Source organism: Hypomesus nipponensis, chromosome 28 (assembly GCF_054491055.1).
Source record: "Hypomesus nipponensis isolate SF chromosome 28, ASM5449105v1, whole genome shotgun sequence".
NCBI lineage: Eukaryota > Metazoa > Chordata > Actinopteri > Osmeriformes > Osmeridae > Hypomesus > Hypomesus nipponensis.
This window is the reverse complement of record NC_140388.1, coordinates 3,414,230-3,558,408: the sequence shown is the minus strand read 5'-3', so window position 1 is coordinate 3,558,408 and position 144,179 is coordinate 3,414,230. Positions and strand designations below refer to the sequence as shown.

Sequence of the window (144,179 nt, the reverse complement as noted above, 5' to 3'; positions counted from 1 at the left end):
ATGTACTCATTTTAGGGGATTTGATTTGCACTTCAGGGCCACCGTACACATGTCATGCACTAATCTACATGAGAATATGTTACGTGTTTGCAGTGGACGGATATTTTGTTAGGATTGCCGCATGTAGTCTACGCGAAAGAAAAATGATGTTGCTTACTGACACAGTCTTCTGTAATGTAAATAGACTGTTCTTATTAAAGAGTATATTAGGCCCTCTGTGACATGCTTGCGTGTAAAAGGGGCTATACAAATACATTTGATTTGATCGGTTTAATTAATGCCTGCTTAGGACGAAAACTTTACTGTAAATGCATGGGCAGGAGTCAATCTCATGAGCGAATGGACGTTTTAGCCATTTACAATAAATCGTGTCCTTACTTAGTTGCGTGTTGGTGATTTCACATACCCTTGCATCATACTTCTGTGCTTCATTTTACTTCATTTTATGTGTTTTTCATGGCAAAAATATTAATAAAATGATCAAATGCTGATATTTGATATACTGTGAGACCTGACACATATAGTGTATAATAGAATGCAGTTTCTGTAATTTCATCTGATGTTAGTGTTTGTTATGACGTGCTATGATTGATTAAATTTTCCTGTTGAAAGCAAACGTGTGTTAGTGTTTTGGTAGATATGGTGTATTCTTTGTGTATTTTTGTGTTATGAAAATTAATGTTTGAGTTCAGTTTACAATGTGTGATTTTGAGCATGGAATTAACAGTTTTGCCAATTGTGTGTAGTAGGTGTGTTGGTGCATTAAGAGTAAGGAAACTTGTTAGACGTATTGAAAAGATTGTCATAGCGATTGTAAAAAACGTTACCATCAAATACTAAGTGACTTATCACTGTATTTATCGGCCCAAAGTAGGCTTATTCCGCACACTAGGACTACACCACACAATGGCATATTTATTGTACAACAAGTAACAAGGAAACTTGTTAGATGTATTGAAAAGATTGTAAACAACTGTAAACTAGCCTTGCTTTGCCTTCAATTCAAATCAATTATGTTGACAGGAAACTTTAGCCATCAAATAATAAGTGACTTATCACTGTATTTATAGGCCCAAAGTAGGCTTATTCTGCACACTAGGACTACACCACACAATGGCGTATTTATTGCTACCGATTTATTTGCAGAGAGCGACGAGTAAGCTACCTGTTGGAACGCTTTAGGCTACCAAGAGCAGTCCTCATGGATATTTGTAACAGTCAACTGATGTTTTTTTGCTTAAGAATTCAGATTAAAGTTAAACCATTTATTTTTTCACTTCATCAGTTCTGCGCAGTTCTCCAGATACAGTGTTCACTGCATGAGTAATTGCATTCCATGCATCGGTTTTATTTACTGCTTTGTATCCACAGCTGACGCTATTAAATATGATGTGTCGTTTGTCGCTAACTTCTTGCAGCTGTACCTCCACCTCAGAATTATTATTACGTTTTTCTGTCTTTTGTCGAGGCCTCCACCGTCTTTACTACGTCGTTTTGACATTTGACATGGCCCTGCCGTATCATGCCCTTTTATGGGAATTAAAGGGGCGTTTACTTATGCTAAATAGGTGCAACGGGGCACAAGCGTTCAACTTATGAAATATTGGGATTCATCATTCTAACAACACATCACCTGCAAACAATTCTGTTGTTTAAGAACACTTCATGAATCACATAGATTTATCTTAGGAACTTTCTTAAGAACACATTTAAGAAATAACTTAAGATAACAAAGATATTGGTGAATGAGGCCCAATCATTTTAATCGGTTTGACTACTGTGTATAGAGTTCCTGGTTCCTCTGATATCTTTCCTCTCTGTTTCAGGTGCTTGAGGAGACAGTCATCAGGTTTGTGAAGGAAGAGCTGAAGAGGATTCTGAGGATTCTGAGTTCAGATTTTCCAGAAGGCTTAGAGAGTCAGAAGGAAGACCAGGAAGTGGTGGACCCTGAATATCCAAAGCAGGAGAGCAGTGCCAGAAAGGGAGCTCTGAAGATCACACTGCACGTCCTGAGGAACATGAACCAGAAGGAGCTGGCTGACACTCTGGAGGAAAGTAAGAGACTCCATATTTAGTCTCAGTTGACCGACTGATGGTTTATGATGAAGATACATGTTAAGAGTGTTAGAGTAACTTTCAACTGGCAAAGTGCAATGATGGAAAACACATGTTTATGTATAAACCATCAATGTCTGCCATATTTAGAATGAGAAAAACTATTCTGAACTATTAAGTAACTTTCTCTTGCAAACTAAAGCCCTGTTAAGAATAACATCTGTGTTTGGTCATTCAGGAGAGTTTTCTCATCATAGACTCTCACGTAAACTCAAATCTAAACAGAAGAAGAAGTTTCAGACTGTCTTTGAGGGCATAGCTCAACAAGGAAACCCAACCCTTCTCAATAAAATCTACACAGATGTCTACATCACAGAGGGTGAGATGGCAGAGGTCAATAAAGAACATGAGGTGAGACAGATTGAGACAGCATCCAGGAAATCAGCAAGACCAGAGACAGCCATCACATGCAACAACATCTTTAAACCCTCAGCTGGACGAGACACACCTATCAGAATTGTTCTGACAAAAGGAGTTGCTGGGATCGGAAAAACTGTCTCTGTGCAGAAGTTCATCACAGACTGGGCTGAGGGACTAGCCAATCAGGAAATCCAGTTCATCTTTCCTCTGCCGTTTCGAGAGCTGAATTTATTGGATGGCGAAGAATTCAGTCTGATGGCACTTGTTCATCACTTCTTCTCAGAAACCAGACAATCAGGAATCTCCAACTATGACAAGTACAATGTTCTGTTTGTCTTTGACGGTCTGGATGAGTGTCGACTGCCCTTAGCCTTCAAAAAGAACAAGAGCTGGTGTGATGTCACAGAGTCCACCTCATTGGATGTGCTGCTGACCAACCTGATCAAAGGAAACCTGCTTCCCTCTGCTCTCATCTGGATCACCACTCGACCTGCAGCAGCCAATCAGATCCCTTCAGAGTGTGTTGACCTGGTGACAGAAGTACGAGGGTTCAATGACCCACAGAAGGATGAGTACATCATGAAGAGATGCAGTAATAAGAAGCTGGCCATGAGAATCATCTCACACGTCAAGGCATCAAGGACTCTCTACATCATGTGCCACATTCCAGTCTTCTCCCTAATGTGTGTGACAGTCCTGGAGCACATGCTGAGAACAGAGAAGAAAGAGAAGATGCCCAAGACCCTGACTGAGATGTACACAGCCTTCCTGGTATTACAGACCAAACAGAAGAAGGTGAAGTATCATGAGAAAAGTGAGACAGATCCACACTGGGATGAAGAGAGCATTAAAAGCATTCTGTCACTGGGAAAACTGGCCTTCCACCAGCTGGACAAAGGCAACCTGATTTTCTATGAGAAAGACCTGACAGAGTGTGGCATTGATGTCCATGATGCCTCAGTGTACTCAGGAGTGTTCACACAGATCTTCAGACAAGATGGTAAAGTCTTCCAGGAGAAGGTGTTCTGCTTTGTCCATCTGAGCTTTCAGGAGTTTCTGGCTGCTGTGTTTGTGTTTCTCTCATTCATCAAAAACAATGAGAATCTGATGTGTCATTCCACCTCAGACACATCTGACATCAGCCTCAATGAAAGTGATGAGTCCATCTCAGACAGTGATGAGTCCACCTCAGACGCCCACCTCTACAAGAGTGCTGTGGACAAGGCCTTGCAGAGTGAGAATGGACACCTGGACCTTTTCCTCCGCTTCTTCCTGGGCCTCTCAATGGAGTCCAATCAGTCTGACTTACGAGGCCTACTGACTCATACAGGAAGCAACACACAGAGCCATAAGGAAACAGTCAAGTACATCAAGGAGAAGATCAGAGAGAATCCTTCTCCCGAGAGATGCATGAATCTGTTCCACTGTCTGAATGAACTGAATGACCATTCTCTGGTGGAGGAGATCCAAAAGTACCTGAGCTCAGGAAGTCTCTCAAATGAGAAAAAGCTCTCATCTACACAGTGGTCAGCTCTTTTCTTTGTGTTGCTGACTTCAGAAGAGAAGATGGACGTGTTTGACCTGAAGATATACTCCAGATCAGAAGAAGGTCTTCTGAGGCTGCTGCCAGTGGTCAAAGATTCCAAAACTGCTCTGTATGTACAAAGCAATTTGAATAATTATATGATTAAGCACATATTGTGATGTGATATTTGATTATCGTATGATCCTATTGTACAAACTATGACTCTGATGATGTGTCATGTTCTCCTTATGTCATGTAGGCTGAATGACTGTAACCTCTCAGAACGGTGCTGTGAAGCGCTGGCCTCAGCTCTCCCCTCCTCAGAGCTTACAGAGCTGGACTTGAGTTACAATGATCTGAAGGATGCTGGCATGAAGCTGCTCTCTTCTGGACTGGGGAATCCATTCTGCAAACTGGAGACACTGAGGTCTGTATTTATTTTTAACATGAGACAATAGCAAAGTTATAATAGCACAATGTCTTCATATGGTTGATTTTAGACAATATAATTTAACTCAAGTTGGATTTAAATATCATGCCAAGAATAAGATATGCTTTCTGTCATCAGTGAAGAGTAGTTTGATAAGTATTGGATGGTATTCTGCATACCTTGGTTGTAACAAGTGGTTTATTTGAGTTATTGTTGCCTTTCTATCATCTTGAACCAGTCTGCCCATTCTCCTCTGACCTCTGACACCAACAAGGCATTTTGGTGCACACAACTGCCGCTCACTGGATATTTCCTCTTTTTTGGACCATTCTCTGTTAACCCTAGAGCTAGTTTTGCATGAAAATCCTAGTAGATCAGTAATGTCTGAATAAAATTTAAAAAATGATGGTCTGAAATACTCAGACCAGCCCGTCTGGCACCAACAATCATCCTACGTTCAAAGTCACTTAAATCCCCTATCTTCCATATTCTGATGCTCAGTTTGAACTTCAGCAAGATGTCTTGACCACGTCTACATGCCTAAATGCAGTGTGCGAAATACGGGGGAGTCCGGGGGGCTCGACCCCCCCGATTACCCCATGAGCCCCCCTGAAAGCCTCAAAAGCAAAATTTTAAGGCGGTCTACATTTTTTTCAAAATAAATTAATATTGTCACTAATGGTCACTAAAATGTTTTTAATCTCACCATGTCCAGTATTCACAATTCAAAACCATTTTTGGGGCCAAGCGGAGCCAGCCAGTCCTGTGTACGTATAGTTAGCCATGTGCGCCAAACCGAAACGTTGAGAAGTCAAGGGCTAGCAAGCGAAAGCAGAGTGTATCATTCACACACTTTGGGTTCACATCCAAAAAGTTGGCACTCAGATATGAAGAAGAGGCACCGAATGACAATGCTGTTGCAGCTAGCACAGTGGGCCCACTCACTACCAGAACAGAGGATCCTCTCCCACACAGTGTTTCCCCAGAAGAACAACGTTTAGTTGAGGCCGAGTGTTCCGAAGACGCAGCAGGTGCTGAGGTAACGTTAGCTGCTACTGCTGCTAGCACAAGTGACTTGCCCGGCTGGTTGGTCAACAAAGCAGGTGGGCGCATGGAAAGACCGCAACTGTCTCCGATAGGCTATACCTGGTATTTATTCAGTTAATTGCTCTTGTAAATGCGCCAGGTTGGTGCCAATTATTTGTCATGTCTGCATTGTAATGCACAACTTTGCCTCCTTGTTATAAAACAACGTGCATCCAAACAACTTTAGCCAATGCAACCTGTTATGTCAGTGTTGCTTTACGAATACTAGCCGACCATATAGAATAATACTAGAACACTAGAATAATAGCATGTCGGATTATCTAAAATGGTTAAGTGTGTTCGTGTGTGTGTTGTCATGTAAGTAATAGACTGATTGTCTTGGCATGCATCCATGAAATTTGTACTATTTTATACCTACGGCCAGTAAGGGACTGGCCATCGGTAGCACCATGTTTATTTTACATAAAGCTCAAAAAGATTTCACTGAAATCAGCCAAAGAATTTCGCTTGCGCGCATAGCACGCTTGCCAGGGGCGTAACCAGGATATTGTTTCTGGGGGGGCCAGCTCTGGCCAGTCTTTTATTTGGGGTGGCAAATGATTGTCAAAAACTACTATTTTAAAACTCACACACTGCATCACTCAGAGCAGCAGTTTTCTAATGGCTCATCTAGTTTTATGGACACTAATGATGTCTTATTGATAATCCCATGTTATTGGAATGGGTGCTTAGATAATGTGCAAGTGCGATGTGTCATGATTATGTGAGGGGGTTCGGGACCTTAACATGAGACGGGGATGTTTTTAGTGCAAGTGACAGAAAGACACAATATGAATTGTCATTTTAGGCGATAATTTATTTAGGTAAACTGTAGCATTTTAAATCCATAGACATAATAAAGAATGTCTATGATTAAATCATTAAGTGACCTAAAAACAGGTGTGAAGCCTGGTCATTTCCGGTTATTTTCTGCCACGAGGTACGAAGGCAAACAAGCATCTAAGAGAAGCAACAACTAAATCAAAGTAAGTCATCACAAATTATGCATACAACTTAAATATATTATATATATAGTCAACAGTGAATGAGTTTGTTAGGCTACTAGCGTAAAGTTAAGTTTGGTAATAATTTCAGTAGACCCTAACCGTTGTTTGGCCAAACGAGAACTGAACGTTATGAGCTAGCCAAGCTGTTGTTAGGTTCAGTTTTTCATGTTTTTCCGCAAGATGATACAATCTCAACGTTTCATATGTTAAAGATATAACTGAAAGAGGCACACAGTAGTACTATACAAATTTATTAGAAGGGTAGTGAGTTAGGTAGTCTGCGTTAGTCATTAAACTGAGTAGGATACCTGTTTAGTAGGCTTTGCAAACACATGTGCCATCGAAACCCAGAAACCACAGAGCCCCCCGATATATCAAACCCCAATTTACCCCCTGATTGTAACTTATGTCATAGAGTTATATCCGTGATTCAGACTGTAGGCTGTTGCAACATTTCTTAAACGGTCTTAACAGCAGAGGTATTGTAGTCGAAAGGGAATGGGTCTCAATTGTTTCGTTACCTGGGCTTGCATGATTAAGTTAATGACTCGTGTATAGCGTTAGCTAGCTTGTAGCCGTGGAGTGCATTTCATTAACACAGTGAATGAACTAGTTAGTACTGTTTAACCAACACGGTTGAATATAGTAGGTTTAGTTTGATTTGTTGCCAACGTGGGACAACTGCACAAGACTTCTCAGACATCACTCATGGTTCCCAAAAGTTGGTGTGTAGCAGAGAGGATAGAGAGACTGACTTATAACCTTACGCTCATGAGTTCAAATCCCCATTCAGCCTATTGTTGTTGGCCAAACATGAAATTGTTTTGCTTCTACATTGTACATTTTTATAATATTTTGCCATTTTGAGGAGGAACCTGCATCGCTGCTTGCAGCTATATTTACAGTTGTTTTTTTTCATTTTCCTAAACTCTCTGGACTGGTTTTTAACCAAACACGGGTTGTTATCTCATTGCGCAACAGGTGTTCATACAGCTGTATGAGTTCTGGTCATACGTGCCAGTTCAGCTTCACAAGTTTAGTGCTGAAGTAAGATTTGCCTGCTGCTTGGTCCTTTACCCAATCCCACTACTGACACTCAGCATTGATCATCTCTTGCTCTGCTGCTATAGGTGTGCTTTTGTGAAGACAGCGTGTACAAACGTGCAGGAGACATGCTTCACTTGGAGGAGATCAACAAACAAGCTCAAAACTATCGTTGAGCTTGCTACCCCGAACAACCCCATGCTCTCTCAAAACTTTCAGCATCATCTTTGCGTTTTCGTGGTATTGGCACTGGTATTTGGACTGTTTGTTTGATTGTTTTAATGTAAGTGGGCCTTCTGACTTTGGATTCCTTAACGTTCCTTAACGTTTTGTATGTCAGACCAAATTGTCTCATTTTGTATAGCAGCCGGTATTTTTTAAGAATCCTCCCTGACAAGAGAACGTTTTTATATTTTGCATGGCATCTCTGAAGTGGTTCTCCACCCTGTTTCCCTTCAATGAATAGTGCTTTCTTTACCAAAGGGAAGCTGGTATTACTGCTACCCATCATTCTCTTTGTGGTGGTTCTCAGTGATTCACCCAGTGTGGTTTTCTGTTTCATGCGCCATATCTTCTTTCTCAATTCGTTGTTCTCTTTTTGGGCCTGGCTGAGATTGGTTTTGAGTGTTTTCATTTCTATAGAGCATCTCTGCTTTCTTTTGTCCCTTTCTCATTTCCCTTTTAAGCAGCCTGCCTACCTGTCTGTGGTGTCTCATTCAAAACATTAACTGGACTATCTGGAGGTGTCTCCAATGGTTGAGTGTATATCTGCCTTTTCTTTCTGGATTCTCTCTGGCTATGCCTCCATTTCTTTCTAATAATCCTCTGTTCCCTTTCACTTAAATCTTTGATTTGCTTTATTTTTCAGTCTTCAACTCTCTGTTTCCATGTTTTTCTCTAATTTCTTAGATAATCCTCTTTTAATTAATTCTGTCTGTGTAAAGATTTTCTCTCTTAGCTTGTTACGCTGCTCCAATGGGAGTTTCATAGCCATCCTGGCCTAAAACACATGAGCACAATAATATTTTAAATCATGTCTAATATGTCTATCATGGAACATGTCTAAGTTTCTAGTTCTTACATTGAGCTGCAATTCTTGTATGAAATTTGCTATATAAATATAGTCTTATTATTAAAGTATTATTACATTGCTATGTTCCCTTAATATTATGTTCCCTCACGCTGAACCCTACTAGAGTTGATATCAACCCATAAAAGCAACAGATGCTGTCATGTCACATATTTGATATTCATACATTATTATACAATACAATCAAATGTTTTATTTTATATAATTAAAAATAACTTGAAAAACACAAAGTCATTCAATGTTAAGCCATCATGATTCATCAGACATTGAATATCAACTCCGTCACTGGTCCGTCACCACCGTCAGACAGACATTCTGATGGTGGTGACATCTGACGGTATTGACACATTATAGTCCTTTCTTTCAAAAATCTATCATGGAGTTTATGTAGTAGCCATTTTATATGTCTGTTGATGCTAGGTGCTAATAGAACCTACTAAAAATTAAAGAGGGTGTTGACATATCATGGTTGTGACAAAGGAAGGATTAACATTAAGGTTTAAAATACTGTAAAATTATCAAACTTACCAGAGCCTATCTGACACTGATGGATTCATGATTTTTCACCAGATTTAAACTTAATACATTATTTAAATATACATTTTGCTTAAAGGTGACATGACATGAAAACTTCATTTTATGAGGTTATTTAACATTAATATGATTTCCCCTAGCCTGCCTTTGGTCCCTCAGTGGCTAGAATTTTCGATAGGTCTAAACAAAGCCCTGGTTGTTCTTCCCCGCCTTTGACAAAATGAATGCTCAAACACTCTGTTTGAAAATCTCCAAGTGACGTAGATACGAGAAAGGTTACCTCCCCTCTCTCTGCTTTGCCCGCCCAGATCATCTGGCCCGCCCATGAGAAACTGAGCAACCACCGTGCAAGGGCAAGTGCGATATCGGTTTTTCCTGGAGAGACATCATGGCGAGAAAACAAACGAAGCACAACAGTTGCTCAGTGCTTGGATGTACAAATGCAAGCACAAATCGTTATTTAATTCCTTCATCCGAGCCTCTGCACAACCAAAATCTAAATTTTATTTTCGCTGGAAATGCGCCGACACAACTTCCCAAAGTTTTGCATGTCTGCGCAAAAAATTTCAGCCACTACTGTTTCCTCAACTTGAGCCAACACAAAGCTGGCCTTGCTGAAATTAAATTCTGGATCATTACTAAATCTCCTTGGTCAAGCTACAAACCTTGGACAAGTAAGTTAACTAAAGCTATATCATTTTGTTGCTTTACTGTATATGGTTACCTAGCTTGCTACCCTTAGAATGTGGCTGTAACATTAGCTCTGCAGCTAACAGCTGAGTTACTGTTGCTAACGTAAAGATAAATGGCATCAAGTGTGTGTGTGAATACAAACGCTGTAACGCAGTGTTGTACACTTCTTTGTTATTTGGATAACCGTTATGCTGTTGGTGTTATGGCGTGCGCGATATCCGCCTTTCCCCTCATTGAAATTATTATGAGTGTGCACCTCTGCAAACCAGGGTGATCAGATGAGAATGGGCAAATTCGAAGCATTTTACAGCAACGGGGCTACGAGCCAGCTGAGTTACTGTCGCTAATGTAAAGGTAGATGGCATCAAGTGTGTGTGTGTGAATACAAACGCTGTAACGCCAGTGTTGTACACTTCTTTGTTATTTGGATAACCGTTCTGCTGTTGGTGTTATGGCTCGCGATATCCGCCTTTCTCCACATTGAAATGACTGAGTGTGCACCTCTGCAAACCAGGGTGATCAGATGAGAATGGCTAAATTCGAGGCATCTTACAGCAACGGGGGCTACGAGCCATTGCGATACATCCGTTGTAAACATTAGCGCATGTTGCCGCCCCTCTCTTCCTCATTAGTATTTAAAGCTACAGACACAGAAACAGCGCGTTCTGAGGAAAGCTGATTGTGGGACTACTTGTAGTGGCTATAATTCTGCACCATGGCTGAATTTCGGGAAAGAGACTTCAGATACAGTATTAGGGGACCACTAAGGCCTATATAAAAGCATCCAAAAACAGCATGTCATGTCACCTTTAAAATAAATTGTGAAAGAAAATACAATTTAAGAAATGAATTAATAAAAAACTCTATTACAAATGTTAGTAAATAGGCCTGATGAAGCAAATATTAAGGCCCCGTCACACCATAACGTTCTGGTCAACGTTTTCTGAACGTTCTAATCGTTCAATTTTGAGCGTTCTAGGGCAAGGTGGACACATCTGGTGTGTGACTAACGCATGACTAGCGTTGGACTGACGCATAACTAGTGAGGGACTGACGCATGAGGAGCGTGTAACAGCGACCAAGTAAGACACCTCTGAAAACTATTAGCGTGTGATGACATGTCACTGGCGCGCAACAACGTGTGCCTGGCGCGCGACAAATGATTAGTCAACATTAGACGAGCGTATTGAGCGTGTGACTAACGTGTGAATAACGACAAAGTAGCGTTTTGCCGGCTTGTGGGTTTTATGGTCAAACGGGTATAAAACACTGGAAAATCAGTGGAATCAGTTGTTCTGAACAGTAAACATCATGCCACCTAGACAACATAAGGGTGCGAGGGGGTCTTCTGCTACTAGCGAGTGAGTTGTTCACTACAAAGCAAATGATGAATAACAACCAAGTAACGCTAGGGTAACGACTGACTAACGATAGCCAAACGCGTGCAACGCTAGTCAAACGTTCCACAAACGTTCTTCAGCGTTACCCAGTGTTTAAAATTAAACGTTGAAGAACGCTGGTCTCCATGAAAACTTTTGTGCATGTTAAAAACTTTTTTTTTGGACCACCGTTTTATGCCGATCACCGCTGATTACCGACGATTACCAGCATCACCAGCGTCCACACAACGCTCTTCTGGCGCTATACCAGCGACCATGGACGATTACTATCTAACGTCATAGAACGTTGACCATAACGTTATGGTGTGACGGGGCCTTTAAACTGTTTGCTTAGATCTACTGCCCCTGCATTTCAATTGCAAAGACTTTCAATTCAAGTAGCTATAGACCTTTTTCACAATAACCGGAAATGCGTAATCGATGTGTAAATTGACTTCCTGTCAAGCGTCAACACATCAGAAGAAAATGGATCCGAGACTCTCTGAGAGTCTTCACAACTTCGCTCACAGATTAACCAACGATTACATTTGCTGACGTTGCAAGACTGGTGGAGTAAAACTAGAGGTTTGACCACTGTGTGCACGTTCCCTGTTCTTATATTGGCAACCTGAGCTTCTTACTGCTGTTGCAGTATCGTTCACTAGCTGCAGTTGTAGCTCCTATGGTTTCAAGAGGAGAACAGTGATCCCTAAAACGTAGTAGTCTAGGTAAAGTGTCTGCAGACATAGTGTAAGGAGCCCCATTATTGTCCACAACCGTTTCTTCCGTTAATTTCTTAAATAAAATATGCAGCAGCAACGAAAGAAAGTAACCTAACTCATCGATATGTACACATCTTATATTGCTGCACTCCAAATTACAGCTTCTTAATTTGAGATTTGAGTATGTAAATACGCTCTCAAACCGTATGTGTAGCATATGCCTTCCGCAGCGTCAAACTGACATTTCTCCATTGAAAGTGATTGGGTGGACGATAATGGGACCCCTGGCTAACTCCTAAAATCAGGAAAGTAACATTTCTAGGCATATCTTTATTGGATTTCAAAACTGGACTGTTATAATATAGGTATCTACATATTAAAGTACAATGCTGTGACATAACGTTTTTAATTTGTATTAAAACGACATCTTGGAAACATTTCTAACGAGCGTCGAGAGCTAGGTGGACGATACTGGGACCCCTTACGCTAAGTGCTCCCCTTTTTAATCGTAAAGTTTGGTCTTTCATCCCGCCGGATAGCCTGAATACATTTTCGTTGAACTTCACCATCAACAGGGAAGGAATGAAACGACAGATATGGCTTTTTTTGGGAATAACAAGAACAGCCCGGTACGCTACAATAACTCTTGCTCGTTGCTTGCGCCATTTGTTTACCGCTGTGCCCTGGACAGGAAGAAGATTTACACTACGATTGTGTATTTCCGGTAACAAATACGGAAGTTGTGAAAAAGGTCTATTCTGGTCAAAAACAGGTGATGGGTGAAACGTGTGCAACGTTAGTCAAACGTTCCACAACAGTTCTTCAGCATGTCCAGCGTTTAAAATTAAACGTTGAAAAACGCTGGTCTCCATGAGAACTTTTGTGCATGTTCAAAACTTTTTTGGGGGACCAGCATTCTCTGCTGATCACCGACGATTACCAGCGTCGCCAGCGTCCACACAACGCTCTTCTGCCGCTATACCAGCACTATACCAGCGACCATGGACAATTAGCAACGTTTCCTCTAACGTCATAGAACGTCGACGAGAACGTTATGGTGTGACGGGGCCTTGTAAAGGCAGTGTAAAGTTCTTGAATAAAACTCGAGTTAAATAGCTTTTAGATTCTTTAGTTAACTCATATATCTCTGATATAATCATTTGCGTCATTTGGGTGGGTAGGAGGAGTGGAAACGCGAAACGCGAGACGCACTGGGGAGGGGGGGGTCAGGGGTCGGTGGATGAGGGTTGCTGGGGGGAGGGGAGGAGGAGTAGAGTACAGTAGCCCTGTCACCTCACCAACGACGTGCAAAAGGTTTTGTTAATTGCCGTCCGCGGCTAGTACCAGAGTTGCCTTGGGGGCTGGGGGGGGGGGGAGTCTGGAGAAGGTGGAGGGAGTTGTTGAGTGAAAGCTGACTGGCTCGCTTCAGCTCTCTACAGGGTGGTTGGTGGGGGGCGGGGCTGCCATGATTATGATTGAGTTGTTAAATTACATTACAGGGAGGGACGGAGGGAGGGAAGGTTTAGGTGAAGAATTGCTTTGAGGCCCAAAACCGATGCAGAGAAGATAGCTTCTGTACGTGGGAGGACAAAGTGGGAAATGAGATGGAGAGTGGATGGAGCAGTCAGTGGGGATTAGCGCTGGGGTGTGATAGCATATCCCAGGAAGTGAACGTTGCCCAGGGGACCAAGTCGGAACACATAGCTTCACGGGGGTCTGTCAAGCACCACAGATGCAGTGCACTGACCCACACTCCCGCCTCACACACACACACGCACCCACACCCACACACACTATCAACAGTAGCTCACAGTGTCTGCTGTACCAGCACAGCCACCACACTCTCCAGACCCTGTCAGGATGGGGCCAGTCCCACCACTGAACACGGACTGTGCCCACACACACACACACACACACACATGAACGCATCACAGCAGTACAGGCCTGAACACCGCTATCAGGGACGTGCACAGGAATTTTGAAGGGCAGTTGCTCTGGCCTAAAAAAAGGGCACCCCCCCCCAAAAGAAAACAAAGAAAAAAGAATAGCCTGCCTACTAATGATAATAATTCATGTAATGCATTACTTCTATCATTTATCCTTCTTGTTAAAACAAAATGTTATAAACTAACCTTCAGCAGACATGTAGCTTAGTTTTCTTACCAAAACATTAGCATGTGATAACGGGCTGGTTGTCTGGTAGGCAAGCTAGCCGTCTGATTATTTAGGCTAAACGTGGCAAACTGAGCCTGGATTTATGAAGATTTTAAATTGATTTCATAAAACTTGATGATGACTGTTCGTTTGATATACATTTCTACAACTTAAAACGTACCTTTTCTGACAACGTCAAAGCAACGTCTTTATCGACACAGAATAAAATAACCGTGAATGTCTCTTAAGTGCTAGAAAATGCAGGCTCAGGTGGCGGTCGCGTGCAGTATCGCAGAGTAAACAGAGTAGGGGGCATACCCCCCTCCCCCTTGTAACTTCCACTCTCGTTGCCCATAGGATTATTGATTGGAAGTGAATAAGGCTACTTTATGAAATATTTTGGGTGGCAATTTTTAAAATCTAGGTCTACATGAAATTCTGCAGTTGTTAAAATCACTAATATTTAATTATTTTCCTCGGAGGGGAAACCTTGCCCGGGCAACCTTAGCCATAGCCTGTGCACGTCCCTGACCGCCATATTGATTTTCTCCCATCCCGCTGCTTCTGCAGTGTCAACACAACAATCAAACTAAAGCGCCCCCTTGTGGACGAAATATAACAATGGCTGCTTACAAACTGAGACACGTCACATGTGGAAATATGTTCAAACTTGAGAGGATACAATTTCTAGGGAAATTGTAGGGTGTGCTTGCGTGGGTCGGTTGCAGGTGGGTCAGTTTTCCCTTCTAGTGATATTTTCGAGCATTCAGCCTACTCATATTGCATAATTCCCCCCCACAGTACCGTCTGCTAACTGAAAATATGCCCCCCAAAACGTAAATAAGTTTGACATTAATTTAGGGGGACATGGCTGATTCAAAAGAAGTTTGCTAGAGGCAAGCTACAGGGGCGTTGTTAGACCCTTTTTACTGGGGCACAGACCATAAGCAAAGCATAATCATGCATCAAAAGTAGAGATGACAATGAAAGTGTTTGTGATCCCTCCCTATGATAACCTTCTACAGGCTGTCAGGCTGTCACATCACAGAGGAAGGCTGTGCTTCTCTGGGCTCAGTGCTGAAGTCCTTCCTGAGACAACTAGATCTAAGTAACAATGATCTGAAGGATGCCGGCATGAAGCTGCTCTCTGCTGGACTGGGGAACCCACTCTGCAAACTGGAGACACTGAGGTATGTATTTATGTTCTACATGAGCCATTAGTCCGAAAAAGAGCTTTTCGGACCAATCAAATTGTCAGGGCGGGCTTTATAGATGATGCACAGATGATCAACAGTAACGTAATCAACCACGTCACCAAAGCGTACTTGGGTTGAATTTGTTTTCAACAAACAACATATTACTCTGATTGGTTGTAGGTCTATCCAATTTATAGAATTGGGCGTGTTTTAAATTGTTATTGGCGGGAAACTGTCAATTTAATCTGGCAACAGCCTTTTTAGCCTTGTTGCTAAAAAGAACAATGTTGATTGAAGGCGTTGGAACCAGTGTTGAATATCTGCTCAGAAAATTCAAAGTTAGACAAAAATGTACCATCTGAAAGTTAAAGTCATCATAATATTACTAGCCAGTCCTGGGGGGTGTTCCATCAACGTCGCTAACGCAAGTCGCGCTAACACGAATAAGTCTCACTTGGGTAAACGTCAACTTAGACTTAAGCCTGAAGCCGTTCCACTAACGTTCCGTTCCACTAACAGGCAACGCTAATTCAAGCTAGACCTCAATAAGCTTAGACTCTGCAGCCCAGATCAGGCGATCGTCGAAAAGAGGAGTTATGTCGCAAAAAGCAAAGCGTAAAGCAGCAGAAATGTGTTGTTTCAGCAGCGTAAATTGATTTTTTGAGTTTATTAGTTGTCCCCAAAAAGGGCAATGTTGCCGCAATTAACATGGCAAGGGAGACAACTTGTCAAACCATTACGACCGTTAAAATGCATTTATTGTAGACCTACCAAATCTACTTAACATATATAGCCTATATATATGCATTTAGGCCTACTGATAATTAGCGTAATTTGATGAGCTGTCTGAAAGTTCTGACAGGCTAGCCTATGGCCGATATTCTCAACAGGAGATTGAGAATAATAGCCCAAAAAAGAACGTGGGAGCAATTGAAAATTGTAGGATAAAATTCAAAACACTGAAGAAAGCCATGGTTAATTGCACTTGATGTGAGCTAATAATGTTTTTGTCTTCACATCTTGAATAAATTACTTCAAAATAACTTTGCCACACGCATGTATTAACTGATAAATGCTGAGCTTTAAGATAAAAGGGAAAGATAACCATGACTAAAATAGGGATTCACTGACTTTTTAGATCAGAAGGTGACCCAAACTGCACACTTTGTTTGGCAGAACAGTTATTTTAAATTGCTCAGCATGACTAGCATTATTATATCACGAGTATTTCCAATTAACATAGTCTGCCTCCACAGATCCAGAGGGGGCTTGGACAGTGACAGACTAACTTTGGGAAAGCATGCCCTACTGGGAACATTAGGGGAGACTGTTGGGCACAGCATCTAATTGTCTTCTTTGGAAAGGGCAACATGTGGGACACTGTCATGTAGGGGCAGCATAACGGGCACTTCATAACAGCACCCTTTTCCATTGGAAGTAAGGGCATGGGAACAGTCCAATTTAGGCCATTATAAGGGCACCATATAGGGTACTGCATCACATTTTCTATACTATAAAGGAACTCATTAAGACATGTTTTTACATTTATAGAGGGCACACTGTAATTTATTGCGTGGGGCATCCTGGGCACTCAAGCATATTTCACAATGTGAATGGCAGACAGTAGGGCACTTGGTCTAATTTTTGCCACTCTGGGCATTTTAGAAACACTTTCAACCATGGGGGCACCAGGCAGTCACCCCCTGAGTCTTCCAATGGGCCTGGAAACACCCATGGGGACAGTATATTACACCTATAATATTCGGGAAGCCAGAGGAGAGGTAATATAGAGGCTTGTCAACATATAGGCTACTTTAAACAATGAAAATACTTTATACAATTGAATAAAAAGTCTCCTTGATTCTTTGTGTTTCACGATTACCTGAAAAACTGATGATAATATTCAGGTACTGCTTGGAGCAAAGTATACCCTTTACATTTCCTGGCACAGTTCAAGAACGTCCCACATGCAAAGACATAGACAGATGCAGACAGACTGAACAGTGTCAAGGCTTGACTGCAGTGGGTTTGCTTCCTTGTGTGTGATTCCAGCAGACTACATAGTCTAGGCCTACCTACATAGACTGCAGTCTACTACTCTCCTTTCTATTACTTTCTACAAAGGATGGTAAGCTGCTCTTATGTGTTCATTGCCATCCTTAAGAGTTGCTAAAGTGTTATTTTATATATATATATATATATATATATATATATATATATATATATATATATATATATATATATATATATATATATATAATTAATGTTTTATTTGATTTAAGACAATTAAATCTATCTAGATAAACTATGCTGGGCATGCTGAACCTATACTTCTTCCACAGATACTGGTCAGGGAAGCATTACTTCTGTCTCTGAAGACCCTTGGGGCTGGTGGGATAAACGCTCTTTGTCTAATCTGAGCACCTTCATCCACCACAGGCTTGTCAAAGAACGGATACGCCATAATTGATTGTAACTTGTCTTGAGGCTCTGCTTAGTTTCTAAGGCCTTATTTTATGTCAATTAACCAATGGCTTTTGAAAACAGATAAAGTGACATTATTTCTTAACTTGTTATTTTAACTTAATATATTTTTTGGAGATGAAGTAGGCCTAAACACGAGAATCATTCATGTCTGCACTTCAAGTCTGAATTTACGTTCCCGAACACGGACTAAAGTGCTTTGCGCGCAGGAATTTACTCGACGGAACTGTCTTTTGAGATTCTGTTTCCGCCTGTTTAAAATTATTTGCAACACATTTTAGTTTAGCTTGACTTTTAGCCTGACACGGATCAGGCTAGTCCCGATCCTTGGTTACGTAGCTCGAACTAGAATAATCCACTTTAATGGAACGGAACTCTCGCTAGAGTAAGTGAGACTTGGAGAGATAAGTCTCGCTTTCCCTTAATCGACGTTGATGGAACACCCCCCAGAACAAAAGAAGTTCACTGACAGTGCGTTCACACTGCAGCGACGCGATGCGAGTGACAACATGTTTTCCTTTCATTTTCTATGGAGCCAGGCGAATCGCTTGAGTGGTGCATTGTGGGTAGCGACGCGACGAGTTGAGATTTTCTCAGCTTTATGCAAATGAGGAGCGATTTTTGCTAGCGATGGCCAATCGCAGTGTTTTCTTGCTTCTCGTAACGTAGCAACCATGGTAAACATTTCAAGTTTTCAGTTTTTAAGATGGAGAAGCTTATCGCCTGTGTGGCTGCATATCCAGTCCTGTACGATACGTCCCTGTATTTGTACAAAGACATTCATAAAAAGAATGAGGCCTGGCGCAGATTTTCCGACGTTTTCAGTGCTTCTGCTGGGTTTTTAGTACTTTCAAATTCAGTCTCTCGTCACATTACGTAACTTTGTTCTAGTTACAGTAGTAGCCCGGCTTGAACTCCCTGGTCGTATCGGCAGATTAGCAGACTTCGAGTAATATAATAAAACGTTTTTACACATGTCAACGTGTATGTTTATTAAACAGTTGTGTATTTTGTATATAAGTTGTATTTTGATCGATGTTGCGAGTACGTAAAACCAAGTCTGCACACTTGGCCATGACAACTACAACAGTGACTTTAGAGAACTACATTCTACATTAATCTGTTTGAAACGTGTGTGTTTTAACCTAAGTAGTGTTAAAAACAAAAATTGTTAGGCTACAAAACGCAATATGTGGCGGCCGGTGTTGATTCTGTGGTGCACCGTCACAAATTAGTCTATGTGTGGGAAACACTAAATTTAGAAGCAAATTACCTCAGGATTACCACAGGAAATGTTCAATGTATAAACCAGGACCTTTTGTAGCTAAGAGGCTACAGAGCGACTGAAGTGGGATATTCTTCAGTTGGAATCCAACTCAGTGGAACAAGTTCAGCAGGTAGGCTGATATTTTACCATTTTATAAATTACGTTTTAGTTGACTGCGGCAGGGTAGGGAATGGGAGGTAGCCTATAGTTACAAAAAGCTAGAAAGAGGCAGCAGGTAAAGGTTCTGTGTCCTAGTCAGGGTTTTCTCTGGGATTTTTCTCAGCAGCGGCAGGAAAAAGATTTCCATCAAGATGTCTGGCTATAAATAGGCTCTGAGCCCGTCTATCTGAATCGTACCTACAACAGTACTAGTAATATCTTCCAATCAGGCGTCTTTTTATTCTGGAAGATTTTTTTTTAAACTTGTCTGAAAATACAATCAAGAATATTTTAACACATATATAGCTTAAGTAAATGTTGGTAGAATTGAATTTCTGGTAACACTTTAGATGAGCTCACCAAATTCATAATTTATTAACCAATTTGTTACCTATTAGTTAACGATTTGTTCACCATTAGTTATTTATTGTTTATACAAAATGTATCATTAGTAAAGCATTTGTTCACACAGTTAGGGTTCGGGTTTAGGGCTAGGGTTTAGGTTTAGGGTTTAAGTTTTGGTTAGGGTTTAGCTTTACTAATGCTTTACTAATGACACATTTTGTATGAACAACAAATAACTAATGGTGAACAAACCTCTAACTAATAAGTAACAAATTGGTTAATAAATAATGAATTTGGTGAGCTCATCTAAAGTGTTACCGAATTTCTTACTGAAGTTATGTTAACAGTCTAGTTAGCTTGAGTAGCCTACAGTTTAGTGCTAGCTCTGCCTGTCTGCCAGGCTGAGCAGAGAGGAGAAAGTGCTCCGCTGTTGTTTTAGGTTGTCATGACTTTGTGAGTGATTCACTGTTCAGTTGCTCATCCTCCTAATTGCGATATAGTGATATTTCATAAATTCTGAAGCAGTGGGGGCAATGATGTCTCGGACTGCTTAAGAATAGGGGCTATAGCTACAACTAATTTGTTGGGTTCATTCAAGTCAGGTTTTGGACTTAAATCCTAGTTTTTGTTGAGCGGGCCCAACCCTCTAGCCTGGTGCTAGCCAGACTCTCGTACATTTTTCATTTGTCACCTTAGCCAACCAGGGTTAAGGCGGCCGCCTTAACAACACACGCCTGCCGCCTTGACTACGTTGTTTTTTTTTATTAGCGATGTTTGCTGTGTTTCCGCCAGTTTTCTCCGCCAGTTTTCTCCCTTTCATTCAAATGGCAGTCTCCCTTTTCTAGAAAACTTTGGTGCTGCTCAACAATGAAAACGGATTGCCAAAGTAATGGAAAGTCGCCAGATTTGATGCTCGTCGTTAGATTTTTTGTCGCTAGGGAAGGTAAAACGCTACACTGCCTCTGTCAACAGAGAATGTCTAATATAGGGAGAACCATAGATATATATTTAAACACTAGATGTCTTGTCCGCGTTGCCGGACAACGGAGTCGAACATCCGCACATGGCGGCCATCTTGCTACAGTCACTTCTATTCTATAAAAAAAAGAAAAGATTAATTCATAAGTATGCAGTGGCATAACAACATCTCTGACGTTGATAACAAACCAAACCATTTAAAAATTGGTTGAAAATTGAGCAAGTTATGGTCGTTGAAAAAGTACATGTAGCATCAACACAATGTTATGGGTGAGCGAGTTACATTTACATTTAGTCATTTAGCAGACGCTCTTATCCAGAGCGACTTACAGTAAGTACAGGGACATTCCCCTGAGGGAAGTAGGGTGAAGTGCCTTGCCCAAGGACACTACGTCATTTTGGCTCGGCCGGGAATTGAACTGGCAACCTTCAGATTACTAGCTCGATTCCTTAACCGCTCAGCCACCTGACTGTAGCAAGATGGCCGCCATGTGCAGACATTCTAGACTCCGCCGTAAGACATCTAGGCTGAGGCTGTGTCTACTACCGCGCACTTTACGAAGTGCACTGCAATACAGTGCACTTACATATTCAGTGCACTCCGTCGCTGGTAAGTGCTGTCTGAAATGGAACACTTACGTTAAACACTTGACGGACGCAAATCTGCTCGCGACACCCGCCAAACCTGCCAAAATGAACACGCTTTTTCACCCCAAGTGGAAAAAACTGCCAAAAGGGCTCATCCTCTTCCGCTACGTAGCCAAGATGGCGCCCGTTTAGGGCGAATAGTGTCCATCGTTGTACACTGTTTTTTTGGACCGTTTGCAGTGCGCCATCCGGGTACTTTCAGTGCACTGAATTCTGCTGGTTTTGTGAGTGAAGCGCCCTAAGCACTGAAAGTCAGTGAGTCAAGTAGCAAGAGAAAGCCATTTGCTAACAAATGGTAGATTAAATCCATATGCAACATTAAGAATAATTCAGACAGATAATGTATTTGCATTGTTCATGCATTTCATGTAAAAACTCTGGCAAGTAAAATAAAAAAAGGTTGGGGCCATAGCCGCGGGAACATATTTTATCAGGGGGTGCTGGCGGGGGCTTAATGTTTTGCGGGCGGCAGGGAGGAACTGGGAGTAAAAATTGGCCCTGGACTTTGATCCAGAACGGCCCACCAGAACTGGCCCCCATATACGCCACCACAGCTGCCCTGCTAATGCAAGTGTAGCCCCTTGCGAGGATTTTATTTCATATTGCATTTGTTTATTGTTTTTGTTCATATGTTGGAAACTAATGCTGTTAAGTTTCATATGTTTAAACAGATTGTTCATATTTACATTTTAAGTCTGAGCTTATTGGTTCATAAGTTTATTTGACCTGTGACCTGTCGTCGTCGAGGTATATGTAGGGGAAGGAACGGAAGTAGTAGGGAGAAGATGGTGGAGGGCGGGTCCAGAGCAAGCCCCCACCCCTCGACCCTCGGCTTGAAGCAACGGCCCCGGTGGATGTAGATGGTATTGCATTACGGTTAGGTTTCCGACTCTTCCGGTCATTTTTTTTCTATTAACTCCAGTCAACATTTACAAAACTATCTCCCCCAATCATTTTTGTTGGATTCTCGAACCTGGCTCATACTACTAGCTTTTTCATAGAATAATGTTTCCAGATTTTTGCTAAGTTTGAGACCAATCCGAAATGGGTAAACTAGCACCCCATTTATTTGCTTACGTCAATAAAAGTTGCCTGCAAATGTGCTCGCGGATACTAACAGGGCACGAGCACAAAAGTTCACATTGGCCGATAGCCGATTTACATTGAGCTGAATGAGCCATAGACTTTTGAATGAGCACAGGGAGAAATGGCTTGAGTTGCCTGCCTTGTTGTAGCAAGTTTAGCAAATCGTTGTCACACATACATGAAATGTTGTTAATATAGTTTATTCCCGTTATTTTAAAACGGATTTGATTTTTCGTAAAAACGTTCATGACATGATGGCAAATATATGATGTTAAGCGCGAGCATAGATTGTTGACATGTCTATCTGGAGCAAAGACGAAGATTAATACTTTAACTGTTAACCACAATAGGAAATGATATATATTTAAATAATATTAGTCTTGCCTTCAGAAGCTTTTGTTAAACACACCCATTATTCTTTTTTTGATCGAGCCAGACTGCTTTTGTGGGACAATGAAGGTCCTCAGTGACAATGTTTCACCCCCACTTACATCTGATGGTAACGTCTTGTAGCCTATATGGTTCTATGAATATGCCCCTTTCAAAGGCAAATGTTCAAACAAGTATAGACACACTTCTCAAGCTTTTATTTATTACATTGTTAACACGTCTTGTTAGATCATGTTATATTCATTAATAGACGTTTGGTTTTCTAGGTTGAACATATAAAACACAGGTTGCATTTCGACGCTGATGTGAAATTGAAGGCAGTGTGAATTTCGTGGCATTTCGTTTGAATATAAAGTTCACAGTAAGCTATGGTAAGTCTGCATTATGGAAGATTTTGGTTACCAAAATAACTAAGCTTTCTTTGCCTGGCGAGAACAACGACGGAGCTGTTCATGTTAACAGTTTATTTCATCCGATACAATGCGTTGGAAATCATACTCATATCACGAAGAAAAAAAGCAACCTATGTGATGAGTTCCATCTAGAATAGCCCTATAGCCTATTTCTAAAAAACAAGTAGAAGGAATACTATACAGTGACAGAATACATTTCCGTTAAGTTTGCATCATGTCTCTGATTCTTATCAGACTTTCTGCCCATACTAGATTCTGCCTTAGCTCACACGCTCGTAACCATATAAATCTATGCTCGCAACTGGTTGTCGCAAAGTATGACGTGTACAGCTAGTTGCAAGCGTGCACGAGGTCTCGGAGCTAGGGAAAAAAAGAGCCACTGTTTAAAGCTAGACCGGAAGACACGGAAGTGGAAATATGGCCGCGCCCCGTCTCGCGCTCTCGCTTGCCTCACTGCGCCATCTTGGAAGACAATAGTAGCTTACTCTAGTTATATTAACTCTATGGTCCAGAGTTGTTTAATGAGTTGCCAATTAGGGGACCATCGAGTCAACGAGTGACTGTAACCTGTAATGTGCGGGCTGTCGGACAGAGAACTCAGCGACAGGTTGCACGTGCACACTGGACTTGGGACTGGAAAGGAACCGAATTTGGACGGACAGTCCAATACAAGGATCCTTTCCTCTTTCCTTCTGGACACTTGAGCTACTCCACTAACTTTCTCTTCATGCCACGAGGTGGCTGGCGCGCCACGAGTTACCCATCGACGGAGGAAGATTGCACGGCGTGGCCCAACGCACACTAGCAACATTCTGAAGCACGCGACTGACTTTATCTCTTTTGTTTTCAAGTGACGGTGGTAGGAAAATAATAACTTGTATGTAATGAGGTTTACCACCGAGTGACATGCTTATATTAAACTACATGTATTTTTGTTGAATTAACAGACCTATTTTATTCTAAATAATAAGTATATTTAAAAGGGCTCAGGGCGCCCCAACCAGTGGTTTAGTTAATTAACATTGTGCTCAGAAACGAGGCACGAGGGGCGCTAAACAAGCATATTCTGTGTTTGATGTGATGCGAGTTTGGGAGTTCAATCCTTAATGCAAGCACGCGCAGCGCGTGAGCAGAAAATTTTTGGGCCTTTTATATGAGCGCAAAATAGTTGAGCTTCATGTAAAATAAACATAGCCGTTTTTTAATTAGTAAAACCTTGTCTAGAAGGTGATTTCTTTGTCTCTTAATTTTTCAGCCCCACCCTACGTTTCTTAGCCTGGTTTTCCATTCTTCTCCCTGTGCTCCCGATTGCCAGTCCGCTACTGCGGAGCTGTGCCACGGCGGTGTATTTTTAAGTCATATCATTTTAAATTCTCGTGCTGTCAGGGGGTGCTGCAGCACCCTTAGAACCCCTAGTTTCTGCGGCCATGGTGGGGGCCTTATGTAGGTGTCCTAATGTTTCATAGAACTACTACCACCCAACTGAACACAAACCAAACCTTCCTGAACTGGGGGGAAAGGTCACTCTGTCTAATGAAGGGGAGGAGCAGCTATGACAGCACCTGCCAAATGAACCCCTCTATGCTGACTCTGGAGGCCCAGATGGATTCTGTCCCAACACTGATCCTCTTTCTACAGGCTGTCAGGCTGTCTGGTCACAGAGGAAGGCTGTGCTTCTCTAGCCTCAGCTCTGATGTCCAACCCCTTCCACCTGAGGGAACTGGACCTGAGCTACAATCATCCAGGAGAAAAAGGATTGAAGCTGCTCTCTGCTGGACTGGAGGATCCACACTGCAGACTGGAGAAACTCAAGTAAGGATGTCTGTGTTTTATACCTGTCAGTGTTTCTCACTGCAATTTGTGGTGGTGGTGGTGCCCCGTGTCTGACTCGGGGGAGGGGGGGGCGGTGTTCCATGTCTGACCGGTGGGGGTGCTGTAGAATGCTCCATTCACTTGAATGGGGCTTCCCAACGTTCTGTGGTCAACTATTTTTCCATATTTGACCGTTGCTATGCATAATTGACCGCTGTCAACAGAAGTGGCCTTTTTGCCTCGGATTCACGTCTTTTGTAACACTCCACAAGTATTCCGGTAACTTATCAACCGCAGCATATTCCGTTGCTTAGGTATGTCAGCTGATCTGAAAAAATGTTGCTTAAGCTACATACCAGGCAACTATGGATGAGTTTCCGATTAACTTTAATATTTTGGGAAATACGGCGATTTTGATACTTGGTTAAAGGCTCAGTTGTTGCCATCGCCAGTGAAGAAAAGACAAAGAGAGGACAGCAGCATAGAACAGGGCAGTGAAGCAAAGCGGCACACAGTTTTGGATGACGGAGACATTGACAAAATAGAACAGGATCAACACAAAATGAACACTAAAAAGAGCACGGTATGGGCCATATCAGTTTTCCAAGACTCGATAGGGTTGATAGAGAAAAAAATGCCATTAGACATGTTAAACTATAGTGCCGAAAATCTAAATAAAATATTTTTATCCGTCAGTGCAGAATGACAAAGGCAAAGCATACTCAATTGCAAGCTACGGCACACTTAATGTAGGGATAGCACGTCATTTGTCTACATTTACAGTTTTTTACAATCGCTATGACAGTTTTTTCAATACCTTAAACACGTTTTCTAAACTCTTAACGCACCAACACACCTACCACACACAATTGGCAAAACAGTTAATTTTCATGTTTCTCTAATCTAATTGTCATAACACAAAAATACACTAAACATGACACCATGTCTAACACATGTTCTCTTTTCACAGGAACATTTAGTCAATCATAGCACAATGTCATAAAAAACACTAACATCAGATGGAATTACAGAAACTGCATTCTTTTATGTGTCAGGTCTCATATTATATAGATTATAGATTGTGTTTTGCAATGCAGTTTCTTTTGAAGCCTCTACATTTTTGTTTTGTTGGGTTTAGAAAATGCATGCATTTTGTTTCTTTTGCTGCACAAATTCAGAACAAAAAATGAATGACCGATGTCAGAATAGCTTTATAGAATGTATGGTTACTGTATTTGAAAAAAAAGAAGACAGAAACATAATTGCTGCAGTAAAGGCTTCATTTGCAACAGGACATTACTGCAAGAAATATGCAATTTAGCTGCCAATTACAGTATTACCCTAGCTCTGGCCCTTCTCTGAGCGCCACCACACATTCTAACTCCTCTCCCTTGCCCTTGTCCCACTCCTCTCCCTTGTCCTGGTACTTGTCTTCCTCTCCTTCGTGCAGGTATTACTGTACTGTATTCTTACTTTCTTCGTGTTTCTCTATATTGTTTTTTTTCCACACAAGATCAGCACAAAGAGCTCCACTTTGCAGTATATGTACCATATAGTCATGCGATTGAAAGAACCTCAACACCATAGTGTTTCCTAGTTGGGAATCAACTGTAATTGATAGTATTTGCATAACTTCAACCAGCTTTTTCTCAGTAGCAATAGAATAAAATACAGGGGATATATTTGTGTTTCAATTCACAATATGAACAGCTGTTCACTTTGACTTTAGCCAATAAATTAGGTTTTGAACATAGTGTTATCTGTTCTGACATACAGTGTTAAAGCATTGGTAAATTGGTCCGTAAAAATCGGAGCTTGGTGGAGCTTGTGTGTAAAAGAAGTTCAAGCATTTAAAATGTGTGTTTACTCTATGCATTTTGTGTCAAAGCAACAAGAAATGTGTTAATTGTATAGCCAACACAGGCGGATGTTCTGCTAACTGTGTCAAGAGTTTAGAAAACTTGTTAAAGGTATTGAAAAAACTGTCATAGCGATTGAAAAAAACTGTAAATACTCTAAATTACAGTTGATTCCCAACTGGGAAACACTACGGTGTTGAGGTGTTGTTTTGTGTTGTGTGTTAGACATGGTGTCATGTTTAGTGTATTTTTGTGTTATGAAAATTAATGTTTGAGTTTAGTTTACAATGTGTGATTTTGAGCATGAAATTAACTGTTTTGCCAATTGTGTGTGGTAGGTGTGTTAGTGCGTTAAGAGTTTAGAACAGTTGTTTAAGGTATTGAAAAAACTGTCATAGCGATTGTAAAAAACTGTAACAAGACCCATTTCCTTCAACAGTCGAAAGTTAAATGTTCAGTAGAACAATAGTCCTCATTAGGCTACAGTACGCAGCTAGCATAGCCATTTCTAGCTCTGCTTCACAATATGGCTGCCTATTGTTATAGGTTAATCATGTAATACATAAATGTTAATAAAGTATGAGACATATACATGATGCAACACACCAGTAACCAATTGATATTGGCCGCGTTTCCCATATTGGGAAACACGGCCATTATGTGTTAGTATACCGAAAATGTCAGTAAATCGAGATGGTGCTGCTGTCTGTCCCGTCAAAAACCATTCAAACAGGTTGACAGCAGGTGCTCCTTCCTTTTTTAATGCTATAGAGGGTTTTCACCGACGTGTCATCAGACCGGAAGTCGCCATCTTGGAGGCACTCCGCATCACAACAAAGCACTGGCATTGAAGTATATCCCGAACGTCGTCAAGGAAAATTGTGAATTATTGCCGTGTTTTAGGTTGTAACAATAGGACAGATAGAGAAAAACATTTGGTATATTATCGACTTCCAAAAGTTAAAAACCAGGGAGAGGAATGCCAGAGATTGTCAGAGGAAAGGAAGTGCTTGTGGTTGGCAAAGCTCAACGTGGGAAAAAACACGATTGAGAGTCACTTGGCTACACCTTGAGTATCGCAATGATATCATACAGTTAAGGTTAGGTTGATTAAAGACGTTATTGCATTACTTACTTTGGCTTTCACAACACAACGGTCGTTGATGACTTGGTACTGCGTCTCCCTCACCCATCCACACACCATTTGGTTGTAGGCCTCCAAACCTTTGTAGGCTTTAAGGTCTTCCGCTGTCTATGGGCTCGGCGAAAAAAACAGGTAGTTAACAATATCGGGATATACAACTGAAGGCAGAATCGCCGGGTCGTCACGGATCCAAGAAGAGGGAGATAACTGGTAGGGATCTGCACCACCAATAAATCCAAATTTCTCAAAATATCGACCCTTTTCTTGTGGTCCAAGTCCTTCCTATATGCCGTTGGATCTTGGACGCGTTTTGATGAATTTTTCGGTCGTTTAGACATGGCTACAGTTGTACCAAATAGTATAGAATATACGTTCTTTGGTTGTACTCCGTTCAGTTGTTTACACCGAGTGCCTCCAAGATGGCGACTTTCGGTCTGATGACGCGTCGGTGAAAACCCTCTTCGTTTCCCTGCTCTCCGTCAGTCTCACGGTCACTCACACGTCTCTGTCACACAGTACACACACAGCCCCTCCCCTCCATGCACACCGCATTTGTCCCCATCAAAACAAGATCATCCCTGGAAGCGCGGAAGGGATATGTACTTTTGAAAACTGACAACTGGACAATTGGGGTTTTCAGGCTCTGCGAAAATGTAGCCACGGTAGTTTTCTTTGCATGGATCTTTGGCATCTTTGTGATTTTTTGCTCTCTGCATTGTATGTTAGAGAAATATACTGGATTCTATTATCGTCTTTTTTTATTTTATGAAAGAATCCCTTCTTAAATCCCGATTGCCCTCTCTGCCACGTCTTGCTAGATGCAGCTCTCCCTTGTCCTGGTACTTCCTCTCCTTTGTGCAGGTATTACAGTACTGTATTCTTACTTTCTTCGTGTTTCTCTATATTGTTTTTTTTTCCACACAAGATCAGCACAAAGAGCTCCACTTTGCAGTATATATACCATATAGTCATGCGATTGAAAGAACCTCAACACCATAGTGTTTCCTAGTTGGGAATCAACTGTAATTTATAGCATTTGCATAACTTCAACCAGCTTTTTCTCAGTAGCAATGGAATAAAATACAGGGGATATATTTGTGTTTCAATTCACAATATGAACAGCTGTTCACTTTGACTTTAGCCAATAAATTAGGTTTTGAACATAGTGTTATCTGTTCTGACATACAGTGTTAAAGCATTGGTAAATTGGTCCGTAAAAATCGATTGTTTTGGTCTTGGTGGAGCTTGTGTGTAAGAGAAGTTCAAGCATTTAAAATTTGTGTTTACTCTATGCATTTTGTGTCAAAGCAACAAGAAATGTGTTCATTGTATAGCCAACACAGGCGGATGTTCTGCTAACTGTGTCAAGAGTTTAGAAAACTTGTTAAAGGTATTGAAAAATCTGTCCTAGCGATTGAAAAAAACTGTAATTGTATAGCCGACACAGACGGATGTTGTGCTAACTGTGTTAAAAGTTTCGGAAACTTGTTAAAGGTATTGAAAAAACTGTCATAGCGATTGTAAAAAACTGTAACATCACGAACTCTGGCAGTTTCAAATCAACTGCTCAATTAAAGACAAGAAAGGAGTTTGGTAAATAGAACAGAATATACAAGACAACCAATTGCATTCATTAAACCATTTTATTTAAGCAATAAGGTACGAGAGGCAGTACTTTATCGCCAATAAAGTACGCGTTGCGCGGAGGGCCGGCAAACCCTGGAACACGTACTTTATTGGCGATAAAGTACTGCCTCGAAATAGTAAATAAATAGTAAGCTGCCTTTCAGCACAAAATAGTTATAGACAACAAACATTGTGTATCGCATTTCAGTAGCCGAGAGAAAATAGTCCCTGTAAACAGTGGCTGTTGCTATGCAACGGACAAACAGCACTGTGAACTTCACATTTGTTAGCCTAGCTAGATCTCGCACCATCTCATTCATTCAATGCTCATTTTATAAAAGCTGCCTTTAAAATAACAATGACAATGGGACACTTTCAATAAAATAATATTTCATTTAAACAGTAGGCCTAAACATTCTAAATCAATCATTAATGTTTCGTAGGCACTGGGTATGGTAGCTAGCTAGCCTACATATGCTGTAAACAAGTTACTATTGACTTGGGACTCGATAGACGAACATTAGGCTGTTGTTAAGGTTAGCTTATGTTGATTTGGATATCTCCATTAATTGTGCATCCGTGGAAAACGTTGTTTTAAGAAGCCAAGACCAGGCCATGTACAGTAATTGCGTGGCTACGAAGCTCAAATTAAAAGTGGATGTCTAGTTAGCAACTGGCTAGACCTGAGCTTCCGTCCAACGTTTCAGTAGTTAGACCAGATAGTTAGCACTGATAGCACGGGACAGTGCAATATTATTGCTAAAAAATTAACCGAATGTTGATAGTCTAGCTTGCTAACCAATAAATTGCTGCACACCAGTACTTGTAGACAGTCTTTTTCTTCGGCAACCTTTTAGTTATTTTGAGTGCGCACTAATATGGAACGCTCCCGTTTTAAGGTAAATGTAATAAGGCGGCGTACAGTACTTTATGCTCAATAAAGCACACCCCGTGACTCACTCTCAACCAATCAGAATGCTTGATTTCAACCACCCGTATTATAATATACAATACAGCAGGGGTTTTCAAAGTGTGGGGCGCGCCTCCCCTGGGGGGCGCCAAATAGTTTTAGGGGAGGCGCGCCAAAGAGTTTCAGGGGAGGCGGCAAGTATATATATTTTTTATTATTGAAAAAAATATGCTTTCTGGAAAATTATAATTTGGTAGATATATGGAATATACATATTTTAATGTCATTTAATCATTCTCTCAGTCTGGACAGCATGTGACGTATACTTGACACAAAACATCTTTAGCTAGCGGTGACAGCAACTTTGCCGATAGAAAATGTTTGAACCCAGCAGAAAGCGGAAAAAATATGACTAGGTATATATAAAGTTGGGATTTTCTTGGATAGGGCCATACGATGTTCAAAAGCCACAATGTGTGGTCTGCAAAGAGGCTAACCCTAACTGAGGCATCATATCTTGTTGCATTACGTAGGCCTATTGCAAAGGCGGGTAAGCCCCACAGCATCGGCGAAACGGGCAGCGCTAGGGAGGGGCTAGCAGGTGCTTCAGCACCCCCAAGAAAGACCAAAGCACCCCGATAGCACCCCCCAAAATATTGCTTGTTTATTAATAGTTTTCAGGCCATCGGGAGAATTCACAGTGGGCCGCTCTGCCCGCTTATAAAATCGGCTGCTTTCTCTTTGTTTTTTTCACACACCGAATGAAAGGATATGTGTTAAATTTGTTAAGTTACTGTGTGACTGATAAGTAAGCTAATGGGCTACACTAGGTTTTAATCTAAATAAGCACATTATCACACCGTGCATTAAAAAGTGCAGTTTTCAGTTGTCGCGCATGCTCTCTTTCTCAAACACAAGTGCCTGTACCAAGTGTTTGCCATGGAGACAATAAATATGGAGTTAGATTAGTTTCATAATTCAAACAAACAAATGTAACACGATTCAAACAAACGTAACACGATTCAAACAAACCTAACACGATTCAAACAAACGTAACACGATTCACAAATGTATTTTGTGATTCACAAATGTAACACGATTCACAAATAAATGACCCCCATTACATTTGTTTGCAACCTGACAAACACAAGTTACAAATCGGAGAACACGAGTTACAAATTGGAAAACACGAGTTACAAATCCCTGCATTCGTTGGTGTGGATTTTTGGAACTTTCCTGACGCGCTTAGATTCACAAATGCATTTTTTCTAAAGTATATTCTCTGCAGTCTATCAGATCCTCTCTTTCAATTTTAGCCAATCACATTAACGTGTCTGTGGACTTCAACAACCTGCCATAATAACGCACATCGTCTCCTTCAGATCACGAGCAATGTCGTCTGGTAGCATGTAGGTGAAATATTGCTTGTTAATCAGGGACAAGCTGAAACTAATCTAACTCCATAAATAAACCATCATTTATTGTTGTGGAGGGAGTTAGCTAGATTAAGCTGATAAGAGAAGAATAAAATAGAAGGGAAAAAGATGCCAGGAGGAACTGAAAAATCCAGGTAACAAAAGAAAGATCTGTCACTTCATAAATCTAGGTTCCTGCAAGGGTGGGAAAAATATGTTTTTTCAAAAGCCCTGAATCTTTCAGGTAAACATTTGGGTTGTAATTTCCGGAAAATATAAGAATATGAGTCCAACTTAATGTTCATATTAAGCTAGGCTACATAAAGCAAAAAAAAAATTTGCACTGAAATTAATGCAAAAAATGTTGCTCGCGCACCATGCACGCTCGCATTAATGTGAAGTTACGATTTCACCTCACATCAAAACCTTGACTAGGTCTTAGGTTCGGGTGCGCATTTCTCATCGCCTCTTGTCCCGGGGCAAGGTCCTCACCCGCCTGTGTGACTTGCGTGAGGAAGTCCTCCTATTTCTCGCCTAAAACAACTCTCCGTTGGTGAAACACATGGAGGACATGAACTGGGTGACAAGGTTAGCCTATTTGTCTGATATCTTTGAAAAGATAAATGTGCTCAACACTTCTCTGCAGGGAAAGGAGTGCCATGTATTTTTGGTACATGATAAAGTCGAGTGTTTTTTTTTTTGGGGGGGGGGGGGGGGGGCACCATCGTTACTTTCTTGAGCAATTAAATATATCTCTTGTTCTGGCTGTTTTGTGATATGCATGCCTAAAAAGAGCATACTATTTCTATACTAAAATAATATCTGCATTATAATTATTATGACTATGATGATTTTTCATTAGGCTATTTTTGGTGCCCCCTCAGCACTTGGTGCCCTACGCGCAATGCGAGTGGCGGGAGCGGCGGCACTGCCTATGTTGATCCCATTTGCTCGACAACAGAAGTGGAAACAACTAACGTTGTCATTTCAAATGATGTCTAGTCAATCTGTTGAAAACTGTGTTGTGCAGACACAATAGATTTATTTGTACGTTTTTATTTCAAGTCGCCACCTTCGATGTTTCAGTGAGTTATGTTGGGTTATGCTCTGCAGCTTCACTGGTTGTAAACCAACCAATCAGCACGCAGCTCATCTATATATTCATGAGCATACCATAGAAAGAAGAAACCCTCTTGTTTTATTCCAGAGCTATTTCACAGGGTGCATTAGGGCGCATAGAACAGCACCCGGGACATTTTCAGCCCAACCAATGTTACATACCCTATTCGGAGACCTTAAGGAACAGTGTGAAATACCCCCCAAAAAATCATTCTATGACCCCGTTAAAATGGGGGAGGCCCCGGTGACTTGATGTTCTCTCAAGGGAGGCTCACTGTCTTACACTTTGAAAACCCCTGCAATACAGTATGTCCAGTTAGAGGGTCATTGTTTTTAGTGAGTGGACCTGAAATTTCTGCAGAGCGTCGAGAGCTAGCTGGACGATAGGAACCCTTCATCTGCAATTCATTGTTGCTAGCTCTAATCACTAACTAGGCTAATAAGAGAAGACTATTGTATGCCAACGAACACCAACTGTAGAACTACCGAATGTGAATAATCAGCGGGAGTTATTTCTAAAGACTCGTTTATTCAAGTAACTCATCAATACACACAAGAGCATCAACCGGCTGCTTGTTCATAACTCATCAACTCGTCAACTGACATAGATCACATATACACACAATATCAGTATCAATGTGTATCAATGCGCGCCGCACATAAACTAGTGCCATTAAAACGCATCTCCCTTTCTTTGAGTCTGTTAAGACATGCAGAACATTAATGATTCTAAGAACAGTTTAAATTCAACCTGGTCCGTATTCTTACTCTTCTGTAACATATTGCTGTAAACATGTAAGTCATAACACATTTCTATTCCAATATCACATACTGCATATTCAATAGAACATATGGCATTTTACTCCATAAAACAAATTTTTTCTTTTTTTTTTCATACCACTTGCAACAAAACACTTCTAATGCTGATATTGTGGAATACTACACATATTCCCCATTTCTGTCTGGCGGTTTCGCCGCTCTGCCACTGCTTCTCTGAGTCTGTGGAAACAAGGGTGCAATGAGACTGGGAGTGACTGGACCTTGATCTCTCTGGGTAGGTGTGTCAGTCTGTGTGTCATTCTCCTTGTTTGGGTGTGTGTTGTGTGTGTGTGTTGTTCTTGTTGAGGAGTCTGTGGAGCTCCCAGGATAGGTCTGAAGTGGTGCCTGTTTCTCCGCAACTGTCCATGCTCGCTCTGTATGATGTATGACCGTGGAGTGTTGAACTTCTGCACCACTGTAGCAGATTTTGTCCATCCCCTCTCGCTGTCCAGCTTTACTGAAACAAGGGTTCCAGGCTGAAGTTCCGGTAACGGTCTGGCCTTGTACCTGGAGTTGTAGGTGCGACTGTAGCGCAGTTTAGCACGACCGTCGGTCTGCTGCACTTTCTGAAGATCTGGCCATGCAGGGTGCAAGTTTGCCTCCAAGGTAGGGAGTGTGCTGCGAATCTGTCTTCCCAGCATCAGCTGTGCGGGGCTTCCTCCTGTTGCATTGGCATGGCTCTGTAGGATAACAAAGCTAAGGCCGGGTCAGCTTGTCCAAGGATCTGCTTGGCTGTCTGCACAGCCCTTTCTGCTTCCCCATTGGCCTGTGCATAGTGAGGGCTTGAGGTTGTGTGCCTGAAATCAAACATTTGGGCAAACTCTGCAAAAACAGTCCCTGTGAATTGGGGACCATTGTCAGTAATCAGTTTATTTGGGCAGCCCCAACTGGCAAACATGTTCTTAAGACGGGCAATGGTTGTAACGGCAGACATGTTAGTAAGGGGAGCAATTTCAATGTACCTTGAAAAGTAATCCACCTCTACAAGAAGGTTTTCCTTTTCCCACTGGCAAATGTCTGCTGCCACCTTCTCCCATGGGCGGCTCGGGAGTGGCGTGCAGATGAGAGGCTCTCTCCTCTGAGTAAGTTTGATCTCCTGACATACACGGCAGGTGCTAACTGCCTCTTGGATGTGGTTGCTTATGCCAGGCCACCACACATTACATTTAGCTCGCTCACGGCACTTCACAATGCCTTGGTGGCCATCGTGTATGCGTTGCAGTATCTCGGTTCTCATGTCCTGGGGTATCACTATTCTGTTGTTGTACAACAATAGCCCTTGTGTGAGAGTCAGATGGTCACGGTGGGCATAGAAGGATTTTACCTTTAGCGGCACGTCTGCTGAATACTGCGGCCACCCACCAAGCACGTAACGTTTCACTAGCTGGAGCTCTTCATCCTGGAGGGTGTGCTGTTTGACCATGTCAAGCTTGCTGGGAGAGATAGGCCATGACTCTCGAACAGCCTCTTCATCTCCAGCTCACTGGTCAGCTCAGCGATGTCCTGCGTCATCTCAAGTTGAGGATGTCTGGAAAGGGTGTCTGCTACAAGCAACTGCTTCCCTGGAACATACTCAGCTGTTGGGTTGTACCGCATCATGCGCATCAACAGTGTCTGACATCTCATAGGCACTGTGTCTAGGTCTTTACAATTAATGAGTGGAACTAGTGGTTTGTGGTCACTTTGCAAAGTGAATGTGTTCAGGCCGTACAAGTACCTTGTACATTTATCACATGCCCAAACTGCAGCAAGACATTCTTTTTCAATTTGCGCGTAGCGCTTTTTGGCATCAGTCATTGTCCTTGAGCAGTAAGCTACTGGCTTTAATTGTCCATCATGTGACTGCAATATGACCCCACCCAGCCCATAACTGCTTGCATCTGCACTGACTACAGTGTCTTTTCTAACATCAAAGAATGCTAGAACAGTGCCCTCTGTAACTAGCTGTTTCACTCTCTTAAAAGCCTCCTCTTGTGCAGCACCCCACCCCCACATTACTTCAGTCTTGAGCAGGTCTGTTAGTGGCTTGGTGACTTCTGACAGGTGTGGGAGATACCTGCCAAGATAATGAACCATGCTCAGGATTCTCCTGAGCTCGTGGACGTTGTTGGGTGGTTGCAGTTGGGTGATGGCTTGGACTTTGGTCTTGTCCGGCCGAAATCCGTCCTCGTCAATGCAATGGCCCAAGTATTCCAGCCGTCGCTGGCGTAGCATGTACTTGTTGTGGTTCAGCTGTAATCCTGCTTTCTTTAATGTGTCAAGGGTGTTTTGGGGCAGCAAATATTTCTCTCTCTTCACTGCTCTGTTTAAGTTCTTTAAATCCACGCAAATCCGAATCTGTTCATGGTTTTTCTTTGGCACCGCTACCATTGATGCGCACCACTCGGTTGGCTCTTTAATTTCAGTGATGGCTACCATTCGATCTAGCTCTGCCTTAAAGGTGCGATTGATTGCAAAACCGATTTTACCTTGTCATAGATGGGTATAATGAACATACAGTAAACCTCAGAGTCCATTGACACCTCTTTCCTATGCAAATCTCAAAATAAAAAAAATTGTCTGTAAACCGCTAGCTTTTCAACAAAGCCACCTGACTGACGTCAGTCCGGGGACCGCCTTTTTTGGCTCTGGTCTGTATCTTTGTCACGCCCCAAAATTTACATCCAGACTAGCCCAAGGTAGCATCTGTCTCCGATACTAGCTTAGCTGCGCGCTGCTCTGTGTAGGCTACTTCTAAGGAATTACAAAGAAGAACGTTTTCAATTATAACAAGGATATTGAAAATGGACCACGTTTGTAAATTCTGTGTTCCAGGCTGCACAGGGAAGGATAACACTCAGTCTTCCCAAGGAGCCAAACATTCGACAGGCATGGCTGCTGTTTGTCTATGAGAAGATCCCGGCGAAGTTCGACACTCAATTATTCATTTGCTCTGAACATTTCACACCCAAGACAGTTTTGACAACCTTGGACAATTTCAAGCAGGATTTGGTAAGAAGCTGAACCTGAAAAGAGGTGCTGTTCCGTCCGTATGCTCATTGCAACCGCAAGCTGTAAATACAGTATGTTTTTGTCGCTAACAGTTATTAGCAATGCTAACGTCTCCTGTATCTAGCATAGGTAGAATGCTAAATATGTTTCTAAACACATCAAATGACTCTAGCTAGACTAGCTGTAGTAGCAAAAAGGTTACATAACCAACCAATTAAACTTAATCTTTAGACTTTTTACTAAAATGCCTAGTTTAGATTTGTTAATATTAGCCGTTAATCACTCCCTTTGCGAAACACAAGAGAGACACACGAGTGTAGCTGACGTTACACACGCAGTTGAATAATCACTCACGGAGCCTCCCCACTCCTAGTTTACATTTTACATTTACATTTATTCATTTAGCAGACGCTTTTATCCAAAGCGACTTCCAAGAGAGAGCTTTACAAAGTGCATAGGTCACTGATAATAACAACAAGATAGCCCCATAGCATTGCGGGTAGCCAAAAACAAGAAGTACATATTGTGAACAACCAAAAAATAAGTGCTAAAGGGAAGAAACCATAAGAGCATGTAGTTAAGCAAGTTACAATTAAACAACATGAATCTCTAAGTGCAAGTGTACCTGTAGGAAAGCAATAAAAATAGGATTAACTAAAATAGAATACAACAGTTTAAATCAGCTACCACTAACCAACAAGAGCAACAGTCTAAGCAAGTCATTCTGATCGTGAGCAAACCATTCCTAAGTACCGTTGTACTCCCGGAACAAGTGCGTCTTGAGCCTTCTCTTGAAGGTGGAGAGACAGTCTGTGTCTCTGATGGAGGTGGGGAGTTGATTCCACCACTGGGGGGCCAGGCAGGAGAAGAGCTTGTGTTGGGACCGGGCGGTCTTGAGCGGTGGGACCACCAGGCGGTTGTCTGAAGAAGACCGTAGGTGGCGGGTGGGGTGTAAGGCTGCAGGAGAGACTTGATGTAGTCGGGCGCAGTCCCATTCACTGCTCCCAGTTGGCCACTCACACAAGTTGGCCAACTGGCAGATTCACTCTAAGTTTTCAGACGGCACTGTATTTCTAGATTGACAACGTCTGTCACACAGACACAATACAGTGACAGCTGAAACAACAGAGCGTCAGGACCTGGTGTCGCAAGCTCCTTTCATGTTGCATTTCTCTCCAGGTCAGGAGGTAATAAAGCTACCGGAGTTGACCATACAAATGGTTAACTGTGTTTTGTGGGGTCATTTTCAAACAAGAGTTAATTAATACAAACACTGAAACAGGAAAAGGTCTTGATAGCAAAAGATCAAACTGCTGCTCCAATAGCAACTTACTCTATGACTTAAATTGACCCTTTCAAGAACTTCCCCTCAGGTCATAAATACCTTAAGACAACCAGACTACATTCACTACCAAGATAGAAGGCCGTATAAGATGCTAAACCCCATCCTCCATGGTAAACCGTCCCACAGAGTGGTCAGCACCTCACACTCCTTTGAACTCAACTTAACTATCTCCACTTCCTGTAGCAAACGACTCTTACCAATGAACATCAGCTTATATCTCAAACCCTAGTCAAGACACATTAATTTTACATACAAGCCCAAAATCTCCTTAACAGCTCCCTCCTCGTTTTTATGTTCAAATCTTAGAAATGTCAAGTTTACAGGTCGCACTTGTGCAATAGTTGTAAAAGATATTCACACCATCTAAAAATTCCATCTTTCAGTCTAGAGCCCTGTCATCAACCCAATTGTTATCAACCCGTATAACACACAAGGATGACAGGAAATTATACAGTTTACCATGCAGAGCTAACCTGGAATTTACTGAACATCTCAATGTTAATCTGTGCTGTGGAGGTTGATGCACCCACCTCCTTGTAGTGCCCAGTCATGTTCTGTTAAGAAGAAGAATGTGCCAGTTGTTTTACCATTCATTCTTTTTTCTCATCACGTCGATGAACATGTCAAACCCATAATTCCACACAAGAACCTCATAACAATGTACATGGGGAGAGAACAGTGTAACTCAGTAGCTACCATACAGTAAGATGTATACCTCTGTAGGTCTTTCTGAATCCCTCTCTGTGGCAGCAGACAACATCTTTCTTTTTTTCAGAGCATTCTGTTCTACTGTACTGTAGTTTTTATATTGAGAACTTAAACTGCAAGGGGTTCTGTTGTGGCAGAAGGCTCAACAAGGCAGGTAACACCATCAATGACCTTTGGGAGAAATGAAATCTCCACAAACACACTAACATGTAATGTGGGTACTTGTGTCCTTGTGGGTGATAGGCTTGGATGAGCTTCCTCCAGGGATTGGGAGGCTAAATGTGCAGGATGTGTGAAGGAATGGCATTAAGTATTCATTTGGATTATTATTCTGGGTTTTCAACATGAAGTGATCCTTGTACTGTACTGTATTTTGTTGTTGTCTCTGTGTGGTGTCAGGTATGCTGTTTATGTAGTATTTATGATGGATTGAATGTGCTTTAATACCTGTCTACAAACAAATTTCTCCTAGTGGGATTAATTAAATTGACTTGACTTGGGATGTCTTCAGACACTGGTCGTCCAGTGTTCTGGCTTAGAGCCAGGTCTTCTGCCTCTGTCAGAGGTGATCATGTGTCTGATAAGCCTAAGGTAGGCCTAAGCAAAATATGGTCCACCTGTTTGTTTTTTGTTGTGCGATATATTGCACGCAAATTAATTGCGATAAACGATATAATTGTAATTTTCAGACCATTTTATGCCACTGATTACATAATGACTCCCCCCTCCCCAGGGCGAGTTTTCACGCCTTTTTGCGAGTCTATGTCGCTTCACTCCGTGAACCTGCGCATCGTCCGTTATTGTTTACAATGTTAACAGGGCTACTCGGTTGGTGTTGCCTTTTCAACGTGAGATATATAATTTGGAATTATATATATAATTCAACATGCAAATTAAAAGTGCAATACCTTTGAATGAATGTACCTTTTGACAATATGCTTTTAGTATGACCCCACACACACACGCGTGCAGGCCTAACAATATAGCAAACAGTGAACCCCCATTGCCAGCCTGTTTCGATGCTTGTGTGTTGTAATGCCCAAAACGACTGGTCACTTCACTCTGTGAGGAAAATAAAAGGTACCTTATAACCAGTGATGCCGGTAACGTGTTCCTTAGTACTCTTATCTGACCACTTTTTTCAGGGTACGAGTAATCTAACGCGTTACTATTTCCAAACCAGTAATCTGATTCAAGTTACTTGTCCAAGTCACTGTGCGTTACTATTTTGTCATTAATAGTAAAACATATATTAGATTTATTCTTGCTTCTTTGGGAGTTGAGCTTATGTGACAATTAAGTCACGTTTTCAGCACGAGGGTCACGTCACATGTATATACATAGACCTACCATGCAGTGACACAAACAACAATGGAGGAGGAGAGAGAGTTTTCGAGTTGGAAATACAATCACTATTTTGAGTATTTGTCAGCTGAAGATAGAAATATCAAGGTTCGTTGGACACTCTGTGCTGGTGGCGACAAAGTGCTATTAAGCTACAAAAACACAACGTCAAATTTGAAGAAACATTTGTAGTCGCAGCACTGCACAGTCAAACTTACAGAGGCGGTTGTCATTTTTATGTTGAGGTGGCGGGGGTGTCGTCGGCCGCTGCTGAATGTCACTAATAAAGTAACTTGTAATCTAACTTGGTTACTTTTAAAATCAAGTAACTTGTGAAGTAACTAAGTTACTTTTTCAAAGTAACTGTGGCAACACTGCTTATAACCTTGGCAGGGCTCTCAAGTTTTGAAGACAGGCAAGAGTGACTCTCTCTCCCCCCCCCCTCAAAATGTATTAATTAATTGCTTTTTACCTGACATCTTTGAAAGGCAGTAATGATTAATGCATCCATGGCCAGGATATAATGATAAAATATGACATTATTTTAAAAGTATATATACTTTAGAGTATATATAAAGTATAATATCAACTATGCAAAACACTTAAATGTATTTAGTGCCAATAACATTAGTATGCCTATTTGGAAAGAGATGTTTATAATGTGACAATATGTCAGTCATCGTGTGATAACGAAAATATGACTAGGCCTATTATATGTAACAGATAAAGTATTGCAAACTCCGTCAAATATATCGGGCCTCCGTTCGAACCGCACTGGGTTCGAACCTGCCACCTCTGACATCCTAAGCGCCACCACTACCAACTACGCCAACAAAAAGCTAGCAATCTGCTAATGCGGGTGGCCTGCTACATACCTGAGGAGTGAGTTTCACTGATACACACCGGCTACATCTATGAACTACTTGTTTTGAGCAGGTGTTGTCAGTGAACAGGCTGTAAAACTGTTGGTTAAGACACTCATGAAAAACTGATGCTAATTATCTGGGAAACATTTTCTAACAGCAGTCAAGTTGTAATTGTTTGTGTCAAACAAGTTGTGAATTTGTTGTAACATTAAAACAGGAGATCATGACTGTGCTCAAAGTGATGCTCGAGCTCCAGTGGTTTGCTTTGTAGGTGAACAAAACTTTCGGAAGACGTTGTAGCAGAATCACGAAAGATTACAGGATATGCTTTTTTTCCATTGGTTGTTGCATTAAATCTTACCCACAATGGTGCTATTTCCGATTGGCTATTGTATAGACCCTTTCTTTTTTTTGATTGGCTGATAAGTGGCAGGCTTGACTAAGAACCAGGGGAGACGCGCTTGATTCCTGCCAGTTCCATAGTGAGAGCTAGCCTGGTCCTAACCAGACTCTCGTACATTTCATTTGTACAGAGAGTCTGGCCTCCATTGACAAGCGTTGACTTCCTTGTAGGCGGGTACTCTGTTGAAGTTTAAAACTATTGGATCTGCCCAGAGCCACTGCCCAGAGCCATCGCTAGCGTTTGCCTTAGCCAATTCCTTCACCACAACTGTAACAGAGCTAGCTGCCGTAGCTGGAAAATCAAACTTTCCCCGAACCCCGTGGGGAGGAGGGCCACAACATCATGGCCACCAACAAAACTCAGCAAAACTTGTTCTTGCTCCGGCTTTAGCTGTTGGATATTCGGCAGCGATGCCACAACGGACTGAATGGCTTGGCTCGCATCTTTCTCTGCCGCCATTAAGGAACTACAACACAAACTAGCGCACAACATCAACGTCATCGTTCTCAGACACTCCCTCTGTTCGCTGATTGGCCGGTTAAAAAGTAACCTGCAAATTCTGACTTACCTACTGAACGGCCAGACCGAGTACAGAAGCAAAATCCAAATTGAGCGGAAGTACGTAGGTCGGCAGAGCCAGGCTAAGTGAGAGTGGCGCGGCCAGAGGACTTTTGGTTGGGTGCTGCGGCATATTAAATATATTATAAATATTTTTTTTATGCATGAGAAATACAATGTGTGGCAGGAGGGCATGACAAAAGACCGAAATGAGTGACTGTCATGCTCAATGCGTGACACTTGAGAGCCCTGCCTTGGTGATCTGTGTCTGTTATGTTCTAGTTCTGGCAGAAGAGCAGAACAGAGCAGAATGGTGTTATCCACGTGCGTAGGCGTCAATGCTTTATAGTTTTTTTTACCCAAAGGAGTCTGCACGATGTCCGGGCAACTCCTATTATTTGGCATACACTATTTTATACTCTCCAACTTGTTGCGTCCAAGGTTATTTTAGTTTTGCATTTTTCATTTTATTTTTATTTCCTTTTGACTTTTAGTTTTTTTTGTTTGCCCTTCACCTTTTTATGGTAAGCTAGGTTAGCCACCTTGTGCGCGCTTCTGAAATGTACTTTCAAATTGGTGGGATTTTTCCCTTTAATAAATTGTCCCCATATTTCACCACCTTACACTGCAAGGTACTTGCTTTTATCTGACACCCTGTCATATTCAAAGTAATCCCGAATAGGACTCTACAACTTTCTTCCGACTTTTGTAATTTCTGGGTTCCCAGTCGGTAATGTAAACGTAGGCCTATTTGCTCTATGAAAGACATTGACAAAGACGAAAACTAAGGACATTTACTTGTATTCTATTTTTATTAGTTTTGCGACCAGACAATACAGTTTTTGTTAGTTATCGTTATTTTGTAATGCCTCATTTTTATTTTAGTTAACGACAATGCTTTTTACCACCTAAAAATCATAAGGAGGCAGGGCCGGGATGGGTAATTTGTAGAGTTCCTGGTGGGCCGCTTCACTTTTGGGCCGGTGGGCCGCTTCACTTTTGGGCCGGTCGAGGATTTTAGTTGTTGTTGACATTTGTCACTATCTTCTCTTATAGTAGGCTACACACGTTCGGCATTCTGACACCTCAGCCTCTGCATGGGTGGACCATGAGAGGGAGCTCTCCCCTCCCAAATAAAGTTGGTTGGGTCCATAGCCCGTCTATTCCAAAAGGTTTTCTCAGATAGGCTACCGATAGCTGTACCGTAACAATATGCGTCAGGGAGGATGAATGAGAGCAGGGCCGGAGTGATGGTATCAATAGATAAGGTTTCACCAATTGAAAAAAGTCTGTTCATTTTACATAAAGCTCAATCTTAGCTCCTTCTGGAGGCACTATGTAGGTAAAAATGGCCTTCAAGAGGTAGCTTTTTTTCTTTCTTTCTTTAGGCCAAGTTTAGTTTAGGTGACAGGTATGTTAGGTAAATTATTTTAGCTGTTATGTATTCTCCTTTTGTGTATGTGTCTGTATCTGTTCATATGGGCCAGGTGCCTGATTTAAATTACATTTTAAAAAACTATTTTGCGCTCAAATAATGGCCAAAATGTTTAGCTATGCGCGCTCGCATTAAGTGTGGAAGTCCCTATCTTGCATCACATCAAACCCATACGTTCTGGGTTGGGGCTAAGCCCCGTATGTTTACAATGCCTGATTAACACTCGGATCGTTAAGCAGTCTAAAAAATGGTATCAATGGTATCACGTAAATATGTTATGCCAGTAATCATCTACGTTACGTATCAAACATGGACCAATTAAAATCGAGATATTACTGGACATTTGCGCAGCTAACGTCATTACACTGGCTACGTTGTAATCGTAATCCCCGCAAAATGCAAGTCAAAAGGACAGCAGCGGTGTCTGCCGATATCACAGAGTTGAGGAATTTCTCCAAGCTCTGTTTTGTAGGGGGAGCACACCCTACAATTTCCCTAGAAATTGTACCCTCTCTAGTTTGCTACTGCAGTTATTCATCTTTCAGAAAATGTTTTCATACTTGCCTGCATGCATGAGAATGTCTAATTCCAGTGAATTAGAATTGAACTAACTCTGATCAGCTTTTCTGGAACTGATAACTCTGTGCTTCCCATCTCAGGGTTCATCAAGTCAGAGTTCAGGGTTTGACTCAGAGTTCTAAAATCTGCTTTCCAGAATACATCTCTGATGATTTTTTTGATAGAAACAACAATTATTTAGAAAGTCAGTTGCTAAGTTACTAAGCAACAGGTGAAGTGTAATTTCCTCATCATTCCTCTGCTTATCCCTACAGTGTGGATCATGGTGGAGAGTGCTGGATCAAACCTGGTCTTAGGAAATGTGAGTATTGAATGCTAGTACACAGGTCATACAAGGGACAATACCAATAGTGACTTTGGGCCCTATTTTAACGATCTGAAACGGAAGTATCAAAACGCAAAGTGCAAGTAACTTTGTGGGCGGGACTGTTGCTATTGCCGGCGGGATAAATGACTGCGTCTGGAGCAAATCTAAAATCGGTTGGTCTGAAGTAGCTACATTGCTAGTGGGTGTGTTTTGGTCGTAACGTGCAATAAACCAGAATCAGAGCGTCATCTCACATTCCCTTTAAGAGGAGGTGCGCTTGTTCCATGGCAGATTGCTATGGCGGATTTGCCAGGCGCACGCCAGGAGCGGTTCACAGCCGAGGAGACCGACGTTCTCGTCAGAGCCGTAAAAGATAGAGAAGTGACATTGTATGGGAAAGGTAGAGCAGTTTTCTCATTGCACTAAGTTGCCCACTCATGCTATATTTTTAAATGGTTTAGTTCTTAGAATTTGTTTAACCATTGTACTTTTTTAACTTAATTTAAGACCAGTATATGTTTATTGTTTGCACCAACTGCATTGCATGCAGTAAATTCCATGTTTGTGTAACATACATGGCAAATAAACCGAATTCAGATTCTGATTGGGATGGGAGAAGAAACCCACCCAAATTAGCTTTGGTTAAACAGGCGTGGGAGAAAATTGCCACAATTGTTACAAATCAAGTTAACATACATATAGATTTCTCATGAAAATATTTTTAATCATTGACATGAAAGAAATGTAACACAGCCATACAATAAATCAAAACAATGTAATGTACCTTCGCAGAAGACCCTGGCCTTGCCAGCAGTGCGCACTGGCCAAGCTTGCACCCTTAAAATAGCATCTGAATAATGCGCCATTGACTTTAGACTACATTTTTCCTGGTCTGTGTCTGAATTGTTTTTCGGAAACTGCAAAATAGCACCAGGGAATGTTTGCGGCAGAACATGCCTTTCTTCGCTGAACCGCCCCCGGGAGCGCAAGGTCATTCCTTAATTTACCGACGTGCGTCTGTGGAGGGAAAAGTCTGCTTTGCGTTGAGTGCAAACTAGGAATGATACTTGCGTCGTTGACAAAGTCAAGTATGCGCTGGGCGCAAGATAGGGCCCTTTGACACTGTCAGAAATGGACACATGTATGTGCCTTCCCTTCACCCTCCTCTCTCCTCCTCCACCCTCCCTTCTCTTTCCCCTGTTCCCTCTCTCCTCCTCCACCCTCCCTTCTCTTTCCCCTGTTCCCTCTCTCCTCCTCCACCCTCCCTTCTCTTTCCCCTGTTCCCTCTCTCCTCCTCCACCCTCCCTTCTCTTTCCCCTGTTCCCTCTCTCCTCCTCCACCCTCCCTTCTCTTTCCCCTGTTCCCTCCCCTCTCCTCTTCCCTCCTCCTGTCCTCCCTTCTCTTCTCCCTGCACCTCTCCTCCTTCCCTTCCCCTCCTCTGCCCTCTCCTCTCTCCCCACTGCTCCCTTCTCCACTCAGTGGGGGGCAGAGTAGATAAGGGTGGCTGGTAGGAGAGGAGGTGAGAGGGAGAGAGTAGATAGGGGTGGTGGGGAGAGAGTAGATAATAGGGTTGTGGCGAGAGCAGGTCAAGATGGTGGGGGTAGAGAGTAGATAAGGGGGATGGGGGGGACAGGAGGTCAGGGGGTTGGGGGGAGGGGAGGTGGGGGGGAGAAAGTAGATAAGGGGGAGGGCAGGAAGAGGGAGACATTCTAATGTGAATGATGATGATCATTACTATATTGTGTCTTTGTCTCCCCCATCAGATGCCTGTGAGCTCACACTGGATCCAAAAACAGCATACAGAAAACTCTCTCTGTCTGAGGAGAACAGAAAGGTGACATGTAGGAGAGAGTAGCAGCCGTATCCTGATGATCACCCAGAGAGATTTGAGGACTGTCCACAGGTGCTGTGTAGAGAGGGTCTGTCTGGGCGCTGTTACTGGGAGGCAGAGAGTGGAGGATGGGTTTACATAGCAGTGACATATAAAGGAATCAGCAGCAGAGGAGAGGGTGATGACTATATGCTTGGATACAATAACAAGTCCTGGAGTCTGGAGTGTTATGATAACGGTTACTATGCCAGGCACAATAATAAGATCACTGCCATACCTGTCCTCCCCTCCAGCTCCCACAGAGTAGGAGTGTATCTGGACTGGCCGGCCGGCACTCTGTCCTTCTACACAGTCTCCTCTGACACACTGACCCACCTGCACACATTCCACAGCACATTCACTGAGCCCCTCTATCCTGGGTTCTGTGCTTATAACTATGACTCCTCAGTGTCCCTGTGTGAGGTAGAATAGACCACACACACTATCACACACTGTGCTCACATAGATGTCATTGAAGATTGAACTGTATACAGTTGTAATTGATATCCCAGAGTGTTGTGTGTTGCATGTTTTGTTTTCATTGTTGACAAACAACAATCCTGTCTTTGATCTCAGTTCCACTGAATGTGATGAACTAAATAGTGTCTGACTGCCTAAATAAGGAGAAATAAAGATGTTTTAGACAGCATGATAGAAGACATGCTGTGTGTTCGTTGGTGACCCAGTGGTCCTACACACACACACACACACGCACACACAATGCAAACACTACATTTAGGGCCAGTAATAGGACATTGTTACCCATTTGAATATATACCCTCCTTATCTACTCTCTCCCCCCACCTCCACTTTCCCCACCCTCCTTATCTACTCTCCCTCTCCTCTCCTTGTTGTGTCTCCTCCCTCCTCTCCCTCACTCTCCTCTCCTTGTTGTGTCTCCTCCCTCCTCTCCCTCCCTCTCCTCTCCTTGTTGTGTCTCCTCCCTCTCCCTCTCCTCTCCTTGTTGTGTCTCTGTCCTCCTTCCCTTCACTGCGCTCTCACAGTGCGTCTGGATTTCCACTTTACAATCCTCATCACTCTCCTCCATGTGTCTTCTCCCCGTGAAGTGAGTACACTCCCCCTCTCCCTCCCCCACGTCTTTCCTTGCAGCAGTTTCACTCTCTCTCCCCATTTCAGTACCTCTCTCTCCTTTTATAGTATCCTCTGTAATCAAATTATGTGATGTTTATCATTTAGTCTTAGATCGAGTCATGTTTAACCATGTAATATCTTATTGTATTTAGTTATAAAGATCCATTTATGCTAGTCACAGGAAATTGTGCTTTTAGTTGTGGAATGTAGCTCCTAAGTTAAGACCACAAACCAGTTGATGGATGAAGGGAAGAGATGGTTAACCGGTGAGACCTCTGACCTTGGTGTAAACTGTGGAGACATGTTCAGTCTTGGAAGAAAACACGTGAAGTTGATCGTCTGAGGAAGTTATCAGTTCTGTGTGGGGGTTTTGTTTTAAAATGTGTGTCTGATCGATGAGGAGTTTGTCAGACTGGGAATATACTGTTGGTTAGCACGCTCTGTTAGAGTTTTGTCCAATTCATCAATTGTAATATTACGTAATAAAGGCATTTTATACTTTAAATGAGTGATTCTGCATTTTTCTACAACATGGTTACATCAAGTTTTGATGTTGGTTATGTCCAAGTGAGAAAATAATTCATGTGATTTGAAAGATGTCAGTGAATGAAATGTGTGCCTAAGCAATGAAAAAGTATCCACAGTTTAGCTCCATGTATGAAGAGTTTTGGAAATGTGACCTAAGTATTGTAAAAGAGGTCCTAGCGATTGTAGAACAAAAGAACTGTAAATAATCTGTCCATCTGTTGATTGGCTGATGAGAGAGAGAGAGTGGAGAAGAGGAGAAGGAGGGAGGGGGTAGGGGTGCCATGTCCCAGTCAGAGTGGGACAGGGCAAGAGAGTTTCTAGTCTACACCACGTCAGGACCATTTCTAATCACTGTGTTCATCTTCATCTACCTGGTACGCCCCCCTCTCCTCCTGCCACCTTCTCCCTCTCTCTGTACCATCATGTCTGTTCTTGTCTCATCCACTGTGTCTTTTACAGGGTGTGTTTGCCAGCTTGATGGAGCAAACAGGAAGCGCTTCACTGGGGAAACTCCAGCGTCTTAAGGAAGTGGTGTGTCATCTGTCAATACAAGGCAGACCTATCCAGCCTCCCTCTGGAAGAAGCTTCCAGACTCTCATGTGCTTCAGAGAACATCCCTTTAGTAGTGTGTCTCTTATGTGTTCATGTGGGTGTGTGTCTCCACGCCCAGCTCTGGGAGTGCTTTACTTCAGGTAAGTACACGCACACACACACGCGCACACACACACACAGAGGTCCACCATGAGATGAGTTACTGAGAAGATTCTATGTGAGCTAAATCAATCCAAGTGATCTAATCCTCCTCTGTGTCTGTATTCTTACCTGGGCCCCAGATGGAATGTCTACTGCCAGTGAGCCAAGAACACATGTTGATGAGTGTGAGGATGAGGTCCACATGAGTGTGATGACGAGGTCCACATGAGGGTGATGATGAGGTCCACATGAGGGTGATGATGAGGTCCACATGAGTGTGATGATGAGGTCCAGATGAGGTCCACATGAGTGTGATGATGAGGTCCAGATGAGGTCCACATGAGTGTGATGTTGAGCTCCAGATGAGGGTGATGATGAGGTCCACATGAGGGTGATGATGAGGTCCAGATGAGGTCCACATGAGTGTGATGATGAGGTCCACATGAGGGTGAGGATGAGCTCCAGATGAGGGTGATGATGAGGTCCACATGAGGGTGATGATGAGGTCCAGATGAGGTCCACATGAGTGTGATGATGAGGTCCACATGAGGGTGATGATGAGCTCCAGATGAGGGTGATGATGAGGTCCACATGAGGGTGATGATGAGGTCCACATGAGTGTGATGATGAGGTCCAGATGAGGTTGATGATGAGCTCCAGATGAGTGTGATGATGAGGTCCACATGAGGGTGATGATGAGGTCCACATGAGGGTGATGATGAGGTCCACATGAGGGTATTGATGAGCTCCAGATGAGTGTGTGTGTGCTGCCGTTCCTCTGTCTAACAGTCTTGGTCTGGAGGAGGAAGCTGACTGGACCAAGGAGCTGGACATGGAGGATCATGCCCCCTCCAGACCAGACAGAGGGTCAGTGGTCTGGCTGTCCATAAACACCTTGTACAATCAACTCAAATTTTAAATCTAAATTCAGCGCTGTCTCACCATCATAATGTCCAGTACCGGAGTGCCAGAGGGGGACATGCCCGATAAGATAACATCACATATCCTACCTTTAAATAACTGCAAAATACAGTGTAAAACTAAATATATTTCTTTAATACTGTGCAAATATCCTCATATGTCAAAAACTGGAAATACAGTCTTTAAGCTCCCGTGCAATCGCTACACTCTACGTCCTCTTATCAGTCCAGACTTTAATAGATTACTGTTCATAACAAAACGCTTTTGTTTTCAAATTGTATCTCGACTCGCAGTATCACTGGCACAGTTGACGCCACTCGCACAGTTTTTTTAAATTGGTGATCTACCGGCCACCAAATTTTCGGAGTTTTCGGGCTCCACCAATAGGCTAACAGTGTCTGAGAAGTTGTCATGTGCTATGTTTTACCGTAAAGAACAATCGTATGCCAGGATCATGATGAGATATTAGCATTCATGAGGTGCTTTGCATTGACTATTTATGGTAAAAAATGGGCGTGTTCAGAGCGGGGTACAATGCTGATTCACGTACGCACACTTGTGAGTAATCTGTGATTTATAAAGGGAACATTGCGTACAGGTGTGCGTACGCACGGTTTTATAAATCTGAATTTTTGTGTTCGTAGGCCATTTTAGGCTTTTGGGCGTACGTACACTTTTAGTAAGAATCCTATGCACAGTTTTATAAATGAGACCCCTGGTGTCCTGTGTGTTTGGGGCCCGTGGCTCCAGGCTGCTGCTGGGCCTGCGGGCTTCATGATGCCTCTGAGAGCCAGCAGCCTGACCAGCCCTCAACTGCCCACCGTCATCTTCCTGGGGGACAGACACTTCCTGAGTGAGTGGCCCCACATCCACTACTTCAGTAGTGCATGTGGTTACGGCACAACCGGACAGTCTGTCCCTCTGTTGGTGGAACTTGGTACTGCACCTCTCTCCCCACACCTCACTACCCCCTCTCTCCCTCCGTACTCTCCCTCCTACCCTGTCTCACCCCTTAGGTAACACCTCACTAACTCCTCTTTCCCTCCCTATTCCCTATTATAATGGGGGAGACTGTTGATTGGACCTGGGAAGAGACCGGACTGGACCAATCAGATGGCAAATTTTAGTGAGTTATACAGACCAAAACCAGAGACATTATGTCTAGTGACATAACGGTGCACTGTAGGTGTGTGTGTGTGTGTGTATATGTGTGTGTGCTCAGATTGCTCATCGGGCTCTGGTCCAGGATCTGCTGTGTCCAGAGGGGGGCCATGGCCAGGCTGCAGCTGCTGATGGCAGAGTACAGCAGTGCCCAGCTCAGCCTGCAGGAGGCACTCAACCACAGCTTCCAGGAGCCTCAAACAACCTACAGACCAGGAGCAGCTACTGACACATCCTTATGGGCTCTTTGAATATGATCTTTGTATACATGAATAATCATAATTTAAAAGTAAACCTAGACTCACTGGAGGTTGTGGGAGATGTTCATTCAGTGCTGGCAGCACACCACATGTGTTAACCAAATCAATCAAACGTTCATGTGTAACTGTCACACACTGAGTGTGCAGTTCTTTGGATACCAGCAATTTAAAATGGATTCCACTGTCAAAAGAATGGTAAAACAACACAGGGTGCACTACAACAATTTATTAATAATAGATCAAATGAAGTAAGAACGAGGCGTAAAAAGGTACCGTGGTGAACATAGAAGTCCAGGGTCTCTAAAATACATCAAACACAAATCCAGAGGACAGACTTCTATGATGTGAGTAGCAGAGTTCTATGGATGTGAGTAGCAGAGTTCTATGGATCAAATAAAATCAAATTTATTTGTATAGCCCTTTTTACACGCAAGCATGTCACAGAGGGCTTCACATACGCCCATAGAACTGCCCCTCAACCAACCTAAACCCTCAAGGAAGACAAGGAAAAACTCCCAGAAAAACTCCCAACGGGAGAAAAAATGGGAGAAACCTTGGGAGGAGCAATTCAGAGAGGGATCCCCCCCTCCAGAGACGGTTGGTAAGAGAGAGGAGCAGAACACAAGCTAAACATAGTCATACAAAGTCAATGGGTTTTGAAACACCAAAAATCCATTGTTTGGCTTTATAGACGTTGGATGGGACCTGGAAACTCGCTGTTGGCCGTCATGGAGGCTGGTTTCCAGTTGACGACCTGGTCCAGCGTTGGTAGACCGACGACCAGGCAGGTCCTGACAGCTCAGACCCCCCACACCACAGGGGATGTGAGTGTGTGTGGATGTGAGTAGCAGAGTTCTATGGATGTGAGTAGCAGAGTTCTATGGATGTGAGTAGCAGAGTTCTATGGATGTGAGTAGCAGAGTTCTATGGATGTGAGTAGCAGAGTTCTATGGATGTGAGTAGTAGAGTTCTATGGATGTGAGTAGCAGAGTTCTATGGATGTGAGTAGCAGAGTTCTATGGATGTGAGTAGCAGAGTTGTATGGATGTGAGTAGCAGAGTTCTATGGATGTGAGTAGCAGAGTTCTATGGATGTGAGTAGTAGAGTTCTATGGATGTGAGTAGCAGAGTTATATGGATGTGACTAGCAGAGTTCTATGGATGTGAGTAGCAGAGTTCTATGGATCAAATAAAATCAAATTTATTTGTATAGCCCTTTTTACACGCAAGCATGTCACAGAGGGCTTCACATACGCCCATAGAACTGCCCCTCAACCAACCTAAACCCTCAAGGAAGACAAGGAAAAACTCCCAGAAAAACTCCCAACGGGAGAAAAAATGGGAGAAACCTTGGGAGGAGCAATTCAGAGAGGGATCCCCCCCTCCAGAGACGGTTGGTAAGAGAGAGGAGCAGAACACAAGCTAAACATAGTCATACAAAGTCAATGGGTTTTGAAACACCAAAAATCCATTGTTTGGCTTTATAGACGTTGGATGGGACCTGGAAACTCGCTGTTGGCCGTCATGGAGGCTGGTTTCCAGTTGACGACCTGGTCCAGCGTTGGTAGACCGACGACCAGGCAGGTCCTGACAGCTCAGACCCCCCACACCACAGGGGATGTGAGTGTGTGTGGATGTGAGTAGCAGAGTTCTATGGATGTGAGTAGCAGAGTTCTATGGATGTGAGTAGCAGAGTTCTATGGATGTGAGTAGCAGAGTTCTATGGATGTGAGTAGTAGAGTTCTATGGATGTGAGTAGCAGAGTTCTATGGATGTGAGTAGCAGAGTTCTATGGATGTGAGTAGCAGAGTTGTATGGATGTGAGTAGCAGAGTTCTATGGATGTGAGTAGCAGAGTTCTATGGATGTGAGTAGTAGAGTTCTATGGATGTGAGTAGCAGAGTTATATGGATGTGACTAGCAGAGTTCTATGGATGTGAGTAGCAGAGTTCTATGGATGTGAGTAGCAGAGTTCTATGGATGTGAGTAGCAGAGCTCTATGGATGTGAGTAGCAGAGCTCTATGGATGTGAGTAGCCGAGTTCTATGGATGTGAGTAGCAGAGTTCTATGGATGTGAGTAGCAGAGTTCTATGGATGTGAGTAGCAGCCACGGCGGTTCCAGGGTCCGTCCTGCTGCTCTACTGCAGCCTCTGCTGCTCCTCCCTGGACCCGCTGAGGGCACTGAGAGAGAAGGGAGCGTCTTTAGTCACGGTCCACCTGCACACAGGGCTCCTTCACACCACTTCCACTCTTGCTCTTTCAGTCTCTTTCCTCTTCTTATCTGTGTTGGTCGGTGTTGATCAGATCTTTGCTCGACCTCCCGTCCTCTTCTCGTCTCTCTCCTTTTAACACCATCTGGTGGCAGCTGTGGGGTGGGCTCCAATTTACTCTGGCTGTTGACAAATCGCCCTGATCCATTTTAAAACACTACTTATGACTACAAACACAACAACTCAATAGTAAACACACAGTAAAATCAAAACCAAGAAAACTAACTGTAGAATATCTAGAACTAAACAAAACCCAAAGAAAAGAATAAACATGCACATATAAAGATCAATCAGCAGACATCCTATTCAAAGCAATGTCCCACTTGGACATCATCTCTCTCCTGATGGTTCCCCTCTCTGCAGGACCCAGATGTGTGGCTCTGGACGGCACCTGCACTACCAGACTGGGGAGCACAGGAAGGCTCAGGAGGGCTATGAGAGGACCCTGGACTTAGTGGTGGACGCCTCGGACACACATCCCATCTACCTGCACCTGGGCTTCATCTACCTGGAGGAGGCCAGGGGGAGATGGCATTTGAAACAAGATTTAAAAGCAATTGATAACATTCAATAAAACATTAAAAACAGTCAAAAAGCAAGAAATAAAATAAAAAGTGGCATTGCAGTTGGCCCTCAATGCAGGAGTGAGATGCAGAAATGGATTGATATCCTTGAATCTGGTTCATTTAAAGGCAACAGCAAACAGTACAGTCTTCAATCTGGATTTCAAGGAGCTGAGGGTCTCAGCAGACCTGCAGCTTTCAGGGACCTTGTCCCAGATATGTGGAGCAGACAAACTGAACGCTGCTTCTCCATGTTTAGTTCTGACTCTTGGAACACAGAGTAGACCAGTCCCAGATGACCTGAGGGGTCAGGATGGCTTTTATAGAGACCTGTGAACACACCGTTACAGTAGTCGAGTCTACTGAAGATCAATGCATGAGGTTCCTCCAAATCCTGTTGAGACATGAGTCCTCTAACCCTTGATACAGAGTATTATTTGATACAGAGTATTATTTGAGTAATTTGAGTTTTATTTACTAAACAATTCACACCCAAACATGAACTATGTATAGAATAGAGGTCAAGGGATATGGACCCCCCCTACCAGAAGGCCCCCACCTGCTTCAGAACACTTGCCCGTAGTTGAAGGTGTAATACCTGTCCCAGACCTACTGGTATGGGAGAAGGAAGTTGATAACAGTGTCTTATTTAACTGAGCTCAAGCTAACCAATGGTACAGATGGACTGTGTATACAGGAAAAATGAATAACTGACAAGACTGTTATGTGTGCACCAAGACAAAACCTAAGCAACTGTATATTGTGTTCACTCATTTAGGGTGAGGAAGTTGTGAAGAGACAATGAGTGAATGGATGCGTGTGCCCGAAAATATAACTAAACAATACGGCCCGATGTGTGAAGCTGAATGCCTGGTGTATTTGGGATCCCGGGAGTTTGTTGACCTAACTGAATATCAGGATGAACGAGTGGGTGCAACAATGATGGAAATGTGCCACGAAATAGATGTTAAACTGCCCTTTATTTCTGATGAAGTAGCTCCCCCTGTCGGAGTCGCTTTGACTCTGGGAAAGCCCTTCCAGTGTTAGGAGAACATTGGTACCGTAGGTTTAGGTAGTATTCCTGTCCCAGATTGTAGTTCCATCTGGGATGCAGTTAGAGACTGCACTAAACTAGAGGCTGGAGAGGCCCGGCAGGTTGAGGGGAACACAGAGAGAGGCCGGCCCCTCCAGCATGCCCCTATCATGACCAAACACAGGTGTGGGCTGGTCACTTGTGGCTCTGTGACTATGGGACTGAGGTCCACCCTGCTGGAGGACTGGGACATGTGCTCCTGTCTTTCTGCTTTGCTTCTCCTCAATTGTAACTCACTTCAAGTTCAAATAAAACCAGTTATATTTGATTCAAAAGAGTGTTTGCGATTCCTTAAGACCTTCTGAAACTAGAAAGGTTCTATCTGGACCTTGATACTTTTCTCATAAATAATTGTTAATTTAAATATTGATAAAGCTACCGTTGAACCCATACTGTGCCGGCTCAGCACAGCTGGGAATGTCCCAGACAGCGCTCCATACTACCATGTGTTGTCCAATCACATGCGTTACATAAATCACTTCACGGAACTCAGACAATCAAAGTGAAAGTTTACAATGCATGTTAGGAGGAGAGAGACAGCGAGAGAAGCAAAAGCTGAAGAGAGAGAGGTTGTAGAATGGTGTGTTCAGATGTCAAGGTATCTCCATGTGTTGTCCCACACTCTAAACCACCAGGATTCAATACAACATGAACCATCTTCTGTCCTTGTCTGGGCCTCCTGTTCAGGGGCGGTCCCAGCACATTTGGCGCTCTAGGCGAGCTTCACTCGTGGCGCCCCCACGAGTGAAGCTCGCCTAGAGCGTAGTTCAGCACAGACATGTAAAGTCTGTGCTGAACTAAGCTTTGGCCACGCCCCCCTGTTCAACGGTGCACAAACGGTGCACGGTCACATTCACTCCCTCATCGCCTGCAAATAATGTTTTAGTCTTCTGCTCTGTTGATGCCTGGCAAACAACAATCTTAGAAGGTCTGGTTCACTTGTGGCACATATTCACTCATTTTAAGCAATCAATCTACCTGAACAAAATTAGACAAAACGGAATGCAACGAGTAAGATATTTGTAGTGTTGTTGCACTGGCTATTGGCTTTATATGTGCGCCCCTATTTTAATCGTGTTTTTTTTGTATGACGTAGAATAAATGGACATATCATTTTTGATATAGGCTACTCTGTAAAATCCTTAAAGAACTAGGTTATGTGACAGGGAGTAGGAACACGTTCAATGATAAGGTACATCTTTTCTTCTTAACTCCACCAAAGTGCCCGGGGCAATTCACGCATTCATGAACGTTTTCTTATCTGGAATTCATCATAGGATAAGACCAGAATTTTAGGATTTACCTTTCGCCTTTGCACATTTCTCTTATTCTTCCTTTCTTTTCTTCTTAAATTTCGCCCCGGATAGCTTTTGCCTCTTCATTATTTCGTTCTTCAAAGTTCTTGAACACACACACTCTAACCAAACGCCTCACTGTGCTAGCATGTTCTGATAACACCAAGGAGGTAGGCTACGTGCCCCTTACTTTTTGAAGGGGTACGTATACCTGGCTCATTTTACCCTGATGTTAGATTTATTTTTTGAATGTCAAAATATTGGTTGGAGATATAGAAGGTTTTTTTTGGGGGGGCGCATTTTTTTGCGCCCCCCTCTGTGTGGCGCCCTAGGCGACTGCCTATACCGCCTGTAGGAAAGACCGCCCTTGCTCCTGTTTGTGTGTGTCTGTGTTCACCCCACTACCACACTACAACCACACACACTTAGTTAACAATGAAACACAATGATCACCCCCCCCCCTCTCTCCTCTCTCTTCCTCCTTCCCTACCTCTGTCTCTTTTCTTCTCTCCATCTATTACTTTCTCCCAACAGCTACTTTAAATGTCAAGTGTTTTGCTGTGTGTGTTCTTGTTCCTAGGATTTACCTGGGCTGTTTTAACAGGGCTTCAATTACTATCTCTGTTTGTTTGTGTCAGCATTTGGTTATAGCTTGCATCAAAGCACATACATACCACACTGCTAGCTTAGATACCTTTAATTATGATGCAGGATGGAACATAAAAACAGGTTTGATTCATTATGTTCATACTCATCATTGCTTGTTCCTTCCAATCATACACACATACACACACATACATGCATACCTCCGTTCATATAGTTATACACATATGGTTGACAGAGTATTGTCTATAAAAACTCCCACACCACAGGGTGTTCAATTCGGTGTTCAACTCCTCCCCCTTTCTCCCCTCTTGTTGGGGCTTGCATGCACTCTTACAGAGGTAAGTTCCAGACGAGTTAAAACGAGACTCCAAACAGGATCAACTGGTCCAAACACAAGTGTGTGTGGGTGATTGTATGTGGGTGGGACACATTCAGATATGTACTGTATGTTCCATAACAGTAACAATAGCAACAGCAGTAAGATGTTGGAGAGTGGATGATTTACTGTCAGTCCAGAATAGGTTATGATTAAGTAAATGAGCATCCCTAACCCTGGTCTGATGTCTTATCCTTTAAAATACTGGAGGTGTGTTTGTTTGACAGCATCAATCTTAGGCAGTACAATATAACCTTGTTTCATGTCCATTAAACATGTCTAGTGTGTTTGTAAATGTGATCATAAGCTAAAAGGTGTTAACAGCACAGCCAGTCAGTGGTTAAGGACCTCCCACCTGTGCTGATTGACAGGAAGAGGATGTACTGTGTTATCAGTTAACAGTGGCCCGGGAAGGAGACCAGCTATGACAGTTGACAAGGAAACTATACATGTGTAATTAAGGGTTTAAATGAATATTAAATGTATATATCCTATTTAGAGTGCTTTGGTCTTGTATAGACTGGGACGCTAGTGCTAACAGCTTTTGATTGTGGTTCAAGAGATGGCTAGCCCATGACAACCCATAATGACATAATACACCCTTGAGTGTAAACCTGTTCCACGTGTTCCTCTGTGCATTGGTGAAGATTTGCATTCACAGTGCAAAAGAGTATCCTGAGCATGAGAAAAACCAGAGACAGGACAGAGAGGAGGGTTCTGGCACATTGTACATTTGACTGAGAGTTACAATATACAATGATAATTTGTGAGGGGAGAGAAAGAGAGGGGCGGACAAGGAGCAGGATTGTGTACAGGAGAATCTGTACAGAAAGGAGGAGAAATAGAGAGAGGGGAAGACAGAGGGACATTCACACTTCCTGACTACCTCCACCTGGATCTCCCTCCAGCTCTCCTCTAACTGACTACCTCCACCTGGATCTCCCTCCAGCTCTCCTCTAACTGACTACCTCCACCTGTATCTCCCTCCAGCTCTCCTCTAACTGACTACCTCCACCTGGATCTCCCTCCAGCTCTCCTCTAACTGACGTATGAGAGGTTTTCAGTTGTCACTGTGTGAGGTACCGTTTTCACTAGTATACATGAGAGGTGTTCAGTAGTGAATGTGAGTGTATTTCAGTAGTGTTTGTGAAAGGCAAAAGGTCTTCAATAGTGTGTATGAGAGGCAAGTTTGAATTATGGCCAACACGGCCCCTCATACTACACGGCCCCTCATACTACACGGCCCCTCATACTACACGGCCCCTCATACTACACGGCCCCTCATACTACACGGCCCCTCATACTACACAGCCCCTTATACTTCGAAGTGACCTCCCTCTGCTGGCCTCAGACCGGGTCCTCTGCTCCCTCTTTTATCAGAGCCACCTGCTGACCCGTCACACCTGCAGACACAGTCTCACATGCTGACCCAGTCCCACCTGCTGACCCAGTCACACCTGCTGACCCAGTCACACCTGCTGACACAGTCTCACATGCTGACACAGTCCCACCTGCTGACCCAGTCCCACCTGCTGACACAGTCACACCTGCAGACACAGTCACACCTACTGACACAGTCACACCTGCTGACACAGTCTCACATGCTGACACAGTCACACCTGCTGACACAGTCTCACATGCTGACCCAGTCCCACCTGCTGACACAGTCACACCTGCTGACACAGTCACACCCGCTGACACAGTCTCACATGCTGACACAGTCCCACCTGCTGACCCAGTCCCACCTGCTGACACAGTCACACCTGCAGACCCAGTCACACCTGCTGACACAGTCTCACCTGCTGACCCAGTCCCAACTGCTGTGTGAGGGTGTCCTTTCCTCATCCAGGGCTCCAGACTAACTTTTTTTACTAGGAACACTGTAGCCCCTAAAAGTTTAGAGGCACAGGCATAATATTTAGGGGCACACACCTTAAATCGACCTGCAACGCAATTATTCAAATTTCCCCATTTTAAATGTAATACTGATAATGTGCTGTTTTATTATTTCAAATTTGCTCGAATTTGAAGAGACGATTTTATAGGCTGCAGAGATCTTTTTGAAAAAAATACATTTGTGAATGTAAGCGCGTCAGGAAAGTTCCAAAAATCCACACACACAAATGCAGGGATTTGTAACTCGTGTTCTCCGATTTGTAACTCGTGTTCGTCAGGTTGCAAACAAATGTAATGGGGTCATTTATTTGTGAATCGCGTTATATTTGTGAATCACGAAATACATTTGTGAATCGCGTTACATTTATTTGTGAATCATGAAATACATTTGTGAATCGTGTTATGTTTGTTTGTTTGAATTATGAAACTAATCTAACTCCATACTGTACAGCCTTGCGATATGATATTCTCATATCCTGATATAGATCCTTTCATATCCCGATAACGATACATATCACAATATGGCCCATTTTCTTTCAATTCCATGAATACATAGTTGATATAAAACGACCACATGGAGAGGCTCAACATTTTAGCCATTTTGGTTGCATATGCTCCCTAAATGTTATCTGTGCAACCTCAAAATATATTTGGGAGTGTAGCAGACTACTTGTACATAATTCGGCTAAACCATCCATCTCCCACGATCTGTCAATCACCCTGGGATCTGCGACGGTGAACCCTTCATCCTCTGCCAGGAACCTTGGGATTACAATGGATGACGAGCTCACATTGCTGCATTCTCCCGGTCTTGTAGATTCACCCTCTACAACATCCGGAAGATCAGGAGATACCTGTCTGAGCACTCCACCCAGCTGCTAGTCCAAGCACTGGTCCTCTCCAAGTTGGACTACTGCAACTCGCTGCTCGCTGGTCTCCCAGCATGTGCAACTCTTCAGAGGATTCAGAACGCAGCGGCCCGCCTGGTCTACAATCTACCCAGACTCTCCCATGTTACCCCGCTCCTCATCTCTCTCCACTGGCTACCCATCAACGCCCGTATCAGATTCAAGACCCTGGTACTGACCTTCCGAGCAGTGAACGGGACTGCACCCGACTACATCAAGTCTCTCCTGCAACCTTACACCCCCACCCGTCACCTACGGTCTTCTTCAGACAACCGCCTGGTGGTCCCACCGCTCAAGACTGCCCGGTCCCAACACAAGCTCTTCTCCTGCCTGGCCCCCCAATGGTGGAACCAGCTCCCTACCTCCATCAGGGACACTGACTGTCTCCCCACCTTCAAGAAAAGGCTAAAGACACACTTGTTCCGGGAGTACAACGGCACTTAGGAATGCTTGGCTGGACCTGATGTTAGTTTCCTCCAGGATCACAATGACTCTTATTGAGTGACTTGTTGCTCTTGTAGGTTAGTCATAACGAAGTTAAGTCTTGTACTCGCTGTGAAATATTTTACTGTTAATTGTTCTTCTACAGGTACAGTCCTGCACTTTTTGTGATTCATGTTGTTTTAATTTGTAACTTGTATAACTGCATGCTCTTATGGGTCTTCCCTTTGGCACTTGTTTAGTTTTCACAATGTATGCTTCATGTTTTGGCTGCTTGCAATGTTTGGGACTACCTCGTTGTTATGATCAGTGACCTATGCTCTTTTGTAAAGCTCTCTCTTGGAAGTCGCTTTGGATTAAAGCTTCTGCTAAATGCATAAATGTAAATGTAATTCACTGGACAGGTTCAAGTGGACACTGCACCTTTAAGGGTGCAGTGAGGTCTGGGCTACGTTGTGGGTAGCTAGTCTCTTTCAGCTAATGCTCACATTACCAACTTTTAGCTCCTCCTCCTGTTTCCTATTGGTTCTTTATACAGGAGTGTACCTCCTTCTGGTTCCTATTGGTCCATATATGCAAGTGAGCACATACTTTGGTTTCCTATTGGTCCATATAAGGAGGCGGGTGAGGCATGAAATGAGAGAAGTAGGGTGAGGCACAGGTAAAAGTGAAAGTCTAAATATTTTGCACAGGACTATATGAATCTGGAAGGCAGATTCTCAGACTGAAAAGCAGACTTTAAAGTAAGTGATTTTACAATATTATTTCAGAGTATCAATGTACACATACATTAACAGACAAGGTTATATTCCAGAGTTACTTCATTTTAGTAATTAACTAGAGTTTTCTAAGTAAAATTTTGCTCAGTCTAATGGCCGACCTTCAGTACCGAGTGAAAACAAATCCAACTATGATCTAAAAAACTTTAATTGTTTCACTTAATCAACCAACCATGCTGTTGTGTGTCATTTATCAAGTTTTTCTAAATACTGTAATTACAATAACGTTGTTCTAATCCTGTACACTACATAAACATAGATAATCATGCATTCACAGAGACACACGTCATACGTTACTGATCCATCAAGGTTTTCTAAGAAGAAGTGAGGTAGTGCTCAGTACAGCTGATGGTGCAGTATGATGGAGTGGAGCTTGTTGTAAGAGGAAGTGAGGTAGTGCTTAGTACAGCTGATGGTGCAGTATGATGGAGTGGAGCTTGTTGTAAAAGGAAGTGAGGTAGTGCTCAGTACAGCTGATGGTGCAGTATGATGGAGTGGAGCTTGTTGTAAGAGGAAGTGAGGTAGTGCTCAGTCCAGCTGATGGTGCAGTATGATGGAGTGGAACTTGTTGTAAGAGGAAGTGAGGTAGTGCTCAGTCCAGCTGATGGTGCAGTATGATGGAGTGGAGCTTGTTGTAAGAGGAAGTGAGGTAGTGCTCAGTCCAGCTGATGGTGCAGTATGATGGAGTGGAGCTTGTTCTAACTTGTTTGTTTACAGCTCTTCAGGTCTGGCTTCAAAATCCTTCTAATCTAACCCTGAGAAAGGAAGTTCTGACTTTGAGAGGGAGGAGGGGGCACTGCCTCTAAAATGAGTCTCTCTGGGGAGAGAGAGGAAGGGGTTCCTGTCTCTAAAACGAGTCTCTCTGGGGAACATGACATGGACACCAAAGCTAAGAGGTAAGATGAGAATCCATAACTGTTCATGACTGTTCTCCATCTCAGAGCTCAGCAGTGATATTATGACATCATCATTAGTCAGAATAAATGAGAGACTGAAGGTCTGTCTCTGTTGTGTTGAAGCCCAATCCAGCAGGAGAGACCAGCCTCACCTGTACCCAGCTGTGTGTCCATGAAGAGTGATAAGTCTATGGATCTACCTTTGAAGTTCAGAGACAAAGACATTACTACTAAACAGAAGTAAGAACCTGGTCTATTAATAATAACATTGTCTCTGGGACAGTGAGACCTTTCTCTGTACTTATCTAAAGACTCATCTAATCCAGTACTATGATGATCAACCTACTTCATCTCCTTAGAATATGTATGTATATTTATCTCTTCACCTAAAGAAGCTTTGTTACTGTAATATTTGTGTTGTGTCTAACAGGATCAAACGGCAGAGACCAGCCTCACCTGTACCCAGCTGTGTGTCCATGAAGAGTGACAGGTCTATGGGTCTACCTCCCACCTTCAGTGATGGAGGAGGACCTTCTAATGAAGAAGGGTATGTACTGACCTCTGCTGGTATTCACTGTAAAGGTAACAAATAATCATTTAGGATCATTTAGTCATGAGTTTTTAATCATGTCACATTTCTACTAACCAAAAGTCAGAACTCCCAGCCTGGCTGATGGAGACCATGTGGTAGAGCTACACAGTGAGTAGGAGCTGTTATTAAATATGTCTTTAGGATGTGCTGTTAGTCTTCACTCTATTTCTCACTGGTCATAACCAATAGACCACCAATAGGCACATCAACCCCCTTTGACCTCCTTGTTGTGTGACATTGTGGTTAATACTGCCACATCAAGAAGGTTTGATTCCTGCTCGAGGCCTATCAGTGGGTTATCTCCCAGTTGCCTTTCATTTAATAAAAATAGATAAGTGACTGTTTGACAAACATAACCCCCCCCTCCCTACACACAGATTCACACAAACACACACACATGCACAGATGTGTGGTCACCCTAGTCATAACCTCCATGCACACACACACACACACACACAGACAGCATGAGAGTCAAAGCCCTGCAGGTACCAGGCCTGGTATGAGCACAGACCGGGCGGGGCTCAGCCCACTTAGACTTCTTGAGACCAGAAGGTCTTAAACTCCTGGGTGGAGGAGTGCTGCAGTGTCTAAAGCAGGCTGCTAGCAAACATGCAGCCCTGTGTGAGGTGGACCCTGATGTCATTCTTCAGTGTCTGGTTGAAACACACTGTGGTGGAAATTCTGAGAATCAGTTGTAATAAAATGGTACATGTCTCTCCATACATATTTATTAACGAACAAACAATTGAACACAGAAACAACCATCTTTAACACACAAACATAAAACAATACACATAACAATCTGCAGATTGGCTCAAACACGAGAGGGTCTAAAGTCATCAACTGTCTCCTGCATTTTATTCATCAGACAATAACACTAAACCATCTGGCTATGAAACATATGATCAGAGTCCACGTGCATCTAAAAGCACCTAAATACCTCAACAGATTCTGATGCCCAACACATCTTCAGCTGCAACATTTAAAGGAGTGACATTTAATTTGTCAGACGTATGGTTTAAGGAAATTATTGATTACTCAGACAGCTAGTAAACAGGAAACCCCCTCATGGAAAGGAATGAATCAGTGCTATCTAGTGGTATAGAACAGCGGTCCCCAACCCCCGGGCCGCGGACCGGTACCGGTCCGTGGGTCATTTGGTACCGGTCCGCAGAGAAAGAATAAATAATTACATTATTTCAGTTTTATAAAAAATAAAAATAAATGTATTTTTCATGCACCTTAAATATTTGTTTTTGTGTTGCGTCTTATTTTGAAGGCATGTTTAAATATTACCATAGCGACCAGAGAGTGTTTGGGGCAGAGCGGGGCAGAGCCGCAGAGACATGGACATAATAAGGGCAGAGAGGATTCATGTTATGTTGTTGGCACGATGTTACGAGGCCGCTGCTAATAAAGTTGCATAAGAGTACACAGTGGATTCACGTTTATTATTGTATTTAGAAAATGCCACCGTTTGTATGCCGGTCGTATCATTTTATTTTATGTATTTATGCGCCACGCCTTAAAGGCCGGTCCGTGAAAATATTTCAACATTAAACCGGTCCGTGGCGCAAAAAAGGTTGGGGACCGCTGGTATAGAAGATAGTTTACTCTGTATCACTCAAACAGTGTGTCTGTGTGTATGCAGGAATGGAGACAGTTCAGTATTTTAGTCTTAGATATTTAGCCCATGTGCTTCATATGTTGTCATGTCTTGTCCACAGAGATCAACAGAAGTCAGACCAGAGTCACCATGACGACTTGTCATCTATATTCACAGTGGGTATAAAGTACAAACAAGACATAATCATTTTAATCCGATTGTACTACTGTGTACAGAGTTCCTGGTTCCTCTAATATCTTCCCTCCCTGTTTCAGGTGCTTGAGGAGACTGTCATCAGGTTTGTGAAGGAAGAGCTGAAGAGACTGAAGAGGATTCTGAGTTCAGATTTCCCAGAAGGCTTAGAGAGTCAGAGGGAGGACCATGAAGTGGTGGACCCTGAATATCAGAAGCAGGAGAGCAGTGCCAGAAAGGGAGCTCTGAAGATCACACTGCACGTCCTGAGGAACATGAACCAGAAGGAGCTGGCTGATACTCTGGAGAAAAGTAAGAGACTCCATATTTAGTCTTAGTTGACCGACTGATGGTTTATGATGAAGATACAGGTTAAGAGAATCGGAGTAACTTTCAACTGGCAAAGTGCAATGATGGAAAATCAATGTTTATGTATAATCCATCAATATCTGTAATTATATTTAATGACAGATATTATATTTTACTTCTGAACTGTTAAGTAACTTTCTCTTGCAAACTAAAGCCCTGTTAGAATAACATCTGTGTTTGGTCATTCAGGAGAGCTTTCTCATCATAAACTCTCACGTCAACTCAAATCTAAACTGAAGACGAAGTTTCAGACTGTCTTTGAGGGCATAGCTCAACAAGGAAACCCAACTCTTCTCAATGACATCTACACAGACGTCTACATCATAGAGGGTGACAGTGCAGATGTCAATAAAGAACATGAGGTGAGACAGATTGAGACAGCATCCATAAAATCAGCAAGACCACAGACAGCCATCACATGCAACAACATCTTTAAACCCTCAGCTGGACGAGACACACCTATCAGAATTGTTCTGACAAAAGGAGTTGCTGGCATCGGAAAAACTGTCTCTGTGCAGAAGTTCATCACGGACTGGGCTGAGGGACTAGCCAATCAGGAGATCCAGTTCATCTTTCCTCTGCCGTTTCGAGAGCTGAATCTGTTGGATGGAGAAGAGTTCAGTCTGATGGAACTTGTCCATCACTTCTTCTCAGAAACCAGACAATCAGGAATCTCCAACTACGACAAGTACAACGTTCTGTTTGTCTTTGACGGTCTGGATGAGTGTCGACTGCCCTTAGCCTTCGAAAAGAACAAGAGCTGGTGTGATGTCACAGAGTCCACCTCAGTGGATGTGCTGCTGACCAACCTGATCAGAGGAAACCTGCTTCCCTCTGCTCTCATCTGGATCACCACTCGACCTGCAGCAGCCAATCAGATCCCCTCTGAGTGTGTTAATCTGGTGACAGAGGTACGAGGGTTCAATGACCCACAGAAGGATGAGTACATCATGAAGAGATGCAGTGATGAGATCCTGGCCAGCAGAATCATCTCACACATCAAGACATCAAGGACTCTCTACATCATGTGCCACATTCCAGTCTTCTCCCTAATGTGTGTGACAGTCCTGGAGCACATGCTGAGAACAGAGAAGAAAGAGAAGATGCCCAAGACCCTGACTGAGATGTACACAACCTTCCTGGTGTTACAGACCAAACAGAAGAAGGTGAAGTATCATGGGAAAACTGAGACAGATCCACACTGGGATGAAGAGAGCATTAAGAGCATTCTGTCACTGGGAAAACTGGCCTTCCACCAGCTGGACAAAGGCAACCTGATTTTCTATGAGAAAGACCTGACAGAGTGTGGCATTGATGTCCGTGATGCCTCAGTGTACTCAGGAGTGTTCACACAGATCTTCAGACAGGATGGTAAAGTCTTCCAGGAGAAGGTGTTCTGCTTTGTCCATCTGAGCTTTCAGGAGTTTCTGGCTGCTGTGTTTGTGTTTATCTTATTCATCAACAACAATGAGAATCTGATGTCTCAGTCCACCTCAGACACATCTGACGTCCACCTCTACAAGAGTGCTGTGGACAAGGCCTTGCAGAGTAAGAATGGACACCTGGACCTTTTCCTCCGCTTCTTCCTGGGCCTCTCAATGGAGTCCAATCAGTTAGACTTACGAGGCCTACTGACTAAGACAAGAAGCAACACACAGAGCCATGAGGAAACAGTCAAGTACATCAAGGAGATGATCAGAAAGGAGTCCTCTCCAGAGAGATGCATGAATCTGTTCCACTGTCTGAATGAACTGAATGACCATTCTCTGGTGGAGGAGATCCAACACTACCTGAGCTCAGGAAGTCTCTCCAGTGAGGAGCTCTCATCTACACAGAGGTCAGCTCTGTTCTTTGTGTTGCTGACTTCAGAAGAGAAGATGGACGTGTTTGACCTGAAGATATACTCCAGATCAGAGGAAGATCTTCTGAGGCTGCTGCCTGTGGTCAAAGACTCCAAAACTGCTCTGTATGTATAAAGCCATTTTTATGCTGATATGAGCCTGTACATATTGTGATGTGATATTTGATTATCGTATGATCCTATTGTATCAACTATGACTCTGATGATGTGTCATGTTCTCCTTATGTCATGTAGGCTGAATGACTGTAACCTCTCAGCACGGTGCTGTGAAGCGCTGGCCTCAGCTCTCCCCTCCTCAGAGCTTACAGAGCTGGACTTGAGTGACAACAACCTGGGGGATTCAGGCATGAAGCTGCTCTCTGCTGGACTGGGGAATCCACTCTGCAAACTGGAGACACTGAGGTCTGTACTTTATGTTCAACATGAGACTATAGCAAAGTTATAATAGCACAATGTCTTTGTATGGTTGATTATATAAGACAATATAATTTATTCTCAAGTTGGGTATAAACATCATACCAATAAAGATATCCTTTCTCTCAGTGAGGAGTAGTTTGACACTAAATGATTTTTTTGATCTTATAAGATCGTCAAACTGTGGGAGACCACACACACACACAAAAAAAAATCGTAGATTTAGCCGTTTTGCTCCTACAGTGTGTGGTGTGCCATGATTTGAAGACAGCACAAACAGATTTCCAACTAGTGTCCCAACTGTTAACACAAGAAATCTCGCAAAATCTCTTGAGACTTAAGAATAAGCATGGCGGACAATATGGAGGAAGACAATATATTTTGCAATGATTTTCACAGAAAAAAAGAAAAGGTTGCCAAAAATCAATTCCATTTAACTTTGTGCTGCACCGTGACTCCTATTGTTATGCTTCCATTTTCTCTCAGTTTGCTTTCTGATTGGATATAGTTTCGTTTTTACGTGATAAACTCTGCGTCCTCGGGGTTCCCTCCACACATCAGGATTTCTGATCGCAAATATTCAACATGTTGAATATTTAGGATTCGCGATCGGGGCGCCTCCGACGTCCTTCCGAGCAGATTAAGTCACTCTTGACACACCTCACACCAAGGGAAGGATTGTCGGAAGGGGCGAAATCGGCCCAATTATCCTGTAGTGTGACCCCAGCATAAATCTCATTCTGATGCTTGGTTTGAACTTCAGCAAGTTGTCTTGACTACGTAAATGCATTGAGTTGCTGCCATGTGTTAGGCTGATTAGCTATTTGTGTTAACAAGCAATTGAACAGGTGTACCTAATAAAGTGGAGGGTGAGTGTATTTTGGTAGTGTTGACAATCTGTCAGCCCTTGTCCAAAGGGTAATGAAACGCAGCTTATCTGAAATGTAAACTCTTAATCTATTTTGTATGACGACACAACCTGTCATCCATCACACACTTTGTGAACATCTGGGGTTTCCCTAATCACAGTGCAAAAAGACTGAATTTAATCTGTGGACACCACTTGTTTTATTACAACAGTAAAATGGCTTTAACAAAGAGAGAACTGGGGCGTTTTCCATCAACGTAGATTAAGGAAATGCCAGGCTTATTTAGACAAGTCTACCTTACTTCAGAGTTCCGTTCCTGTCCTCTTATTCTAGTTCTAGCTAAGTAACCAAGGTAACTTATACTTCTGAACTAGCCTGCTTTGTGTCAGGCTAAAAGTCGAGCTAAATTAAGATGGGTTGCAAATAATTTCAAACAGGCAGAAACAGAATCTCAAAAGACAATTCCGGCCAGTGAATTCCCGCGCAAAGCACTTTTGTCCGTAATGGGAAACATAAGTGCAGACTTTTTTTTCTCACAATATGACCCAGCATGAATTTATATTGAATTAAGAATTAAGAATGTTTTCATTTAAATGAACAAGTTAAGAAATAATGTAACTTTATTTGTTTTCAAAAGCCATTGGTTAATTGACATAAAATAAGGCCTAAACTAAGCAGATCATCTATACAAGTTACAATCAATTATGGCACATTGCTGCAGTCTCCCGGTCGGTAGATTCACCCTCTACAACATTTGGAAGATCAAGAAATACCTGTCTGACCACTCCACCCAGCTGCTAGTCCAAGCACTTGTCCTCTCCAAGTTGGACTACTGCAACTCCCTTCTCGCCGGTCTCCTAGCATGCGCAACCCGCTCTCTCCAGAGGATTCAGAACACAGCAGCCCGTATGTTTTTGGGGCTATCTCATTGTTTATGATCATTGACCTATGCTCTGTAAAGCTTTCTCTCTTGGAGGTTGCTTTGGATAAACGCGTCTTCTAAATGAATAAATGTAAATGTATCCGTTCTTCGACAACCCTGTGGAGGAAGGTGCTCAGATTATACAAAGAGCAAACAGCCCCAAGGGTCTTCAGAGACAGAAGTAATGCTTCACTGACCAGTATCTGTGGAAGAGGTATTGGTTCAGCAGGCCCAGCATAGTTTAACCAAAATAGATTTTATTGTCATTCTTAAAAAAAATATATATATGTATAAAAACATTTAAGGATGGCAATTAACAAAACAGTAGACTACCATCCTTAGTAGAAAGTAGTAGAAAGGAGAGAAGTAGACTATAATAGTAGAAATGAGGGTAGTAGACTGCAGTCTATGTAGGTAGGCCGAGACTATTTAGTCTGCTGGAATCACACATAAGGAAGTAAACTCACTGTAGCCAAGCCTTGACACAGTTTTGTCTGTCTGCATATCTGTTTCTTTGCATGTGGACATTCTTGTACAGGGTTGGTGACTCAGAAAGGTTTAGCAAAGGCAACTATGCCAGTAAAGATATACCTTGTTCCAAAGTGGTACCTGAATATTTTCATCAGTTTCTGTAGGCTATTTTCACGTAGCCTTCATGTTGACAAGCCTCTATATTACTTCATCCTCTCTTTCTGGCTTCCCCAATATTATAGGTGCAATATACTGTCCCCATGTGAGTATCCAGGCCCACTGGAAGACTCAGGGGGTGTGTGGAAGAAAATTCTAGCTGGACTGTGTAGATTTGAACATAGTCAAAATGGCAGTTTCAATTTAATTTATTTAGACTATACAATTACATATGATTAAACAAAGCTTTGCTGATCAGTCATTAACAGGCCGTTCGTAAGAGTGATAGAGACCTATCACACATGCACTGCCTTATATAAACCTAAGATCAAATGGCATTCTATAAGGTCAATGTAGCAAACTCTGATTAGCTCACTCAACTTAGTGATAGCTTGAAACAAGTGTCCCAAAGTTCTTTGATGTCACAGCTCTCTCCAGAGCAGTACATAATAAAGGCACAGGGGTTGACCAGTCATATGGTCAACTGTCCTTTGTGTGACCATCTTCAAACAATACTTTTAATTAACACAAACAATGAAACAGGACACAGTCCTTCCAGCCAAAGTTCAGAGCAACTGTCTCATTGACCCCTTACACTGACCAGAGGACAGAAGGCCATATAAGATGCTTCACCCATCCCCCAGGGCAAGCTGCCCACAGAGCCATCAGCACCTCACATTCCTTTGAATTTATGCTGCCCCTACATGACAGTGTTCCAAATGGTGCCCTTTTCCAAAGGAGAAAATGTGCCCAACAGTCTCCCCTACAATGTGCCCATGAGGGCATACTTCCCCAAAGTGAGGCCATGGTTACATTAAGGGTGTTGTCCCATTCCCATTGTTGGGGCCCCTTGTCTGCAGTAGCAGCCCTTTTAATTTGTCCACCCCTGCCCTTCAAACAGCCAGAGTCTGCCACTGTCCAGGCCTATCTGGACCTGTGGAAGCAGACTATGATCATTGGAAATCTTTACAGCAGCTGTCCATACAGGGGGAATAGTAATAATTGGATTTGGATTTAATGTGCATGTGTAATATAATAATGATATATTCGTAGTCATGCTGAGAATTTTTTAATTAATGTTCTGCCAAGCAAAGTGTGCTACAGTTTGGGTCACCTTTTGATGTGTACGTCTGTGCTGGATTTGCAATAATACTTATTTCAGTTCATCCACATTTTAGTCACGGTCATCTTTCACTTTTATTTTAAAGCTTCAGTTAAGCAAGTTTGTGGCAAAGTTATTTTGAAGTATTTTATTAATTTTGTTCAAGATGTGAAGACCGTAACATTATTAGCCCACATCAAGTCTAAACCATGGCCTTCTGCAATGTTTTGAATTCATACATAACCTACTTCCAAATATAATTTTCAATTGCTGCCACATTCTTTTTTTAGCTATTATTCTCAACCTCCTATTGAGTTCAGGCGTGCTGATCATGAAACTCGCCTGAAAGCGATAATCTACAGGTTACATAATGCTGGACTACATCTGAATACTGAGAAGTGTAAATACTACCAGGAAAACCTGACCTACCTGGGACACACCATAAGAAGGATGGCCTTCTACCGAATGACAACCTCATTGTAGCTATTCATGATGCTCCAGCACCCAGTTATGCCGCATCTCTCAGGTACTTCCTTGGCCTGACAGCCTGGTACTCCAAGTTCATACAGAACTACACAGCCGTCGTGGAGCCAATGAGAAATGTACTCTATGGTGCTACATTCACATGGACCGGGAGGCACAGAAAAGCTTCCACCGGGTAAAACTACTTAGAACTGACAGTTCAGCAATTGCTCTGTTTGACCCCTCTCTGCCCACCATTGTGTCCACAGACGCCTCAGACTATGACATAGGTGGTGTTCTTACACAGCTACATCCAGACAACTCTGAAAGAACCAGGGATTTTGCTTCTCATTCACTGAGTGTGGCTGGAGAAAATACTGAGCGGTAGAAAAAGAAGCATTGGCCTGTGTCTGGGCTACAGAACGTTGGAGAACATACTTCTGGGGAACAAAATGCACCTTGTGATCCCTCCCTAATGATAACCTTCTACAGGCTGTCAGGCTGTCACATCACAGAGGAAGGCTGTGCTTCTCTGGGCTCCGTGCTGACATCAACCTCCTTCCTGAGACAACTAGATCTAAGTAACAATGATCTGAAGGATGCCGGCATGAAGCTGCTCTCTGCTGGACTGGGGAACCCACTCTGCAAACTGGAGACACTGAGGTATGTAATCAAATTCAACAAGAGACAACAACTAGTTACACAATATCACACACCACACACTGGCTGCAAGTTTTTGGTTAATTCAAAATACAAGGAGGCCGGCCAAATAATATTCAGGGCAGGCTAGGGTCATATTCTACAAGGTAGAGTCATTCAGGTAAGGGCGGCTGGCAGGCTCAGAGTCAGGGCAGGCAGGAGGCCAAGCAGGGAACTAAGAGGCAGAAAAGACTAAAGGAGGTAGAAGAAACACAAGGAAGGCTTTTATAGGCATTACAAACAAAAACTGTCCCCAAGCAGAAAACACAGGGATAAATGAGGGTAGGAAGGAAGATGGGAGACACCTGGAGGGGGTGGAGACAAACATGACATAGGTGAAACAGATCAGGGCATGACAGGAATCTGTATAAGACAAACTACTCCATGATATTATTGTAGGTTGACCTGGGCAGTATGTTTTGTATTGTTCTGCTAATGTACTGCTTCACATGTGGTTAACACCCTAACTCTGCATTAAAGGTTATGGGTCAGAAAAGATGCCTTGTATACTGATAGACCTCCTCCTGGATGTAGTATGTAATACATTATTGGAATACTGTTCTACTATGTAACTGGATGTACAATTTTCTACATATCAAAGGATGGTATTGCATTTAAGATAAAGGGAAAGTTAACCAACCAGGACAGACAGTCATCTGACTGATCAAACCTTCTTTGTGTTTGAGAGAAAAATGATCAGACTGATATTTTATATTACTACCTCTAGAGGGTAGTAGTGTTTGTGATCCCTCCCTAATGATAACCTTCTACAGGCTGTCAGGCTGTCACATCACAGAGGAAGGCTGTGCTTCTCTGAGTTCAGTTCTGAAGTCAACCTCCTTCCTGAGACAACTAGATCTAAGTAACAATGATCTGAAGGATGTCGGCATGAAGCTGCTCTCTGCTGGACTGGGGAACCCACTCTGCAAACTGGAGACACTGAGGTATGTAATCAAATTCAACAAGAGACAACAACTAGTTACACAATATCACACACCACACACTGGCTGCAAGTTTGTGGTTGATTCAAAATACAAGGAGGCCGGCAAAAATAATATTCAGGGCAGGCTAGGGTCATATTCTACAAGGTAGAGTCATTCAGGTAAGGGCGGCTGGCAGGCTCAGAGTCAGGGCAGGCAGGAGGCCAAGCAGGGAACTAAGAGGCAGAAAAGACTAAAGGAGGTAGAAGAAACACAAGGAAGGCTTCTGTAGGCTTGACAAACAAAAACTGGCCCCAAGCAGAAAACACAGGGATAAATGAGGGTAGGAAGGAAGATGGGAGACACCTGGAGGGGGTGGAAACAAACATGACATAGGTGAAACAGATCAGGGCATGACAGGAATCTGTATAAGACAAACTACTCCATGATATTATTGTAGGTTGACCTGGGCAGTATGTTTTGTATTGTTCTGCTAATGTACTGCTTCACATGTGGTTAACACCCTAACTCTGCATTAAAGGTTATGGGTCAGAAAAGATGCCTTGTATACTGATAGACCTGCTCCAGGATGTAGTATGTAATACATTATTGGAATACTGTTCTACTATGTAACTGGATGTACAATTTTCTACATATCAAAGGATGGTATTGCATTTAAGATAAAGGGAAAGTTAACCAACCAGGACAGACAGTCATCTGACTGATCAAACCTTCTTTGTGTTTGAGAGAAAAATGATCAGACTGATATTTTATATTACTACCTCTAGAGGGTAGTAGTGTTTGTGATCCCTCCCTAATGATAACCTTCTACAGGCTGTCAGGCTGTCACATCACAGAGGAAGGCTGTGCTTCTCTGAGTTCAGTTCTGAAGTCAACCTCCTTCCTGAGACAACTAGATCTAAGTAACAATGATCTGAAGGATACCGGCATGAAGCTGCTCTCTGCTGGACTGGGGAACCCACTCTGCAAACTGGAGACACTGAGGTATGTAATCAAATTCAACAAGAGACAACAACTAGTTACACAATATCACACACCACACACTGGCTGCAAGTTTGTGGTTGATTCAAAATACAAGGAGGCCGGCCAAATAATATTCAGGGCAGGCGAGGGTCATATTCTACAAGGTAGAGTCATTCAGGTACAGGGCGGCTGGCAGGCTCAGAGTCAGGGCAGGCAGGAAGCCAAGCAGGGAACTAAGAGGCAGAAAAGACTAAAGGAGGTAGAAGAAACACAAGGAAGGCTTTTATAGGCATTACAAACAAAAACTGTCCCCAAGCAGAAAACACAGGGATAAATGAGGGTAGGAAGGAAGATGGGAGACACCTGGAGGGGGTGGAGACAAACATGACATAGGTGAAACAGATCAGGGTATGACAGGAATCTGTATAAGACAAACTACTCCATGATATTATTGTAGGTTGACCTGGGCAGTATGTTTTGTATTGTTCTGCTAATGTACTGCTTCACATGTGGTTAACACCCTAACTCTGCATTAAAGATTATGGGTCAGAAAAGGTGCCTTGTATACTGATAGACCTGCTCCAGGATGTAGTATGTAATACATTCTTGGAGTATTGTACAACTATGTAACTGGATGTACAATTTTCTACATATCAAAGGATGGTATTGCATTTAAGATAAAGGGAAAGTTAACCAACCAGGACAGACATTCATCTGACTTATCAAACCTTCTTCGTGTTTGAGAGGAAAATTCTATATTTCTACCTCAAGAGTATTAGTGTTTGTGATCCCTCCCTAATGATAACCTTCTACAGGCTGTCAGGCTGTCACATCACAGAGGAAGGTTGTGCTTCTCTGGGCTCAGTGCTGAAGTCAACGTCCTTCCTGAGACAACTAGATCTAAGTAACAATGATCTGAAGGATGTCGGCATGAAGCTGCTCTCTGCTGGACTGGGGAACCCACTCTGCAAACTGGAGACACTGAGGTTGGTATTTATGTTCTACATGAGCCATTAGTAAAGTTATAATCGCGTACAGCGGCGTAACAATGACTTGGCGGGCCTGAGTGCAGATCTCACCAACGGGCCCCTTACCGACCTATCGTCAGGCGAAATTATTGAGTGTTGAGTTTAGCGATGCGCAAGGAAATTTTGGCTACTTATGATGTACAATTAAGGGTTCCTACAATATGTTTTAATGAAAACACCAATGAAGCTAGCTCATTACAATAACTTTACACATTGTTGTAGGCATAGGCTACTTATCGCAAAACTTTTTGACATTTTTCTACTTTCATTTACTTACCTAACAACTACTGCTCCTTCTATGTGAAGATACATGACGATTTAAAAAGTGAACGCCTCTGACTCGCGAGTCTCTGGTTCTAGATATGCTTGCAATAGGCCTACAACACGGAATGAGCATAATGGAACAGTCAGTGATGAGCCGACGTGCGACGTTTGAAATAGAGCACAGAGATGAGAAGAAATCTGATTATTTGCCGATGCTTATCCGACTGTCATGTGTGCTATCTGGGTACTAGTCCAAAAAAAACAGTCACTTCAATGGTGAATATTTGATTTTATGTTCGTTAGATATGCTAGTTTACTTTTAGTCTATCTAACTTTAGATATTTTCCGACTACATCCTGCACATAGTTTACAATATCTAACCTGGCTGCTGCCTGCTATAGCCTAGGCCTATATGTGAATTTTTATGACGTTTAATAGCCATGTCAACTGCATACACCAGACAGTAAACGTTATGTAAGGGATAATGTATAGAGCGCCGGTCATTATCGGGAAAATAAGCCCCGACAGGGCGAACAGCACCCCGACGCGAAGCGGAGGGGTTTTGTTTCGCCCTGAAGGGGCTTAATTCAGCCAGGTTATCCCTTACATTATATACATTATCCCGCTTATTACACGGCTACTTGCTAACAAAAATAACTTAACACAGTGTGTCTTTTTACAGTGTATTTGTTAACATTCATAGTGTTGATCAGCAGAGAAATAGTTCTTAAAAGACGTTGAACTTCATAGACGTTGAACATTCTTTAGGCTTCAAATCAGCTGACGTCGCTAAGCAATGGAGAATGCTGGGGTTGAAAAGTTACCGGACTACTTGTGGAGTGCTACGAAAGATGTGAATCTGAGGCAAAAAGTCCACTTCACTTGACAGCGGTCAGTTATTCATAGGGTCTGTTATCAAAAAATAATTGACCGAAGAACGTGAACATTCAAGTGAATGGGGCATTCTACAGCATTAACAGCCGCCGTGTAATAAGTAATTATTAGCCTACCCTGGTGGCTGAGTTTCACACTCATTGCTGTTGCCGGGCTGGTATGGAGGACCAAACCTGCCATATTTAAAAATGAATGAATGAATAAATAAATGTCCACATCCATGCATTTAGACATAAATAAATGAATACATGTACTAATTAATGCACAATTGTCAATCAATATTACCTTATAATTTACATGTATTTATGTATTTATTTGTGTATTCATTTATCTATTCATTTATTTATTCATTCATGTATTCATTCATTTATTAATTCATTTATTCATTCATTTATTCATTCATTTACTCATTCATTTATTCATTCATTTATTCATTCATTTATTCATTCATTAATTCCTGTATTTCTTCTTCTCAATATGTTAATGAGATGTGTCAATCAAAATAGGTAGGCGGTATTTGACACACCATTGGCTAATCGTTTTCCACGCTTTGTATTCGATTATGTAGCCTTACATCCATCCTTGCTGTCATGGACAACATAGCCTACATGGACAGGCTGGCCGACCTTGTTGAAAACAAAGATTTAATTCACCATATATGATATTTGGATAAACAAACATGTTATAAAGATTTTAATACGTTAGTTGTGGGCTATCACTTAACACCCAACTTCACTACGCTAACCGGCCAACCATGTGTTTACCCCGATAAAAACGTAAACATTTTAAAATAAAAAATCCTGATTGTTGATTGTCAAACCAACATATTTGTCCTGTGTGTAAGAGCGAGATAGACAATCTGGCATATAGCCCCCAATCAAGCAGAAGAGAAATTTGTGAAGATTGACAACACAAAGTTAATCATCAAGATGAAAAGTAGCTTAGTCCTAAATGGAGTTGTATGCCCCATAGCACATATTTTACAAAGACTACGGCAACAAAAGCCAAACGTTGCCACGTTATATTGGGAATGGGATGCTGTTGCGACGGTTATTGTTGGAGCAACAAGTTGCCTAAATAGCCTGTAGCCTATGCCATGTTTATGTACATGTCAGCTTTACATGTAGAAAAGAAAATCTCAGAGAAGGTGAAAGGCTTGGTGACCGGCGTGGAGAAATGCGCGTCTAGTGTGAACAGCATCGCGCCATTCGTAGTATATTGTGGCGCTCCAGGGCGCTTTGCGGCCAGTGTGTCCCAGGCGTTAGCTAGATTGAATCTATGGCTCTGGATTGATTGCAATGTCTGAACATCAGTTTCCACGCCTACTGGCCTCCTCTCATTATCATATTGGGAACAATGAATGAATGAATGAATGAATGAATGAATGAATGAATGAATGAATAAATGAATAAATGAATAAATGAATAAATGAATGAATAAATAAATGAATATATAAATGAATGAATGAATGAATAAATAAATCAATACATAAATCAATACAAAATAAATAAATAAATACATGTAAAATATATGTAACTATTGATTGACAATTGTGCATTAATTAATATATATATTCGTTTATTTCTGTCTAAATGCATGGATGTGGACATTTATTTATTCATTCATTCATTTGTAAATATGGCAGGTTTGGTCCTCCATAGGCTGGGGGTCAGACGTAGCGTCCTCTTCAACACGCTTCGCCATAAATCCAAATGAGGATAGACAGCTTTGCCACCCTTACATCTTGCTCTTTTCGTTCCTGCCGCTTTCTGGAGCCACTTTTATGTTTAAAGGGCATGGCATGGGGTAGCCTAATTCGCTTCAAAACGCTAATGCAACACAACTTTAGTATCCCAACAACAACTGTCTGTGGTATTCCAACTACTGATGGGAACTTTTGTGTGTGGGTGGGCGGGAATCTTTGACAACAATATTACCCAGACATCCTTGCTATTTTTCGAGGGCAATAATACTTAATAAAAACGAGATTTGTTTCATTCAGCAAAAGGCAAATGAGGAAAAATGAATTATTTGCTGTTGTTAAGACTGACTGTTTTTAAAAAAATTTATTGGGCAGGTGATAGCTCATAATTATGAATAACTGACACCATAATTGAGAAATGTTTGCGAATTGATCGGACTGGATCATGTCAGATTTCAACTTGCGGTGTTTGAGCGGAGCAAGGGGCCCAGTCAAGTTGCCTCAAGGGGCCCGGTCATGTTGTCTCACTTTTACGATGAGATCGAGGACGGGCCCCCTTTCGGTACGGGCTCTAGTGCAGCTGCACTCCCTATAGTTACGCCACTGATCGCGTAATGTATTTGTGTGGCTGATTTAGACAACAGAGTTGAGTCTAAAGTTGGGTATAAACTTAATTCCAAGAATGAGATATGCCTTCTCGTCTATGGAAGCAAATCGTGACCAAAATTCAAATGAAAATGCATTTCCAGAAATGCTTTTTCATTTTAAGAATGTGGCTGCATTATTTGACTCATAAATAAAACGAGTAATCAATCATTCTATTTGCATTTTGATTTTCTTCTTTAAGACTGCTCATTCTTTCACTTAATTAAAATGAAAACGAAAAAGACATTTGAAATTTAATTTTCAAAATATGCCCCAGCAAATAGATACCAAAATTCGATTTGAAATGTAAAATTCGAAAATGAATTTCATTTCCAGAAATGCGTTTTCATTTTAAGAACGTGGCTGCAAAATCGTGACCACAATTCAAATTCAAATGCATTTCCGGAAATGCTTTTTCATTTTCGTGTTCTGCCCAATAGGGTCAAAATGCAGTGCTCCCTCCTCAGGCCCCTCTAAACCGGAACTCTCTCCTCAGGCACCTGAAGCCGGAACCAGAGCCTGTTTAAGGAGAGCCTTGCCACTCCCTATTAAGCCCCATTGTACAGAATTTCGCTGCAGTTCCACCAGAGTTCCACTGGCGGTGATCGCGAGCGAGTGCATGTTGAATGGGAGTCTATGGAGCTAAACGGCTAAATTTGTCTCTTTTGCCTGATTGTCGTTGAAAAATCTCAGATTTGATTGTAGTTTGTGCATGTTCAACATGGATTATAGGTCGAAAGTTGAATGAACGAGTACTCATGTCCTTTTGATTTCTTACATGGTGAGTCGTTGTTGCCCATAACACGCTAGCATTCTGCTAATAAATGCTGATTGGTTAGTGAAGGACTGATACGACCAGAGCTCCCGCTTGATGGCATCCGAAGCGGAATCAGAATGTCAGAGCATAAGCAACATTAGCAACAACATTAGCAAGCCAAAACTCTTTCTAGCATGTGTATTGACAGGGAGAGCCTAACCTGTCAGCTGCGTTGTCGATGCCCTGAGAGAAAAAAGTAAGTGACCAGAGCTTGCCGTCAAGCAGTAGCTCTGGTCGTACGATGTGTATGACGTCAATGACATTTTCAAAAGCTTTTTAGAACAGAAAGGCGACTGCCAAAAAATCTAAAACCCGGCAGTGTGTATTTTTTTGGCCTCCCCTTTCGAATTCAGAATTCAAATTACTGGACCAAAAATTATATCCTGAGAAAAGTGGATTTTGAGGGGTACCGCTCCATAGACCTCCATTCATTCTGCACTCGCTCGTTAGCGCCCTCACATGGAATTTCAACCAGTTCAGAACCCGGAAGTTTCCAGAGAGTGGCAGTTCTCTCTATATTAGGGATTGAACAAGATGGCGGAGTGAGCGGCTGTTTTTTTTGGAGCTCGTAATTTCTAGTCCAAAATTTCTAACTTGATATTGTTGATTGCCCACTCGTATACCTTTAGAATGAATGCACAAAGAGGTATGAAACCTGCTAAGTTGAAATTGGACCCCAAAGGTCACAAAATGTTGCCTACTGTCGAAAGAACAGATGAAAGTAAAGAAAAGGAGCATGACTATGCAATGGATGCCACAATGCTAAATAAGAGGGAGCGTGGTTGCGACTCGGCGCCTTCGACACCGAGTAAGACACCTGTAGGAAAAAAGGCGAAGTCAACGGAGGAAGAAGAGGGTAATGAGGTCTCCAATAAAGCTATTTTGGAGGCTATTTTAAGTCTCGAAAAGAGAGTAGATGAGCAGTTGGCCGAATTAAGTGAGCGGACAAAGCAAAGTACCGCCATGATCGCTAGCTTAGCAAAGGCAGTCCAGTTTAACGCAGAAGAGTTGAAAGACTGTAAGAGTAAAGTTAGAGACCTGGAGGTACAAAATGACCGACTGTGCAAACAGAATGATGACCTGAAAGAGAGAGTTAAGGAACAGGAAAGATACAGAATGAGGTGGTGTCTTCGGGTTAAAGGCTTGGAAGAAAAAAAGGATGAAAACATCAGAGCTCAAGTTGTTCAAATACTGGGAAGGATCGTCCCAGAGCTTGAGGCTAAGATGGAAGATGCAGTTGATATAGTGCATAGAGTTGGAAAGAGGATGGACAATAAGACCAGACATGTCATCATTCTGTTTGGTCAAAGAAGGATGAAGGAAGAGGTTTGGCGACGGACCAAGGACTCTCTAATCTGCAGGGAAAAGGGCATACGCTTTGCTGAAATGTTGCCAAGGGAGGACTGGGAAGAACGAAAGAAGTTATGGCCTGAAATTGAACAAGCGAGGCGAGCTGGGAAACTGGCTTTCTTTAGGGGTCCCTTTGCTTTCATAGACGGGCGACGTATTGGAAGTAACAGGTGAAATCATAGTCAGTGGTAGGTTACGGTGGAAAGGGTGAAAGGAATGATGAAGCTCCTCCATAAGGTTACGGTTTAACGCTAGTTAGTTAGCTACTAGGTGGACGGATAAAGCAAGTGTTACGGTCATTGTTTTCCGTTGTTAGTGTTAATGTTAAATGTTACATTTTCGTTTGGTTCACTAAATGTTAGGGGTCTGAGGGATATTGTAAAGAGAAAGGCAATATTTTTATTTTGTAAGGGTTTAAAATCTCAGTGTTTGTTTTTACAAGAAACTCATTCTTCTGAAGCGGATGAAACTTTTTGGCGAAACCAATGGGGGGACAAGATTTTCTTTAGCCATGGTTCTAATCGTTCTGGGGGGGTAGCGATATGTTTTAACAACTGTCCTGGTGAAATTGTGACTCATAAAGCTGATCAAGACGGTCACTGGTTGATAGTGGTATTGAAAATGCAAGATATCATTTTTCTCATAACTAATATTTATGGTTATAATACTGATGGCCGAAACAAACTCCTACTGGAGACTGTAACCCATATGATTTCTGAACTTAAAGCGCGGTTCTCCACTGATTACATCTTAGTTGGTGGGGACTGGAACATGACACCAGATGAATGGGAAGATAGGATGCCTCCTAGGTCGGGTAGACTGCAATGTAATGCCATTGTTCAGGGCTTCATGACTGAGAATAATTTGACTGATGTGTGGAGGAGGCTAAATCCTGGGATAAGAAGTTACTCATGGTTTAAACCTAATGGAGAAGGAAAGTCTAGACTTGACTATTGGTTAGTTAGTGATGACATTTTAAGGTATGTTGCACAATCTAAAATTTCAAAAGCGCCATTATCAGATCATTGCTTTATAGATCTGGTTTTGATACCAACTGTGAAGGAATCCAGACATAAAGGGTATTGGAAATTCAATGCTAGTTTATTACAAAATGAAGATTATTGCAAAAAGATAAGGGTTATTATAGAAGATCTTGGGAAAAATGATTCAGGGGTAAGTAATGTCAATAAATGGGAATTTATTAAATACAAAATTAGAGAATTTACCATCAACTTTAGCAAAGCTCTTAAAAAAAACAGAATGGAATATGAAAGTAACTTGCTTCGAGAAATTGGACAATGCTGTAGTCAATCGGTACCTGACGAGCAGGGAAAAAATAGATTAATGGAACTACAAGTTAAATTAGATGATCTTTATCTTGGCAGGGCTCAGGGGGCTTTTATAAGATCAAGGGCTAAATGGATTGAGGCTGGGGAAAAGAACTCCTCATACTTTAGTAATTTAGAAAAAAGTAGACAGCAAAGGAACTCAATTACTAGTCTAATGATAAATGGAATAGAGAGCAAAAATGCTAGAAATATAGAACGAGAAGTGTTCTCCTTCTATTCTAAATTGTATTCCTCTAATTATTCCTCAACGGATGCTAACATCTTCTTTGAAAAGATCAAGCCTGTCATTCCTTGTATTGAGGATTCCTTTGCAGATTTGTGTGAGTCAGATCTTACAATTGAGGAACTGGACTCAGTTATATTGAAGATGGCTAAAGACAAGTCCCCTGGGACAGATGGGCTCACATCCAATTTCTATCAGTTCTTTTGGAAAGAGTTGAGAGAGATATTGTTTCAAGCTTTGAAGGAGTGTATAGAAAAGGATGAACTAATGACGAGCATGAAACAAGGTTTGATCACCCTGATTCCTAAACCTGGTAAAGATAAAAGATTATTAGATAATTTGCGTCCAATTACACTTTTTAATACTGATTACAAAATCTTTTCAGGGGCTGTTGCTGCGAGACTAAAGGAAGGTATTTCCTCCATAATTAGTGAAACACAATCCGGTTTTTTGAAAGGTAGATCAATCCATAATAACATAAGACTTGTATTAGACTTGATTGATTATAGCTATACAGTTCAGGGAAGTGGACTTGTTATGTTTCTAGATTTTTATAAAGCATTTGATTCTGTTGAGCATCCTTTTATACTAAAAACTTTAAACTATTTGGGATTTGGGGAAAGGTTTATTAAAATAATTGGTATATTATACAATGGAATCAATAGCTCTGTAGCTCTGGAACATGGTACTGGGTCACGATTTGAGATTAAAAGGGGAATACGCCAAGGGTGTGGTAGCTCACCATTATTATTCATAATGGTGGCAGAAATGTTATCTATTTTGATCAAACATAGTGGTATTCAAGGGCTGGATGTGATGGGCAATCAAATAATAATAAGTCAATTGGCGGATGACACAACATTGTTTTTAGGGAATGATAATCAAATTCCTTTAGCTTTACAATCAATTGACACATTCTCCAAAGCTTCAGGCTTGCATCTGAATTTAGATAAATGTGAAATACTTGCTTTACATGATTGCCCTGTACAGATATTACATAATATAAAGGTTAAAACAGAAGTAAAATATTTGGGTATTGTTATTTCTAAAGACATGACCACAACAGACAATAGGAATGTGTGGAATAAGGTTGATGAAGGTAAGAAGCTCTTAAATAGATGGCTGCAGAGAGATATCACAATCTTTGGGAGAGTTTTACTATCTAAAATGGACAGTTTGTCCAGGCTCATTTATCCGGCCTTCTCATTGCCCATATCAGCTAGAATGATTAAAGCTATAAATAAGGCTAACTTCAATTTCATATGGAGAAACAAATGTCACTACATCAGAAAGAATGATACTGTTAAGGACTATGAAGAAGGTGGTATTAATGCGATTGATTTTGATATCATGAATGGGGTCTTGAAATTGAAATGGTTGCAATCTTTTCTTAAGAATAGGGATTCTTTTTGGTTTACTGTTCCTAATGTGGTTTTTCAACAAATGGGGGGTATAGATTTTTTACTTCATTGTGATTTTGAGTGTAGTTCACTTCCAACTAAACTGTCTAATTTCCATCAGCAAGTCCTTCTTTACTGGAAATTATTATACAAGCATAATTTTACGCCACATAATACACCAGTGTGGAACAATAGATATATATTGGTCAGTAAAAGATCTGTGTTCATGGAGGATTGGTGGTCAAGGGGGATTTGGGCGGTTGCTCACTTTATGGATGACAATGGGAATTTGTTACGGTGTGGGGAGTTCTGCCAAAAATTTGGTTTCCAGTGTCCTGAGAGTATTTATGATAAATTTGTAAGAGCCATACCACTCGCGTTAAGATCAATAATTAGGGAAGACATTTTGAACTCAAAAGTTACTCCTATATTACGGCAGCTTTCCGTTGATGGTGTTGACTTTTATGATAATAAATGTAATAACAGGGTTGTTAGAAGTATGCTTCTTAAGAAATATTATCCTGACTCAGTGAGAAGAAAATATATCCTCAAAGATCTCTCTGTGGAGGAAATTAAGAAAACGAGAACAAGGTATATTTCATATCCACTTCCCCCTAAGGTAAAAGAGATATGCTTCAAGATTTTAAATGAGATTTATCCAACAAACGAATTCTTAAGATTAAGATTTGGTTTTGAAGCAGATACTTGTGTATTTTGTGGTGAGGAAGTGGAAAGTTTGGAACATGTGTTCTTTCAATGTGAATCGGTGCAGTCCTTTTGGAATAATCTGTGGAGCTGGCTAAAATCCAAAGATATTATAATGCCACCTTTGACAGTACAGACATTCAAATTTGGTGTTTTTGTGGAGGATAAGAACTTGGATTTTGTTCTCAATGTTGTGATCTTATTGGGGAAGTTCTTTTTACACAAATGTAGATACTTTAAGACCAAACCCATCTTAAATCATTGGAAGAATGAGTTAAAATCTTTGAGTAAATCCCTAAAGCTGATCAAAGTCAAGAAAGCTCTTAAATTGGTTTCCTTGTTAGATACCTTTAAATTAATCTGAGATGACCCTATGTTGCGTATATGTAGAGATATTATTAGTTATATGTTTTTTGGTGATATTATTTGTCCTTATGTTTGTTATGTAGATATTATTTTTATTGTCTTGATCTCTGTTGTTGTCAAGTATTGTATATATCTGTCTATACGTTGTATTCTTGTTCAAACTGAGGCAGGAGATATATTCATTGATCTGGAATCTTCTGTTTAAGTGCCTGGATTGTTTGTATTTGATCTGAATAAAAAAAAAAAAAAAAAAAAAAAAAAAAAAGTTCTCTCTATATTAGACATTCTCTGCCGGAACTCTCTCCTCTGGCCCCTTTTTCATGTGTATCCGAGGTATTAGCGCCACCGCTGGTCGGAGGATACTGTAGTCTATTTATTTTAATAGGCTAACTTACATTGAATTTCGGTTTTAGCATAAGTCAATAGTGTTTAACATAGCGGAAATTAGCATTGCGGCTAGCGTTACGTATTGCTAACATTACGAACATGATCACTGTTCTGCCCCTGGCAAGCATAGAAAATAGGTTTGGCAGTTTAGCGTCATCTAGTGGTCATTATAGAATATCACATTTTTTCCGTTGGTCATTTGCTGCAGCAACAGCTGGCTCGTGTTATTGTTTATTGTTTCCACAGCAACAAGAGCCGGCTCTGAAATAATTCATTTTAACGTTGATAATACAAACAACACTACTCTTTGAATCTGAAATCAATATCTATCCTTGTATTTATGTTAAATGTTGCTTCATCAATTACCACCTCAATCATAAAGATGTGTAATAATAGTACTAAACATATATTCCATATTACAATAACGTAGGATAGCAGTGTTCATGGGAAACTTAGGCTACTGCAGGGGGATAAATTAACAATCCGCTTTGTTAAACACTATTGACATGCTAAAACAGAAGTTCAATGCCTATTAATATAAATAGCCTACAGTATCCTCCGTCCAGCGGTGGCGCTAATACCTCGGATACACATGAAAAAAGGGGCCTGAGGAGAGAGTTCCGGTTTAGAGGGCCTGAGGAGGGAGCACTGCATTTGGACCCTTCTCGTTCTGCCCGCAAAGAACAGCTCATAATTCGAAAACGAAAATGCATTCTGTGCGGCGCAGCAGAGTGACGTCAGTAGTCTCTCTTCTTCAGCTCCCTGCTGACCGAGCTACCCATCTTGTTCGGTAGGGGGCGGTGTGCACATACGCATTGCATCACATGACAACATTTGCCGGGACATTTACTGAATTGCCGAGTCTTTAGAGGACACATCACAGATTATGGCGCTCCCTCTAATTGTGCTGATACTTGTAAGGTATTTTCTTGTGTGCTTTTATTGTGACAGGGGTGTGTGGTTCTGACGTTGGAAGAAAGTGAGTGGAGTGAAATGCTATGTGTGGGGGAAATACAGTAAAGATGTACAAAGTGTATGGAGCTAAAGCTGACAAAGGTATCTGAATTTGAATATGAAAGTTAAGAAATATTTTTGTGTCGAATTTCATAAAACTGAAATATTTTGCTGTTTAATATATAATATCTGAATTATTTGTATGCCGAATTTAATTAAACGGAATTATTTGATCCACAAATACACATTTCAAAAATTCAGATTCTTGAAATTCAGATTCTTGACATTCAGATTCTTGACATTCAGATTCTTGAAATTCAGATTCTTGAAATTCAGATTCTTGAAATTCAGATTGCTGAAATTCAGATTCAGATTGCGGAAATTCAGATTTTGTCTGAAATAGGCCAAAGGTGAAACAGCTTGCTTTCACAGGGAAAAGCAGACGATTTCAGAACGACCGAACTTTACCTCAGAACACAAGCTCAGTTGCTCATTGGAGGAACAGAATTGAGCAAGTGCTTATGAAACTTGTAAACACTTGTGTCTTCTCCTTTGCCAAAATCGGCAGTTACTGTTACCAAGTGAGTCGAGACAGACTCGGAGGGCGGCAGAGACCGATGGAAGACGTGGAACAACTGGCAAAGCTATAGCCTATATATTTATGTTTCGTTGTTTTCTTTTCTGTGTTGGAGTTATTTTAAGAGCTTGATGCCATCAACATCCAGCCTGATATCAAATCATGAACTTCAATTGTGTCTCTTAATTATAATACCCACACAGAAAATCCAGGTTGAATCAAGTACTGTATTGCTAATAGCCAATTTTGGATGGTCAAGCATATTTGTCTCCTTATTCCTGTCAAAGTCAATGTTCAGCCTATAGGCTATGTTCATTTGCTAAGTGACATTTCATATCGGTTATGGTTAGTGAAATATTTGCTTTCTGAAATATCGGACATAGCCTATTTAACAGCATATAAGGAGTTATCTATCAGAATATATCTGTAGTGCGGCCGGGTGTGATTTGATTCATCGTCCACACATCATCTGGAAGTCAGTTTCGATCAAATACCAACTATCTACATACTATATCTTGCCGACGTATCTTATACACATCGGGCCGACGTCGGCACGAAGTATTTGTGCTATCCCAGATGATCTGGGTCTTCCTCAAGCAACTAGCAACTCAGTTTGTTCTACTCGGTCACGGGCATCAGACTCAGATATATTATTAGTTTCTACCAGCTCAGCTAATTCTATCAGTGTATGCACAATTTGAGGGAGCGCCATGATCTGTGATGCGTCCTCTAAATACCCGGCAATTCAGTCAATTTCTAGGCAAATTTGGTCATGTAATGCAATGCGTATGTGCACACCGCCCCCTACCGAACAAGATGGGTAGCTCGGTCAGCAGGTAGCTGAAAAAGAGAGGCTACTGACGTCACTCTGCTGCGCCGCACAGAATGCATTTTCGTTTTCGAATTATGGGCAGTTCTTTGCGGGCAGGTCCGTGTACGTGAGTTTAATTCCTTATATCATTATAACGGAACACGCATGAATACGAAAAACGTTTGTGAGTCCGTTTTTTCGTTTTTCTGCAAAAACTGAAAAACTTATTTTGTTTTCTCGTTTTTTAAATACAAACCATAAAACAACTTTATATTTGGAATTTTCTCACGTGAGTGGAGGTAAGCGTGAAATGCCTGTCATTGGCCGAATGTGTCTTCAGCACTACCTGTTCCTTCAAAGTAAAAGTTTCCCCCGTCTAACTCGATTAGCCTAATATGGGTTATTTATCAGTTAAATTTTAGGGTCTCGCTGGGTGACTCACTGCAGTCACTCAAAGATATTGACCTTTTTATTCCTTAGACTAGTGGTCACCAATCCTGTTGCAGGAGAGCTCCCTTTGTGTATAGGTTTCACTCCACACGGCCTTAGCTGCCGTTAGTGAGTGGTTGCACAACTAACTAGCACACACATGGTGTACTTTTCTCTGTTCCTTTGGGATGCAACATTCAAGTACCATACAAAGTCAAATACATTTCAACACCTAACTGCACCTTCTCTTTCTGCATGAAATACTGTATCTTAAATATATCCAGATACATGTGTTAGTTATACTACATTCATTTAAGAACTCTGAAATCCAAACAAACATTCATGCACTTAAACTTTATAAAAAATGTCATTTCTGAAGAAGGGTCATTTCAGGTTTCAAATCAATTTTATTACAGACAAATGCAAAAGGGCAACATGACGTTAAACTTGGTGCTTTTTTAATATACAAACTGTATGTCAACACTTAATAGAGCAACAAGGAACAGAGAAAAGTACACCATGTGTGTGCTAGTTAGTTGTGCAACCACTCACTAACGGCAGCTAAGGTCGTGTGGAGTGAAACCTATACACAAAGGGAGCTCTCCTGTAACAGGATTGGTGACCACTAGCCTAAGGAATAAAAAGGTCAATATCCTTGAGTGACCCAGTGAGAGCCCCAACCTATATCCAATGAATGATGTGTGGCATGATTTGAAGATTGCTCTCCATCAAAACTACCCATGCAACTTGACACAGCTTTTGTATTATTGGGGTGTGCTTGCCTTCGGCGAGCACAAACCATTGTTATCTCACATATATATTATTTATTATTTATTGTTTCTTTTCGCCCCCCTAAGGATGCCTCAATATTTGGACTACATAGACAACGGCGATGTCAAAAGGTTTGTCTAGGTAGCGATTGCGTTGGTTGTATTGGGATTTACGTTCCATTGCACGGTTTAAGTAGAAATTACGTTTTTGTGGCGAAAAGTGAAGCTAACGGTGGCTAACTTGCTAGCCACAGTCACTGACGCCACTAACGTCACGAAACTCGCGTGACTATCTCTAGCAGAACATTAGTTTCGCATCTGTTAACTTGGGGGATACTAGTCTGCAAGGCAGCTGCAGAAACGCCACAAACAAAGAGGCCAGGGTGATATTTAATCATTTTACTTTGTGATGTGAAACATAATTGTGAAATGTAATGTACAATATTAGCTGATATTTATTAAGTAAGTAGGCCCACATCTACTTTCGGAAACGGTAGTCTACTATTTCACTGAAGCATTAGCATCATGACATTAGCCTCTGTTGCTTGGGCAACACATACTACAGTGGTCATGATGCATCTGTTTTTAATCGTTGAAATAAACATTCCTCACAAATACGTTTTTGTTGTAGGATTTATTTTGACATTAATAAACGATTTGTTGGTGAAATGACCATTACCTGTGGTTTCATATCAGTGTGGCGGCTCACTGCAACGCTGTAGCCTACCCGAGACACTAATGAGTAGCTAACAAAAACATCTCCACAGCTGTTTAGGAAGTCAAACGGCGACGGAACATGTTCGGCTTTCCCCTTACTCAAAAGTTTTTCAATAGGTGAAAGTATCTGACTACTAACCTGAACTTTATTGCCACAGCCTAAACTTTGTCAATGTCAAAACTTTGTCTGTTCATGAAAATAATTAATGTCAGCCTGCTTCAGCCTTGCTTTGTAGGATATACATTTCACTAGGTCTTGCAGCGCTGCTTGATTTACTGAAATTATTATGAAATGTTATGTTTTACTAGCCATTTGCTTTCTTAAGCAAATCACAGTATTTCCCACCCCTCATAGTGTAACTGAGACGACCGTAAATAGCCTAAGTCATCTTTCAAGTAATAAGCCCCCGTTGAAGTGTTGAGCAGGAAATTAGCTGGTCTGTAGAGATCTTGGGTTGGTGGTTTTACTGATGCAGAATTCGCTCAAATAAAATCGATAGACGTAATGAGTGGCACATAACGTGAAGTAGGCCTAACATTGCATTTTATTTTGTTTGAGTTTTAATAACTTGTCCAGTGCATTGGGGCAAGTAGCCCTAGCCTAAATTGATCTTCCAGACTTGCCGTACAAAAAAAATCCACTCTTCCCGGACAAGCCTTAGCTACATGGCTAGACTGTTGACACAGATCAGAATCCATCATATCTTGGACACTCAAAATCAGCAAATCTTGCAGCCAAATCAAGTAGCCTATATATATAGGCCTTTATATGGCTACAAACTTCTGGTCGGTTTCTAGCTGGCTACTTGTTACCAAGTTACAACTTTGTTGCAGGGGCATTCTTTGTCCACATTGCGAGCTAACAGTGTCCGGTAATGATGTTGCTATAAATAATGATGTTAAACCGAGACCACTAAGCTCTCAAAGAAAATGTAAGGTCAAAGAAACAAAAGAACGGTTTGAGGTTACTCTGAAAATTATTAATAAAATAGGCTTCTAATAATAAAACTGCTAAATCCTTCTCTAACTAGGCTCCTCTATCATGCATAATGAAACTTAACGTTTTTTAAGTAATCAATAAGCCTGCGCTTGCCCTCATTACTCAAATGATGCCGTTCAGGGCGTTCAAATTACATAATAGGACGATAATAGGAGGATAATAGGACATAATAGGGCAACCAACAAGTTGTTTATATCTGATTACAATTTAATAAGTTATCTAGCGCTGCATCTTCATGAGCTACATTTGGCCTCCTTCTCTTCCAACCAACCAGTATCACCTCTCCTCCATCTGAGTGATGCATGTCATTTTTACAAACTTATTATCAAGGGAACACAATGGTCAGAACTGTAGTCATACACTTAAATGCTTTTTGAAATATGTAAACACCAGGAGAGTATGGGCAGCTGGGGCAGCCGCAAGCACACCCTCACAATTTCCCCAGAACTTGTATGCTCTCTAGTTAATAGTGCAACTTATTTTTGACACTTTAAAGTAACCATTCAATTAGTGGAGTATGGTGTGTAGATGACTGGGGGGAAATTTGAATGCATGAAACTCTGTGTCAGTGACAGACTACAGGGAGGTCAAGTTCAAGTCTTTTATTTGTCAGGTACACAGAACAACACAAGGTTAGACTGGGCACTGAAATTCTTAAGACAAGACAACGCAAGCACCTGGCATAACATAACATATAAGTACACGTAACATAATTTACATCTATGCTGAGCTTAAATAAGTGAGACTTATATATACAGATAGCAATAAATAATCGACTATACTAACCCAATACTAAAACTTCCTAAATTACAGATTACAATAAATAGTACACTATACTAACCCTAAATGCACATAAAACCTGTTTCAACCCTATAACCTATTTTAACCTAAGTGGAGTACAGTACAATAGTGCAAATTTGCAGATCAGTGACTAAGTCAATGACCATACAGGAGCCTGGTGGCGAGGTACAGTGAGGTACAGTAGTGCAATGTTACTGATAGTGCGACCAGTAGCTGAAAGTGACAGTATATAAGTGACTAGTGTGCAGTAAATCGATGCCCATATCAGTGTCCATTCAGAAGCCTGATGGCCCTTGGGTAGAAACTGTTGTCCAGTCTGCGTGTGCGCGACCGGATGCTGCAGTAACGCCTGCCAGAAGGCAACGGGGTAAAGAGACTGAAGGATGGGTGGGAACAGTCTCTTAGAATCCTGCCGGCTTTCCTTAGGCAACGTGTGTGGTAGGTGTCCTGTAGGGCTGGGAGCTTTCTGCCGATGATTAACTCAGCAGAACGGACCACACTTCGTAGGGCACTGCGGTCCCTGTCTGTGCAGCTCCCATACCACACTGTAATACAACCAGTCAGAATGCTCTCGATAGTGCATCTGTAAAAGTTAGTGAGGATGACTGAGTCCATACCAAACTTCTTCAGTCTCCTCAGGAAGAAGAGGCGCTTACGGGCCGCTTTGACCACCTTGTCCGTGTGAACAGACCAGGTGATGTCATTGCTGATGTTCAACCCGAGGAACTTGAAGCAGCTGACCTTCTCCGCTTCCGATCCATTGGTGAGTAGGGGTGCATGCTCCTCCTCCTGCCGCCTCTAGGTCAAGCGCTTAGCGGCATGCATAAACTGTGTCTGAGCAGGGTGCACAGGATCATCAGTACATAAGAACCTCACATGCTGCTATCCCTGCATTTCAGTTGCACATTCCATTTTCCTCTGAACATTTAGAATTGCCAAGATGTATATATTGTTACAGTTGTGTGAAAGAAGTTCAATGGAATGTTGAATCTATAAGCACTATCAGTTAGCTAACAATTTACAGCAACACCACCACACTAAGGGGCCAATAAAATTGATTGATGTGATCTTATAATATTACTAATACAAATATAAATGGAAAAACACGACTAAGCTTACAGCATTTTGACATTAGTTTATTTAGCCTGTAGATATCAGTAGGCCCTAAAAAATTAGATGCATTGAATGAAGTTGGAAGGGCGAACTCCCAAGTCAATAAAGATTAATTGGCAAGTTTATGAACGCGAATAACCTAAAATGTAACTGATAGATAACCCATATTAGGCTAATCGAGTTAGATGGGGTAAACTTTTACTTTGAAGGAACAGGTAGTGCTGACGACACATTTGGCCAATGACAGGCATTATACGCTTACCTCCACCCACGTGAGAAAAATCCAAATATAAAGTTGTTTTATGGTTTGTGTTTAAAAAACGAGAAAACAAAATAACACGTCAAGATCAGTTTTTCCGTTTTTGCACGTCACGGACCCGGGCAGAACACGAAAACGTAAATGCATTTCTGGAAATGCATTTGGATTTGAATTGTGATCACGATTTTGCAGCCACGTTCTTAAAATGAAAACGCATTTCTGGAAATGCATTTTCATTTTCAAATTTTACATTTCAAATAGAATTTTGGTATCTATTTGCTTGGGCATATTTTGAAAATTAAATTTCAAATGTCTTTTTCGTTTTCATTTTAATTAAGTGAAAGAATGAGCAGTCTTAAAGAAGAAAATTAAAATGCAAATAGGATGATTGATTACAAATTTTATTTATGAGTCAAATAATGCAGCCACATTCTTAAAATGAAAAAGCATTTCTGGAAATGCATTTTCATTTGAATTTTGGTCACGATTTGCTTCCATACTCGTCATCAGTGAGGATTAGTTTGATAAGAAACAGGCAGATTTGCTGAAACACTCTAAACATGCTGTACATAATGATTGGCTTATATTTTATTTCATGTTTTTGTTTATTTTGGACAGAATGAAAATGTTAATGCAACTGTTTTTGAATGTGCAACATGATTGCAGTCTCTTTGGGTAGTGTTAACAATCTGTATGCCCTTGCCCAAAGGGAAATAAAATACAGCTTACTTTAATTTTTAACCTTAAACCTATTCGCATTGAAACGCAACCTGTCATTCATTAACCTTTGTGAACATCTGGGGTTTACCTCTTCACAATGGAAATACAATTACTTTAATCTGTGAACACCACCAGATTTATTACAACACTGAAATGTGCAGTCATGGCTTTCGCAAAGAGAAATGAGGTACTGTCATCTTCAGCACCTTTATAGACTCCTAAATCAGTAGCACACATAATCTAATTTTCTTATTGTGTACATGTGTGTCTGTGGTTGTTGTGATGTATTTTTATGAATGTTAGGGTCACAAGGAAAAGTAAGACATTTGAAGTAAAAAAAAACTTGTACTCGCTGTGAAATATTTTACTGTTGATTGTTTTTTCTAAAGGTACCTCTTGCACTCTTGTGGGGAGTTTCATGTGGATTCAATTGTAACCTGTTTAACCGCATGCTTTTATGGTTCTTCCCTTTGGCACTTATTTGGTTTTCCAATGTATGCTTCATGTTTTGGCTGCTTGCAATGTTTGGGGCTATCTCGTTGTTATGATTAGTGACCTATGCTCTTTTGTAAAGCTCTCTCTTGGAAGTCGCTTTGGAGAAAAGTGTCTGCTAAATGCATAAATGTAAATGTAAAAAAAAAAAAAAACTATTTGAGGGTTTTCTCTGCTGTTAAATATAATAGCAGTCATGTTTGACCCTGAAGACAACACTAGGTTTAAAATATACTATTCATCATGTTATTGTACATTTACCTGGGCAGTGAGTTTAGCATCTGGCGGCTGTTGTTCCTGTGGTTGACTCCTCTTCCACTACATGAAGGGTTTCAAATTAGGAATGCTGCTCAGAAAATTCAAAGCTAGAGAAAATGTACCATCTGAAAGTTAAAGTCTATTAGTAGTAGCCGGTCCAGAACAAATACATTTACTGAGGCTTTTTACAGTAATTTAGAAGCTAATTACATCAGGTTTACCTGATCCTACTCAGTGGAACAAGTTTGGCAGGTATGCTGATATTTTACCACTTTATATGTTTTAATTGTGTTTTAGTTGACTGCGGCAGGTTGTGGGGAATGGGAGGCAGTTTACAAATAGCTAGAAAGAGGCAGCAGGGGCCTATAGCCCCAACTAATTTGTTGTGTTCTTTCAAGTCAAGTTTGGGACTTGAATCCTAGTTTTTTTGGAGCGGTCTTTATGTAGCAGACGTCCTGATGTTCCATAGAACTACTAGCACCAAACTGAACACAAACCTAACCTTCCTGAACTGGGGGGAAAGGTCACTCTGTCTAATGAGGGGGAGGAGCAGCTATGACAGCACCTGCCAAATAAACCCCTCTGTGCTGACTCACTCTGGAGGCCCAGATGGATTCTGTCACAACATTGATCCTCTTTCTACAGGCTGTCAGGCTGTCTGGTCACAAAGGCAGGCTGTGCTTCTCTGGCCTCAGCTCTGAGGTCCAACCCCTTCCACCTGAGGGAACTGGACCTGAGCTTCAATAATCCAGGAGAAAAAGGATTGAAGCTGCTCTCTGCTGGACTGGAGGATCCACACTGCAGACTGGAGAAACTCAAGTAAGGAGATGTTTGTGTTTTTATATACCTCTTCATGTAATGTTGCTTAACACTGAATATATATCTAATAATGTTAATAGTCCTTGCATTTCATGATGATACAATTACAGACTGCATGTTTATTTAGGACAGTGGGTTAGGAAGAGAGAAGCCCTATATAATCTACAATAGCCTTTAGTGCAATTATGATTATATAGCTACAATCATAATTGTATTTCATGGGGTCTATTCCAGAAAGTGGGTTTAGATGAAAACAGTGAGTTTGTTAACCCTGAGATGAGGGAAACTCAGGGTTTTTTGTTCCAGAAACAGAGGAAACACAAACTCTGGTTATGTTACCATGGTAACTGATGGTAACTAACCTAACCAGGGGCCTGTACTACAAATCAAGATTTGGCGTTAGCGAGGTAACTTCAGGTTCAACCCAGGGTTTTTTGTACTACGACGGTGGATTACTTGTTACCGGGGTAGATCGCCATGGTAACATATGCTGAACGGCTAACCTGGTCGGGAGCAGGATAAGTTTGAGATCAGAGATCAACCGGTATGAAAACCCCGCCCATTAACAAATTCTTGACGATAATGTCGTCACCTTTCATAGTAGATCCTGTGCAGCTTGGTGCGCTGATACTGTAGTGAGAGGTGCGTTCAGAAGAGCCAGAACATTTAGAGACCGACAAAACCCTTTTGCATTCCCTCATGAGTATCTTTCTGAAAGATATAGATTCTTAGCAGAGGGAATTACGTATATTGCCAGCTTCTCGAGCCATATGTTGCCAATGCGACGCATTGAAGCTGTGCACTCAGTCCCACAGACTGAATGCATAGCGTTTCGTTATTTCGCTATGGGTAGCTAGTTTTATAGTGTGGTTGATGCGGAGAACCTGAGCAAGAACACGGTCTGCCGCGCAATTTTGAACGGATTTTATGATGAAAAATATATATCCAAAGTGCCCTTTGTAAAAACTTTGGACTCCTAATATGTTGACAAAATGAAAGGAGGTTTTTCCACTCAATGTTCAGATTTCTGTTCTGGAAATGTATGCAAAGAATATCATATTTTACAACGTCATCATTTGCTCATTTAAACATAGGCCTACATTTACAGGAAACTAGTAATGAAAACATTATTTGACCTACTATTAGTTATCAACTTGGGAGGTTTCATGTTGATATGTTATCCCTATTCACTGTGTCTCCCCTTAACCCCTTTGTCCTTGGGTTGCTTTGACCCATTTTCTAATCATTTCCATATCAGAAATTGGGGTTTCTTTCAACCAAAACCTTTCAAACCAAAAAGAACAATGGGTATCTGTACAAAGCTCTTCACAAGAGATACAAAAATGATCATTTCACTACTTTCATTGATTTTTGATGTTTCATTCACTTTTATAGCATTTTTCAAAAATAATAAATAGGACATTGAAAGAGAGAAGTGGTGAAAACCCCCACAAAAGATTCAAAAGGCACAACAAAATAGCCACAAAAAGGAATAAAAATATCAAAACGTAGACAAAAGTTTAACAAATACATCCTCATGTGTTCTCCCTCCCCTAGGAACAGGAAAAATATGTCAGTGTAACTAAGTTTAGTGTCGTTCAGTCATGTACGATCTCTTCTCATATTCCAGTTTTTCTGTCTCCAGCCTTCAAAACTCAAAAGTGTACCCCCAAAATGAGCAGGCAGACACAGTTTCCTGATCATCTAGGACCTCCACTTGAGAAAGTAAATGGTATATTTCATCCATATTCAGCAACCACATATGGCATACATACTGGCGTATGACTATTAGTTTCACTGTTACCTCTGTATGGCACAGTTGGACGACAGTCACTGCAGAGAACAGTAATACATTTCACTCCTACAATATTCATAAATAATTGTTGAATGAACATGGTCACATAGATTACTTGAAACATACATATGCCTGGGCTTCCAACCTGCTGCCACCAGTTGCCTAATTTTTCTTCCTGTTGGCTGCAGGCAATTTCATTGTTCTATAGGCCTTTTGTAGCTATACAATATCCTACAAAAGGGACTAATTCAGGCAATTCAGCCTTGTACTTGTTGGCCTTAAAATATTTGCAAGTATTGCCTACTGCTACTTACCGTTTTGAATTATGGTTTTATATTTATTTAGCATTTGCTCCCACGATCGTTTGCCACTGCAGGGTTGCAACTAAAATAATACAGCAACAAAAGTTGAATGTTGTGGAATGCACCCGTGTAATTATGGTCACATCTTCAATAAGTCATGTAGCTTACGCATTTACAGCGTATGCTATTTTCTTTCCAGCTTGGCAGCAGCGACTTTGTTGAAATTTGCCTGTATTATGTCTGTATTCCTGATATGCTTGTATTACAATATTTCACGCAGGAGGAGTTGACAAAGTTTGTTATTGTCTGCTCCTCCTCCGTGAAATATGCGGCTCAACTGGGGTCTATTGCAGAAAGTGGGTTTAAGTGAAAACAGTGAGTTTGTTAACCCTGAGATGAGGGAAACTCTGGGTTTTCTGTTCCAGAAAGAGTGGAAACACAAACTCTGGTTATGTTACCATGGTAACTGATGGTAACTAACCTAACCTGCTTGCTGGCAGCTTTTGTTTAACAAACCATGAATTTCCCCCTCTCTCCTCCCTCATGGCTGAGCCTGAAGCAACTATCAGACATGGGGTGTCCTTTCCTCATCCAGGGCTCCAGACTAACTTGTTTTACTAGCAGCACTGTAGCCCCTAACTGAACATGTTGGGGGCACGGGCAGAACATGTAGGGGTCTACACCTTAAATTGACCTGCAAAGCAATTATTCAAATTTACCCCATTTTAAATGTATTACTGATAACATGCTGTTGTATTTTAGTTTGCAGTGGGGCTGTGCGATATGACCAAAATCTCATATCCTGATATAGATCTTTTGGTTACACTTTACAATAAGGGTGCATGAATTATCATTCATTAATGCATTAACTAATGCATGAATCATCATCAGTTAATACATTACTCAGAAAGTACTTAATAATGCACTGATCGTGAACACATCATTTGGTAATAGGGACTTACATATGATTTACTATTAATTACATCTGGAATCATGAACACATTAACTGATAGGTAAGTTAACTACTTTAGTTAATCGTGCAAACTATGACTGTTAGTTAACTGTGTGAACCAAAACCCTGAGTTAACAGGGTAATTCATGTGTTAATTTCTACAATGGCGGTATCCATGGATCGAAACGGTAATTAATCATTTGTTAAAAATAATGTGCCTCCTCAAGTAAAGTCACAACATGAGTTACATTTTCTAATCATTAACTAATTATTCACTCGACAAATACGTACTGTCTTTTCAGAGAGACAACTTTTAAATAAACTCTAGGGCCTATTATGAGTTGGAATCCTGCATTACAGTCAAAATAACTTTTTGACGAATGGATGACTACCATTGTAGTATATGGCGTGATGTTCTGACAGCCAATCACGGGGGACCTGGGAAGTTTGGGTTCCGGGGTTGTGGCCTTAATACGAGTTGTAATCGATGGCTACTGTTTTTTCTAAAAGTAAAGCAAATGATTTACCTCTAAGCCATTGTGTAGTCTTTCATGCGGCACGGAATATGATATGGTGTCAGAAGTAGCGAACCGCTGACCATTTTCGCCCGGTGTGAGGTTGACTTGAATTGCCTGTGGATAGCCTGCTTGGACAGCTAGTCTACAACCATCGTTGCTAGCACGCACTAACGCTGCACTGAGTACGCGGACAGACTGTGTTAACGATGCAATCATTCACCCCGCCGTCACCGTTGCCCCTGACGGGAAACCTTGCGGAAAATTGGCGTAAGTGGGAGCAAAGATTTCGCCTCTATCTCTTGGCTAGTGGACTTATTGATAAAGCAGAAGGTCGGAAAATAGCCGTGCTGCTACACTGCATTGGTGAGGATGCGTTGGAGATCTACAACACGCTGGAAATCACCTTTGAAGATGCCGACAACAAAACAATGGAGGAGGTAATGAAAGCCTTTGAGAACTACTGTGCGCCACGTAAGAACACTGTTTTTGAAAGGCACCAATTCTGGGCACATCAGTGGCATGAACATACTGGTATTGACAAGTTTGTCACGGAATTGAGACAGAGGGCACGCACGTGTGAGTTCAAAGAGACTGTGGATTTGATGCTCAGGGACAAAATAGTGTTCAGTGTTTCGGATGCTCGTCTCAGGGAGAAACTGTTAACTATCTCAGACTTATCTCTAACTAAAGCCGTCGACATATGCCGCGCCAAGGAAGTTACACAAGCTCAGGCCAAAGTCATGGCGGCTGGTGGTAGCACAGAGCAAGAGGTGCTTGCAGTAGAGAAACATGGGTGGCAACGCCAGACATGGAGATTGCGCGCGAGTCCGAGCAGTGCACAGCGGGAGAAGACATGCGACAGATGTGGAAGAATGCACAAGCCCAGGAACTGTCCCGTGTTCAATGTGGAATGTAGAAAATGCGGCAAGAGGAACCATTTTTCAGCCGTGTGCCGATCTGCACCTGATGTTGCACCCATTGATACAGAAAGCATGGGTGTGGATGCATTGTTCATTGGTGCGGTCACACAAGCACATGCTCGATCCAAAGACACTGGGTGGCGCACAGCGCTCCGAGTTGGTGGGCGAACGGTCAACTTCAAGCTTGACACAGGGGCTGAAGCCAACGTGCTGCCACAATCAATAGCAAATGCAATGCCCAAGCAACATACAATGAAGAAGACCAACACTGTGCTTGTAGCCTATGGCGGCACCCGCATCAAACCCAAGGGTATACTCACGTTGCATGTGAACTCCCAACACAAGCAGGCCCTCCTACACTTCTATGTGACTGACACATCTGACACGCCACTGCTTGGCAGAGATGCTTGTGTGAGACTTGATCTCGTCAGAAAAGTAGAGACATTAACACGGCGAACTCCACCTCAGACCAAAGAGGAGCTGCTCCAGCGCTATCCCGGCGTGTTCCAGGGACTGGGTGAATTTCCAGGCATACACCACATCCATGTCGATCCAAAGGTGCCCCCTGTTGTCCATGGGTGCAGGAAGATCCCATTCGCTGTGCTGGATAGGCTCAAAGACACACTGGCCATTCAAGAACAGAGAGGGGTGTGTCGCAAGGTAACAAAGCCAACACCATGGGTGAGCAGCCTCGTTATAACTGAAAAAAAAATGGTACCCTACGGGTGTGTTTGGACCCGAGGGACCTCAACAAAGCAGTGCTTCGCCAACACTACTCCATACCCACACCCGAGGATGTTCAATGCCAGCTGGCAGGAAAGACCGTATTTACAATTCTTGATGAAAAGGATGGGTATTGGCAAATAAAACTCGATGAGGAGTCAGCTGACCTGTGCACGTTCAACACCCCCTGGGGGCGGTACCAGTTTACGCGCCTGCCGTTTGGCATTAAAAGTGCAAGTGAGGTGTTCCAGCAAACTAATACGGAAAGTTTTGGTGACATTGCAGGAGTCCACATTATTGCAGATGACATGATAATAGCAGCAGCCACAAAGGAAGAATATGATGACATCTTACAACAGGTGATGGACAGAGCGGTCAAGCTGAATGTGAAATTCAATGCTGACAAAATCCAGTACATGGTGAGTGAAGTGAAATACATGGGGCACATCATCAGCATGGAGGGAGTCAGACCGGATAACGCCAAAGTGGAAGCGATCACGGCAATGCCTCCACCTGGAGACAAAAAGGGTCTACAGAGGTTGTTGGGCATGACACGATACCTTGCCCAGTATATCCCGCACGAGGCCACTCTGACTGCTCCGCTCAGAATGCTGCTCAGAAAAGACATGATGAGGCAATGGCAACCAGAGCACCAAGCGGCACTAGACAGACTGAAAGCAGCCATCTCCAACGATGCTTAAGTTTTTTAACCCACGAGAGGAAGTTGAGATACAAGCCGACTCGTCCAAAGACGGCCTGGGTGCAGTACTAATGCAGGGTAAGCGTCCTATTGCTTTTGCGTCCAGATCCCTCTCTACAGCTGAGCAGAACTACGCTCAGATTGAGAAAGAACTCCTGGCTATAGTGTTTGCACTGAAAAAATTTCACCAATATGTCTATGGCGTCTTGGTCAAGGTCCAGTCTGATCACAAGCCCTTGGAAGCCATAGTTACCAAGCCCATCGGCAAAGCACCCGCCCGCCTCCAGAGAATGCTACTCCAGACACAAAAGTATGACATTCACGTCACCTACACCCCTGGCAAGGACATGGCGGTGGCTGACGCGCTCTCCAGAGCTGTCCCACCACATGCCAGGCAAGAAGACTGTGAGATGGGGGACGAAAGGGTTGTATATGACATCAGTGCAATGACTCATCTTGATGGGTCTGTCATGGAGCAACTGAGAGCAGCAACAGAGACAGACTGCGAGATGCAGACATTGGTGAGTCTTCAGGAGCGAGGGTGGCCAGACAGGAAGAAGTGCCTTCCACTAGTGGCACAGCCATATTGGCATGCTAAGAATGACATCTACATTGCGGATGGCTTGCTAATGGTCAACCTCCGCATGATAATCCCCAGAGGCCTCAGGGCTGAGATGCTGAGGCGGCTGCACACCAGGGCATCCAGCGCTCCCTGGCGCACGCCAGAGCTGTGATGTATTGGCCTGGCCTCACAGAGGATGTCAGAATGATCGTTGAATCATGCCCCTCATGCCAGGAGAAGCTGCCTGACAACCAGAAGGAGCCCCTCCTTCCTCACGCAGTGCCTGATACACCATGGACGAAGATAGCGGCTGACATTTTTGAATTTCAAGGACGCTCCTTCTTACTGATAGTGGATTACTTTTCCAAGTATCCTGAGGTTCTGAAGTTGTCAGACAAGACATCAGGTACTGTGATAGCCAAGTTCAAGGGTGTTTTTGCTAGGCATGGTATACCCACTGAGCTGATTGCAGACCATGTACCCTTTGCCAGTGCTGAGACCGCCCAATTCGCAAGGAAATGGGGTTTCAAGATAACGCATTCTAGCCCTGCCTACCCACAGTCAAATGGCTTGGCTGAAAGGACCATTCAGTCAGTGAAGAACATGTTGAAGGCCACTTCACAGACGGGTATTGACCCTCACATGGCTCTCCTGCATTTCCGGAACACGCCGATCACGGGACTTAAATTCTCACCGGCTCAACTGCTGATGGGGCGTGTTCTTCGTTCCGATCTCCCTGCCAGCAAGGCAGCCCTGGCTCCTGCGATACCAGAGAATGTCCAGCGGAGTCTCAGGAGGCAGCAGCTTCGCCAGAAGCACAGCTATGACAAGGCGGCATCGCCCCTTCTTCCCTTTATGGAGGGAGAGAGAGTGTGCATGAAGACAACAACAGGATGGCAGCCAGCGACAGTAGAGGGAATCAGGGATGAGCCAAGATCCTATGACATCATCACACCAACAGGTGCAAGATACAGGAGAAACCGCAGGCATCTCAGGCCTGACAGAGTTGCTGTGCATAGTGACAATGATGAAACCGCAGGCCCACGCTCTGATTCCGACCATGAGAGTGAGCAAGGGCAGAATGGGACACATGAAGAGCCAGGACCAAGGCCTGACACAGAGACTGGCACAGGCCAGACAACCAGAGCAGGAAGAAGCTTGAAACTGCCAGCTCGTCTGCAGGATTACATACTTTAGTGCAGCTTGGCTGAGTAAAATGCGGTGGTGTTGTCAGCTGTATGTTTCATGACTTATCGGCAGTCACTCTGTTACATAACGCATTCGATGTTTACTTGAGGTTCGGAATACTACATGGAATATGTTTGTGTACTTCTGTTTAGCTAAGAGGGGGGATGTAGTATATGGCGTGATGTTCTGACAGCCAGTCACGGGGGACCTGGGAAGTTTGGGTTCCGGGGTTGTGGCCTTAATACGAGTTGTAATCGATGGCTACTGTTTTTTCTAAAAGTAAAGCAAATGATTTACCTCTAAGCCATTGTGTAGTCTTTCATGCGGCACGGAATATGATAACCATGCCGTTTGCAAAACGTTTTATTTCATTCGAACAACACATGCAAGGCCACCTTTCTAAGAATAAGTCCACTCGAAGTATCGATCAGATCTTCCAAATGCCTGGCTGCAACAGATCCTTGATTCTGGACCGATTCATGACGGTTAACTCCTATGTTAACTTTCCACCAGTGACGATTTCTTTAAGACTGAAAAGGAAGCTAAATGTGTTAGAACACGTTCATCTCCAAGACGAATTAGTTCAGAATCAGCTGCGTATAGTAGCAGGTCGACTAACTAATTTCCTTCTCATACATTCCCGTAGCGTCACAGTGCATTTCCCTGTTGAAGCCCAGCTTCAATAGACATCATGAAGCTTCTCTGAAGAGATGTTTCAGTGTTTCAAAACTATACGCTCATTGGACAAATGCTGCGATTATGTCCCGCCATGGACGCTCAGCGTCTCTGGGGGTGAATAGAGGAGTGGGCTGGCCTGGACGCTGGGCTTCTGCGTGATGATTGGAGGGTGTGTCAAAAGACTGCACCTCCTTTTGATTGACAGCTATTTTGTACTATAAAAAGTCGCCGAACCTACGAAGGGTTAAATTCAGTCCCATCGCAGATTTTTAAACTGTAGGAGAGACAAAGTGCGGCAACCTATTTCTGTTTTTTTGCTTGGCGAAATTGTTAGCCACATTCATTTTAGTATATACTGTTTTTGATAATTTCGATAATCACCTCAGCGCCTCTAAATAGATAGGTTAGAGCCTGTCAGCTGGCTGACTAGCTAGCTAGTCTAGGTCTAACTATAATGGGTAAAAAAGCATTGTTAAGTTTGTATGAGTGAGGTCAGTCAGCTCCACGTAGTTTGCCTTTACCATTCAAATGCTCAATTATTCTCTGTTAGCTTTCACCCTTTTCAAGTTGATGTATAATGCTGAGCTTAGGGGATAGTGGAAAGTTAACATTCGAAGATAGAAGTTCAACGTCATGAATCGGTCCAGAATCCAGGATCTGTTGCAGCCAGGCATTTTCTACGGAAGATCTGGTCGATATTTTGAGTGGACTTCTTCTTAGAAAGGTGGCCTTGCATGTGTTGCTCGAGTGAAATAAAACGTTTTGCAAACGGCATGGTAGTCATCAATTCGTCAAAAAGTTATTTTGACTGTAATGCAGGATTCCAACTCATAATAGAGTTTATTTAAAAGTTGTCTCTGAAAAAACAGTAAGTATTTGTCGAGTGAATAATTAGTTAATGATTAGTGAATGTAATTCATGTTGTGACTTTACCTGAGGAGGCACATTACTATTAACAAATGATTAATTACCGTCTCAATCCATGGATACCGCCATTTTTTTAATTAACACATGAATTACCCTGTTAACTCAGGGTTTTGGTTCACACAGTTAGCTAACAGTCATAGTTTGCACGATTAACTAAAGTAGTTAACTCACCTATCAGTTAATGTGTTAATGTCAATAGGAATTGATACATGATTCCAGATTTAATTAAAAGTAAATCATATGTGACTCCCTATTACCAAATGATGTGTTCATGATCAGTGCATCATTAAGTACTTTCTGAGTAATGTATTAACTAATGATGATTCACGCATTCGTTAATGCATTAATGAATGATAATTCATGCACCCTTATTGTAAAGTGTTACCGATCTTTTCATATCCCGATAACGCTACATAAGAGAGAACATTTTGCCGCCCGCCAAAGCCGTTTTCTCGAGCGCCAAAGACAAATCCCAAAGGCAAAAAAAATCAACGATGAAGAAAATAAAAAGCTGTGTTCATCACACATGCAATGCATGCGAATATGTTCTCAATAGTATGTTTCAAGTAGACTACAGCTGAACCCTCGTTCTGTTTTGATCCATAGTAATCGAGTTGATAAGCGTGTCTTCTTGTCTGATCAATACACAACTGTGAGGTGCGCGAATGGACAGCGGCCAACTGTCGTTCCGCTGCACGACCACAGCCCGACTTGCACGAATACACCTGTACAAATGCAAATGAAATTTCCACTCAAAATGCTGACAAAAGTTTGATTTACGATTTCCAATACAGCCTCCATCGCTATTTTTTTACTGTAATGATAATATATAGTGCAGTGTTTTCTCTATGGCAACATTTCTGTCGCCACGGTATCAGAAATCAGGCTGTACAAAATGTTAGGCCGTCTATCAGCAGTGATTGTTAGAGTGCATGTCGGAGAATTGCACGGACACTTGCTTCACACCGCAGTTGAGATTGGTGTGTGCGTCCTTGAGAACTGTAAGTCGTATAACTTATGTTATCAGTTCATTTAAGCCTGTTATTGTATAAGTATAGTTCTTGCAAATTTAAATCAAGTTATCTGGTGATTTTTGTTGTATTTATTCTTCTCCTGCTAGCTAAATTGCACGTCAGTTGATTAGATAGCGATTGCTGGCCTTGCTCGGGTTTGTATTTTTTAGGTGCATTATTATGCTGAAGTAGTTTTAATTAATAATAAGTGGGTTTATTGTTATTATTTGCTACAGAATACTTAGCCTATCAAGATCAGACAAAGCAGGCAGTGTACATGCTTCAGCAAGGCCGTAGCCATGGAGTCAACATTGATTAGAAAAAATTAGAAAAAATAGAATATATATATTACATTTACATTACATTTAGTCATTTAGCTGACCCTCTTATCCAGAGCGATTTACAGTAAGTACAGGGACATTCCCCCGAGGCAAGTAAGATGAAGTGCCTTGCCCAAGGACACAACGTCATTTGGCTCAGCCGGGAATCGAACTAGCGACCTTCAGATTACTAGCCCAATTCCCCACCGTTCAGCCACCTGACTCCCATATTCATTTATACATATATATTATACCAGCCTGTTTTGAAGCCTTTATTTTTGCATTACTTGGTCGCCAACTTGTGTTTTTGGAGCCATAAGTGACCATATTTGGGGGTGGGGGGGGGGGGGTGGTGTTAAGGGAAAAACTTGCCCGGGGCACCAAATGTGCTAGGACCGTATAACACATAAGGATGACATGAAATTCTCCAGTTTCCATACAGAGCTAACCTGGTATTCACTGAACATGTCCCTGTTAATCTGTGCTGCGGAGGTTGATGGACCCTTCTCAGGGTTTCCCGCAGCACTTTCCAGTTAAGGCGGCCGCCTAAGCAACACAAGCCTGCCGCCTTACCTCAGGGGTGCAGATGGAATTTTTGAACTGGGGGGGACCAGGCTGTCAGCAAATGATTCCAACTCAATTAGTTATTTTGTGTAATATATTAACTACTTACTAACCGAGAGTGAGGTCATGCCGGGAAATATCAAACTGAGGCTGGAACGTATCGATACGGCAAAGCCGAGGTTTGATATTTCCCGGCATGATCGAACGGTGAAGGTTAGTAAGTAGTTTTTTATATGGCATTTTTAGCTTCTTTTCATTTTGTAAACAAAAATAAATGGTACCTCTAGGCTAATTGTAGCTAGCGCTCAAGTCTTCTCACGCTGTGTTTCATGTGTTGCCTAGCAACTCATTACTTTTGATAGAAAGCGGACTACATGGTTTTGCTAAAATGGCTTTAATTTCAACACAAAATAATGACACAAGTGATTAAAAGAGTCTCGTCTTCATCCTCACTTTCGACGACAAATCTTTTCAGCATCATCTGTATAGTAAAACTCAGCAGCTGACTCGTCGCTCATTTTGAAGATGACGTCAGAGGGCAATACGGAGCCGTATTGACCGCTGAGGAGGGCAATACGCGTCTGGCATGACTACCCATTAGCCAATCAGAAAGCTCGTACCGTTGTTGCCATATAATAAATATGTAAATACTGAAGCTGCAATAAACATTAGAATGTCAATCACACACCAAAACTTCATGCCCTCTGCAAATGTTTTATTTAAACATTTGCTGATCTCAGCAGGATGTAAATGATTACAAATATAACAATGTGTATGACAGATTTACAGAAATAAAAATAAGTATAGCTTACATACCATGAAATGTGAAATGAAATTTACACTTTAAATTAAATATTCGGAATTTTCTCTGCAAGTATGACTTTTCTTTTGTACTTTTTTCCAATGATAAACAAAATTGATAAAAAAAAAGAATTCCCTCTGCAGCCAAACAAATGTAGGGCCTACTCTCTAGAAGCAGACTCAATAGGACCCAAAAACATCTCTCCTTCTTTCATTTCCCTAAAGATATTGCTGCGCAATATCTTGTCTGTCCAGTTTGTCAAGTCTGTCAAGTTTGTCTTGGTGAATATGGCACACAGCAATGCCATTGAGCCTTTTTTGTGTCATGGTTGATCGCAACCATGTTTTCAATCTGCGTAACGCATTGAAACTGCGCTCTGCCTCGGCAGATGATATGGGCACCATCAGAAACCTTACTAGTGCCTCTACCTGCTAATACGCGCTAACAACGTTACACATGCTAATACATCGCTAACATTGCGTAATCAGCTGCGCAGTTATTAACTGGTCCTTGTGGCCTTATGTAGGGAGAGTGGGGGGAGAACACATTAGGCTAGACTCTACAACCCCCCCCCCGGTCTGACGGCAAACCCTACCACCTTAAAGTGGAACTGAACTGATTTATGAAGTACGGCTCATAATTATTAAAATAAGAGCACAAAACTTTATCTGACAACTAAAAGAGCTAAATGTTCCATTTGTTAACAAAACCGTTTTAAACTTTACTACTTAACTACTGGGCGCGGCCATCTTTGAATCGTCATGTCTGTGACGTCACGAAAATGGTTAGGTACTGTGACTGCCGCCTGCTAGCAGTCATCAAGATTGACATTGATAGATTGTCAGGGAGATAAGAGGTAGAAATGGCTTTAAACAAATCAGCTAAAACAAGGTGCAAAGTAGGATCTTATTGGCTGGTTGTACAAACACATTTTACAAGACAGAAGGAATTCACTATCATGTCCTACCCAAGCGGCAACCGGTTTTACAAAAATAGCTTGTATCTATACAGCGCCAAAATCCGCCAGTTGCCCCCGGGTTCAGAGTTTGCAAGGATCACTTTACAGAAGTGGATTATATTTATAAACCTTTTAAAAACGTTTCATACACACACTGGCATTTTTGACATAGCTACGCTAGCTAGCTCTAGCTCCTAAATCCACATCTGATTGTAGCCAAAGCTTGCTCCGTTACGTAACATTTCCTACACTGTAGTTTGTTTAACCTAGCAGCGAACAAGTTATCAACTCAACCAGTGAGCATGTTTCACACAACTTGAAGGGGCTACTAGTAACTGAAACTTACCAGCTTTCAGTTACTAGTAGGGGACACATCCCCCCCTAATATTACAATCTGGTCAAAATGTCCCCCCCAATGTATTGATATAAAAAGACTAGAGAGCATACAAGTTCTGGGGAAATTGTGAGGGTGTGCTTGCGGCTGCCCCAGCTGCCCATACTCTCCTGGTGTTTACATATTTCAAAAAGCATTTAAGTGTATGACTACAGTTCTGACCATTGTGTTCCCTTGATAATAAGTTTGTAAAAATGACATGCATCACTCAGATGGAGGAGAGGTGATACTGGTTGGTTGGAAGAGAAGGAGGCCAAATGTAGCTCATGAAGATGCAGCGCTAGATAACTTATTAAATTGTAATCAGATATAAACAACTTGTTGGTTGCCCTATTATGTCCTATTATCCTCCTATTATCGTCCTATTATGTAATTTGAACGCCCTGAACGGCATCATTTGAGTAATGAGGGCAAGCGCAGGCTTATTGATTACTTAAAAAACGTTAAGTTTCATTATGCATGATAGAGGAGCCTAGTTAGAGAAGGATTTAGCAGTTTTATTATTAGAAGCCTATTTTATTAATAATTTTCAGAGTAACCTCAAACCGTTCTTTTGTTTCTTTGACCTTACATTTTCTTTGAGAGCTTAGTGGTCTCGGTTTAACATCATTATTTATAGCAACATCATTACCGGACACTGTTAGCTCGCAATGTGGACAAAGAATGCCCCTGCAACAAAGTTGTAACTTGGTAACAAGTAGCCAGCTAGAAACCGACCAGAAGTTTGTAGCCATATAAAGGCCTATATATATAGGCTACTTGATTTGGCTGCAAGATTTGCTGATTTTGAGTGTCCAAGATATGATGGATTCTGATCTGTGTCAACAGTCTAGCCATGTAGCTAAGGCTTGTCCGGGAAGAGTGGATTTTTTTTGTACGGCAAGTCTGGAAGATCAATTTAGGCTAGTGCTACTTGCCCCAATGCACTGGACAAGTTATTAAAACTCAAACAAAATAAAATGCAATGTTAGGCCTACTTCACGTTATGTGCCACTCATTACGTCTATCGATTTTATTTGAGCGAATTCTGCATCAGTAAAACCACCAACCCAAGATCTCTACAGACCAGCTAATTTCCTGCTCAACACTTCAACGGGGGCTTATTACTTGAAAGATGACTTAGGCTATTTACGGTCGTCTCAGTTACACTATGAGGGGTGGGAAATACTGTGATTTGCTTAAGAAGGCAAATGGCTAGTAAAACATAACATTTCATAATAATTTCAGTAAATCAAGCAGCGCTGCAAGACCTAGTGAAATGTATATCCTACAAAGCAAGGCTGAAGCAGGCTGACATTAATTATTTTCATGAACAGACAAAGTTTTGACATTGACAAAGTTTAGGCTGTGGCAATAAAGTTCAGGTTAGTAGTCAGATACTTTCACCTATTGAAAAACTTTTGAGTAAGGGGAAAGCCGAACATGTTCCGTCGCCGTTTGACTTCCTAAACAGCTGTGGAGATGTTTTTGTTAGCTACTCATTAGTGTCTCGGGTAGGCTACAGCGTTGCAGTGAGCCGCCACACTGATATGAAACCACAGGTAATGGTCATTTCACCAACAAATCGTTTATTAATGTCAAAATAAATCCTACAACAAAAACGTATTTGTGAGGAATGTTTATTTCAACGATTAAAAACAGATGCATCATGACCACTGTAGTATGTGTTGCCCAAGCAACAGAGGCTAATGTCATGATGCTAATGCTTCAGTGAAATAGTAGACTACCGTTTCCGAAAGTAGATGTGGGCCTACTTACTTAATAAATATCAGCTAATATTGTACATTACATTTCACAATTATGTTTCACATCACAAAGTAAAATGATTAAATATCACCCTGGCCTCTTTGTTTGTGGCGTTTCTGCAGCTGCCTTGCAGACTAGTATCCCCCAAGTTAACAGATGCGAAACTAATGTTCTGCTAGAGATAGTCACGCGAGTTTCGTGACGTTAGTGGCGTCAGTGACTGTGGCTAGCAAGTTAGCCACCGTTAGCTTCACTTTTCGCCACAAAAACGTAATTTCTACTTAAACCGTGCAATGGAAATCCCGCAACGCAATCGCTACCGAGACAAACCTTTTGACATCGCCGTTGTCTATGTAGTCCAAATATTGAGGCATCCTTAGGGGGGCGAAAAGAAACAATAAATAATAAATAATATATATGTGAGATAACAATGGTTTGTGCTCGCCGAAGGCAAGCACACCCCAATAAATGTGCTACGCTACGAAAAGCAACCACGCACGCTGTCCGAAATTATCATAAACTAATTAATTTGTCCCCCCCAATGTTGACTCCATGGCTACGGCCTTGGTCAGATGCACAGAACAACACAGGGTCAGATCGAGCACTGATATTCTTAGGACAGACTAGACAACGCAAGGCAACCTGGCATAGCATGACATATAAGTAGCCTACTCAGATCATACTATGATTCATAGGTTACACCTATGATAAGCTAACATAAAAGGTCTTTCTCCTCACACAGCATGGGAAAGAGCCTGTGCTCAATGATGAACGATCATTTTGGTGGACCACCAACACCCAGGTCATGCAGGTCTGCCTCTTTGATCAGATCAATTCTGTCTGTTGGCATTGTCGTGCAGCTATGACAAGGAGCAAGCTACAAGCACACCACTCGGTGTTGTTCAACCTGTCAGTCGTCGTCGTCATCTGCCGCTTGTCCGGGGATCGGGTCGCGGGGGCAACGACCTAAGCATGGAGGCCCAGGCTTCCCTCTCCCCGGCCACTTCCACCACCTCTTCCTGGGGGACCCCGAGGCGTTCCCAAGCCAGCCGAGTGACATAGTCCCTCCAGCGTGTCCTGGGTCTTCCCTGGGGCCTCTTCCCAGTGGGACGTGCCCGGAACACCTCACCAGGGAGGCGTCCAGGAGGCATCCTAATCAGATGCCCGAGCCACCTCAGCTGGCTCCTCTCGACGCGGAGGAGCAGCGGTTCTACTCTGAGCCCCTCCCGGATGACCGAGCTTCTCAGCCTATCTCTAAGGGAGAGCCCGGACACCCTGCGGAGAAAGCTCATTTCGGCCGCTTGTATTCGCGATCTCGTTCTTTCGGTCACTACCCATAGTTCGTGACCATAGGTGAGGGTAGGAACGTAGATCGACTGGTAAATAGAGAGCTTCGCCTTTCGACTCAGCTCCTTCTTCACCACGACGGACCGATGCAGAGCCCGCATCACTGCGGACGCCGCACCGATCCGCCTGTCGACCTCGCGCTCCATTCTTCCCTCACTCGTGAACAAGACCCCGAGATACTTGAACTCCTCCACTTGGTTCAGGATCTCCTCCCCGACCCGGAGATGGCACTCCACCCTTTTCCGGTCGATAACCATGGCCTCAGATTTGGAGGTGCTGATTCGCATCCCAGCCGCTTCACATTCGGTTGCGAACCGCTCCAGTGAGAGCTGAAGGTCACGGCCCGATGAAGCCAACAGGACCACATCATCTGCAAAAAGCAGCGACCCGATCCTGAGGTCACCAAACCGGACCCCCTCAACACCCTGGCTGCGCCTAGAAATCCTGTCCATATAGGTAATGAACAGAATCGGTGACAACCCTCACCGGAAACAAGTTCGACTTACTACCGGCAATGCGGACCAAACTCTGGCACCGGTCGTACAGGGACCGGACAGCCCCGATCAGGGAATCCGGTACCCCGTACTCTCGGAGCACCCCCCACATGAGCCCCCGAGGGACACGGTCGAACGCCTTTTCCAAATCCACAAAACATGTGTAGACTGGTTGGGCGAACTCCCATGTACCCTCCAGGACTCCGCGGAGGGTATAGAGCTGGTCCACTGTTCCACGGCCAGGACGAAAACCACATTGCTCCTCCTGAATCCGAGGTTCGACAATCCGGCGGACCCTCCTCTCCAGGACCCCTGAATAGACTTTCCCAGGGAGGCTGAGGAGTGTGATCCCCCTAAAGTTGGAGCACACCCTCCGGTCCCCCTTCTTAAAGAGGGGAACCACCACCCCGGTCTGCCAGTCCAGAGGCACTGTCCCCGATGTCCACGCGATGTTGCAGAGTCGTGTCAACCAAGACAGCCCTACAACATCCAGAGCCTTAAGGAACTCCGGGCGGACCTCGTCCACCCCAGGGGCCCTGCCACCGCGGAGCTTTTCAACCACCTCGGCGACCTCGGCCCCAGAGATAGTAGGGCCCCCCCCTATGTCCCCAGACTCTGCCTCCACGTCGGAAAGCATGTTGGTGGAATTAAGGAGGTCTTCAAAGTATTCCTTCCACCGATCCAGGACGTCCCCCGTCGAAGTCAGCAGCGCACCGTCCCCACCGTATACAGTGTTGACAGAGCACTGCTTCCCCCTCCTGAGTCGCCGGATGGTGGTCCAGAACCTTTTTGAAGCCGTTCGGAAGTAATTCTCCATGGCCTCGCCGAACTCCTCCCATGCCCGGGTTTTTGCCTCCGCGACCGCCAAAGCCGCGTTCCGCTTGGCCTGCCGGTACACATCAGCTGCCTCAGGAGTCCTACCAGCCAATAAAGCCCGATAGGCCTCCTTCTTCAGCTTGACGGCATCTCTCACCTCCGGAGTCCACCACCGGGTCCGAGGGTTACCGCCGCGACATGCACCGACCGCCTTGCAGCCGCAGCTCCGGTCAGCCGCTTCAACAATGGAGGCCCGGAATATGGCCCATTCGGACTCAATGTCCCCAGCCCCCCCCGAGACATGATCGAAGCTCTCCCGGAGGTGGGAGTTGAAGCTCCTTCTGACAGAGGGTTCCGCCAGCCGTTCCCAGCAGACCCTCACATTACGTTTGGGCCTGCCAGGCCTGACCGGCGTCCTCCCCCACCATCGGAGCCGACTCACCACCAGGTGGTGATCAGTTGACAGCTCCGCCCCTCTCCTCACCCGAGTGTCCAAGACATGCGGCCTCAAGTCCGACGACACGACTACGAAGTCGATCATCGAACTGAGACCTCGGGTGTCCTGGTGCCAGGTGCACATATGGACACCCTTATGCTTGAACATGGTGTTCGTTATGGACAAGCCGTGTTTAGCACAGAAGTCCAACAACAGAACACCACTCGGGTTCAGATCGGGGGGGCCGTTCCTCCCAATCGCGCCCCTCCAGGTCTCACTGTCATTGCCCACATGAGCATTGAAGTCCCCCAGGAGGACGAGGGAATCCCCGGGAGGAGCGCTTTCCAGCACCCCCTCCAGAGACTCCAAAAAGGGTGGGTACTCTGAGCTGCCGTTTGGTGCATAAGCACAAACGACAGTGAGGACCCGTCCCCCCACCCGAAGGCGGAGGGAGGCTACCCTCTCATCCACCGGGGTGAACCCCAATGTACAGGCACCGAACCGAGGGGAAACGAGTATTCCCACCCCAGCTCGACGCCTCTCACCAAGGGCAACTCCAGAGTGGAAGAGAGTCCAGCCCCTCTCAAGGAGACTGGTTCCGGAGCCTGTGCTGTGCGTTGAGGCGAGGCCGACTATATCTAGCCGGAAACTCTCTACCTCGCGCACCAGCTCAGGCTCCTTTCCCGCCAGCGAGGTGTCGTTCCACGTCCCTAAAGCTAGCTTCTGCAGCCGAGGATCGGACCGCCAAGGCCCCCGCCTTCGGCCGCCGCCCGTCTCACACTGCACCCGACCCCCATGACCCCTCCTGCGGATGGTGAGCCCACTGGAAGAGGGTCCCACGTTGTCTCTTCGGGCTGTGCCCAACCGGGCCCCATGGGAAAAGGCCCGGCCACCAGGCGCTCGCCATCGAGCCCCACCCCCGGGCCTGGCTCCAGGGGGGTGCCCCGGTGACCCGCTTCCGGGCAGGGGCAACTGAGAACCATTGTTGTGTTTCTTCATGGATGGTTTTTTGAGCCACGCTTTGTCTGGTCTTTCACCTGGAACCTGTTTGCCTTGGGAGACCCTACCAGGGGCATAAAGCCCCCGACAACATAGCTTCCAGGATCACTAGGACACGCAAACCCCTCCACCGCGGTAAGGTGGTGACTCAAGGAGGGGCAACCTGTCAGTGTTAACTATATTTATATCTTCCGACAAAACCACATATTCTGCATTATATGGAACAACTACAGTCCTGCGGGTACATCATTACGTATCGGTTCGGAAGCATACACCATAGGTTGAACATGGACAGGTATGATGGGTCGATTTTCTTCCATTTTTAATGCAATTTGGCGGGTTGAAATTGAGCCCAACCATTCTCGTGACGTCAGATGTACACATCATTTAAACATGGCGGCGCCCAGTTCTTTTTAAGTACATAATTTACACACTAGAGAGATTTTGATTATTAATAGAATATGGCATGCAGTTGTATGTTATATATATTTTTATGTCATTAAAAATTATATACTATTATAATATCACTGTGTCTAATCGCAGTTCAGTTCCACTTTAACTAACGCATTTTCTGTGGGTGTCACCGTGTAGTTGAGTTGAACAAAAAAAACAGGAGGTGTATGATGCAGGAGGTTGTAGTTAAATGGAATGTCCATCGGCAAAAACAAAACAGCACTTAACTCAGGTAGCCTATTCGTCATGCAGAACAACAAAAATAACGCTCGCATCCAGCAGAGCTCTCAAGAGAATTCTAACATGCTCTCTGAACATAAAACGTGACAATAACCGACAAATGACAAACACAAACTCACTCCTTAAATACATAAACATAATTGGCTACAGCCGAGGACAAACGTGTACACAGGTGCGCGTCATTACGCATCCCTAATATTCAGGAGAGAGGGAGCGTCGAGGCCCGGGTCTCCGAGTAGACGTAACAGTGGGAAACCCTGCTCCTCCTTGTAATGCCTAGTCATGCTCTGTTATAAAGGAGAAGAATGCGTCAGTTGTTTTACCATTCATTCTTTTTTCTCATCACGTCGATGTACATGTCAAACCCATAATTCCACACAAGAACCTCAAAACAATGTACATGGGGAGAGAACAGTGTAGCTCCGCAGCTACCATACAGTAAGATGTATACCTGTGTAGATCTTTCTGAATCCCTCTCTGTGGCAGCAGACTACATATCTCATTCTGTGATAAAGAGCATTCTGTTCTACTGTACTGTACACATTCTTTGCAATATTGAAAACTTAAACTGCAAGAGGTTCTATTGCGGCAGAAGGCTCAACAAGGCAGATAACACCATCAATTACTGTTGGGAGAAATGAACCCCCCAAATTAAATCTACAAAAAACACACCAACATGTTATGTGGGCACTTGTGTCCTCGGGGGTGATAGGCTTGGATGAGCTCCCTCCAGGGATGCCTTCAGCCACTGGTCGCCCAGCGTTCTGGCTCAGAGCCAGCTCTTCTGCCTCTGTCAGAGGTGGTGCCCTGCTCTGCCTTCTTTCTGTTAGTCCACTACAAGTCCAATGTTATGGAAGCAAATCGTGACCAAAATTCAAATGAAAATGTATTTCCAGAAATGCATTTTCATTTTAAGAATGTGGCTGCATTATTTGACTCATAAATGATATTAGTAATCAATCATCCGATTTGCATTTGCATTTCTTCTTCAAGACTGCACATTTTATGCCATAATCAAAAAGAAAACAGAGCGGACATTGCATTTTCATTTTTGTGTTCTGCCCGCAAAGAACTGCCCACAATTTGAAAATGAAAATGCATTCTGAGCGGCGCAGCAAAGTTACGTCAGTAGCCGCGCATCTTCAGCTCCCTGCTGACCGAGCTACCCATCTTGTTCAGTACGGGGCGGTGTGCACATCTGCATTGCATTACATCAGAATCAGAAAGGGTTTTATTCGCCGTGAAGGTTTGCTCAGACAAGGAATTTACTTTGGCGGAAGGTGCATACGTTAAACATATAGGAATCTTAAAACTTAAATATGTGGACTAACTATACAAAATGAGCAAAGTCTAGCTAATACTAAGGGGATTTAGAATTAAAAAAATATATATAAAGTAGCCATAATTTACAATCTAACCTAAAAATACATTGCAAATGTGCTGGGAAATTGATTGAATTGCTGGGTCTTTAGAGGACTTATCACAGATAATGGCGCTTCCTCAAATTGTGCAAACACTGTAAGAATTAGCTAAGCAGGTAGAATCTAATAAAATATCTGAGTCTGATGCCCGTGACCGAGTAGAACAAGTCATAGAGAGCTTGGCTGCATAGCCTAGTCTGCATAGCCGTCACAGATTTACACATTAATGTGTTTGCCATAGTTTGAGGCTGTGGAGCCTCAAACGACCAACCATCAACATCCCGTTCGAGTCCGTTGAAAGCTATTCATTAAATGGTTTAAATAAAGGTAATATGTTCGGCGTATGCCACCGCCCCGTACCGAAAAAGATGGGTAGCTTGGTCAGCAGGGAGCTGAAGAAGAGCGGCTACTGATGTCACTCTGCTGCACCGCTCTTCTGGAAATTTTCAAATTTTACATTTCAAATTGAATTTTGGTATCTATTTGCTGGGGCATATTTGTAAAATTTAATTTTGTTAACATTTTAATTAAGTGAAAGAATGAGCAGTCTTAAAGAAGAAAATTAAAATGCAAATAGGATGATTGATTACTAATTTCATTTGAGTCAAATAATGCAGCCACATTCTTAAAATGAAAATGCATTTCTGGAAATGCATTTTAATTTTAATTTTGGTCACGATTTGCTTCCATACAATGTTCATATACTGAGCAGGATATTAGGTGAGACAACATCTGTGTTAAAACAGCATTCTCACAAGTTGAGACAGCCACTGAATGATTTTGACTTGGTTTAATCCTGTCAAACATGATTAAAACAATCATGTGTCTGGTAGGCCTAAGCAAAATATACCCTACCTGTTTGAACTGATTTTATATTTCATTTTCAGCTGCTGCCAAGTGTGTTTTGTGCCCATAGGATTGTTCCACCACTTGTTCAGCTGTAGTAAGATGTGTGGTTAAATGTCAAATAAATAGACTGCATTGAAATGTACTCATTGACCAACTGTCTGTCTTTTGCTGTTGCAGTTGTTGTTTATCTTTCAGAAAATGTTTGCATACTTGCCTACAAGCATGAGAATTTCTAATTCCAGTGAATGAGCGAAGCAGGTTCAGGCATGGCACTCGGGCAGCGCGCCATATCACCCATCGCCGTGTTCTCAGCTCATAGACTTAAGGCCGATTTATACTTCTGCTTCTCCGTTAACGGACAGACGCACGCACGGAATCGGACGGAGTTGGACGGATTGGTTGAATTTATACTACTCTGACGGCTCTGCATGCTGAAAGCAATTCACAGCCAGAACAGTAGATGGCGCTGCACTGCGATGCTAGCTAGGTTATTGAAAAGTCGGAGCAAATTTACAAATGAACCGTTTCATCAATAAAATAAGCACATTTTCAGCAACTACACTGCCCATTTCTAGTCACATTTTAATTCAGATGCTGATTTACATGTACTGTTTAGCTGAAATAATAGTTGTAAAAACTTACAACAATGGCTGTCAAAGGATTCTGTTCTCTTGTTGGTCACGGCAACCCCGCCCCCACCCCTGACGCAAGCGGTTCTTAATATGGACCAATCATAGCCAAGTGGTATCCGTAAAAAGACGCACGGACAGACGGATAGTCAGGAAAATCAGGAGGCGCACGCAGAGCTCTGCGAGGGCTCTGCGAGGACACGCAGAGGGCGTTTCTTGACGGAGAGGGCGTTCCCCGTGTGCGTGTGCGTAAAAACGCAGAAGTATAAATCGGCCTTAGCTTGATAGGCGGCGCTATAAAGTTGCACACATGCACGCACACGCGTCCTCGATGACCTCGATGGCTGGGGGCTGGGGGGGGCTAAGTCACAAACTCTCCCGGGGCTGGATGAATAAATGGTGAAATCAATCACGTGAGTGTCTTGACTGAAATTTGAATTAAACTAACTCGGATCAGCTTTTCTGGAACCGATAACTCTGTGCTTCCCATCTCAGGGTTCATCAAGTCAGAGTTCAGGGTTAGGCTCAGTTTGTAAAACCTGCTTTCTGGAATACATCTCTGATGATAAACATAGAAACAACATATTCACTTTAGTCACAGGTGAGGTGTCATTTCCTCATCATTCCTCTGCTTCTCCCTACAGTGTGGATCATAGTGGAGAGTGCAGGATCAAACCTGTCCCTAGGAGATGTGAGTATTGACTGCTAGTACACAGAGTCATACAGGGACAATACCATGAGTGACTTTGACACTGTCAGAAATGGACACACGTATGTGACCTCCCTTCACTCTCTCTCCTCCTTTCCCTCCCCTGTTCCCCTCCCTCCCTTCCCCTAGCTGGTGTGTGTTCCCTCCCTCCCTCCGTCACTCACTCCTCTCTTCCTTCCCTCTCCACTCCCCTACCCTCTCCTCTTCCCTCCCTCACTCCTCTCTTCCTTCCCTCTCCACTCCCCTACCCTCTCCTCTTCCCTCCCTCACTCCTCTCTTCCTTCCCTCTCCACTCCCCTACCCTCTCCTCCTCCCTCCCCACCACCCCTCTATTCTCCCCTCACCTCCCTTCATCTCCCTCTGCCCTTTCCTCTCTCCCCTCTCACCCCTCCCCTCCTCCCTCTCCTCCATCTCCACCCCCAGGGCTCACAAAGAACTTTGTTTCTCACTGTTCAGTACCGTCCAGAAGTGCAACATGAACCGTCCCAACCTGAACTTGACCTGTTTTTGTATTTTGACATTCTGACATTAGAGGGGGTGGGGGGAGAGGAGGTCCGGAAGGTGGAGGGGGGGGGGGGGGGAGGTCAAACATTCATTTGTATGTTTATGCCGCGGCCGGAAAATTAACGAGCGACATCATTGCGTTATAAGCGATTCTGGTCGGCCACTGCATCAATGCAGCATTGTCCATGTCCGCATTGTGATGCATCGATTCAGTTCCACACTTCTAGTAGGGGGAGAGGATGGGGGGAGAGAGTACATCTCTTCATTTAGACACTTTTATCCAAAGCGACTTCCAAAAGAGAGCTTTACAAAAGAGCACAGGTCAATGATCATAAACAACAAGACGCCCCAAAAACATTGTGGGGAGCCAAAACATGAAGCAGACATTGTGAAAAGCAAATACGAAGGGGGGTCTAACTCACTGAGTGATAAAGAGGGGTGTTGGTAGGGGGGGGGGGGGTCTAACTCACTGAGTGATAAAGAGGGGTGTTGGTAGGGGGGGGGTCTAACTCACTGAGTGATAAAGAGGGGTGTTGGTAGGGGGGGGGGGTCTAACTCGCTGAGTGAAAAAGGGGGTGTTGGTGGGGGGGGGGGGTCTAACTCACTGAGAGTGATAAAAAGGGGTGTTGGTAGGGGGGGGGGGGGTTAACTCACTGTGAGTGATAAAGAGGGGTGTTGGTAGGGGGGGGGGGTCTAACTCACTGTGAGTGATAAAGAGGGGTGTTGGTAGGGGGGGGGGGGTCTAACTCACTGAGAGTGATAAAGAGGGGTGTTGGTAGGGGGGGGGGGGTCTAACTCACTGTGAGTGATAAAGAGGGGTGTTGGTAGGGAGGGGGGGGTCTAACTCACTGAGAGTGATAAAGAGGGGTGTTGGTAGGGGGGGGGGGGTCTAACTCACTGTGAGTGATAAAGAGGGGTGTTGGTAGGGGGGGGGTCTAACTCACTGTGAGTAATAAAGAGGGGTGTTGGTAGGGGGGGGGTCTAACTCACTGAGCGATAAAGAGGGGTGTTGGTAACATTTAACATTTATTCATTTAGCAGACGCTTTTATCCAAAGCGACTTCCAAGAGAGAGCTTTACAAAAGAGCATAGGTCACTGATCATAACAACGAGATAGTCCCAAACATTGCAAGCAGCCAAAACATGAAGCATACATTGTGAAAAAGCTAAACAAGTGCCAAAAGGGAAGACCCATAAGAGCATGCAGTTATACAAGTTACAAATTAAAACAACATGAACCACAAAAGTGCAGGACTGTACCTGTAAAAGAACAATCAACAGTAAAATATTTCACAGCAAGTACAAGACTTAACTTCGTTATATCTAACCTACAAGAGCAACAAGTCAGTCAATAAGAGTCATTGTGATCCTGGAGGAAACTAACAAGTCCAGCCAACCATTCCTAAGTACCGTTGTACTCCCGTAACAAGTGCGTCTTGAGCCTTCTCTTGAAGGTGGGGAGACAGTCAGTGTCCCTGATGGAGGTGGGGAGCTGGTTCCACCATTGGGGCGCCAGGCAGGAGAAGAGCTTGTGTTGGGACTGGGCGGTCTTGAGCGGTGGGACCACCAGGCGGTTGTCTGAAGAAGACCGTAGGTGACGGGTGGGGGTGTAAGGTTGCAGGAGAGACTTGATGTAGATGCTTGCAGTCCCGTTCAAGTCCCGTTGGTAGGGGGGGGGGTCTAACTCACTGAGTGATAAAGAGGGGTGTTGGTGGGGGGGGGGGGGGGGGTCTAACTCACTGTGAGTGATGATGAGGGGTGTTGGTAGGGGGGGGGGTCTAACTCACTGTGAGTGATGATGAGGGGTGTTGGTAGGGGGGGGGGGTCTAACTCACTGTGAGTGATGATGAGGGGTGTTGGTAGGGGGGGGGGTCTAACTCACTGTGAGTGATGATGAGGGGTGTTGGTAGGGGGGGGGGGTGTAACTCACTGAGTGATAAAGAGGGGTGTTGGTGGGGGGGGGGGGGTCTAACTCACTTTGAGTGATGATGAGGGGTGTTGGTAGGGGGGGGTGGGGTGTAACTCACTCTGAGTGATAAAGAGGGGCATTGGTAGGGGGGTGTAGGGGTCTAACTCACTGAGCCAAAACATGGAGCAGACATTGTGAAAAGCAAATAAGTGCCAATGGGAAGAACCAGAAGAGCATGTAGTTAAACAAGTTACAATGAAACAACATGAACCTCAAAAGTGCAGGAGTGTACCTGTAGAAAAGCAACAAGAATATAATTTACAGCGAGTACAAGAATCAGTTCCAATTAACCAACAAGAGCAACAAATCCCTCAATAACAGTCATTGTGTTCCTGGAGGAAACTCACATCAGGTCCAGCAAATCATTCCTAAGTACCGTAGTACAGGAGTAGATAAGGGAGGTGGGGGGGGGGGGGGGGGAATGAAAGGGGGGGGCAGGAAGAGGGAGACATTCTAATGTGAATGATGATGATCAGTAATATATTGTGTCTTGGTCTCCCCCATCAGATGCCTGTGAGCTCACACTGGACCCAAACACAGCACACAGACGCCTCTCTCTGTCTGAGGAGGGCAGAAAGGTGACAAGGAAGAGAGAGGAGCAGCCGTATCCTGATCACCCAGAGAGATTTGAGTACTATGAACAGGTGCTGTGTAGAGAGGGTCTGCCTGGGCGCTGTTACTGGGAGGCAGAGAGGAGTGGAGGACTGGTTTATATAGCAGTGACATATAAAGGAATCAGCAGGAGAGTAAAGGGTGCTGTTTGTGTGCTTGGATACAATAACAAGTCCTGGAGTCTGAGGTGTGATTATAACAGTTACTATGCCAGGCACAATAATAAGATCACTGTCATACCTGCCCCCCCCTCCAGCTCCCACAGAGTAGGAGTGTATCTGGACTGGCCGGCCGGCACTCTGTCCTTCTACACAGTCTCCTCTGACACACTGACCCACCTGCACACATTCCACAGCACATTCACTGAGCCCCTCTATCCTGGGTTCGGGGTTTGGTCTGACTCCTCAGTGTCCCTGTGTCAGGTAGAATAGATCACATACACTCTCACACACTGTGCTCACATAGATGTGATTGAAGATTGAACTGTATACAGTTGTAATTGATATCCCAGAGTGTTTGTAAATATTGGTGTGTGTAGAATGTTGTAAAAGAAAATTCTAGCTGGACTGTGTAGATTTGAATAGTCAGAGATGGAGGTTTTAAATCAATTTATTTAGACTATACAATTACATATGATTTAAACAAAGTACTTTGTGATCAGTCATTACGAAGGGTGTACTAGCCACAAATCGTTCGCAAGAGTGATAGCGAACTATCACACATGCTCAACCTTATATAAACTTTAGATCAATGGCATTCTGTAAGATCAATCAATCAATATAGCAAACTCTGTGATTGGCTAACTCAACTTAGTGACAGCTTGAAACAATACATCTCCACCAAGTGTCCCAAAGTTCTTTGTTGTCACAGCTCTCTCCAGAGCAGCAGATAATAAAGCCACAGGGGTTGACCAGTCAAATGGTCGACTGTCCTTTGTGTGACCATCTTCAAACAAGAATTCACATCACCTATGAAACAGGAAGAGTCAGGGCAGCTTGATCCATTTATCCATCTCACCACAGGTGACAAGAACTCTTTCAGGTCACCCAGCCTTCCTGTCTCCTAGACTTCACGTCTCCTAGTTAGGTGTTATAAAACTACAGGTGGCATGTCTACCAAATGAAGTCGAATCAACATACATTGTATCAAGCTTCTTATCCAACTGGAAACTTTTCCTAAACACATACATTGTACATAGGCCCAACATTTCTACAACAAATGTTTGTTTTGTTTTCATTGTTGACAAACAACAATCCTGTCTTTGATCTCAGTTCCACTGAATGTGATGAACTAAATAGTGTCTTACTGCCTAAATAAGGAGAAATAAAGATGTTTTAGACTGGATGATAGAAGACATGCTGTGTGTTCGTTGGTGACCCAGTGGTCCTACACACACACACACACGTACACACACACAATGTTAACACTACATTTAGGACCAGTTATGGGACACTATTACCCACTTGAATATAAACTGTGTGTGTCTAGTGTGATCCCCTCTCCCCCAGACCTCCTCTCTACCACCACCTCCTCTCTACCACCACCTCCTCTCTACCACCACCTCCTCTCTACCACCACCTCCTCTCTACCCACCACCTCCTCTCTACCACCACCTCCTCTCTATCACCACCTCCTCTACCACCACCTCCTCTCTACCACCACCTCCTCTCTACCCACCACCTCCTCTCTACCACCACCTCCTCTCTACCACCACCTCCTCTCTACCACCACCTCCTCTCTACCCACCACCTCCTCTCTACCACCACCTCCTCTCTACCACCACCTCCTCTCTACCCACCACTTCCTCTATCACCACCTCCTCTCTACCACCACCTCCTCTCGACCACCACTTCCTCTCTACCCACCACCTCCTCTCTACCACCACCTCCTCTCTACCACCACCTCCTCTCTACCACCACCTCTTCTCTATCACCACCTCCTCTCTACCACCACCTCCTCTCTACCCACCACCTCCTCTCTACCACCACCTCCTCTCTACCACCACCTCCTCTCTACCCACCACCTCCTCTCTACCACCACCTCCTCTCTACCACCACCTCCTCTCTACCACCACCTCCTCTCTACCACCACCTCCTCTCTACCCACCACCTCCTCTCTACCCACCACCTCCTCTCTACCCACCACCTCCTCTCTACCACCACCTCCTCTCTACCACCACCTCCTCTCTATCTCTCTCTACCCACTAACTCACCGTGTGTGTTATAGAGGGGTGTTGGGAGGGGGGGGGTTTAACTCACTGTGAGTGATAAAGAGGGGTGTTGGTAATTGGAATGGTTTTCCTGAGGTCTAACAGAACGTTTCATGGATGACATCCTCCTCTGGATGCAGTTCTCTACCTCTGTGTCCTTCCAGTTCTCCATAGAAGCAGAGAAACATGATCACATACAATCTTAACATTGACACTCCTCTATTCAAAGCCATGTGTGTTTCTAAATGTCCTGTTGAGTTCTTTGTTGTGCGTGTTCCAGATGTCCCCAGGTATGAAGACAGTTGTCCACAGTTGATGAAGACCACATGAACAACTGATATCTCTGTGTTGAGCTGAGCTAAGTAATGACTGCCGTTTACATGAAATCCAAAAATTGTTAGACAGGTATAGTAGTGTTTGTGTGTGTATGAGTGTCTACATATTTGTGTTTTTGTGCATTTATGTGGGTGTGTGTGGGTTTGCCTGTGTGCGTAGTTTGTGTGTGTGTATGCGAGAGTGTCTGTGCATAGTGTGTGTGTGTGTGTGGTGCTTGTTTGTGTGCATTCCTGCATGCCCGTTTTGGTAGGAATGTCAGTGAAGGTGCCAGAGTCCATGAGCTCTTTGGAGATAGATGCAGGGAACAAGGGAGGAGGGAGGGAGGAGGGAGGAAGAGGAGGAGGAGGGTGGGGGCGGAGGAGGAGGAGGGAGGAAGAGGAGGAGGAGGGTGGGGGCGGAGGAGGAAGAGGGAGGAAGAGGAGGAGGAGGGTGGGGGCGGAGGAGGAGGAGAGAGGAAGAGGAGGAGGGTGGGGGCGGAGGAGGAGGGAGGGAGGAAGAGGAGGAGGAGGGTGCGTAGGAGGGAGTAGAGGAGGAGGAGGGAGGGGAGGAGGAGGAGGAGGGAGGAGAGGAGGAGGAGGGAGGGGAGGAGGAGGAAGAGGAGGAGGAAGAGGAGGGAGGAGAGGAGGAGGAGGGAGGGGAGGAGGAGGAAGAGGAGGAGGAGGGAGGAGAGGAGGAGGAGGTTGGGGAGGAAACATGTGTCACCAGTGTGGCACAGTCACCTGTGGTATCCCAGCTTGTCAGTATTGTGTTTGTTATTGTTGGTCTCCTCCCCTTGTTGGTCTCCTTTCCACATGTGGTCAGCTACTCTGTCAGTAGAGTTCTCTGTGGTGGTGAACCTTCAGTCAGCTACTCTGTCAGTAGAGTTCTCTGTGGTGGTGAACCTTCAGTCAGCTACTCTGTCAGTAGAGTTCTCTGTGGTGGTGATCCTTCAGTCAGCTACTCTGTCAGTAGAGTTCTCTGTGGTGGTGAACCTTCAGTCAGCAGGTCAGCTGGTTTGGTTGGTCCTCAGGTTCATATTTATTGTGATTATTGATGTATTTGATCAGACATGTTATTGTGCTTTTCTTGAGTTTCTCTTTGTTTCAGCAATGTACATCTCCTTTACATGTGCAAATATTGTCCCTTCAAAGTGAGATACCTTTTGAGCACTATAAAACCAAGAAAGATATTAACAGGATAGTATTACCTTATACATGTAAGGACTAAAACCCTCCGTCAGGAAGGGAACAGTCCCTAGAATAAGACTTTGAGGACAGGTGAATGATATCAGCAGTAATTGGTTTCTGGTCACCAGGTGAACCGAGGAAGCCGACATGAAGGCTTGTGAGTCTCCTGAGCGTGGAGTCTGGAGTCTGGTTGAACAGGAGAACATGAGTTTGGGTCTTCTCGTCGCTTTACCTTCAACTTGAGTTCATGCACAGGCAGTTAAGGCCCAGACCACACAGCCATGGTAACAGCAGAGGAAGTGAGACGCATCCTCAGGTCTGTGAACACAAGGAAGGCAGAGGGACCAGATGGGAAAACAGGTCCACTGAGGACGCTATCGTCACAGCCCTCCATACAACGCTGACACACCTGGACAAGAAGGAGACATATGTGAGGCTGCTCTTCATAGATTACAGCTCGGCTTTTAATACCATCGTCCCTAACCGGCTGATCACCAAACTCCTTGATCTGGGCCTCAGCTATAGCCTGTGTAAGTGGATGAAGGATTTCTTAACAGATCGCCTGCAGACAGTGATACTGGGTCCTCACCCATCATGGAGCCTGTCCCTCAGCACTGGAGCTCCACAAGGCTGTGTATTGAGTCCCCTGTTCTACTCCGTCTACACATATGACTGCACCAACACCCATCATTCAAATGCAGTGATCACATTTGCAGATGACACGACTGTGGCAGGACAAATCACCGACGGAAACGAAAGTGCCTACAGAGACAAAGTTGACAGACTGACAGGATGGCTTCAAGAAAACAACCTGACCCTGAATGTCAAGAAGACAAAAGAGATCATGGTCGACTTCAGATGGCAAAAGGCGAACCCTTGACCCCTCATCATCAATGGTGAGGAAGTGGAGAGGACCTCCTGCTTCCAGTTCCTGGGGGTTATGCTCTCAGAGGACCTGGAATGGAAGATGAACACAGTCCAGAAAGCACAGCAGCGGCTCTACTTCCTGTGAACACTGAAGAGAAACAAGCTATCTCTAGAGCTGCTTCAGTCTTTTTACCACTATGGCATTGAAAGCGTCATCACAGACTGTATCACTGCATGGTACGTCAACTGCACAGACAAGGACAGGAAATCCCTCAGTGGGGTCAGAAGGTCTGCTGAGTGAAGAATCAGACTTCCACTGCCTCCCCTGGACGACATCTTGAGGACACGCTGCCTCGGCCGGCCAGGGGGCATTTGGAAGGATGAGACTCACCCTGCAGATCTCTTCTCCCTGCTGCCCTCTGGGAGGCGCTAGCGGGCCACCACAGCCCACATTCAGACTCCAGGACAGCTTCATCCCCAGGGCCATCACAGAACTACACACCCACACAGCCCTCCTACCCCCCACCAACACAACTATTGATGTTTTTCATATATTTATGTGTGAGTGCGTGGGGTTGCAAGCATGCTTAGATGTGTTGTAGTGTTGTGGAAGGGTGTATGTGGATGTAAGTATTGTTTTTAGTTTTTTTTAGAGGGGGGGGGGGGGTTTAGTGGTTGCACAAGCAAATTTTGTTGAGTATCTAATGCACTATGACCAATAAAGTGTATTCTATTGTAATGATCAACCAGTGTTTAATCAGCTACTGTTGCCTCAAGGTGATTGAATAAAACATATGGTTACATGGCTTGCTTCTATGTGTGCTGAGTGTCAATGCAGACTGGCTTCATTTAACAGTTAAACACCTCAGGATCACCTCTGAAGCATTAGCCTCTGCAGTGACTTGTACTGCTACCTAGCATGTTCCTGACACCAGCAGAACTATGTTCTGTACCAGCTTTAATGGAGTCAGCACGGTCACCTGCAGTTCCACCAACAATCCACTAGGGAGCAGACCACACACACACAGCTAATGCACAAACCATCAGGGAGCAGATTCAATCACCATTGTCAAACGCTGTGACTGCTAATTGTAGGTTCTTAATTATAGACTGTAAAGTATATCTATATTGCAACACTTTTGAACCATGTCATACAATGCCATAACTTTTATAATATTGATTTCACATATGAATATATCAAGGTTGAAATTGCTCGCTGTCAAGTCAAGATGACACTTTATTTTGGTAGCTCTAATCTGCTACAGCACAACAGTGCTCTCCCCCCTCCCCACACCAGTGACCATGCTCATGGCTCGGACCCTTCCGGAACAGCACAGGTTTTCCCTGGAGCTGCTATCCGGAGCAATGAGAGTGATGTATAAGACTGTTGCAGAAATGTTGAGCCTATGTACAATGTATGTGTTTTAGGAAAAGTTTACAGTTGGATAAGAAGCTTGATACAATGTATGTTGATTCGACTTCATTTGGTAGAGATGCCACCTGTAGTTATATAACACCTAACTAGGAGACGTGAATTCTAGGAGACGGGAAGTCTGGGTGACCTGAAAGAGTTCTTGTCACCTGGGGGGGGAAGAGACAGTTGGTCTAAGGACAATGTGGGTTTGGTTGTATTGTTCTTGTCACCTGTGGTGAGATAGATAAATGGATCAAGCTGCACTGACTCTTCCTGTTTCATAGGTTATGTTAATTAAGTTCTTGTTTGAAGATGGTCACACAAAGAACAGTGAGACATTTGATATGTAAATGTATTGTTTTAAGCTGTCACTAAGTTGAGTTTGCTACATTGATTGATAGATTTTATAGAATGCCATTGATCTAAAGTGTATATAAGTCTGTGCATGTGTGATAGTTCTCTATCACTCTTACGAACGATCTGTGTGGATAGGCACCTCCTTTGTAAATGACTGATCAACAAAGCTTTGTTTAATCATATGTAATTTTATAGTCTGAATAAATTGTATTGAAACTGCCATCTTCGACTATTCATATCTACACAGACCAGCTAGAATTTTCTACCACAAGACCCCATTGATATGTTAACACGACGGAACATTGATCACCACTGGGTCTTCTGAGACCTCTTGCTGCTTTCCCATGACCATCCTCCTGCCTCCTTAGAGGTCAAACCGTCTACGACACAGACCCGATGGCCAGCCCCTGTGTTCCTGTGAAAGACGCTTCTTTCACCCTCTTCAAGAAGGTTGACGCGGGCATGTGTGGTCCTGACGGCGTCAAGAGGCCACCACTACTTCATTGTGGGCCACCACTACGACCACTTTGATAGTGTCAAGGTCATTGTGGGCCACCACTGCTACCACTTTGAGAGCGTCAAGGTCATGCTCGTGGCCCAGGCCCTTCCGGAACAGCACAGGGTCTCCCTGGAGCTGTTTGGCTGTGACCACTAGCTGACATCCACAATGTCCACAAAACAACAAACCTATCATGGAAACGGGTCGTAATATCACCCGATCTTTCTTTCAACACAGGCACCCTGGTGTTCACATACAAGATCTACTTTACCTAAAACCTGCAGTAGACCTCATGTTCTGTTCTGTTACCTCTGAGCTGTCTCAAGCCTCCATCATGCTGTTTCTCTGTCTCCTGCCTCTGGCTCTCTTATGGAATGCTCTGCAGGGTTCTAAGGTGCTTGGGTTCATGTGTCTTTTTCATTGAAGAATTGAACCACATGGAGAGTCTAAAAGGGCTTCTGGTCTTATCCCTCTGCTGCATTGTGCGCCGTGTTACAAAACGTTTACATTGAAATGATGCCACATTTGAACTTTAATGTTCAAATGTTTGAATGCTGTACTTAAGTTGTTTGGACTCTAGTGTAGCAGAGACTATATATTTTCATTTTTATGTATACAGTATACAGTATATGTATATATTAGTGCTGTCAGTTTAACGCGTTATTAACGGCGTTAACGCAAAACCAAATTAACGGCGTCAATTATTTTATCGCGCGATTAACGCTTTTTTTGGCCTAGCAAACTTTGTAGTTTTTTTCACATGCTGTTGCAACAACTACCGACGTTAGAAAAACTACAACACCACACCGGATCTAGCTAGACCGGAAACAAAACAACAGGCACGCCAAACACTCGTTTGGCTTGCGAGCTGGCTAAAGATTAGTAGCAGAGCCCGTTTACGGATATTAGACATTCTCTGGTAGTAGGCTAACGTTACGTTTTGAGTGGATGACGAGCGCGAGATGCCGAAATGGATGCCAATAAGATTCTGAATGGAAAGTTTGCTTTAAAAAAAGTTGCCAAATGGTTCTATTGACAAGACCAGTGATCTGTGTGTTTTGTCGTTGTAAACTGAGCTATCATCGCAGCACGTCCAGTCTGAAAAACCACTTGATGGCCAAGCACACAGCTGATGCGAAATCTCTGCCCCCTCGTCAAAGCCAGGCGATTGCAATGTTGTTTTCAATTTAAAAAAAAATTTGCACAAAGCAATCCGAACCACTTTTCTATGTTGATAAGAGCATTAAAATTTAAAAAAAGATTAGGACAAAAAGAAATCAGGGACATTTAGAATAGATAAAAATGTGCGATTAAATGTGATTAATCGCGAGTTAACTATGACATTAATGCGATTAATCGCGATTAAATATTTTAATCGTTTTACAGCACTAGTATATATATATATATATTTATAAATCAAAATAATGAACACTGACAAACACGCTATTTTCAGTAAATCCCCAGAAATAAAAAGTCAACCACAAAAAAAGACATGGCTTCAAATGATATTTTCTTTCGTGCTCAGGCTCTGTGATGAACACAGGTTCTGTCCAAGGGGTCCATATGGATGATATTGCCTGGTCCTCAGGTCCCTCTCACTGTTGGGGAGCCTCTCTAGTCCTCCTCTTCTGAGGAGGCAGAGCAGCAGGTAAAGAGCAACCTCATTCGACGGAGGAATCCTCTCATCCCCCCTTATCTCCTCCCCTCCATCCTTCTCCTGTTGTCCGCCCACTGAGGAAGAAAACCTGCATTAACATTGTATCTGCATGTTCTCTACACAGCTTCCTGGTATATCTGAGAAGTGTGTATGTAGTAGAACGTGTGCATATAGCTTCCTGGTAGCTGAGAAGGTACTCACCAATGCAGCTCTCCTGATCCACGTCAGCTGGGACCTCACTGGTCTGTGAACAGACAATACTAAGCATGTAAGACCATAAACTATACTGTAGAGCATTGGCATCAACTTCCAAACTGCAGTATATTCATACCACATGTACAATGGTAATATTCAGTCTGATGAAACTTGTCAACAAAAGAATGATGTCATGTTCACACCATGAGGAGTCTTGGAGCCTCCTGAGGGAAGACACCATGGATGCTCAGCAGTGGCTCATCTTTTAGAAGCAACAGCATCTTGGCAGAAGCTCCATCCAGGGTCTTGGTGCTGATGAGGCCAGCCTCTAGATCCAGGATCTTGGTGCTGGTGAGGCCGGCCTCTAGATCCAGGGTCTTGGTGCTGGTGAGGCCAGCCTCTAGATCCAGGGTCTTGGTGCTGGTGAGGCCAGCTTCTAGATCCAGGGTCTTGGTGCTGGTGAGGCCAGCCTCTAGATCCAGGGTCTTAGTGCTGTTGAAGCCAGCTTCCAGGGCCGGGGTTGTGTTTCTTGTGATGCCAGCCTCTAGATCCAGGGTCTTGGTGCTGGTGAGGCCAGCCTCTAAATCCAGGGTCTTTGTGCTGGTGATGCCAGCTTCCAGGGCCAGGGTCTTGCTGCTGGTGAGGCCAGCTTCTAGATCCAGGGTCTTGGTGCTGGTGAGGCCAGCCTCTAGGGCCAGCTTTGAGGTCTTGCCTCTTTCCAGCTTCCCCTCAGCAGCATGAGCCCCAGCCTCCCTTAGGGTGATGTCGAGGCCAGACTCAGCCAGAGAAACTGTGGACAGCTGAGATGCAGTCAGATGTCTGGTCTGACTTGTCTTCATGTCACCTCCAGCACTGGCCAGGGCCTTGATGTCCTTCTGGTCCTGGATGATGGCCTTGATGGTGAGGCTTTTCTCCATTGAGGCAGACCAAGACTGGAGGGAGAATTAAGGTTCAGTTGCCATTGAAAACAATCTCCCATTTGGTCACAATTATACTGAACCCAAAGCCAACTATGAATCAATCTGCTTTCTTCACCTTTTCTGCCTGGGGATCAGTGGCCACGGTGATGCTCTCCTTGAGGCTGAAGGAGCTCTCAGCACCTGGCTTGTTATGACCCTGTTGATAGACAGTTCAAACAGTGAGACTTAGTTTAAGAGCTAGTTTATGCCCACCTCTTCTGGAGCTGTCGTGAGAGAAACGTGAAATGTGAGTGATTTTGACATCTATATGCTACAGACTGAAAACACAATGACCTTGTTCCCCCTTGCCAACTCTTCGACCACCTTCCTGGTTGCCTCCAGAGCATGCAGGTTGTAGCTGTCATTCAGCAGGCAGAAAGTGGTAGACTCCACCTCAAACCTGTCAAAGACAGCCTTCACCACATCCCGGGCCAGAGCTGAGGTGATGAACACAATCTTGTGCACCGGGACGTCCCCGTACGGAGCCAGGACAGAGGTGACGGTGTCCTTCAGCAGCCACCGGATCTCCTCCATGGCGGCCTTGGCCCTCAGCCCGTCTACGGAGGTCCAGGTGGTTCCTCCCTGTGTACCTCCACCCAGCAGGTGGCGGAAGGTGATGGTGACCAGCCTGGGGGTGAGCTCTCCAGTTTCCTGCAGGAGACTGGGAGCTCCGGGGACCTCAGAGGTGGAGTGAGAGGGCATCAGGCTGTGAGGAAGGCCAGAGAGCAGATGTCGGACCTCTGTCTCTACAGACGGTCTGAACATCTTCATGCTCCGACAAAGTCCCTCCATGGTGACCTTCACCAGTGAAAAATAGAAGAGAGTTAGAGAGAGACAGAGAGAGAAAGAGAGAGAGATAGAGAGAAAGAGAGAGAGAAAGAGAGAGACAGTGCTTGGAGAGAGAGAGAAAGTTGTCAGTCAGGGAAATAAAGGAAATCCTTTGTTCCAGAATGTGAAGTACTGTTTCTCTGCACCAGGTTGTTGTCCATACTGTAGCGTGGTTTGCTCGTTTAAGATTAGTAATACTTAATTTCTAATAAAGTATAGTAGTTCTTGGGGCACCACCTCTGATTCGTGAAAGGGACAGAGGAAACCTTGTTTAATAGTATCGAATAATAGCACTCGTAATAATCAGTCTAATCTTAAGTAGTAAATTCTATGAAAGTAGAGCAGATCATATAACGTGAGAGATAAGCGAGTATTATACACAATGATTTATTTAAGAGAATGTAATTATAGTGAACACATACCAGACAAGTTATGGGTTAGTTGGGCTAAAGCAGTACAGTAGGCCTAAATTCTAATGAGAGCGCGCTACACAATGGTTGCGTAGAGCGCGTGTGGAGGGGAGGGGAGAAGTTGAGGAAGAGGTAGAGATAGAAAGAGGCTTTTATAGTAACAATGGACGATCAATGGAAACTGACCTAACGATGATTAAGTCAAATCATTTGTAGAATACAATCAAACATCAACAATTCAATCACAACATGCCAATATGTCACAAGTAAGAAATATTGCAAATCGCAGTTACTTTTGTCGGTTTGAAGAACGGAGTCAAATGGTTCGTTATGTCCAACGAACAGAATCGGAATCTCTCGTCAAAGTTCCGGGCGCTCAGTGAAGGTGCAGGTTAAGAGGAATAGGTTAGAGAGTGACGCGTTCACCCACAAGTTTATCCTACGAACAAGCCGGGGTGATTGTACGTTTGGGGGTTAAATACCCCAAAGAACAGGGGGTCATCCCTGTGAAGGTGACCTCTCTCATTGGTCTGTTACTTCCACCTGGGCGTTGTCCTGGGACCTGCCCAGAGGTGTGAAGTGGCTGATAGTTTTGAGTTCCATTATCTCAAATGTCCATGGAATGCTCAAACTTCAGAATATAACAATACAACGTTCATAACTGGTTTTGTTAGTATGATACAATTATTTTGATACCAAGATTGACTGATTTAACTATACCTGAAGGGAAGTTATAATCAAACATCAATTAACAACGTTCTAGGTAAATGAGACAAACACATTCTAACACATCGACTACTGTCCTTGAATTAGTGTCCATGAGCCATGTAGTCCTTGTAATGTTTGTAAGTCCACACAAGTAAGTTCCTTCAAGTAATTCCTTTTGTTCTGACAATGTGAGACCATGGTCTCTGTTCCTGACCCCATGCTGGGTCAGGACTTTGAAGCTCCTACTCTGGGAGATAAGGACAAAAGGGGAAGGACCCTTCCCTTGTCGGGGGTATTGGTATTTGGCTATTGTTTTGGTTTAAGGGAAGGTTAGTTTTGTGAACTTTGAGGCACTTGGGCAAGGCACCTGTTGTGCACTTGTTTCCTCAGCAGTTTGACAGGGTCAGGTTGCTGGTATAAAGCCAGGCCAGGGCTCTGTGCATGGCTTGTTGTCCGCGAGTAGTGGTGGTTTCTTCCGGGGTTTGTGCCACCTTGTCACCGCTGGGGTGCTTCTTCTGGGATGCTTATCGGCCATAGTAGGTCTTCCTACTTTCTGCGCTCTCATCCAGTTTGCATCATGTGACTTCTTTTGGACCTGTGACGCTTCTCGTCGTAGGTGGGTTTCTGCTGGTCGACAGTCATTGCGGAGTGCTGATTTTCCTCGAACTGTGTGTCTCGATGAGTGAGTGGCGTAGCTCTGGGGCGGTCTGGAGTGGCCATCTAGTCCATGGGTCGAGTCTCCTTCTGAGATATGTGGATCAGACGTAGGATGTCCCCCCCCTTCAACTGTGAAGACTGTGTTGTGGACTTCAGGGTGAGGCAGTGGATAGGGCTTCTTGACGTTGGTCCACATCTGGTTTCGTTTGAAGTCAATGAGGGGTTCCAGTCTGTTGAGTAGATCGTGTCCAATCAGCAGTTTTTCGGTCTCAAGCGGAGAAACATGGACGGGGTGGATTAGGGACATTTCCCCTAATGTTAGCTTCAAGTAGAGTGTTTCTGTGACTGGAGCTTTGTTTTGGGTGAAGCCTGTGATGTTGAACTCACTATTTTCACTTGTAATCCATCTTCTGTTTGACCTGGCTATTCCTTTCAGCTGGGCGGCCAAGGTGGGTGCAATAAGGCAGATTTCTGCACCCGTGTCCAGCAATCCTTCGCAGGGTACTTCATTTTCAAGTGTGACGGGGACATAGCTTCGGTGAGCTCTTCCTTTTCTGGAGAGCTTACCCAGAAATGTGTGTAACTGTGGCGCTTGTTTGTGTGTTGTTTCTGGAGGTTGTCTTCTTGTGGGTTTGTGCTGTTTTTGGGTCCTCTTTCCTTTTTCCCATCCAATGAGGGGCACTTGAGGTGTGTTATTCGCGTTGGGGCCTTCTAGTCATGCCGATTTCGATTCTTCTTTCTGGTTTGCGCTTTCCATGTTCCTAACTAAGGCAGTTAGGGTTTTCTTTATGATTTCCATGTCCTTGTCACGTTTATCTTGTTTTTGTTGGTACTCTTGGCGTTTGTTTGAATAGTTTTGTGCCTGATGGGGGTGTTGTTTGTTGTCGTAGTTGTTATTGGGTTGTCTGTTGTAATTGCTTTGATATTGTTCGGGTGTTGTTGAGTGGTCTTGTGCATTATAGGAGTGTTGCGTGTAGGCAGGTCTGTGTTCGTAGGGTTTTTGGAGTTCTCTTCCTTCTAGTTGTAGGTGTGAATTTGATTCCACCACATAGACATTTGGTTCCTGAGGTCGGTTGTTGTTCGCCCAGGATTTATATGCCATGTCCCTTATTTGCAGAGCCGTCATGGTTTCCTGGTCCGCGAAGGTCATCATAAAGGGTCGTATGGCTTGGGAAAGGTTGTTTATAAACATTGATTTGAACATGGGAGTTTCTTCTCCTCCGGGTTGATTCTCTGTTGTAAAGAAAGCTTTCCGGAACCTCTCATAGAATATTTTGGGGTTTTCGTTAGTTTTTTGTCTTGTGTGCATGGCGGTAGTGCAGCCAGAGCTTTTAGTTTCTGAGTGCCACGCTTTGAGGGTACGGCAAGCCATGTCGTAGCTGTCGCGTTCTCCTTCTGGTTGCCTGTCAAGCAGGGCTCTGATTGAGCTGGAAGAAGTGTTTTTCAGTAGGTACAGCTTGTCCGCGTCTGTAGCTGTCGGCAGGCGTTTCAGATTATAGTTTAGTTGGTCCAGATACATTTCAATGCTCTGAGTGGGATTTTCTGGATCGAACTTTTCAATGTGCCTGCTTACTTTCGAGAGCAGATCAAGGGATACTGCCGGTTTTGATTCTTGCCACTTTCTTGGATTTTGCTGATGGGTTGAGCGTGAGTCTTCACCATCATCCCATCTGTCTGGGGCTATGCTGTCAAGGCCTTGTTCAGGTTGGAATTGATGCTCATATTCCTGGTCCTCGCGTCGTCTGCTCAGCCGGTCTGCATCTTCAAATCTCCGTCTCCTGCCGGTGTTCATATCATCTGTGGAATGGATTTTGGCATTCGCTGCATCTAGCTTTTGGGTGGTAGATATTAGTTTCCTATTTGTTTCATACCACTCGTCCTTTATTGTCTCACGGGCCGCTGTGATGTGTTTGAGATCATTGTCCAGGCGTTGGATCTTCGTTTGGAGAGTGTTGTTCTCTTGTTTTAAATCTTCGTATTGTGATATTCTTTCATTCGTTTCATTCAATACCCTAGCTGTGTTTGACAGTAGTGATTCTGTGTCGTCCTTGCTTTTCTGAACCCCCTGCATTTCGTCTTTCAGGTTTTCTAGTTCTTCAGCAAGTTCCTCGCTTTCCCGTTGCAGCGTCTCTCGTAGTTCTCGTTCCTTTTTTTCAGCCTTGAGGGCATCCTTGAGGGCTATTTTCCGTTGAGTTAGCTTTGTTTTAACTTTTTGCAGTTTTTCGACTAGGTTGCTGGTTTCCTGTTCCTCAGCTGTCAGTTTGAGGGCATCTTTGAAGGTTGAAACCTGATGCGTTAGCTGTGCTTTAGCTTTTTCGAGTTCTTCGACTAGGCCTCTGTTGTCCTGTTCCAGACGTTTTCGTTTGTCCTTTTCTTTTTCTTTCGCTTTGAGGGCATCTTTGAGGGTGCTATCTTGTTGCGTTAGCTGAGTCTTAGCGTCTTCTAGTTCTTCGGCTAGGCTGCTGGCTTCCTGTTCTATTTGTTCTCGTCGATCTTGTTCTGTTTCTCTTGCTTTGAGGGCCTCTTTGAGGATTATTTCCTGTTGTATCAGTTGTGTTTCCTGTTCCGTTAGCTGTGTGTTAGCACTCTCCAGTTCTCTAGCCAGGTCGCTTGCTTTTTGTTCCAATTGTTCTCGGCGCTGTCGTTCACTTTCTGTCGCTTTGAGAGCATCTTCTTGATCTCGAAGAGCTTGTGCCCATTGTGTTTTGACATCCGCAATTGATAACCTGAGTTGGGCAGCATAGTTGAGACCGAGGCTGGATAAGCATTTGATGGTTTGGGACTTGCTCAATGTTTGACCCACATTTTCTGCAACCACTTCCAGGGTTTTCCTGGCGATCTCCTCAAACGGTAGACCGGTCAGAGTTTCCACATATTTGGGGTTTTCTTTCTCTGATAGGTAGGCCATCAATTTCTCAGCTTCCGTGAGGTGAGACATGATTAGTTAACTAAGGATGTATTTGGCTAATTGAGGTTATTAGCACAATGCTATTGTGGTAAAGTTCTTAGGCACTTTAGTTTGTAGTGTTTTTTTTTTTTTGTAAAAAAAAAATAAAAAAAATAAAAAATAATAATAATTAAAAATATATAATATTACTTAAAATCAGAAATTAATATTCAAAGATTAGCAATCCAAAAGTGAAATTAATATTCAAATTAAAATTAATATTAAGGTTAACTGGCAGATCAAATCACAGATAATGAACCAAATTGCTGCTGCATCTTTGATGTAGCTTTAAATTGGGCAAGGCTTTACATTAATGTCGAATTGAATGTAAAACAGTGAAGCTTTTCCGAAAGCTAGGGTTTATCAATTTAAGAATTGTGTAACAATTTGTGGCAGTAGGCTGCGTTGTTTGGCTACTTCGAAACAAAAGTCCTTTTGGACTGCTCGCAGATATAGTGGGCAAACTAAAAATAATACACTTTACGTTTAATTATTATTTAGTGACTGTGTTAAAGTTGGTACTGATGAGGGGTAAATAGAATTACAGTTCAGGATGGTCAACAGCGCCGATATTCTGACAACTTTCCACTTTTAAGTGCGCGGAATGAAATCAAATTACAAGTTTTGCTGACGAAGCGTAACTATTTCCGGTTTAGCAAACAATAAAAGTCCTTAAATAAGCAGCGTCCACTGTCTCAATAATTATTTTACTGTTACTTTATTGATTCTAGAAAGTTGAGTGTTTACATTAATGTTGAATTACATGCAAAACAAAGTGAAACTTTATTTAAAAAACTATGTTAATCAATGGCCAATTGCTTAACAATATTGAAGCCTATAGCTTAGTAGAGAACTGCGAAGTGTCTTTCAACATAAAAGTCCTTTAGGACTAAACCGTATGTTTGTTTCTCGGAACAACTTATCAGTTTCAAAGTGAATTCGCTTAAGTCTCTTTCAAAATAAAAGTCCTTTAGGACTAAACCGCATGTCTGTTTCCTAACGAGACATGGAACAACTTAACAGTTGCAAGGTTAATTCGCTTAACCCAAAATAGTAAACACTACTAAGATACACCTTCAGAAGCGTGTATGGTACCAATATAAGTAGTGGTTACGACTCGTCAAAAGGTTCTTATGCCTTCTCTTGGAAGCGCTGCCTTCAAATTTACAAAATGAAATGAAACGGGACGCCGTGTCACTGCGCACGCGCGTACCTCCGCTCAATCCTAGCTCAAAGCTAGATAGCAACCACAAACATTCAGTTGTCACGACAAAGCCAATTCAATCAGTATTCAGTACACAGCGCAGTATTCAAACAGTGTTTAAAACTGTAGCTATTTGGGGAATAGTTAAATACAACGGACGTTTATTTAACCAAAAGGGTGGGAGGGTGGGTTCTGTTTCAGACGGAAAATCTCAGTTATAAATCGCTCGTTTCAATCTGTTTCAAAGCCTCGCACGGGGCTCCAGTATGTAGCGTGGTTTGCTCGTTTAAGATTAGTAATACTTAATTTCTAATAAAGTATAGTAGTTCTTGGGGCACCACCTCTGATTCGTGAAAGGGACAGAGGAAACCTTGTTTAATAGTATCGAATAATAGCACTCGTAATAATCAGTCTAATCTTAAGTAGTAAATTCTATGAAAGTAGAGCAGATCATATAACGTGAGAGATAAGCGAGTATTATACACAATGATTTATTTAAGAGAATGTAATTATAGTGAACACATACCAGACAAGTTATGGGTTAGTTGGGCTAAAGCAGTACAGTAGGCCTAAATTCTAATGAGAGCGCGCTACACAATGGTTGCGTAGAGCGCGTGTGGAGGGGAGGGGAGAAGTTGAGGAAGAGGTAGAGATAGGAAGAGGCTTTTATAGTAACAATGGACGATCAATGGAAACTGACCTAACGATGATTAAGTCAAATCATTTGTAGAATACAATCAAACATCAACAATTCAATCACAACATGCCAATATGTCACAAGTAAGAAATATTGCAAATCGCAGTTACTTTTGTCGGTTTGAAGAACGGAGTCAAATGGTTCGTTATGTCCAACGAACAGAATCGGAATCTGTCGTCAAAGTTCCGGGCGCTCAGTGAAGGTGCAGGTTAAGAGGAATAGGTTAGAGAGTGACGCGTTCACCCACAAGTTTATCCTACGAACAAGCCGGGGTGATTGTACGTTTGGGGGTTAAATACCCCAAAGAACAGGGGGTCATCCCTGTGAAGGTGACCTCTCTCATTGGTCTGTTACTTCCACCTGGGCGTTGTCCTGGGACCTGCCCAGAGGTGTGAAGTGGCTGATAGTTTTGAGTTCCATTATCTCAAATGTCCATGGAATGCTCAAACTTCAGAATATAACAATACAACGTTCATAACTGGTTTTGTTAGTATGATACAATTATTTTGATACCAAGATTGACTGATTTAACTATACCTGAAGGGAAGTTATAATCAAACATCAATTAACAACGTTCTAGGTAAATGAGACAAACACATTCTAACACATCGACTACTGTCCTTGAATTAGTGTCCATGAGCCATGTAGTCCTTGTAATGTTTGTAAGTCCACACAAGTAAGTTCCTTCAAGTAATTCCTTTTGTTCTGACAATGTGAGACCATGGTCTCTGTTCCTGACCCCATGCTGGGTCAGGACTTTGAAGCTCCTACTCTGGGAGATAAGGACAAAAGGGGAAGGACCCTTCCCTTGTCGGGGGTAGGGGAAGGTGTGGATGGTACCATGCTTTGTCTGTGGACTCTCTGCTACAATACCTTTCTGCCAAACAGCCCAGAGAGACGACACTCCTTCTCGGTCTCTCTAAGAATCTCCTGCTGGATCTTCAGAAGCTGGTCGCGTCTCTTCATATACCAGACCTGAGTACAGAAACACCATCAAAAGATCAATTCTGTGCAATCACACACTAACACCTTGAATAAATTAATGTAACTTGCACTGTTACTGTCTTCAATATAGAGACCGTAATACGAGTCTTTGGTTCTCTGGGAGTTTGTACTGTGAACAAGGTCCACTATGAAGCTTTTACCCTTATGGCAGTCAGCTGTCGCAAGTCTTGATTGCAGGCCCGACACCTTCAAAATAGAAGAAATAAAGAGCAAACCATCACTTTTTGAATGACAATTGTTCTCTCTCTCTCTCATACACACACATTCACACACAACCATCACATATACACATATGTGCACAGACATGTATTTTGTAACTCCTGAGAGAAAGACTAAGCCTGTCTCACTTGCTGATGAAGCATTCTTCCCCAGAGAGCCACTCGGTGATGTCTTTCAGAGTAACAGAGGATGGAACCGCTCCTTGCTCCAGTAAGGACATGAACTGCCTCATGGTTGTTTTCTGGGAGACAGTTGTGTCAATGTCTATGCCAGTCATCATATATAATGCCACTGTCATCAAGCACAGTGATACTGTTGCATTTGGTTATGGTTTATCACCACAATCTTACCTCATCCAGACATTCTGGTGTTGTCAAAAAGTTATACAGCTCAGTGAACTTCACAGGAGCATGTGGATCAATGGTGGGAAGTTCCCAATTCATGGCTGTAGGTCTGTGTGGAGAGAAACATTTGGATCAAGACTACAGGGAGTAACATTGGCGTGCAGGTTTGGTAATGTTATGTTTTTATATCTAATTATTTGTGTTGAAAAATTGTTTTTGAGGACAAAAAAACACACTGGTCTCCGGTTGAGACACCAAAAGTCATGAATAGGCCTATACAGTTTGAACATAGTACATTGTTTTGTACATACTGTAGGCAATAACCTTCTTAGGCGTTAACTTACCTCGCAGTGAATGAGGAATTTGTTGGTCTGTCTTTCATTTTTTGTGTAATTGTAATTGTAAAGAGGCAGTGCTTGTCTTGTGTTGATGATTTCTGCTGTGTTTGGTACATCATATTCATGGTAACTTTAGAATGGAATGTTCGACACTGTGATTCATTCATTGTGACAATGGTTTGGAATTCCATCAAATGTGTTTGATCTTCTTGGGATTGTCATGGATACAAATAAATAAAACATTTTAGCACCCTAATAGTCGTTAATCTTGTATTGAGTTAATGTTAAAAATCACAATATTTACCAAGATCTTTTGAATTCTTATTGCTATTCAAAAATATGCATGTCACAATAATCGCTATTCCAACAAAATGTACATTATGTAAATGATCATCAGATTTTACTGCTCACTAAACTGTCATCCATCATGGGGAATCAAACATAGGTTTTAACAAATTAAATGTGACAAAAGACTTTTGGTGTGATAGATTGATTTTGTTGTTGATTTATTTTATTTTGAAATCTGATCAATAAGTTCAATAGGTATTAAAAACAGTCAAAGGGGCATAAAATGGAAATTCATTAATAAACAGTGTTAATCTATGATCGACTTGTTGAGCCTTTTGAGAGCTGTGATTGTTTAGTTATGCCTGCAGAAGCCGGTAGGGGGAGCTTTCGGCCAGGATGCCTCATTCTCAATGAAGCTGCCAGAAGAAATGCAGCGTGTCCAAGCGTCTTTATTGATATCTCCTGTTTTCAGGTACAACATGAGTATTTGTGCTCTTGAACTTTAGAATATGTTTAATAAATTGTTTTATTTGTGTTTTATTAACATGCCAATGTGTGTGATAAAGAGGGGGGGTCTAACTCACTGTGAGTGAAAAAGAGGGGTGTTGGGAGGGGGGGTCTGACTCCAGCACTCAGGAACTCCTCCAGGCTCCTGCACTGTGTTGTGTCTATCTGATGACTCTAAGAGCGTGGAGGGTGGTGTCGTCACTCAGGGACTCCCTCAGTTTAAGGAGGTGGGCAGCATCACCACTCTCAGTCAGGTATCTGCACCCCAGTCCTGGTAGCCAATCACAGCACTTCTCTCCAGTTGTCAGACATGTCTCCCCTCCTCTCCTGTGGCTGTGTCTCTGGGCTTCTCTCCAGTGGCCCTGGTCCCAAGTGGCCCCAGCTGGGGAGCTCAGTGATGCTAATCAGGGAACGAGCTAGGAGAGCTTGGAGAGGAGTGCAGCAGGGGTGCTGTCCATGGTGCTGCTGTCTGATGGCAGGTCACTTCCTGCTGTAGAGACCAGGGCTGCTGTCTGATGGCAGGTCACTTCCTGCTGTAGAGACCAGGGGTCTCATTTATAAAGCTTGCGTACGCACAAAACGGGGCTGAAAATGTGTGTACGACACTTTCCACGCAAAGGTTGTGATTTATAAAAAACAAACTTGACGGGAGAATGTGCCGTCCTCCACGCAAACTCTGACCCTCCCGTAGGCCTACGCACATTTTGGAGACAGTTGGAATTGGCGACGCAGATGACCGTACTGTAGTCAGACTGCATGAAGTAAAAGTGGGAAAAACGATTCTACTCGTAATATTTAGATATTTGGTTTTCATCATACACGTTTTTTTCATTCAATTTCATGATTATCATGAAGATTACATCCAGCAGTATTATTTGAGCTTGTACTGAGTGATAATTGTTCCATAAACACCTTGTACAATCAACTCAAATTTTAAATCAAAATTCAGCGCTGTCTCACCATCATATTGTCCACTACCGGACTGCAGGAGGGGGAAATGCCTGACTGCATGAAATGCAGATAACATCACATATCCTACCTTTAAATAACTGCAGAATACATTGTATAACTAAATATGTGTCTTTAATACTGTACATATATCATATGTCAAAAACTGGAAATACAATGTTAAGCTCCCGTGCAATCGCTAAACTTCACGTCCTTGTTATCAGTCCAGACTTTAATAGATTACTATTCATAACAAAACGCTTTTGTTTTCAAATTGTATCTCGATTCGCGGAATCACTGGCACAGTTGACGCCACTCGCACAGTTTTTTAAATTGGTGATCTACCGGCCACCACATTTTCAGAGTTTTTGGGCTCCACCAATAGGATAACAGTGTCTGACAAGTTGTCATGCGCCATGATTCACCGTAAAGAACAATCGCATGCCAGGGTCAGGATGAGATACTAGATTAGCATGAGGTGCTTTGCATTGACTATTTATGGTTAAAAATGGGCTTGTTCAGGGCGGGGTACAATGCTGATTCACGTACGCACACTTGTGGGTAATCTGTCATTTATAAAGGGAACATTGCGTACAGGTGTGCGTACGCACGGTTTTATAAATCTGAATTTTCATATGCCATTTTAGGCTTTTGGGCGTACGTACACTTTTAGTAAGAATCCTACGCACAGTTTTATAAATGAGACCCCAGGGCTGCTGGCCAGGTGGTGAGATTGCTCCAGCTCATCTCCACCTCCAGCCTCCTCTCCCTGCCCCTCCTCTCCTCATCCACACCTCCTCCAGCTCATCTCCACCTCCAGCCTCCTCTCCCTGCCCCTCCTCTCCTCATCCACACCTCCTCCAGCTCATCTCCACCTCCAGCCTCCTCTCCCTGCCCCTCCTCTCCTCATCCACACCTCCTCCAGCTCACCTCCACCTCCAGCCTCCTCTCCCTGCCCCTCCTCTCCTCATCCACACCTCCTCCAGCTCACCTCCACCTCCAGCCTCCTCTCCCTGCCCCTCCTCTCCTCATCCACACCTCCTCCAGCTCATCTCCACCTCCAGCCTCCTCTCCCTGCCCCTCCTCTCCTCATCCACACCTCCTCCAGCTCATCTCCACCTCCAGCCTCCTCTCCCTGCCCCTCCTCTCCTCATCCACACCTCCTCCAGCTCATCTCCACCTCCAGCCTCCTCTCCCTGCCCCTCCTCTCCTCATCCACACCTCCTCCAGCTCACTTCCACCTCCAGCCTCCTCTCCCTGCCCCTCCTCTCCTCATCCACACCTCCTCCAGCTCACCTCCACCTCCAGCCTCCTCTCCCTGCCCCTCCTCTCCTCATCCACACCTCCTCCAGCTCACCCCCACCTCCAGCCTCCTCTCCCTGCCCCTCCTCTCCTCATCCACACCTCCTCCAGCTCACCTCCACCTCCAGCCTCCTCTCCCTGCCCCTCCTCTCCTCATCCACACCTCCTCCAGCTCACCTCCAGCCTCCAACCTCCAACCTCCAACCTCCAACCTCCTCTCCCTGCCCCTCCTCTTTTCGTCCTCTACTTTCCTGTCCTCTCTCCTGTCCTCTACCATTATGTGTTTTCTAGGGCAAATGATGAGAAGTGCTAGTTTGCTGTACTATTTACTTGATCATTTTGGTGACAGGAGGGGACACGCCCCTGCCGGTGTCCACGCTGGTGACAGGAGGGGACACGCCCCTGCCCCGTATCAAAACACCCCACAGCGCTAGAGGTCAAAAAGGTCTTGAGCAGTCTTCAGTGTGGAGGCCGCTAGGAACTGGAGCGTTACTGAAGCCGAGCGCATACGTTGGTCCCTGTTACCTCATTTTGGAGTTGGATTTTTTGCAGAACATATTCATATTATTTACCTTTCACTAAATACATTTTCAGATCTCACTGTAGCAGGATTCAAGACGCTGAAAGATGCTAAACCGCCGTCTGGTATTGATAAAACCTGGTCTGGCCCTAGACTAACTTTTAGTTACGGAGGGAGGGATGTGCGATGTGTTCAAGTTGAAAGGAGACAGATGTGCCACTCTGCTCCCAGCCTCCAACAACATGTCCACCATCATTCAAAACCTGGAAACGCCAAAACATTCAGTGAAATCCCCCAAGATGATGGGTGGAGGGGAAATAGGTTCATGGTTAAGGGGTACATTTGGAGATCTGGGAGGTCAAATGATTTCCTTCCTCACTCCAGTGTCTGCTGTCATAGTAACTTCCCGTTGCTGTATGTTTGTGCTTCTGTTGTGCTGTGAAGCTCATGTGTAAACGCTGTACCAAGACAGCCTTGCCTGAGGCCTTGATGATGGTGATGCTCCCTAGAGAACAGACACAGACTCCTCCCAGTGTGTGTTTGGTCAGAGGAGGCTCCTACAACACCTGGACCCACCCCCCTTTTCTAGGGCAAGGC

General features: G+C 43.2%; 5 protein-coding genes and 1 pseudogene across 6 annotated transcripts; 3 read left to right on the top strand and 3 right to left on the bottom strand.

The window, feature by feature from the left end:
- Positions 1 to 46,920, top strand: part of LOC146219514 (protein NLRC3-like) — a 52,730-nt pseudogene extending 5,810 nt beyond the window's left edge.
- Positions 46,921 to 49,159: 2,239 nt separating this feature from the next.
- On the top strand, positions 49,160 to 55,049 carry LOC146219513 (cilia- and flagella-associated protein 70-like). Of its 2 annotated transcripts, none has more exons than XM_084695076.1 (2): positions 49,160 to 49,395; positions 53,503 to 55,049. In XM_084695076.1, exons 1-2 carry the CDS (start codon positions 49,361 to 49,363, stop codon positions 53,711 to 53,713), a joined length of 246 nt encoding a protein of 81 aa, XP_084551202.1. In that variant the 5' UTR covers positions 49,160 to 49,360; the 3' UTR covers positions 53,714 to 55,049. The 2 variants fall into 2 exon arrangements, 1 of the variants encoding a protein (XP_084551202.1); XR_014751059.1 differs by lacking the exon at positions 49,160 to 49,395 and adding an exon at positions 50,148 to 50,302.
- Positions 55,050 to 61,972: 6,923 nt separating this feature from the next.
- LOC146219512 (NACHT, LRR and PYD domains-containing protein 12-like) lies at positions 61,973 to 121,585 on the top strand. The gene is made up of 11 exons (XM_084695280.1): positions 61,973 to 61,992; positions 64,312 to 64,366; positions 64,466 to 64,694; positions 64,941 to 66,717; positions 66,847 to 67,014; positions 71,501 to 71,671; positions 72,481 to 72,651; positions 73,462 to 73,632; positions 94,288 to 94,461; positions 117,852 to 117,898; positions 120,897 to 121,585. The coding sequence occupies exons 1-11, from the start codon at positions 61,973 to 61,975 to the stop codon at positions 121,430 to 121,432; spliced, it is 3,519 nt and encodes a 1,172-aa protein (XP_084551406.1). The 3' UTR covers positions 121,433 to 121,585.
- Positions 121,586 to 129,347: 7,762 nt separating this feature from the next.
- On the bottom strand, positions 129,348 to 140,110 carry LOC146219509 (uncharacterized). Its single transcript, XM_084695279.1, has 10 exons — positions 140,024 to 140,110; positions 139,686 to 139,788; positions 139,464 to 139,576; positions 139,257 to 139,302; positions 138,985 to 139,086; positions 130,955 to 131,458; positions 130,737 to 130,817; positions 129,905 to 130,633; positions 129,708 to 129,750; positions 129,348 to 129,580 (listed from the first exon to the last, which is right to left on the bottom strand). The coding sequence occupies exons 1-10, from the start codon at positions 140,059 to 140,061 to the stop codon at positions 129,348 to 129,350; spliced, it is 1,992 nt and encodes a 663-aa protein (XP_084551405.1). The 5' UTR covers positions 140,062 to 140,110.
- LOC146219511 (uncharacterized) lies at positions 132,919 to 133,975 on the bottom strand (the record flags this gene model as incomplete). Its single annotated transcript, XM_084695237.1, has 1 exon — positions 132,919 to 133,975. A coding segment is annotated over one exon (966 nt), but the record flags the coding sequence as incomplete, so codon positions are not given.
- LOC146219510 (uncharacterized) lies at positions 133,972 to 136,282 on the bottom strand. The gene has a single exon (XM_084695061.1). It carries the CDS (start codon positions 136,199 to 136,201, stop codon positions 133,979 to 133,981), a length of 2,223 nt encoding a protein of 740 aa, XP_084551187.1. The 5' UTR covers positions 136,202 to 136,282; the 3' UTR covers positions 133,972 to 133,978.
- Positions 140,111 to 144,179: the final 4,069 nt, after the last annotated feature.

What these genes read in the sequence shown, in the direction of transcription:
- LOC146219512 (XM_084695280.1), top strand. Translation starts at nt 61,973, where the DNA reads ATGGACACCAAAGCTAAGAG. An exon ending in ATGGACACCAAAGCTAAGAG is followed by an intron (nt 61,993 to 64,311) that starts GTAAGATGAGAA and finishes TCTTGTCCACAG; the next exon opens with AGATCAACAGAAGTCAGACC. An exon ending in TGCAAACTGGAGACACTGAG is followed by an intron (nt 72,652 to 73,461) that starts GTATGTAATCAA and finishes AACCTTCTACAG; the next exon opens with GCTGTCAGGCTGTCACATCA.
- LOC146219510 (XM_084695061.1), bottom strand. Translation starts at nt 136,201, where the DNA reads ATGTCTCACCTCACGGAAGCTGAGAAATTGATGGCCTACCTATCAGAG.
- LOC146219509 (XM_084695279.1), bottom strand. Translation starts at nt 140,061, where the DNA reads ATGAAAGACAGACCAACAAATTCCTCATTCACTGCGAG. An exon ending in CACCAGAATGTCTGGATGAG is followed by an intron (nt 139,577 to 139,685) that starts GTAAGATTGTGG and finishes ACTGTCTCCCAG; the next exon opens with AAAACAACCATGAGGCAGTT. An exon ending in AGTTGGCAAGGGGGAACAAG is followed by an intron (nt 130,818 to 130,954) that starts GTCATTGTGTTT and finishes GTCTATCAACAG; the next exon opens with GGTCATAACAAGCCAGGTGC.
- LOC146219513 (XM_084695076.1), top strand. Translation starts at nt 49,361, where the DNA reads ATGGAGGATCATGCCCCCTCCAGACCAGACAGAGG. An exon ending in CCCTCCAGACCAGACAGAGG is followed by an intron (nt 49,396 to 53,502) that starts GTCAGTGGTCTG and finishes CCCTCTCTGCAG; the next exon opens with GACCCAGATGTGTGGCTCTG.